At 41.0% G+C, this 144,179-nt stretch overlaps 1 protein-coding gene and 1 pseudogene across 3 annotated transcripts; one reads left to right on the top strand and one right to left on the bottom strand.

Moving 5' to 3' along the window:
- Window positions 1–43,148: 43,148 nt before the first annotated feature.
- On the bottom strand, window positions 43,149–135,484 carry LOC126163104 (mucin-6-like). 3 transcript variants are annotated; one of them, XM_049920026.1, is made up of 5 exons: window positions 135,420–135,463; window positions 135,205–135,262; window positions 102,087–102,257; window positions 61,174–63,491; window positions 43,149–44,157 (listed from the first exon to the last, which is right to left on the bottom strand). In XM_049920026.1, the coding sequence occupies exons 1-5, from the start codon at window positions 135,422–135,424 to the stop codon at window positions 43,758–43,760; spliced, it is 2,952 nt and encodes a 983-aa protein (XP_049775983.1). In that variant the 5' UTR covers window positions 135,425–135,463; the 3' UTR covers window positions 43,149–43,757. The 3 variants fall into 3 exon arrangements, with proteins under 3 accessions (XP_049775983.1, XP_049775981.1, XP_049775982.1); XM_049920024.1 differs by having other exon boundaries at window positions 135,205–135,484; XM_049920025.1 differs by having other exon boundaries at window positions 43,149–44,154; window positions 135,205–135,484.
- Window positions 72,962–73,079, top strand: LOC126163555 (5S ribosomal RNA; annotated as a pseudogene).
- Window positions 135,485–144,179: the final 8,695 nt, after the last annotated feature.

Genomic DNA, 144,179 nt, shown 5'->3' with positions numbered 1-144,179 from the left:
TTGTATTCCTTTTTGCCTGCTTCACTTGCTGCATTTTTGTATTTTCTCCTTTCATCAATTAAATTCAGTATCTCTTCTGTTACCCAAGGATTTCTACTAGCCCTCATCTTTTTACCTACTTGATCCTCTGCTGCCTTCACTATTTCATTCCTCAAAGCTACCCTTTCTTCTTCTACTGTATTTCTTTCCCCCACTCCTGTAATTATTCCCTTATGCTCTCCCTGAAACTCTGTACAACCTCTGGTTCTTTCAGTTTATCCAGGTCCCCTCTCCTTAAATTCCCACCTTCTTGCGGTTTCTTCAGTTTTAATCTACAGTTCATAACCAATAGATTGTGGTCGGAGTCCACATCTGCCCCTGGAAATGTCATACAATTTAAAACCTGGTTCCTAAATCTCTGTCTTACCATTATACAGGGTGAGTCACCTAACGTTACTGCTGGATATATTTCGTAAACCACATCAAATACTGACGAACCGATTCCACAGACCGAACGTGAGGAGAGGGGTTAGTGTAATTGTTTAATACAAACCATACAAAAATGCACGGAAGTATGTTTTTTAACACAAACCTACATTTTTTTAAATGGAACCCCATTAGTTTTGTTAGCACATCTGAACATATAAAAAAATACGTAATCAGTGCTGTTTGTTGCATTGTAAAATGTTAATTACATCCGGAGATATTGTAACCTAAAGTTGACGCTTGAATACCACTCCTCCGCTGTTCGATCGTGTGTATCGGAGAGCACCAAATTACATAGGGATCCAAAGGGAACGGTGATGGACCTTAGGTACAGAAGAGACTGGAACAACACATTATGTCCACATGCTAACACCTTTTTATTGGTCTTTTTCACTGATGGACATGTACATTACCATGAGGGGTGAGGTTCACATACACACGTGGTTTCCGTTTTCAATTATGGAGTGGAATAGAGTGTGTCCCGACATGTCAGGCCAATAGATGTTCAATGTGGTGGCCATCATTTGCTGCACACAATTGCAATCTCTGGCGTAATGAATGTCGTACACGCTGCAGTACATCTGGTGTAATGTCACCGCAGGCTGTCACAATATGTTGTTTCATATCCTCTGGGGTTGTAGGCACATCACGGTACACATTCTCCTTTAACGTACCCCACAGAAAGAAGTCCAGAGGTGTAAGATCAGGAGAATGGGCTGACCAATTTATGCGTCCTCCACGTCCTATGAAACGCCCGTCGAACATCCTGTCAAGGGTCAGCCTAGTGTTAATTGCAGAATGTGCAGGTGCACCATCATGCTGATACCACATACGTCGACGCGTTTCCAGTGGGACATTTTCGAGCAACGTTGGCAGATCATTCTGTAGAAACGCGATGTATGTTGCAGTGCTCTCCGATACACACGATCGAACAGCAGGGGAGTGGTACTCAAGCGTCAACTTTTGGTTACAATATCTCCGGATGTAATTAACATTTTACAATGCAACAAACAGCACTGATTACGTATTTTTTTATATGTTCAGATGTGCTAACAAAACTAACGAGGTTCCATTTAAAAAAACGTAGGTTTGTGTTAAAAAACATACTTCCGTGTATTTTTGTATAGTTTGTATTAAACAATTACACTAGCCCCTCTCCTCACATTTGGTCTGTGGAATCGGTTCGTCAGTATTTGATGTGGTTTACGAAATATATCCAGCGGTAACGTTAGGTGACTCACCCTGTATAATCTATCTGAAACCTTCTAGTATCTTCAGGGTTCTTCCATGTATACAACCTTCTTTCATGATTTTTAAACCAAGTGTTAGCTATGACTAAGTTATGCTCTGTGCAAAAGTCTACAAGGCGGCTTCCTCTTTCATTTCTTAGCCCCAATCCATATTCACCTACTATGTTTCCTTCTCTTCCTTTTCCTACTGTCAAATTCCAGTCACCCATAACTATTAAATTTTCATCTCCCTTCACTATCTGAATAATTTCTTTTATGTGATCATACATTTCATCAATTTCTTCTACATCTGCAGAGCTAGTTGACATATAAACTTGTACTACTGTAGTAGGCGTGGGTTTCATGTCTATCTTGGCCACAATAATGTGTTCACTATGCTGTTTGTAGTAGCATACCCGCATTCCTATTGTTTTATTCATTATTAAACCTACTCCTGCATTACCCCTATTTGATTTTGTATTTCTAACCCTGTATTCACCTGACCAAAGGTCTTGTTCCTCCTGCCACTGAACTTCACTAATTCCCACTATATCTAACTTTAACCTATCCATTTCCCTTTTTAAGTTTTCTAACCTACCTGCCCGATTAAGGGATCTGACATTCCACACTCTGATCCATAGAATGCCAGTTTTCTTTCTCCTGATAACGACGTCCTCCTGACTAGTCCCCGCCCGGGGATCCGAATGGGGGATTATTTTACCTCCGGAATATTTTACCCAAGAGGACACCATCATCATTTATCCATACAGTAAAGCTGCATGCCCTCAGGAAAAATTACGGCTGTAGTTTCCCCTTGCTTTCAGCCATTCGCAGTACCACAACAGCAAGGCCATTTTGGCTAGTGTTACAGGGCCAGATCAGTCAATCATCCAGACTGTTGCCCCTGCAACTACAAAAAAGGCTGCTGCCCCTCTTCAGGAACTACACATTTGTCTGGCTTCTCAACAGATACCCCTCCATTGTGGTTGCACCTACGGTTCGGCTATCTGTGTCGTTGTGGCACGCAAGCCTCCCCACCAACGGCAAGGTCCGTGGTTCATGAGAGGGAAATTGTATTTTTACGCAAACAATACTTCTGATGAAACTGGAAATTACTTTGGAATTAATTAAGGGCTGGCTTTGCTAACTTCTTTTTCAAAAAGAGCCAAATAAATACTTTAAGAACATTATTAGTTGTTCCTCCAAATCTTTATCATTAGTACAGAATTTATATTTGTTTATAAGTCAACAACAGAATTTAAGTTACAAAACAATTACCGATTTCACCCTGTAATGAAAGATACTAACTAGGAATAGTCAAAATAAATTAGAAAATCAATTACATACATAAAATTATGCACAGAAGTAGATCTGGTGTTATGTTCTTTAAAACTGAGGGCCAGTCTTTCTCTTTACGAAAATGCAGATTATATTCACATATGTTAATGGTAATTAGTTAAAAGTGAAAAAATGAATTTTAAGGAGGCAGGTGGCAAAAGAAGAGGGGAAGTAAAAATATCCCAGCTTGCTTCATCACATCATCCCCTCATTGGATTGACCAGATAGACATTGCAAACAGCTAACTGGGCAATTCATTGACCACAAGTGACCCCAGAAATTGGGCTAAAATCTACACACCAAAAAATACACAAGTAATCTTCACAAAAACGACAGTACATACGTTTTTCAAATTCTGACTTATATGAACTACCATACATAATATTTACATACAGTGCATTGTACAATGTCACAAAAGATCTACAAGTCACACTTTTAACAAAAATTATGCATCTTCATCATACGTGATGTCCTTTTTGGGTAAACAAAGATTACATTCCAAGACCCATATCACTTTATACAAGTCATGTCTTGCTTAAAAGAATAAATCCTCATGGGTTGCAAAAAATTAAATTACACTGCACATTGCAGTGCACTGTTTAGACAGAAAATTTCACTTGCTCCATGTTTAGTATTTTTCACAAGCACTTTCACACTTCTAATGAGCTTTAACACACTTTTTAACTAAATTGTCCACGCTTTCAACAGGTCCAAGTGGCAGTTAGTAAGGACACACACACTGCTATCAGTTCCCTTGGAGGTAGTTCTCCTCCGCCACAGTTCATGAAAAAAATCAGATAAAATAACCTACTTTAGTAAATTTACTTTTACTTCTAAGTCTAAGAAAAATGTAACACTAATGGCAAACGATAGTCATTATATCATAAATAAACATATTACATAGTCCTCATGACATCACAATAATTAGCCCTAAATTTGACTATAGTACGAAAAGTGTGGACTAGAAAATTTTTTTTAATCAAGTGCACATTGCACTACAAAACATTACTGTAAGTAATAACTGTCTGAAACTGGTTAAACTTGAAAGATATTTGTTTCTTCCCATTTGTAAAACAGCTAAAACTCAAGATGTGCAGCAGTATAGATTTACTAAATCATTACTTTATGAAAAAAGAATAGAGTCACCATCGCATAAATTAATTACTATTCAGATCAAAATTAAGGAGATGGAAGATGTACCAAATCATAGCCCCACTTCTCTACGTAACTCAAAGCACTACTCTCATTCAAACAGAAAATTAAATCCTCACAAAATCACAAACTGTTACCGAATAGTTGACCTGTGAGAATATTCACATCAGTCTAGCATCACAGTTATCAATTAATCAGCAAAATTACATTTGTTTGTTCCAGTGGTAACTTAAGCTCATAATTCCACAGAACACAAATAGAAGTTTTCAGATAACCTATAGATCCAATCATGAAGCATTATATTACTTGTAGCTCACTAAAATATTTCTGTTCCTGTTAAGCTCTCATTCCCAACTGCAGTGTCATGAATTGCTTAATATACACATACCCAATATTGCCTATTTCACAAATAGATAATCAATATAGTTACACCTCATTTGTTTGTATAAGTTATCTTTTTCATTACTCAATCATGTCAGTCAGCTCCATTATTTTACTTACCTTTCTTACCTCGTTAACTAGTGGAGTGCATTCTCAATTTATATCCCGACTGCAGATACAGACTTCCCAACCATTAAGACCCTACCATTATGCATTATTTTATTATTTCATTATTGTTTCAGTATCTAATAAATAAACACCTGCCCTGCTTTTCTAATGCAAAACTGGTTCTACAGAAAAACACTCCACAGTAATAGATCCTTATGTTAACTCTTATTACTGGCCAGACAAAATTATCACTTACAAAAACCATTTTCTCACTGTATTCCATCAAATTGCTTAAGATTCAAGCCTGAAGGGTGATATACATATAAATCTTGCTTATTCTTTCCATGCACATTACTCCAGGCAACTATGCTTACAGTTGCAATTTCTTAATGTTAGATGAAGATGTACCGTGACACCCCTCTATGGGCAGATAGTTATCTCAATATACTGGCTGCATCGAATACAAACACATCTATTATACCACAATTGATATTACAATCTAGTATTCAAGAAGGTTTTTTACTGCATATTGCCTCTGCTGCTGCACCCATGAGATGATTAATTCAGATGTTAATTATACTCCACATATGGTGGCACCTTTCATTGTCTGTTTACTTTACCTCTTTGACAGAAAGTCTTTAACCATTGTACCAATTTACTTTCTTCCATCCTCTTATGATTGCAATACTTATCACCAACACAACATAGTATATATATAAACACACACATAGAAACACCAAAGAAACCTTTTCTAAGATATTCCTATGGTAAAATATCCTGCTGTACAAAATCACCTGAAAGTCGAACATAGAATGTCTCCGATTGACTTACAACTAACATACAGGATAGGAGAAGAGTTTGACTGCCTCAGGAAACATGAAAAATGAGACAGACAGCTGGGGTAAGCATTATCGCCACATAATGAATCGAACACAGAATGTTGAGCCCCCTACTTACTATTAGCACAAGAAATTAGTTCCAAATACTACATCAATGCTGAGATTTTGAATCACCAACAAATTCCACTCTAACAGCTTTCCTGCCAATTCCACAGTTAATAGTACCTCATGTTTCACACTCTTTGATAGCTTACCAGTAACACCAATAGTTTTTGTTCCAGAAACATGCATCACTACTATACCTTCTCTGTTCTGAATACGTTAAAAAAATGCCAATGAAATGCCATTCAAATCACTACCACTGTCCAGTAAACACTTAACATGGATACCTTGTACACTTGCTGTTATTACAGGGTGCCACACTTCCTTTTTACTTACCAAGTGATCTTCTTCATACAACAAATCCTCATTGTTGTTTTCCCTGGAAAAACTATCATCCTCCTTACCAAAATGATTATGAGACACAGTCAAATAACAGATAGCAGGGCCCTCTTCCTCAGCACCACTCTCAAACTCTAACTCTTCATTAGGCCTAACATTATCTTCCTTTATTCTTTCTTTATTTAACACATTTCCATCATTATCAATTATAAATTTAAACACCTCATCCTCATCACTACTGGATTCATCATTGCTATCATCATTACAACTGCTGTCAGAATCAGACCCACTTTCACTTTCTCTGTTTTAGCTTTGGTACCCCTTCCACATTTTTCTCCATTTCAGTCAACTTTGAATCTACATTTTGATTTATTTTTACCGGTTTTTCATCTACCGCTACTGCACACTTGGTTTCTACCTCAGTTTCTGAATCATTTTTAATGTGAATGGTTTGGTTCTCAAGTTTAACTCTACTTTCAGCACAAAATTTCTCGGAAGCCTCCACCCTCCTACTATAGTCATCAGAAAGTTTCTCTCTCACTTCTACACATTTACTACTTATTAATGTTAATTTCTCATTAGTACTATGCACTACTTTCTTTATACTATTTCCAAACCTTCTAATGTCTTCTTTCATACACATACTACTCATAATTTTCCTTAACATCTCTTGCAATTTTCCATAACCAATACTGTCCTGCGAATCAGTCCCCATTAAGTCATTCTGTTTATTTAAAAACTTAACATCTACAGCTTTGTTTTCAATCACATAGTCTTATTCATTAAGGCCACTCATTATGTATCATATAATATAAAACAGCTTTGGCTATAAAATTACCTTATTCTTATTCACTCGTCTCATTTCACTGCAGCGTTGCAATATTGATTCATCGTCTGCACAGCTGTTGCAAGCTATAATTTTCTTGGTGAGGCATCTCGTTTATCTCCGTCAGCTTGTCCACCTGTGTACTGCTTGCCTGCTGTCCTACTGTGGCCATGAAACCCCAACACTGATTGGCTGTAGCACCTCTTCAATTTAAATCATTGTAAACCACTCAATTTCACACTTCACTGTGGAAATTCATGAATCTTAGTTTATTGTACCTACATGCTGTAGTCCTCACCTGGAGCATCAAATGTTACGGTTCGCCCTCTTTATTTCTTCATCTGTTGTCCTCAGTGTCGACGAACTGCATTGCTACACTGACTAAAAAATGGGGTGTGGAAGTACAACACAGATTACTTTAAATGATGTAGCTGACAGGTGCACATCTGTATTTCACAGTTATTTACTTTCACTGTATACAACCCCCCAATAATACACAGTTAATATGGACAGTGCACTATTGTTTAACTTTCAATAAGCCTCATTCATAGTTTGCAGGCGAACATCTGCATACTGCTACAGTAGTTTACTATTGATCATGTATGAGCAGTAAAGACTTAACCACAAAGTACACAGTTCTTGAAGAATAGAAAGGCACGTATGGAGCAGTCACTGTCATTGTTTTAACACATGGCCTAATTGTGTTACACATTTTACGGATGCATTGTTGTTGATCTAACCAATACAGGTTTCTCATCTGAAACTCGGCCGTGGACTGACTATCTCGGGACAAAAATCAGCCCCTTATATATGCTCACAATCATAGTTGCTGAAACTACACAGTGTTCGAAGTTAAATTTTCAGAAATTGAAATTAAAACTTAACTCATTAAATTAACTGAATACATCAAAAAATTCTGTCTTTTTAACAGTTTCTTCTAATACAAGATTTAGGCCAAACTATTTGTTTGAATGATGAAATTAGCATATATAGTTATGCAAACAATATTTTTCATAAAACTGGAAATTACTTTGGAATTAATTAAGGGCTGGTTTTACTAACATGTTTTTGAAAAGATCCAAATAAATACTTTAAGAATACTATTAGTTGTTCCTCCAAATGTTTATCATTAGTACAGAATTCATATTTGTTTATAAGTCAACAACAGAAGTTAAGGTACGAAACAATTACTGATGCCATCCTATAATGAAAGATACTAACTAGGAATAGTCAAAATAAATTATAAAATCAATTACATACATAAAACTATGCACAAAATTAGATCTGGTGTTATATTCTTTAAAACTGAGGACCAATCTTTCTCTTTTATGAAAATGCAGATAATATTCACTTATGTTAGTGGTAATTAGTTAAAAGCAAAAAAATGAATTTTAAGGAGGCAGATGGCAAAACAAAAGGGGAAGTAAAAATATCCCAGCTTGCTTCATCACAAACATACCAGGTACTGTGAAACTTTCCTATCTATTATCTACAGTACGAAGTGCAATGTTCCGATTAACTCAGAAGCTTTTTCCTAACGCCATTCCGAGTGAACTTTCATATGAACAGGTTGTGGATTTGCTAACTAACTATTATGACCCAACAAGTGAATGTGGTAGCTGCTAGGTATTAATTCTTTAATTGTAAAAAATGGTCAGAACAAACTTATTGCAAGTGGGTAACAGATTTGCAGGGTATGATAAGGAAATGCAAATTCAAATGTGCTTGTGGTGCTTTATATTCAGATGTTATGTTGCGTGATGCGATCGTGTACAATGTACCTGATGTCAAACGCAGAGAACAGATTTTGAAACAGCCTGATCCGTCATTTCAGCAGTTAGTGCAAATACTAGATCAGTCCAGCAACAGCTTGGGCTTGCCATGTCGAGTAAACCACCCTCCACACCACGTAAGCAGCTCACTAAACAGGCAGCTACACAGGCAAACAGAATTAAGTCTTGCCCTCAGTGTTATTCATGACACAAATGCCAAGACTGCTCCTCCCGACAAGCTCAGTGTTATGCTTGTGATAGGAAAGAACATGTACAATCTGTATGTTTACAACAGAACAAACATAATAATTCAGCCCATTCACAAAAATCTAGTCACAGGCCTATGGCATTAATGTTGTATATTCCAAGCCTGCAACAGACATTAACCAAACTAGCAAGTGTGCAGTTTCTTCAGTGATACGCCAATCAAACAAACATTTTGTTCAATTGCTTCTTTGTGGGAAATGTGCGAAATTTCAGTTGGACAGGACATGAGTGCCTGTTTCACATTGCTCAATAATCACACACCTGAAATGTTAGGCTCCCCACACCTGCCTAAAACTAGCACACAACTGATGGCTTATAATTGACAAGACATTTCCGTTCTCAGAAAATGTAATTTGCCTGCTGTGTATCACTTGCATATGCGAACAATGACTTTTACAGTCACACGATTATGAGAAATATTTGGTCTGATTTATTTGATTTGTTTGGTTGTAATATTCAGGACAATGTGTTGTCAGTGTCTGCATTGAATGCAAACGAATTCCCGGAACTCTTTTCTGAAGGTTTAGGCAAGGCTAACAATTTTGTTGCACATATTACTCTGAAAGACAATGCTTAGCCGAGATTTTTCCAGGCCAGAGCTGTTCACATTGTCTTATGGGACAAAGTCGTGGCTGAACTTCAAGAATTGCAAGATAGTGGAGCTATTGCGCCCATACAAGCTAGTCAATGGGCAAATCCACTGGTTTTGTCCCCCAAACCTGCAGGTTGCATTCATCTCTGTGTTGACTTTAAGTCCACAGTCAACCCACAAACTGTGATTGATGCTTATCTATTGCCACACCCAGAGGATCTCATGGACCGATTAGGCACTGGATGCTATTTTTTAAAAATTGATTTGGATGATGTGTATCTGCAAATACCAGTCAATGAAGAATCTCAAAAAGTGTGTGTAGTGAATACTCATTTGGGCTTGTTTAAATATTTGTGTTTGCCTTTTGGCAGTGGTATGCACCTGCCATTTTCTGACGGTATTTGGAACAGCTGACTGCACAAGTGCCAAACTGTTCAAACTATTTGGACAATATTGTCATATCAGGTCATACACCTGAATAACATATTGCAAACTTACATGTTTTGTTTTGTGTGTTATCTGATGCAGGACTAAAGTGTAGACTGGGCAAGTGTGATTTTTTTAAACCTGAGTTGCAGTATCTTTATCATGTCATAAACAGTCAAGGTGTACATCCTCTTCAGTCACATTTGTTAGCCATACGAGATTTGACAGTTCCTCACAATGTCACAGAATTGCAATCAGTCCTAGGGAAAATGAACTATTACATTTGGTTCATACCAAATACTGCGCAAATCACACCTGCATTGCATCACTTGTGTCGAAAGAATGTCCCCTTTGTTTGGAAAGATGAAAGCCAATAGCTTTTCAAAAACTTAAAGCTGCATTGCTCAGTGATCAATTCTTAGTTCACTTTGATCCTGACAAACCAGTTGTATTGCAAGTTGACACTTCCTGTTATGGAATTGGTGCAGTGCTTTGGCACAGAACTGGTGATGAAAACAGACCTGTTGCTTTCGCATCAAAAGTGTTGTCCAAAGCTCAGTGTAACTATTCACAAACTGAGAAAGAAGCTTTGACTATTGTGTATGGTGTCACCAAATTTCACCATTATCTGTATGGCAGAAAATTCTACTTAGTAACCGATCACAAGCCTTTGCAGTCCTTGTTTAATCCAACGCAACCAGGTCCTGTACAAACTGCCTGAACACTGGAAAGATGGGCTTTGTTGTTGTGTTAATACCAGTACAAGATTGTGTACTGTCTGAAAGCTCACCATTATAATGTGGATGCACTTTCACGTCTTCCGATTGGCCCTGACACAGACTTTGACGCTCTTGCTGCATCTTGTCACGTCGATGCCCAAGATTCTGAATGCTTCAATGTCTTCAGCTGAACTATAAGAAAACTATGCAGGCCACAGCAGCTGATCAGATTTGAACATTTTGCTAGCACACAGTCACACATCTTCGCCTCACTCATTGAGCAGCATAAAGAATTCTGTTGTGCACTGATACTTTGCCCGTGAGCATAGCCTCGCTGTACAGAAAGGCGTAATTCTCGTTCAAAATGACAGTGGACAGTCACGTATGTTGATCCCTAAAGGTTTGCAAAAAGCAGTGTTTCAGTTACTTCACCAAGGACACTGGGGGATTGTTCATACGAAACAGTTAGTGCATAGACACTGTACTTGGCAGGGTATGGACACCCAAATAGAACAGATGACATCACAGGGTGACACATATGGGGAAAATCAGTCCACTCCACCACAAAAATTCTCTGCTTGGCCTCAGTCGCAGGCATCAAGGCAATGTGTGCACATAGACTTTGCAGAACCTTTTTGGAACACTCATTGGTTGGTTGTGGTTGACTCGTATAGCGAGTTTCCTTTTGCTGTGCCAATGAACTTGACAACATCACGTAGCACAATGAAGGTGTTGTCCCCTATTTTTTACCTCAAAGGTTTACCTGAAGTGATAGTGTCAGGCAATGGAACTCAGTTCACGTCAAATGAATTTGAAACATTCTGTTAACGCAATGGCATACAGCATCTAACTAGTGTACCGTTCCATCCACAGCCAAACAGTGAAGCGCAATGTTTTGTCAGAACCTTAAAGCAGCACATGGCCAAACTTTGCTCCGCACACACCAGGGATCAAGCAACTATTTCTTACCTCCTATTATTCGCACCCATGAAACATACCATTGCCGGCGGAATTGCTTCAAGGCTACCCTCCTCAACATCCGGCGCCAAAGGAAGGCCGCAAGTATCACTTCGCGCCACATGATATTGTCTTTTACAGGATTTTTAGCATAGCAGACAGTGGGCGTGAGGCAAGATTGTCCATTGACTTGGCGCTTGCATGTATCTTATTTCATGTCCAGATGGCTTGCAGCACCAACATCAAAATCAACTTTGCCTCTTTCATGTGCACATTGATCTTTGTGTCTCTTTCCCCAGATTACAGATCCTGAGAACAGTGTGGCCACAGCAGCCACCAGAGGGTGTCATCATGACACTGCAGGACGACCCCATGGAGACGGAGCTTCTGCCACCTTTCATCCTACTGTTGGAGCTGGACCTGAAATTTCCACCAGAGTGAAAGCTGGATGGCGGGGTATGACTGAAAGCTTCACATCCCCTGCAGCCGCAGCTTCCAGTTCAGCACTGTGCCCACACTCCTACCTCCCCCACCCTTGTCGCACTCCCTACATGATGGAGGAGGGGGGGGGGGGGAGGGGGGGTGAATGTTCTGGTGTAACAACAAGCAACGGCACAAAGATCAAGAACAATACAGTAGAGAGGGCTGTGAGACGATGTCAGCCAATAGCACGCTGACTACGACATCACCATGGCAAGAGTGGCCTCTACATGAAGAAAATAAAAGTGATGCGCTGCCTAGCCTCGGCTGCACGAATGATATTAACGAGAGCAGTGAGGTATGAACTTGTGTGATTAGCTTGTATGGAAATTGTATATAGTGAAGGACACAGATTATCCGTATGTCACCAGTTGCTTGCGACACTTCAGTGTAGAAGGCAAATTGAATTACTGCAATAAACTCCATTAATATGAAGGGAGAACTGATAGAAGTACTCAAAGTACCCTCCGCCACACACCGTCAGGTGGCTTGCAGAGTATAGATGTAGAAGTAGATGTAGATGTAGATGATTTGTTGTCTAGTTATCTGAGAGAGTAGCTTCCTAGGCACCCTATATTGCACGAGTGGGCAGGATTCCACACTTTCAATAAACAAGAGAGTAAAGAAAGTGTAAATGAAGCCAACTGAACACGGCTGTAGTTTCAAATATCAAATATAAGCACTGGAAATTGTTAGTCAGTGTTTCAGTGAGGTTACACCAATTGCTGCAGTTTGTTACTTCATGTCATGAAGTAGCAATAACATTGCAATTTCTATCTACTTTTGCTTCAGTTTTTAAATTTGTGTGTATAATAACTACCACCACCAGCTTCTGATAGAAAACTCACCATCATCACGCCTGTCTTAGAAATGCACTGTTCATCAGCAGAGAGAAAAATAAGTTTTCACAGGGGAAAGAGGCTGTAGTATACATGGTGCTGATTCTGGTGGATCTGTACGTGAAGTAGGCCTATGTAGCCCCCTGAGCAAGTTCCTGTGTAAGACACCTGTTTTACTCACAAGCACAAATCTTAAGTTTCGTGAAGGGTGCCAAGTCTCACAAACCGTGATCTCAATTGTTATATTGAATGAAAACTGTCATAATCACTATTTCTTTTATTAACACACAAAATATTTTGTTAATGATTACCAGTTTTGATTAGCTCATTTTCAGATCTAAGTTGGGAAAAGGTAAACAGATGCCACAACATTAAAAAAAAAAAATAATTGTAACACTACAAATAATGCAAACAATGGTACTACAAATAACATTAAAATACGATGAACATGTTTCATAACTAGTGTTGCGAGGTACAGTTTGTCAGTTGTGGTAAGAATGACATAAAACTAATGTAAAAAGTACAAAGAATTCATTGGGGAAAAAAATTGCATTGTCAGTCACGTGATTTGTGTACAAGTCAGTGGTCGTCACTGTGAAAGAGGTGAAATAAACCCCTGCAATGACAAAGACCGTTTCCAAAAACTGTATCACTCTATTACATTTCAAGCTTGGGAGCCAATACATATTTAATGAGTATCAGTGATGCACAAAGATACATATTTTTGTGTTTCTTAAAAAGGTAAGGATGAAGTATTTGAAGAATTCAAGAAATGGAAGATTCACATGAAAAAATATACCAGTAAATACTTGAAGAGAATTTGCACTGACAATGGCCTAGAATTTTATTAGCGCAAATGGTTACAGTTCTGTGAATCAGAAGGAATTTGGTTTGAAGTAATTATGATGTATACATCACAACAAAATGGTAAGCTGACTTGTTCAATAGAAAATTAATGGATATGGTAAGGTCACGGTTGCTAGGAAGCAATTTGACAACAGTTCTATGGCTGAGCTGATGCAAGCTGTGGCATACACAAGAAATCATCATACAAAAAGCCACTATAATTAAAAAATGCTTTACGAATTGCAGACAGCGAGAAAGCCTGTTGTAAGACATTTATGTGTGACAGGGAGCAAAGTTTTCATTCACCTACCCAAGAAAAGATGTAACTCTAAATTATCCACGTGAATGAAAAGTGCATTTGTATTGGACACTCTCTATATGGTCGTGCATGCAGGCTCTAGATGCCATAAGCAAAACAGATTGTAGAGTGAGAGGGACTGTATATTCAAAGAATTTTTGAATAGCAAATGCTCAACTGGATACAGGTAACAGAAAGAAGGTATTGAAGTATACAATGAAGAAGCATTACATTTCCGAGTTCTGAAGGTGAAATATGAAGTGAAAGAGAGGACTTGAGCATTGAAGAGGAATTTTATGGTTTCTCAGATCAGGAGGAAAATTTGGACAAAATGAGTTTATTAATTGAAAGCAATCAGGAACTTGTGAGACATATTGAAACTTCATGAAAATGGTGGAGGCCAAGAAGAAAAAATGGGTTTAAGTAAATTTCATCCAATGACACTTCACTCCAAAGGGGAAGCTTATACTGAGTAAGTAAAAAGTTGTGCAATGAAGAGTATGAAACAAACTGCAATTGTATTAAGCACAATGGAAGTAGAATATGTGACAATAGCAACCTGCAAAAGAGAGGTGTTAAGGATGAGAAAGCTACTGTAGGGTTCTGATCTGAATGAAATGATTCGTGAGTCAACACTTGCATGGTGTGATAACCAAGCAGCTACTATACACTCCAAGAAATATATACAGAGTAATTCTTATTAATGTTTAAAGAGCTCTGTAGTGACGTTGATGACACTATGACAAGTAATTTAATATGACACATATTGGGAAACATACCAAAAGTGGATGAGAAATGTTGAAATTGTGATGTAACATCCAAAATGCTGAGGATATTTTTGAGTGTATGCATGGAGGGATGACTGAGCAATGCAATACTTGCATTCAAACAAACAGTGAAAATTTCAAACACCTTTTGTAAATGTGATCTATTGTAAATGTAGAAGTAACAAAACTATTGTTCTCACTGTAACCAAGCAAAAGCTTCTTATTTTGGGTTTCTTTCCTTTTCCATCTCCTTTTTTGTTTACAGACATCACTAGTAAAAAAGCATAGGTCACTTACTGGTAATGATGCAATTTGGAAGCTCATACTCATTTACTTGTGACAGAATTCTGTAGGTTTTTGTTGTACTGTACATTGCAATACACCAAAAGAGAGAGAGAAAGACCTGTAAATAAATTAATACCTCAATGTAAACACATAACTATCTCAGGGATGAAAAAATACTTGAACCCTGAACTCCATGCACTACAGTTGCACATGCTGGTATGGAGCCACAGTGATGCGAATACTTGGGTTGGGATGACAGGGACAACTGATTGATAGGCTCAACCACATCTGGTGAAGTCACAACTGCAACATATGTCATTCACTTTTGGGATACTTCCTGACATTTGTGATCCCATATGTGTTGTACTAAATTGCTTCTCTCAGCTTCAGCTATGTCACTTCAGAGTTTTTTTAAACATTAATAAGAATCACCTAGCAGATAAATTATGAACAAAACATATTGCCATAATGCACTATTTCATTAGGGAGAAAGTAGTGGGTGGAATGATCCACATTCGATACATTTCAATAGATAAAATTCAAGCAGACTTGTTAACAAGCCACTGACTCACAAAATCCATCAATATCATTGTAAGAAAATGTTGTGTAAGGTAAGAAAATGTTACATAATGAAAATAATTTGAAATGATATACACTATGTGATCAAAAGTATCTGGACACCTAACTGAAAATGACTTACAAGTTTGTGGCTACCTCCATCGGTAAAGCTGGAATTCAATATTGTGTTGGCCCACCCTCAGCCTTGATGACAGCTTTCACTCTCACAGGCATACATTCAGTCAGGTGCTGGAAGGTTTCTTGGGGATGGCAGCCCATTCTTCACGGGGTGCTGCACTGAGAAGAGGTATCAATGTCGGTCAGTGAGGCCTGGCATGAAGTCGGCGCTCCAAAAGATCCCATAGGTGTTCTATAGGATTCAGGTCAGGACTCTGTGCAGGCCAGTCCATTACAGAGATGTTATTGTTGTGTAACCTCTTCACACCAGGCTGTGCATTATGAACAGGTGCTTGATCATGTTGAAAGATGCAATCACCATCCCCGAAGTGCTCTTCAACAGTGGGAAGCAAGAAGGTGCCATACTTAAAACATCAATGTAGGCCTGTGCTGTGATAGCGCCACGCAAAACAGCAAGGGGTGCAAGCCCCCTCTGTGAAAAACACGACCACACCATATCACCATTGCATCCGAATTCTGCTGTTGGCGCTACACAGGCTGGCAGATGACATTCACTGGGCATCTGCCGTACCCACACCCTGCCATCGGATTGCCACATTGTATACCGTGATTCTTCACTTCACATAATGTATTTCCACTGTTCAATCATCCAATGTTTACACCCCTAACACCAAGCGAGGCGTCGTTTGGCATTTACCAGTGTGATTGTGGCTTATGAGCAGCGATTCGACCATGAATTCCAAGTTTTCTCACCTCCCACCTAACTGTTATAGTTCTTGCAGTGTATTCTGATGCAGTTTGGAATTCCTGTGTGATGGGCTGGATAGATGTCTGCCTGTTACACATTATGACCCTCTTCAAATGTCGGCGGTCTCTGTCAGTCAACAGACAAGGTTGGCCTGTACGCTTTTGTGCTGTACGTGCCATTTCACGTTTCACTTCACTGTCACATTGGAAACAGTGGACCTAGAGATGTTTAGGAGTGTAGAAATCTCACATACAGACGTATGACACCCTATCACCTGACCACATTCGAAGCCCGTGGGTTCCTCAAAGTGCCCCATTCTGCTCTCTCACGATGACTACTGAGGTCGCTGCTGATATGGAGCACCTAGCAGTAGGTGGCAGCACAATGTATCTAATATGAAACATGTATGTTTTTGGGAGTGTCCTGATGCTTTTGATCACTTAGTGTATACAACTAGAGTTTACCTCAGATATTATTTCAAAGTGGGGATATGTTAAGTGAACAACAGTTATTTTTATTTGTTACATTTTTGTGACTGGATTATCTTTGATGTTGCTGTTGTTCAAAAAGGCAATGAAGAGACGAGAAGCCTTTGTTCTCTTAAAAAGTAAGTTTTTTTTTTTTGCTTTAATGGACGTTTGGAATACGACTGTTTATTCTACTCCAACATTAGTTTTATGTCGTTCTTACTACCACTGATAAACCACACCTTGCAGCACCAGGTATGAGTAAGTTCCTGATGTTTAAATATAATCTGTACAACTGATGGTATCATTTATAGTGTTACACTTATGTAATTTTTTATATTGTCACCTCTTTTTCCTTTGTGCTAACTTAGCCCTGCAGAAGGACTGATAGATATAAACAGAACTGGAGATCCGATCAGTGATTTTCATCCATTACAAGTATAAACTATGTACTTGCATATAGAGCCATCTAAATGAAAGGCAGATGGAACACTGTCAGAAAATTGATGCTGCTCTGCCTTATATTCCAGCTGAATCCATTTGTGTGTGATGAAGCAAGCTGGGATATTTTTACTTCTCCTCTTGTTTTGCCCTCTGCCTCCTTAAATTGGTTTTTTCACTTCTGACTAATTACCATTAACATATGTGAGTATAATATGTATTTTCATAAAAGAGAAACGTTGGCTCTCAGTTTTAAAGAACATAACTGTTGTGTCACCGCCAGACACCACACTTGCTAGGTGGTAGCCTTTAAATCGGCCGCGGTCCGCTAGTATACGACGGACCCGCATTTCGCCACTGTCAGTGATTGCAGACCGAGCGCCACCACACGGCAGGTCTAGAGAGATGTCCTAGCACTCGCCCAGTTGTACAGCCGACGTTGCTAGGAATGGTTCAATGACAAATACGCTCTCATTTGCTGAGACGATAGTTAGCATAGCCTTCAGCTTCGTCATTTGCTACGACCTAGCAAGGCGCCATTACCAGTTTATATTGAGATTATAATTCATGTATCAACAAGAGTGATGTTCACCAATTATGGATTAAAGTTAAGTATTCCAGAAGCTATGTACTATTTTTGGCTACTATAATTCCTTGTCATTTTCCAGACCTCACGCCAGCCTGTGTGAGCTTAAACGCGTGCCTTTCGGCTTCCTCCAAACTCTGTGAATTGGCTCCTGCCAATTCACAACAATAACACCACATCTAATTTTGTGCATATTTATGTATGTAATTGATTTTCTAATTTATTTTGAATATTTCCAGTTAGTATCTTCCATTATAGGGTGAAATCAGTAATTGATCTGTAAGTTAAGTTCTACTGTTGATGTATAAACAAATAAAAGTTCTGTACTAATTATAAACATTTGAAGGAACAACTAATATTTTAAAAGGATTGTATTTGGCTCTATTCGAAAACATGTTAGTAAAACCAGCCCTTCATTAATTCCAAAATAATTAACAGTTTTGTCAAAAGTATTGTTTATGTAACTTTATATGTTAATTTCATGATTTAAACAAATAATTTGGACTAACCCTTGTAGTAGAAGCAACTGTTGAAAAGAACAATTTTTCAATGTGTTCAGTTAATTGAATGAGTGAAGTTTTAATTGTGATTTTTGTAAATTAAACATCAAACAATGTGTAGTTTCAGCACCTATTATTGTGATGATATATAAGGGCTCAATTTTTACTCCTGAGACAGTCAGTCCATGGCAGTGTTTCAGATGATTGGTTAGATCAACAACAATGCATCTGTGAAATAAGAGTTACACAATTAGGCCATGTGTAAAAACAATGACAGTGACTGTTTCCATACTTACTTTTCTATTCTTCAAGACTTGTGAACTTAGTGGTTAGGTTTCTAACTGCTTGTAGTAAACTATTGTAGCAGTATGTGGATGTTTGCCTGCAAACTATTAATGAGGCTTATTGAAAGTTAAACGATAGTGCACTGGCCATATTAAATGTGTATATGGGGGGGGGGGGGGGGGGGGGGGGGGGCTGTGAAAAGTGAAAGTAAATAATGGTGAAACGCGAATGTGCATCTGTCAGCTACATCATTCAAAGTAGTCACTGTTTATTTCCAAACCCCAAACCCCATTTTTCAGCCAGTGTAGCAACACAATTTGTTGACACCAAGGACAATCAACGAAGAATTAAAGCGGGGGGAGCACCATCACATATGGTGCCCTGACATGAGGACTATTCTGTGTGGCACAATAAACTAGAACTCACGAAATTTGACACTGAAGTGTGAACTCGAGCGGTTTACAGTTCAGTTTCATAACGAGGAAAGTTCAGCGGCCAGTCAGCGAGCAGGTTCTATGGAAGCAGTGACTGAGTACAGGAGCAGCCAATCAGCATGCAGGTGGACACAGCTGACCGGAGATAAACAAGACGCCTTGCTGAGAAAATTACAACTTCTGCCGCCGTGCAGAGCCAGATGACAACAGCAAGAACCACAGCAGAGCAGCAGCAGATGAGTGATTAAAAACAAGGTAATTCATAGCAAAAGCTATTTTGTATTAAGTGATAATAATGAGTGGCCTTAGTGAACAAGACAGTGTGACTGAGGAAAAAGCTGTAGAGGTTAAGGATGAACTGTAGAAAGAAATTATAAAGGAGATTAAAGTAGTCAACTCTAATTTTTAGAATTAAATAAGAAGGTTGAAGCAGTAGCTCAAGATTGTGATGAAAAGATAAACCAGTAATACATCACACTAATGAGAAATTAACATTGATGGGTGGTAAATGTGTAGAAGAGAGACAGAAGATTTGATGATACTATAGTAAGAGGTGGAGGCTTCTGAAAACAGTGTAAAGATGAAGTCAAAGAAGCCAGGAAATTTTGTGATGAAAATAGGGTTAAACTTGAGAACCAAATTGATCAGATTAAAAACAATTGAGAAATTGGGATAGAAACCAAGTGTGCAGTAGTGGTAGAGGAAAAAGTGGTAAAAGTAAATGGGTCTGATTCTGAGAGCAGTTGTAATGATGATAGCAATGACGAATCCAGTAGTGATGAGGATGAGGTACTTGAATTTATAATTTATGATGATGGCAATGTGTTAAGTAAAGAAAGAACAGAGGAGGATAATATTAGGCCTTGTGAAGAGTTTGAGCTTGAGAGTGGTAATGAGGAAGAGAACCATTCTGTCAGTCATTTGACTGTGTCTCATAACCAATTTGGTAAGCAGGGTGATAGTTTTTCTAGGGAAAAGATTAATGAGGATTTGTTGTATGAAGAAGATCACATGTTAAGTACAAAGGAAGTGTGTCAACCAGTAATAACAGCAAGTGTACAATGTATATGTGTTAAGGGGACACGCTCCTGAACAGGCTGCATTTTTAGCATTATCTTCACCCTTATAGTACAACTGATCTATAATTGAGATAGAACTCAAAATTCTTACACACAATTAGGGTCAATAGTCAAAGCATTCCCCAAAAAATCATTGAGATATTTCATTATATTTTGATACTGACAACAATATTTATAATAGCATAAAAAACGGAACACTATTTCACTGCAGTACCATTTTCTTTGGAACCACTGACTGCACAGCTCGGAAAAAAAAAGTCAGAGTACAGACAACATTCACATAATGTTTTATGCCCCCAATTTCCTTCTCTGATGCTGATCTGTGAAAAAGACAGGTAATTTATTTTACTACAACAAAAATATTTAAAAATGTAGTTCAAATATCACCGAAATCATCATGATGTTATAAATTTCTCAGGAAATAGTAGGCAAGGTAGGTAGAGGAGGTCATTCCAAATATCTGTACCAATTTTTGTGAGTTTAACTTCAGTCATTTAGGAGAAAAGTGTACCTGAATGATGAAAATTTAAGTTTTCAGTAAATCACAAAAGATTTACAAATTTATTAACTTACCACTACGCTTGTTTAGAACAATCCAGCTGCATACTCCAGTTGTCCTTATGTTTCCTTACCCTCCATACTCTCTCTTCATTCTTTTCTTTATCCTTGACTCCTTGGTAGGCAGCTTCTGCAGCTGTCTCTGCTGCGGTTACCTGACACTTATCAGTAGCAGTTAGAATTGAAGCCATATTCCTTCCCGTCTGGATGTTCAATTTCTTCATAACATTGATCCTTGAAATTACACCATCTTTGAATGTTATTATTAAATCCATTACACCAATCTTCACCACTGTCAGCCCAACAAATACAGTTTTGGGTATTCTCTCCCATATACGGCTGTTGAAGCTTTCATTTGCATTCTGAGAGAGACCATGCATACATTTCCTTGTTGTTGTTGTTGTTGTGGTCTTCAGTCCTGAGACTGGTTTGATGCAGCTCTCCATGCTACTCTATCCTGTGCAAGCTTCTTCATCTCCCAGTACCTACTGCAACCTACATCCTTCTGAATTTGCTTAGTGTATTCATCTCTTGGTCTCCCCCTACGATTTTTACCATCCACGCTGCCCTCCAATACTAAATACGTGATCCCTTGATGCCTCAGAACATGTCCTACCAACCGATCCCTTCTTCTGGTCAAGTTGTGCCACAAACTTCTCTTCTCACCAATCCTATTCAATACTTCCTCATTAGTTATGTGATCTACCCATCTAATCTTCAGCATTCTTCTGTAGCACCACATTTCAAAAGCTTCTATTCTCTTCTTGTCCAAACTATTTACCGTCCATGTTTCACTTCCATACATGGCTACACTCCATACAAATACTTTCAGAAATGACTTCCTGACACTTAAATCTATACTCAATGTTAACAAATTTCTCTTCTTCAGAAACGCTTTCCTTGCCATTGCCAGTCTACATTTTATATCCTCTCTATTTCGACCATCATCAGTTAGTTTGCTCCCCAAATAGCAAAACTCCTTTACTACTTTAAGTGTTTCATTTCCTAATCTAATACCCTCAACATCGCCCGACTTAATTCGACTACATTCCATTATCCTCGTTTTGCTTTTGTTGATGTTCATCTTATATACTCCCTTCAAGACACCATCCATTCCGTTCAACTGCTCTTCCAAGTCCTTTGCTGTCTCTGACAGAATTACAATGTCATCGGCGAACCTCAAAGTTTTTATTTCTTCTCCATGGATTTTAATACCTACTCCAAATTTTTCTTTTGTTTCCTTTACTGCTTGCTCAATATACAGATTGAATAACATCGGGGATAGGCTACAACCCTGTCTCACTCCCTTCCCAACCACTGCTTCCTTTTCATGCCCCTCGACTCTTATAACTGCCATCTGGTTTCTGTACAAATTGTAAATAGCCTTTCGCTCCCTGTATTTTACCCCTGCCACCTTTAGAATTTGAAAGAGAGTATTCCAGTCAACATTGTCAAAAGCTTTCTCTAAGTCTACAAATGCTAGAAAAGTAGGTTTGCCTTTCCTTAATCTAGCTTCTAAGATAAGTCGTAAGGTCAGTATTGCCTCACGTGTTCCAGTATTTCTACGGAATCCAAACTGATCTTCCCCGAGGCCGGCTTCTACTAATTTTTCCATTCGTCTGCAAAGAATTCGTGTCAGTACTTTGCAGCTGTGGCTTATTAAACTGATTGTTCGGTAATTTTCACATCTATCAACACCTGCTTTCTTTGGGATTGGAATTATTATATTCTTCTTGAAGTCTGAGGGTATTTCGCCTGTTTCATACATCTTGCTCACCAGATGGTAGAGTTTTGTCAGGACTGGCTCTCCCAAGGCCGTCAGTAGTTCCAATGGAATGTTGTCTACTCCGGGGGCCTTGTTTCGACTCAGGTCTTTCAGTGCTCTGTCAAACTCTTCACGCAGTATCGTATCTCCCATTTCATCTTCATCTACATCCTCTTCCATTTCCATAATACTGTCCTCAAGTGCATCGCCCTTGTATAGACCCTCTATATACTGCTTCCACCTTTCTGCTTTCCCTTCTTTGCTTAGAACTGGGTTTCCATCTGAGCTCTTGATGTTCATACAAGTGGTTCTCTTATCTCCAAAGGTCTCTTTAATTTTCCTGTAGGCGGTATCTATCTTACCCCTAGTGAGATAAGCCTCTACATCCTTACATTTGTCCTCTAGCCATCCCTGCTTAGCCATTTTGCACTTCCTGTCGATCTCATTTTTGAGACGTTTGTATTCATTTTTGCCTGCTTTGTTTACTGCATTTTTATATTTTCTCCTTTCATCAATTAAATTCAATATTTCTTCTGTTACCCAAGGATTTCTACTAGCCCTCGTCTTTTTACCTACTTGATCCTCTCCTGCCTTCACTACTTCATCCCTCAAAGCTACCCATTCTTCTTCTACTGTATTTCTTTCCCCCATTCCTGTCAATTGTTCCCTTATGCTCTCCCTGAAACTCTCTACAACCTCTGGTTCTTTCAGTTTATCCAGGTCCCATCTCCTTAAATTCCCACCTTTTTGCAGTTTCTTCAGTTTTAATCTACAGGTCATAACCAATAGATTGTGGTCAGAGTCCATATCTGCCCCTGGAAATGTCTTACAATTTAAAACCTGATTCCTAAATCTCTGTCTTACCATTATATAATCTATCTGATACCTTTTAGTATCTCCAGGGTTCTTCCATGTATACAACCTTCTATCATGATTCTTAAACCAAGTGTTAGCTATGATTAAGTTGTGCTCTGTGCAAAATTCTATCAGGCGGCTTCCTCTTTCATTTCTTAGCCCCAATCCATATTCACCTACTATGTTTCCTTCTCTCCCTTTTCCTACACTCGAATTCCAGTCACCCATGACTATTAAATTTTCGTCTCCCTTCACTATCTGAATAATTTCTTTTATTTCATCATATATTTCTTCAATTTCTTCGTCATCTGCAGAGCTAGTTGGCATACAAACTTGTACTACTGTAGTACGTGTGGGCTTCGTATCTATCTTGGCCACAATAATGCGTTCACTATGCTGTTTGTAGTAGCTTACCCGCATTCCTATTTTCCTATTCATTATTAAACCTACTCCTGCATTACCCCTATTTGACTTTGTATTTATAGCCCTGTATTCGCCTGACCAAAAGTCTTGTTCCTCCTGCCACCGAACTTCACTAATTCCCACTATATCTAACTTTAACCTATCCATTTCCCTTTTTAAATTTTCTAACCTACCTGCCCGATTAAGGGATCTGACATTCCACGCTCCGATCCGTAGAACGCCAGTTTTCTTTCTCCTGATAACGACATCCTCTTGAGTAGTCCCCGCCCGGAGATCCGAATGGGGGACTATTTTACCTCCGGAATATTTTACCCAAGAGGACGCCATCATCATTTAATCATACAGTAAAGCTGCATGCCCTCGGGAAAAATTACGGCCGTAGTTTCCCCTTGCTTTCAGCCGTTCGCAGTACCAACACAGCAAGGCCGTTTTGGTTATTGTTACAAGGCCAGATGAGTCAATCATCCAGACTGTTGCCCTTGCAACTATTGAAAAGGCTGCTGCCCCTCTTCAGAAACCACACGTTTGTCTTGTCTCTCAACAGATACCCCTCCATTGTGGTTGTACCTACGGTACGGCTATCTGTATCGCTGAGGCACGCAAGCCTCCCCACCAACGGCAAGGTCCATGGTTCATGGTTCCTTAGTAGATTTTTATTTGGTAGATCCCTATATACTGGCCTAATTGCCTCTATTTCATCAAGTGGTAAGGAATGCTTGTGGGTATATTGTATGCCTGTAGCATTGCTCAACAAGTACTTGCACCACGAATCTTCCCCTTTTGGACACAAACCGTGCTGTGGGGTTTCATCTGTCGACACACTATGAAACCATGTTGTCCAAACAGCTCGTCTCATGTTCTCCAAATCTGCTACATTTCTCCTTATTACTAGTCTGTAATATTGAGTCAAGAGAACTGATAGCAGTGCATTTCCTTACTAACTGCAACTTGGACCTGTCGAAGCCATGGACAACTTGGTGAGAAAATGTGAAAAAACTCATTAATCAAGTGTGAAACTGCTTGTGAAAAATACTAAACATTGAGCAAATGAAATTTTCTAACAAGTGAACTGCAATGCGCAATTGTACAACACACGAGGATTTATTATTTGAAGCAAGACAGGATTTGTATCAAATGATATGCTTCTTTAAATGTTATCTTCACTTTTCCAAAAAGGACATCACTTATGATGAAGATGCCTAATTTCTTGTTCTTGTGGATATTTTGTGTAATTTTGCATACACTGTATGTAAACATTTTCTATGGGGATTTTCCTATGGCCAGTTAGTATGAGTATAAATTTGAAAAACATACGTACTGTAGTTTTTGATAAGATTTTTTGTTTAATGTTTTGTGTGTTTGCAGATTTTGAACCCAATTTCTGGGGTCACTTGTGGTCATTGAATTGCCCAGTTACCTATTTGCAATATCTATCTGGTCAATCCAATGAGGGGGCGATGTGATGAAGCAAGCTGGGATATTTTTACTTCCCCTCTTGTTTTGCCATCTGCCTCCTTAAATTCGTTTTTTCACTTCTGACTAATTACTATTAAAATATTTGAGTATAATCTGCATTTTCATAAAAGAGAAAGGTTGGCCCTCAGTTTTAAAGAACATAATATCAGATCTAATTCTGTGCATAGTTTTATGTACGTAATTAGTATCTTTGATTATACGGTGAAATCACTAATTGTTTTGAAACTTAAATTCTGTTGTTGACTTGTAAACAAATATAAATTCTGTACTAATGATAAACATTTGGAGGTACAACTAATAGTATTTTTAAAGTATTTATTTGTTTCTTTTCGAAGACATGTAAGCATAGCCAGCCCTTAATTAATTCTGAAGTAATTTCCAGTTTCGTCAAAAGTATTGTTTGTGTAACTATATGTGTTAATTTTATCATTTAAACAAATAATTCGGCCTAGATCTTGTAATAGAAGGAACTGTAAAAAGACTGAATTTTTCAATGTATTTAGTTAATTTGATGAGTTAAGTTTTAATTGTAATTTCTGAAAATTTAACTTCGAACAATGTGTAGTTTCAGCACCTATTATTGTGAGCATATATAAGGGCCCGATTTTTTGGTCCCGAGACAAGTCAGTCCGTGGCCGAGTTTCAGACGAGGAACCTGTGTTGGTTAGATCAACAACAATGCATCTGTAAAATAAGGATCACACAATTAGACCATGTGTAAAAACAATGACAGAGACTGTTTCCTTACGTACCTTTCTATTCTTCAAGACTTGGGAACTTTGTGGTTAGGATTTTTACTGCTCGTATATGTTCAACAGTAAACCATTGTAGCAGCATGTGGATGTTTGCCTGCAAACTATTAATGAGGCTTATCAAAAGTTAAACAATAGTGCCAATAGTGCACTGGCCATATAACTGTATTACTGGGGGGTGGGGGAGGGGGGGGGGGGTGTGAACAGTGAAAGTAAATAACTGCGAAACGCAAATGTGCACCTGTTGGCTACATCATTTAAAGTAGTCGGTGTTGAGTTTTCCCCCTCCCTGTAACATCACAGTATGTTGACACCGAGGAGAACCAATGAAGAATCAAAGCGGGCGAGCACCATCACATGTGTTGTAAGAATTTCAGTGCAATACATTTTAAGTGCGCTTTCACACAAAAGATAAAAACAAATGTAGCGAGAATGTATGGCTAATGGTGCCATAACGTCACCTGGATAGGGGGAAGATATACACAGAGCAAGAGGTTAACTGAATAGTTAACCTCTTGCTTTAAGTATATTTTCCCCTCGATATTTGTAGCAAAACAAGGTTCTGTAAATTATGATGAAATGAAATGTGTGTATGGTTTTACTGACCGAGACACCATATCTAGTACATTCAGCAGCTGAGTGCAAGTCTTTCTATTTGACATCACTTTGGCGACTTGGATCATGATAATGATGTAATGCTGATGAGAACAACACACATACTCAGCCCCAAGCAGAGAAAATCCCTGTTACGGCAGGGAATCAAACCCAGGGCTCAGGGATTGAGAGTCAGCAATGCTAAGAACAACACCACAAGCTGCTTACTACAAATTACAATATATTTTGGAAATAAGATAACATTTTTTAAAAAAAATTATACTTTTGTGACTCCAATAAACACTTTAAAATTGAGGAGGAATGAAGATTAAGAGTTTAATGACCTTTCAACAACAAGATCATTAGAGACAGCAGAAGTTCAGTTCATGGAGGACAGAACTAAATCGGCCGTGATTCCATCAATTACCTGGAGCAATTTAGGGAAATCACAAAAAAAACTGGATGGGGACTTGAACCAATGTCATCCCGAACACAAGTGTAGTGCACACGCCACATTGACATATCATTCAGTTTTAAAATTCGGTAATTACACATGAAACTCAGGGTGGGATAATGTAACAAAACTGCAAACCTCTCATTATTAGTGTAAATAATCACAATATACAGGGTGGTCGTAAATTCCCATTACAAACTTCTAGGACATGTAGAGGGTAGTGAGTACATAACATTTTGAATAGGAACCCACATCCGGAAATGTATCGTTTCCATTCTACAACAGTATCAATGCAGAAGATTATCTCATCCACACCCACATGAGGAATGTACTTAGGCATGACCCAGTACAATTTATGCAATCCATTTGAAAAGAATACTGACTCGTTCCACTATTACTTACACATTAGTTATTACTTACGCATTTGCATTACAACTTACACCTTATGGTTTACATTAGTCAACAACAACAAGAACCCAGCATCTATGGCACCAGCCACAACATACTGATGCATTACAACAGTGGCTCGATGTGGCAACCACCAACACTGTTACACACATTGTACCTCTGAAGCATGTTCTGGTACACTCTCTCCATCCCACCTAGTGTCTCTTCAATGCCTTGTGCAGCGGCCAGAACTCGTGCCAGCAGATCTTCCTCTGTCTCTACAGGTGTCTCATAAATTAGGCTCTTCATACGCCCCCACAAAAAGTAGACCATAGGAGTTAAATTCGGCAATTGTGGCGGCCATGCGGTTGGACCATCACAGCCTGTCCATCTTTCACCATACCATCTGTTGAGATGTCTCGAGACAGCCAGTGAAAAGTGAGATGGTGCTCCATCATGCTGAAACCACATTTCCTGATGGACATTCAATGGCACAGCTTCCAAGAACGGGTCCAGTATGTGTCATAGGAAGACTAAGTATGCAGGACCCGTGAGCTTGGATGGAACGAGGTATGGTCCTATCAGATGACCGTCCAGAATACCTGCCCACACATTAATTCTAAACCTGTCTTGAAATCCCTGAATATGCATGGCATGAGGGTTTCCGTCCTCCCAGACATGGCTATTTCAAGCATTCAGAACACAATACCTTGTGAACCTACATCGATCTGTGAAGAGAACTCAACATGGAAACAGGGGCACATTGATGCAGGAACCATGTGCAGAAGGCGACGCATTGTGGAAAGTCTGCTGGACCCATAGCATGTACTCTTTGTAAGTGGTACGGATGTAATTGTTGCTCATGCAGGACGTCCAAGACGGTACTGTGACTAACAACCATTGCAAGCGCAATTGTTCGCGAGCTCATTGATGGGCTATCTTCAATGCGACGCAGTACACCTTCTTCAAATTCGGGAGTGCAGCGTCGCCATGGAGCAAGTCCTGCCTCCTCCCGGTGAAGGTACCCGTTTTTCATAGCCGTTGCGTAACTTGGGCAAACAGTTTGTGCGATGGAGTGTGATGGTGTGAAAAACGTTCGTGATACGGCCGACTAGCAGCTCTTCTGTTACCTCCAGCTTCGTCATACACAAGGAGCATGTCTGTGTATTCTGGAAACGTGTACTGCACCATGTTTCCTCTATCAATGATGCACAGGTATTGACTCGGACTCACAGCAAAGCGGACAATAAGTCACATCTAGGGATCGTTTGACATAGTACACGTCATTGTGTCTACCCTGTTGCATACCAGGACAGGGAACTCTGAGACGTTTCTCTTGCCCTAAGCAGACGTTGACGAGGTACACATCTGAAATGAAACTGTCGCAGAACGGAAATGATATGATTCCGGACATGGGTTCCTATTCAAAATGTTCTGTACTCACTACCCTCAACATGTCCTAGAAGTTTGTAACGGGACTTTCTGACCACCCTGTATATCAACTTAATGCTTAACACACTGTAAAATTATTTGCAATATTAATTTCAGTGTTCTAGAAACTTTAGTTTCATTGTCTGCAAGATGATATGTGTAAAACGTCTACCTACATCAAAAGCCACAGTATTATGCAACTCAGGAAGTTAAATAAAATTAATGTTGGAAAAGTTAAATAACAGACTCAACTTACTGTATCTATTAAAGGATTACAAACATGTAATTAATGTTTGATGTGATCATGGTCAATATATTGTCAAAATGAAAAATTCTGTATATTCAACACCCACTTTAAATTAGCAGTAAAAAAAGGCGCACCGTTTAGACAAAATTACTATGCAAAAAGTACACACCTAGTATTAACAGTTACTTTTCTGAACATTTCAAAGCCCCCACCCACCCACACAGACACACACACACACACACACACACACACACACACACACACACACACACACACAAACAAAGAGAAAAAAAGATATACAGATGGACGGTACTAATTCCTTTCACATGTTACAGTAACAGAAATTCTATGGAGCAGAGGGAGCTGTCAAGGAGAAATTGTCTCCGTTTGTTTTCAAATTTTACTTTTCTGTCTGTTATACATTTTACACCACTGGGTAAGCGATCAAACATTTTTGTTACAACAGTGTGCCTCTTTGTGCTAAAGAATGTGATTTGTCATTTTTCTTTCTGGTATTGAATTATTTACATCATTGCTCCTTTTGAACTGTAGTGGTTTATTTACAACATACTGCATGAGGGAATAAATATATTCTGAACCAGTAGTCAAAAGGCTCAACTCCTTAGACAGATGTGTACAAGATGATCGTGGGTGAGCACCACTTACTATTCTTACAGCACTTTTTGTGCAATGAAGACTTTCTTTCTTAAAGATGAGTTACCCAAGAATGTTATTCCATATGACATTACTGAATGAAAAAAAATGCAAAATGTGTCCTCTTACTAATTTTCAATGATTCTAAGTGGAAATGTGCCTGAACTAAGTTTTTTTAGGCATTCCAAAACGTGCTTTTCCAATTTAAATTCTCATCAATACGGAATTTTGAACTTTCCACTTTATGTATTGTTCCCTTGTCATTTGTTACACTTTTCATTGGTGTAATACTTCTAGATGTGCAGAAATGAAAATGTTGTCTTTTAAAATTGAGGGTGAGACTAGAGTCCTGCATGACCGAGTAAGCGAGCACAAAATACGAGGTGGGGCAAGCACACCCTAAGTGGATCGGCTACCCGCACTAATTCTTGTGACCGAGCATAGAAGCCGTGACCGAATACGTAGCACATAACTTCAAACACATTACACGTGCTATTATCAGTGTGACTCTGCAGCCAGTACGGGCTTCTTATTTGTGGTGTGTCTCTCTCTGTAATCATGCAGCGCGAGGAAGCCAGTGTAGTAAGACATAAGATTGAAACCAATGTTTACACACTAAGAAACGGGAAGGTCTAAAAAGCCAAGTATGGAGAACATTTCCGTTGGTTGTAGACGAAAACATTGCGTCTACTGGGTACGTATCGTGCATAAACTACTCCACTTTGTTGTTTTTCCAGTCGGGAACCACTCGTTTAAAGAAACACAGTAGCAAGAAACCTCACAAAGATCGTTTCTTTGGCCGTCCTTCCGTTATCTTAATATGCTTGAAATAAGTGAAAAGCAGGAAATTCTTAACAATGTGCGACAAATGTGTGCTACGTACGCAGGTACAACATTCAATCATTAACATAATCGTTTTTGCATAGTTAGTGGAAAGTGTATTATAGAGAAACAGGAATGTTGTGACTCGTATAATATTTCATTAACGTAAAACATCTCGTTTTTATGGGAACGGGGGTCGGGTTGTTTGGGGGGAGAGACCAAACAGCGAGGTCATTGGTCTCTTACGGGAATGTTTCGATGATTTCCATATCAGTTCTGTATTACTTGTCTCTTTTGTTTATTATCACAGATCCTTCAAGTACTGTGTCATCACCACCCAGAAAGAGAGCTTGTTTCAAGGAATGGAGGAACAACAGATCATCCGCAGCAGATGAAGTAGATCTGTACATTTTAATGCACCCCGGAGGTGATGATGATGATGACATCTTAAAGTGGTGGAGCAGACATGAAACAGATCTGCCAGGTTTGGCTGCAGTAGCAAGACGTATTTTATGTATCCCAGCAACAAGCGCACCTAGTGAAAGGTGCTTTAGTAAAGCCGGCATGTTACTAACAAATTGCCGGAACGCGTTAGTGACTTCCTGCTGATCAACAATAACTATAATTTTGTTTATGTTGCAAACAATTGAAACGTATGACAAGTTACGTCTGTAAATGTTTAATGTTCTTTGTATGCTTTCTTTATGAAGATGGTTGTCTTTTAGATTACAGGGAAAGCACGTATTTAATGTTTCCTATAAATGAAAGGAAAAATATCTCTTTTGTTTGGAAATGAGACTCGTCTTCTATCCGCGATTGTATTGAAATATCATTTTACTTTCCAGGTGCTTTATGAATTTAGCTGTGTCACGTACCCGTTCTTGGAAATGTTACTTTTGTATTAAAAGAGAGAGAGAGAGAGAGAGAGAGAGAGAGGCGTTGGATTTGTACAGTAAAGTACAGTGCAGCGAGCCGGGGCGAGGCGAGGTGAGACGTCAGCGGTGACTGGTCATGCTCGGTTATCCGCGTGTCCGGAATCCGGACAACAGACATGGGGCGAGTACATGACCGAGCCGAGTCGTGTGGGGCCGGACACGAGCGGCTCGGTCCCCCCGTCAACAGGCGAGCCGTGACCGGTCAAACACTGAGCGTTGCAGCACTCTAGGTGAGACCATCTGAAGAAAACAAGCCAATGATACTTTTAAGAATTTTGTTTGCCAATTCTTCTGTTTCTGTATATACGCTTGGATTGATTACAATACTAGTGTCATCTGTAGAAAGAACTAACTCTGCCATGTTGTATATTAGACAGAAGATCATTTACTTATATAAGGAACAACAGTGGGTCTAAGACTGAGCTTTGGGGAACCCTATATGTGATACGTCCCCACTAAGAATTATGTTTCCAGATCATATTGGTTGAATTGCTGCATTCAGCTTTCTGTATTCTTTTGGTTAGATAAGATATTATCCACTGGATGGCTATAAAATGATAGTTGGATTATTCTATCACCCATCACTTTTGTCTCCGGATGTAACTGAAAGCTTAAGAGATAAACCTCAGTTCACTTGTACGTAAGCTCCCCAATCATATTGTAATCATTGGAGGAGACTTTAATAATCCAACACTTAACTGGTAAAATTGCAGTCTTGTTACTGATGGGTCTGATGAGACATACCGTGAAACAGTACTAAATGCATTCTCTGAAAACTACCTAGAACAGTTAGTTAGGAAGCCCACTCATGGAAATGGCAACAAACAGACTTGATCTCTTTAAGGTATTGTTATTGTTTAGCTTTAGGGCACAAAAAACAACTGGGGTCATAAGCACCCAAGTCAAAACTATAGAACACAAAGACAGAGAGGAGTTAAAAAACGAAGAATATATGTCAGTCCCAATTGACATAATAGAAGACAGCTAAAAACAGTCACGTGGAAAAAGGGTGATAAAAGACACCATACAGAAATGGAGGTCCAAAACTAAAAATTAAATGGCCTTTGCCATATTGCTTTGGCAGATAAAAAGTAAAACGTGGTCAACAGTCTCCATGTCATTTGCTAAAATGGTCGATAACTCAGATAGCAAACCCATGCAGGAACATAAACGGTTAAAAAGTGGGCATTCCATCAGAAAGTGGCAGCCAGTTAAAACTTGGGCGCAAAGTGTACAAAACGGTGGTGTAGCACCACTTATCAAATGACGATGGCTAAAAAGGCAGTGCCCAATACGCAGCATAGTTAAAATGAATTCTTCTTGACAGGAGGGTCGAGAGGAGGTCGTCCACACTGCTGGGAAAGGCTTAATAAGCCAGAGCTTATTCCCGTGACAGGAGGACCATTGGTGATGCCAAAGGAACACCACCTCCTGACATACGACAGCATAGAGATCATTGGGGGGACTATAAGAACTTGTGGGCTGAGGTATGAAGACTGCAGCCTTGGCAGCAGTGTCAGCAGCCTTGTTTCCTGGCAGACTGACATGACCAGGAATCCACAGAAACATCACACAGGCTCCACCACGAGTGAGCAAGTGACAGTTTCCCTTGACCCACTGCACTAAGGGAAGGGCAGAGTACAGAGCACATAGACTTCGAAGGGTGCTGATTGAGTCTGAGCAGAGGGTACAATTGAAGAGTCTGTGTCGCCAGATGTACTCCATGGCATGATACAGGGCGAAGAGCTTGGATGTAAATACTGAGCAGTGTGCCAGAAGCCGATATTGAAAGACACGGGTGCCAATGACGAAGGCACACCCGACCCCACGCTCAGTCTGAGAGCCACCGGTGTATACAAAGGTACTATCGTGAAGTTCTATGTGAAGGTCGTGAAAATGAATGTGACAGACCGAGGTAGGACTGGTGTCCTTAAGAAGCGAATGAATGCAAAAGTTAACATGCACTGCTTCACAAAGCCAAGGCAGTGAAGGGTTAACACCCATCATGAAAGTTGCAGGTAGTGCACAGTTAAGCTGCCGCAGCGAGTGCCAAAAGTGGACTCCACGAGGTAACAGACTGGAGATCAAAGGAATCGTTGAAGAATGAGACATAGGATGGGTGGCCACACATGGCAGACAAATGGCATGCATACCTGCTGAGGAGAAAGTCACGGCGGTAGGACAGTGGTAGTTCAGCAGCTTCAGCATACAGACTCTCAACTGAGCTAGTGTAAAATGTGCCTATGGCCAAACGGATGCCACGCTGGTGGATAGTGTTGAGATGGTGTAAGAAGGATGGATGTGCAGACATATAAACAAAGCACCCATAATCAAGTTTTGAAAGGACAAGGGACCAGTACAAACAGAAGAGGGAGGTTTGATCGGCACCCCAAGAAGTACCACTGAGGACACGTAGGACACTGAGGAACCGTGTACAACGGGCTACCAGGTAAGACGCATGGGAGGACCAAGAGAGTTTCATATCAAGCATTAGCCCCAGGAATTTCGTAGTTTCAACGAACAGAAGGGCAACAGGCCCAAGATGTAAAGATGGTGGGAGAAACCAATTGCGTCACCAGAAATTCATACAGGTGGTTTTGTCAGAGGAAAAGCGAAAGCCACTGTTGGTGCTCCAGGAGTAAAGACGATCAAGACATCACTGAAGACACTGCTCAGTGAGGCAGGTCCATGTAGAACTACAACAGATGGCAAAATCATCAACAAAAAGGCAGCCGGAGATGCACGGCAGGAGACAGGCCATTATATTGTTAATGGCGATAGCAAACAGGATGATGCTCATGACGGAACCCTGAGGTACTCTGTTTTCCTGGATAAAGGTGTCTGACAAGGCAAAAGCCACATGCACCTTGAAAACTCAGTCTTTTAAAAATGCCTGAAGGAAACAGGGCAGGCAGCCACGGAAGCCCAAAATGTAAAGAGTACACAGGATATCAGTTCTCCAGCATGTTTCGTAGGCCTTCTCCAAATCGAAAAACACGGCCACAGTCTGGGATTTCCACTGAAAACCATTCATGACATGAGTGGACAAAGTCATGAGATGGTCGACTGCAGAACACTGCACTCGAAATCCACACTGTGCATTCGTCAGTAAACTACAAAACTCGAGCCACCATACCACGTGGGCATGACTCATATGTTCCATCACCTTGCAAAGGCAGCTGTTAAGAGAGATGGGGTGGTAGCTAGAAGGGCGGTTTTTGTCCTTACCGGGCATAGGTATGGATATATGGTGGCTTCACGCCAGCTTCCGGGAAATGTGCCCTCTGCCCAGATGCAATTGTACATGTTAAGCAAAAGTGCTTGCCCACAGGAGAAAGGGGCTGCAACATCTGAATGTGGATGGGGTCTGGCCCTACGGCGGAGGATTGAGATGAACTGAGAACACAATTAGCTCCCTCATAGAAAAGGTGGCATTGTAGCACTCACAACTGAGAGAAGAGAAGGGTATTATCTGAGCCTCCTCTGCTCCTTTCCAATAGAGGAAGACAGGGTGATAGTGGGAAGAGCTCGTAACTTCCGCAAAATCGTGGCCCAAGGTGTTGGAGATAGCAATAGGGTCCATGATAACATCGTCTGCAATTGTGAGGCCGGAAATGAGGGAATGGATTTTGGTCCCAGAGAGTCATCGAAGATTGGCCCACACAACAGAGGAAGGGGTGGAACTGTTAAAAGAATTAGTGAATGAAATCCAGCTAGCTCTTTTGCTACCCCGAAGAACGCGACGACACTTTGCACGCATCTGTTTATAATAAATGCAGTTTGGCATCATAGGACAATGGTTAAAAATGCGGAGAGCACGTGCCCATGCACGAATTGCGTCGTGGCATGCCTCAGTCTACCAAGGGACTGGGACACGACTTGGTAAAGAGAAAGTGCGAGGAATGGAACGTTCTGCAGCAGTGAGGATAATCTTGGGGAGATAGTCCACCTGGTCATGACAACTGGGGAAATCTTGTTCTTCGAAGGTCACCAGGGAGGAGTAAGGCTGCCAGTCAACCTTAGTAAGCTGCCATTTGGGCGTGCAAGCGGATGGAATAGGAGTCAGCAAATGGAGAGCACACGGGAAATAGTTGTTCGAAAGAAAGAAGGAACGGACCACTTGAGACGATGGGCAAGCTGGGCAGTGCAGAAGGATAGGTTCGAATTGGAATAGGTGAGTGAGGAATTGTAAAGGAAAGTGGGTGTGCCAGTGTTAAGGCAGAAGAGGTTAAGTTGGTTAAGGTCAGCCAAGAGGGCACCTCTCTGACAGATCCTGGGGAACCCCAAAGGGGATGATGCACATTACATTCACTGAGTAGCAAAAGTGGCGGAGGCAGCTGCCCACTAAGCTGAAGGAAGTCTGCCCCGGTGACATCGAATGACGGAGGGACAAAAATGATACATAGGGAAAACATCAGGTGGGGAAGGAAAAGGTGAACTGCAACAGTCAGGGAGATGGGAGATGGTTTGACTGTGAATGTCATCCCAAATGAGCAGTGTGACCCCCCCCCCCTCCCCCCGAGATGGAATGCAGGCCTCAGGGGAAGGTCAAAACAAACCAGCAAGAAATGTTAATGCTCAATGGGTACAATTTCGTTTCCTGATGGTAGAGTACAAGGGGACGCCGCAATGCTAAAAGCAACTGTAAATCCTCTTTGTCGGACCTAAGGCCGCGAACGTTGCATTGCAGGAGAGTCATGATGAGGAAGAGCTGTAGGGGTGTCACCTCAGCGACTGCCGAGTGACAGTCTGTGAAGAGTCGCTACTACAGGCAGAAACAGGAGGATCCTGCTCCATGGGGTCCACAAAAGCTTCGGCTTGCTTGTGCTATCGGTCTGTGGAGTCCAACGCTGAAAAACAGTTGGTGGTGAGCACCGGCGATACGGAGGCCGGCTGGACTAAGGTATCATGCAGCGACACCATCAACAAGGATCTTTGAGTCAGCAAAGGAGAAGCCCATTTGCCTTCTGGTTAGAGGAAGACTCGGGTGTCATTTGGCTGGAGGGACAGAAGAAGTCATCACGGGAGTACTCCTCCTGTCCTTTCCAGCGTACTGGTTGTATGGCTGGTGGATTTGCCACTTGAGATGAGAGTTTGATGGCTTGTTGCACTGGGCAATTTCACAACCTCGGAGCTGAATTGGAGGTGACCTGCCTGGTCATGGCCTTCATGGAGCGAGAGATAAAAAGAACAGAACTATAGGTGCCAGATGGGAGAACACAGGGTTTCCAGCTAGCCAGTAACTTGTGAGCGACTGGGTAAGGCACTTTTTCTTTTACCCAAATCTCTTGGACAACCCGCTCATCAAGATACACGGAACAATCCTGAGAGGAGGCAGCATGGCCACCATTGCAGTTGATACAGCAGGGAGAAGGAAGTGGACAGTCGCCCTCATGCGCATCCCTACCACAGGTTACACTTTTGGTTGGGGATCAACAAGACATTCTGGAGTGGTTGAGATGATGACACTGGTAGCAGCGCATCAGATTCGGAATGTACAGCCAGACTGTGATAATTTCATAGCCTGCTTTTAATCTTGGACAGAAGCACCACTCTATTGAAGGTGATAAAAAGAGTGCAGGTGGGCACTAAGGAGGAATCTATCTTTTTCATTACATGATGGACTGCAATGACGCCCTGATCAGTGAGGTAAGACTGGATTTAGGCCTCAGTTAGACCATCAAGCAGCCTGGTGTAAATTACACCACGGGAAGAATTCAAAGTTCTATGGGCCTCGGCATGAACAGGGTAGCCGTGGAGAAGAGAGACAGCGAACAGTTGTTGTGCTTGAGAATCAGATGTAGTCTCCAAAAGCGAAGTGCCATTCCGTAAATGAGAGCAGGATTTCACAACAGGGCCGGCAACCGCATCAACACCTACTGAATAATAAATGGATTTACCGTGGTGAAGGACTGACTGTCTTCAGTATGTGAGACCACGAGGAACCGTGGTGCAGCAAGAAGGGTCTTTGAATCGCTAGCCTCATTACGTTTATGTTTTGTAGCGCTCCTTCCAACTGGAGCCCCCCTTCACAAGGGGGCACACCCGTCTTAGGTGATTGTTCACACCTCCCGAATACCTGACAGAGGAACCAACTGGCAGTATGGGAAGGTTGCAGCTTAGGCAAACACCCGTCCATGGGCCTGGCATGTACCAGGGGGTACGAGCGAACTCTACCTGTCGACCCGGCACTGGAAATTACCCGTTACCCAGTCACCTGTTACGCATCAGTCGCATAGGCCAGCTTTCAGGAGCGTACAGGGAGGAAGAAGAAAAAGAGGAACCTCAAACGCCGAAGCAGAGGAATAAGATGAGAAGGGAAACGAAGGAAAAGGGAGAGTAAAACAAAGGTGAGACTGTTCTTACGTCAGCAACAGACAATGCAGAACATTCCCAATAACACCCCAGACATGTTCCCCAAGGGGATAGACATGTAGCATGGAAGAGAAAAAATGCTGCAAAGGCTGGAGCCCCATGGTAGCCAAGCAAGAACCCGCCAAAGAGTGGCAAGTCCCCTGGGAGGTGTCTCTTTGAGGATGTTCACATCGAAACTGATATCAGTGACCATGACGTGAATGTGGCAACAGTGATTACCAATGTACAAACGACAACTAAACAATGCAGAAAGATGTGTGTTCAGTAAACTACATAAAAAAAAGTAGTGGCATATCTCAATGAGAAACCTGAAACTTTCAGCACAGGGAAGGAATATTTAGAAGAATTATGGCTCAAGTCCATAATGGGAGGAAACCTCCATGGTATATAGTCACTGTAAGGAAACTTCTAAAGAAACAACAGAGATTAGTACAAAGTATAGGGCTATAGAAAGAGAGATGCTGACTGAAATGCGTTTGGCTATTAAGAGAGCAATGCCTGAGGCCTTTAATGACAACTATAGCAGAATATTGTCAAATGATCTTTCACAGAACCCAAAGAAATTCTGGTCATATGTTAAGCTGTTAGTGGCACCAAAGTTATTTGTCCAGTCCCTAGCGAATGAGATAGGAACTAAAATTGAGGGTATCAAACCAAAAGCTGAAATGCTTAACTCCGTTTTTTTCAAGTGCTCCTTAATAAAGGAAAACCCAGGAGAACTGCTGTAATTTAATCCTTGTACCACTGGAAAGATGAACGAAAAAAGTATTACAGGGTGTATACGCGGACAAAAAGCTACGCTTTCACACATAATATTGGTCTTTTTTGCTTGTGATACACCTTTAAGATACATAAGACAAATCTGCCAATAAAATTTTAAGTAATGACGTAAATGTCTGGCCTTTTGGGTTCTAAATTATTCTAAGTGGCTGGTCCTCAAAGTTTTAAGTTTTAAATTAAAGTCAAACACCCAGATTAAAGAAATTCATTGCAAATTCTCACATGTAAATAATTCATCTTGCGTAAACGGAAATTTACTTTGAAAGTAACACTTTTCAAACCACCATTTGCAATATTTTCCTGCAACCTGTTAGGAATAGGTTCATTTCAATAGTTGCCAGAAAGCGCCAGATAGCAGGTGTCACTGTGCGTACACAGCTGCTATGATGTAGGAAGACTGTATGTTCATATGTATTCACAATGAACTTAACTATGCCCCGATTTGATATTACGCTTTTCATTATAGTTTTCGGAATGCAAATTTTCTTGGAGTACCCGTACTAAATTATCTCATGTTTGGTTCTTTATTTGGCATACTGATATATGTGCCAGAAGATGAAAATGCGCACTTGAAATTCAGCAAGCAGTGAAACTAGACAACAGTGTGGAACGAAACATTTTGTTTCAAAGAAATAGGTTGCCTCTGTGGAAAAAGATTAATAAAAGCCAAATTTTTTTAGCAAACCGACAAAAATAAATTCATCATTCTGCAAGGCAATTACTGCTCAACTGCCAAAAACTTGGAAATAAACTAAAATCAGAAAATACACTAATGACGTATTTTAGGCTTGCATAATTATGTGGGCGTATTTTAATTCATTTGATAGTTTCTGACCATAGAAATCTGTTTTTTTATCATTTGACGCGCGAGTTGTAAACGAAGAGGAAACAGCAAAATCATTAAACATAATCAAGAGTCACGAGGAGACAAGCTCATCCCAACAACTCAGATTGCTCCGTGCATATGCGTGAACCTGGCAACTTTTGGGGTGCCAGAAAATTTTTTCCTGGTAGCATCTGACTGCTTATTGTTACTGCTGATACAGATAATAGCCACAATTCAAGTAGCCAGAAGTGGAAGAAGGTACTGCACATACAAAATTCAACTGCTCATGAGTCCACTGGCAACTACTCAAACGAACCTAATGTAAACAGTTGTGACATCTTGCTCATTGGAAGCAGTTTGTTGTTATGAAGTATTGCGTATCTTCATCCTACAGCTTTTGACACATTTTGCTGTTGGCAGATGCTTGTGTTTGCACAGCATTTTGTAGCTGTAAAGGTGCATTTTCTTTGCAACTTAAGTTTTTTTTAAATATTTTATCTATTTTTCTCTCACTTATGTTTTATTGCTGCAGTATTATTTTACAGTAGTGGGGTACAGTAAAACTCTTTGTTAGAGTATCAGTTCTTACCAGTCAAAATTACAAAAATTTAACTGAAAACTAAAACAATGAAAAATTCTTGGATTTCCTGGGGCATATACACCCTGTATTAGTACCAGTGGTGTTGAGAAACAGCTGAAATCATTAAAATTGACCAGCATTCCAGGATCTGAGGGAATCTCTATCAGATTCTATACTGAATTAGCCCCTCTTCAAACTATAATCTATCGCAGAGCCCTCGAACAAAAAACTGTGCCCATTTCTTGGAAAAAAGCACAGGTTACACCCATCTACAAGAAGAGTTGTAGAAGTGATCCACAACACTACCGCCCAATATCCTTGACATAATTTGTTGTAGAATCTTGGAAAATATTCTGAGTTCAAACATAATGAGGTATCTTCAACAGAATGACCTCCTCAATGCCAACTAGCACAGATTCCGAAAACATCGTCCATATGAAGCCCAACTTGCACTTTTCTCACACGACATACTGGTAGTTTCAGGTCAAGACAATCAGGTACATGTAGTATTTCTTGATTTCCAAAAAGCATTTGACTCAGTACCACAACTGTGCTTATTGTCAAAAGTATGGGGTATCAAGTAAAATTTGTGACTGAATTGAGGACTTTTTGGTAGGGAGGATGCAGCATGTTATCCTGGATAGAGTGTCACCATCAAAGTATAAGTAACTTTGTGCGTGCCCCAGGGAAATGTGTAGGGATCCTTGCTGTTCATGTTGCATATTAATGACCTTGCAGACAATATTAATAGAAACCACAGGCTTATTGCAAATGATGCAGTTACCTATAATTACATACTGTCTGAAAGAAGCTGCACAAATATTCAGTCAGTCTTGATAAGATTTCAAAGTGGTACTAGGACTGGCAACTTGCTTTAAATGTTAAAAATGTAAAATTGTGCATGTCACAAAATGAAAAAATATGGTATCCTATGCTATAATATCAGTCAGTCACTGTTGGATTTGGCTAAGTCACCCATTACCTGAGTGTAACACTTTGTACGAATATGAAACAGAATGATCACATAGGCTCAGTTGTGAATAAAGCAGGTGATGAACTTGGGTCTACTGGTAGACTACTGGGGAAGTGGAATCAGCCTACAAAGGAGATTCCTGACAAATCGCTCATGTGACTGGTTCTAGAATACTGCCGAAGAGTGTGGGACATGTACCAAGCAGGACTAACAGGGGATATTGATAGCATACAGAGGAGGGATATTTAAAGCTAAAGGGGAGGGCAGCACAAATGGTCACAGGTTTATTTGATCCATGAAGATCATTGGAAAATGATCTCAGCAGTGAATCAGGTTACTAGTTATTGAGATCTCTCTTACCGACTTTCTTAGAGAGGCATTTAACAACAGCACATTTCAGTCTCTTTGGAAAAAAGCCTTGAGTTAGTGATGCATTAAATATTTCAGATAAGACTGGGCATATTATGTTGGAACAGATCTTTAGTATTCTACTGGAGACACCATCAAAAGCAGATGAGCTATTTTTGGGAGTGTTTAATTTTCTTAATTTCAGAAGAATAAGTTGGCGACACATTCATACGATTAAACTTTACGAGTATTACTTTTTCAACATAATGCTCCCACAAGTTGTTTGTCCCTATCCTTTTACTATATTTAAGAAATCATTATTAAATACATTTTTGCTGCCTGTGACTCATCACTTATAGCCCTTTCATTCAGTTCAATAATTATGTTATCCTGTTCTGTGACTTGCTGCCCTGAACCTCATTTTACGACACTCCATACAGACTTAAGTTTGCTGTTCCTTGGTTTTTAATAACCTTTCTTGGTAATTTTGAATGGTTTTTGTAGTGTGCATCTACTGCAGGATCACTATTTGTTCTTGCCAAAAGATACATTTCCTTTTTCCTTTCACACTATACTTTATTCCTTCTAGTGAGCCATTTTCTTTCTTTCTTTTTTTTTTTAGATGGCTTTTAGTGCCCTTGGTTGGTTGGTTTTTGGGAAGGAGACCAGAAAGCGAGGTCATCGGTCTCATCGGATTAGGGAAGGATGGGGAAGGAAGTCGGGCGTGCCCTTTGAAAGGTACCATCCCGGCATTTGCCTGGAGCGATTTAGGGAAATCACGGAAAACCTAAATCAGGATGGCCGGACGCGGGATTGAACCGTCGTCCTCCCGAATGCGAGTCCAGTGTGCTAACCACTGCGCCACCTCGCTCGTTTAGTGTCCTTCCTGACTAGTTTATGTGGAAAGCTATTTTCAAATAATGATATGAATTTACCATGGAACAGACCAAATTTTATGTTTGCACTTGGTTCATTACAAATTTAATATCAGGTCATCTCCTGCAAACTATTCTTTTTGTCCTGGGGTCACTAACTACTCAAACTTATTTCCACTGAGGAGCATCCATACTGTAAGGCACTATGTTATTTATCCTAACTGTGCATCACGATCAGAGATAGCATTTGTTACTGGGTAAATAGTTATTTTCTTGCTTTAAGCTTCACCAAAGAAAATATTATCAATTAGGGTCCTACTCAATTTGGTCGGAGTGTACATGCTTCACCGGAAACTATAAGCAGGAATTTAAATCAGCATGCATAAAAATTTGTGCAAATCCAGACTCAAAGCTGTGTGTGTGTATGTCACAATGTGTTTTGACACCAGGAAACAAAAATGTTACATAAGTATGACAGTTTTTGGAAACCTCCTGATGAAATGGAATAGTCCTTTTGGTAAGAGACGCCATTTTTAAGGGGGGGGGGGGGGAGGGAGTTGTACACAGTTTGTACTGTGTTGCTCTACACTGGCAATACAGAGCTGCACTTTTTCAAGGGCTGGAGACCACTTAAGGTAATATAAATTGGAAAAAAATGCAATTTGTAACTACAATTATAAATTCTCTTTTCATTTCACTTCATGCTGTTGTTGTCTCTTAATTACTTCAGGAAAAAATAGCGCCAAATAAAAAAAAAATCACTTTGATACATAAATTTTAAGAAACAAGTATTTTAATATTATTTTTAAATTAACAAATCAGAGCAAATTTCATAAATAACACATTTCATATAAAAGAAGTAGATACAATCTAAGAATTCTGTCCACTGTCTTAACTTACAATGATGCCATACAAAGCCCTTCTCAGCTACAGAATTCTTTTCACAATCGATGCACGTATAAAACTTTTCCCTGTAATGTTCCATCAGGTATCAGAATCTCAGCGGGAAAAAGAACATGGTAATGAGGGCACTCTCCCTTTGCTACTGTTTGTGGTGGTGGTGGTGGTGAAGGAAACGGGAAATGAAGGTCTTCCAGGCACCAGGCACAGTTGCAGGTGGTGGGAAAGATTATGGTTATAAAGGCTGTACCTGTTCCTCTGGTGACGGGCCTACATAAATTGTCTTTTCATTACTTGGTGTGTGTTGTCTCTTAATTATCTCATAAAAAAAGAATGCAAAAGAAAAAAGGCATTTTTGTAGAATAATTTTCAGTGACAGGTATTTTTAATAGTGTTTCCAAATGAACGAATCAATGCAATTTTTTGGAAAAAAAAGTCTGATATAAAAGAAGTAAATAAAACTTAAAAATTCAGTCTTATTAATTTATCCCTTGCTTTCTTTCTGACATCGATGTGATTCTAACCCCTTCTCAGTTACAAAATTCTTGTCACAATCGATGCATGTATAGAACCTTTCTCTGTAGTGAAGTGTCTTGTGGTGGATCAGAATATCAACAGGAAACTCAATATGGCAGTAAGGGCATTCTTCCTTTCCTACTGATGGTGCCGATGGTGAAGAGGTTGAAGATCTTCCAGGCCCCGCTTCAGATGGTGACTGAGATGATGGTCTTACAGGCTCTACCTGTACCTCTGGTGGAGAGCCATCAGGCAACTGTCTTTGTGGCTCTGATGCAGGCCGCAAAGTTGGAGTGAAAGGACTGACTGTTGCCGTTACAACAGCTCCACGTGGTTTTGGTGTCAGCCCTGATTTGTTGGCTTGACTGCTGAAACAAAAAATTGGACAAGTTATATCATGCCTCACAAAGGCTACAAAAAAGGTGTGCATTATATGAGGGCACACAGCTGAACACCTGAAATTTAAGAAGGCAACTGGCACGTCTGTGCGCACACATGGATGTGCCTGCCCTAGCCTAAATTCGGTGGCAAGGCATGTCAGGGCAATAGCGTTTGACAGAAGGTGGTCGCAAGGCCCAGCAGATGATTATGGTATTCAGACTCTGTGACTGGCTGATAATGAGCATGTGAGAAATCTCACGGCTGCTGGAGAGCAGCAGTTAAACTCGTTCTTTGGCTCAGCAGCTGGAAAAAAACCAGTGTGCTTAGCCACTGCTGTCAGGCATGGAAGATAAACCTACTATTGTGGAACTGAGTTGATGATGATGGTGATTGGTTTTTGGGGCGTGCAACTGCGTGGTCATCAGCGCCCATACGAAGTTCCAATTTTTACACAGTTCAGTTTTTACACAATCCAATCTAGCCACTATCATGAATGATGAGGATGCTGATGAAATGATGAGGACAACACAAATACCCAGTCACCAGGCAGAGAAAATCCCCAGCCCGCCCAGGAATTGAACCCGGGACACTGTGATCCAGAGGCTGCAATGCTAGCCACTAGACCACAAGCTGCAGACTGTGGAACTGAGTGACCACATCCAAGACAGTTACAGAAAATGCAATAAAACTTTTAAGAAGAGAAAACTAATATGAGGGTGTATATAAACAGAGCCATTGATCAAGCAAATGGTTTTTAACTTATTTGATACTAAAGATTTTACAATTAAAATAAACTTTAAAAATTAATATCTCCCCAATGCCTTACACAATTTTTAGAAACAAAGAGTCCATGGATAGGCCTCAAGGAGTTCTATCAGAAAATAGTAATACATTTCTACAGGCATTATGTATTTTAAACAACATGCTAGAATATGCATACCTCTCACATAAAGATGTGAAATAACAGCAAAATAATTAATGAAATAATGAAAGTGATGGCAGCATATCAAATTAGACTTAGATGTTGATGTATGAATATATTCGTTTTTACTTCTTTCAAGTTATTGACAACAACACCCCTCAAAGTAGCATTTACACAGATAAAACACTAAATATTGGACAGACAAATGACAGGAAGTGAAAACCAATTACAACAGTGAGAAGCTGAGTAAATTTCTATGTTATATGTTGTATTATGAACACATATAATCTAAAATTGATAGTTTTTAAGTATTTATTCAAAAATGGAAGGATGTGAATTTGACCGATGACAACGGGAAGGCGTAAATAGCTGGCAACCACCTTGCTCTTGGTCATTCAGCTGTGGGAACTGGAGCAGAAAAGATGTATATACAAGCAATGGCTAGGTTGAGTTTCAGTTGTGTTGGGAAAATTTATAAATATGGAATTGGGGACTTGTGTTTTTCACACATATCCACAGCAAATACTTTGGTAGGAATATTTTGGCAAGTTAGCTAGCATGTGAACTACGAATTATTGACACTAGGTGAACAGGAGTTTTCCATGATTATTTTGTGAGCGACTGGAACTTGTGGTTTTCATTGGCTAGCCTACATGCAACTTTAATTTTAAAACATATGCTGATGAACTTTGAACTATTTTGGAAGTTTAATATGAATTTACATTCTAGTTATTGTAGTACACTGCTCTGGTATTCTTTTACTTTAAAGTTTTTGCACAGTTGTTGAGTTGACTCATTGAAGGAAAGAATAACAAACCCTGTTTCTTACTTAAACTAGTAAACACCTGTGTAATGTGAACATTATTTAATTTTTTATTCACAGCCTGTAAAATTCCTGCCTGCACACTTGTAATTACTTATTTCTATGTGAATAAATATCAAGGGTAATTGCGAGATGTTTGATTGGCCCCTAGACATTAGTGTAGGCAAACAGTAAAAACCAATCAGCATTCTAAAATCTCCAGGGACAATTGAAACTAGCTTTCAATAGTCAGCATTATTTCAATTTATAATTTGTGCAGTCACACATGGAGACTCACAAGCAACCAACAGTAAGTATACAACCTTTCATTTGATTTATTGTTTGCATGGTCATAATATAGGGTCTCAGGTCTGGGATCAGTTTACAGTAGGCAGAGCAGGATATGCATGTGAACATTGTCAACAGCCTTTCAATGATCTACAAGAAACATTTCGGGAGCAGCCAGCAGTCAACATCAGTGCACAGCGATCTCTAAGTACTGAGCAGTCAGCAAACAACAGCAAGATGCTGCATGCAGCCAGGTGGGAACAGCAGCCACAGCAGCCAGTACATGGCATCACATCCCACCACACCATTGTCACCAGCATCAGTGGGATATGATGAGCAATGGTAGCAGCCACAACTGATGCGCACACGGGGACAATCAGCACCAACTGCAAAGTTTTCGGGAAGTAAAACAGAAACTGCTTACCAGAATTGGCACAGCTAAGTCTGAGTTGAGGGGTTGAGTATTCAAGGGATACTGAAATAAGGCAGGCAAGGACTGAGGTGTATATAAAGACTGTAGCTGGTGATGATAAGAAAATCTTTCTGCTAGGTAGACTAGCAAGCACAGATGGCAATCTAAGGAAGAGGATGTAAAATGTGGTTGTTGTAAATAATAGTGATCTCAGCCAAGTATCCAGTAGTAGGATAAATAATGTCGAATTAAGCAGTGTATATAAAAATATGGGGTGGTCTGTGACACAGGAACCCAGTGGTAAAACATTCACAGGGATGGATTCATACAGGAACTGTTTTGTTCAAGATATGGATAATGAAAGAAAAATTAAATTGTTAAAATACTACCAAGAAGTTTGTGCTCAGACACTGGCAAATCAGTGTACTGACCAGTTTATTTCATATGACTGTTTTGAACAATTATTTTTAAATAGATATTGGAACTGGAGAAAAAGCAGTAGACTTCAAAATTAGTTTCTTACTGGACCACTGTATAATGGAAGCAGATACACAGTGAAAAACTTTATCAAGAGGAGTAGACAGACCATTGAGAGTACTTGCTGTAAATTTCCACGTTAAGAAGTATATTACCTGGAACATTACAGTGGGAATTAATACACTGTCCTACTGATTCGACTTAAAGTTTTTTAGATTTTACAGAGGATGGTTCAGGAATGTGCCACTGACCAAGCTTTGGAGGCAATGGTCAGGGTATCAATCAGACGAATTACCAAGATAACAGAAACAACTGAAACTGGGGAACAATCAACAGAATCTGAACAGAAATAGGAAGCAGGATGAGAAATGAAGAGGAAATAGAGGAAGATTTAATGATGGGGAATAGAAACCAGAGGGGTCAATCAGAGAATTACTACAGGAACGCCTCTGCAGTAAAACAGGGCAAGAATAATTAAACTGTGCAGATGCGAACACCAGGGACAGAATTTGGGTATCTAAAATCTCCTCCTCCTCCTGCTGGTGCTTCACAGTCTTTGGAGGCCAAGTTTCTTGAGGGGGCTTATCTTGCATTGAGTGTGGGGACAGATGAAGATTGGGAAGTTCTGGGACTAACAGGCCATGGTTCCTTCAGCCAGGCAGAGAAAGAAGCTGGAGGAGGAAGCTGCTTCTCCGGCCAGATGCAGGAAGTGGTTCTCGAAGCTGGTGCCGCAGGGACCAATATGGAGGAGGGTGGCAAGAGAACTGGTTTGGAAACAACTGAGGTTCTGGGGGAGGTACCTGTGACTTTCAATTGTTCATCATATCAGCAGGAAGCAGTTGTTCATAATTTTTCATGACTCAGTACACTACAGATGATAATAGATTTAATTTCTGTATTTCAAATTTGTTCTTGAAGACCAGGCAAATTGGTGAATGCGGAGGATGGTGTTCCATACAAATGACACACAAAGGTGGTTGTTCACAAGGACTACCTTTGTGGAATGGTTGTCCGCAGTTGCCACACATTTTGGATCCGCTATGCAGCACAATGATATGTGACCAAAGCGTAAGCATTGTGCAGTAGCCACCAGAAAGATCGCGGGAGGCGCACATTGGCACGGCGCGTCACGGACGGTAGTTGCCGCAAGTAGAGTCCCGTCCACCAGAGGGCACGCGAGAATTCAGACGCGACCTCTGCCGGCATAACAACAACAACAACAACTCCAGCAGCACGAGCTGGGCCCAGTCAGTGAACATCGGGCAGGCCTAGGACACAGTCTCGGTCTACGCTAAATGTAGTGCGACGTAAACATGAACAGTGTTACTACACAATTGGCGATGAGTAGGGTCGTTCTTTCGCGTGTTGCGTCGTTGTTCCGGTTTCGCAGCTTCTCCACGGCATGGAAGATTTGGTGTGGGTTTTGGTTGCGCAGCAGACGGAGCTCATGGCCACCATGAAACAAGTGCTTCCGGAGTTGATCTCCAAGCCGTCTGCTCCGGCGCAGTTCCCTTCTCCCTTTCCCCCGTATGACGAGACGGCGGAGGATTGGGACGCATATGAACATCGCCTTCGGCAACATTTATAGGCGTTTCATGTTGCCGATGCGGAGGTATGTCATGCTCTCTTCTTGTCTTGGATATCTCCCTCGCTGTATCAAGTTTTGCGGCAGCTAGCGCCATTGCAGGAACCCTCGTCCTTGTCTTTTGACGCATTGTGTTCCTTGCTGTCTTCCTATTATCGCCGCCGCACGCATGTTGTGGCGGCTAGGGTCGAGTTCTATCAAGAAACAGCCCCGTCAGTCTTACCGGGCGTGGGCCGCTACCCTGCATGGTCTTAGTCGTAAGTGTCATTTCGTCACGGAGCAGTCGCGAGAGTCGTATGCCCACGTTATGGTACGCGACGTCATTGTTCGTTCGGCCCCTGATAGGGAGGTCCGGCAACGGGCCCTGCAGTTAGAAGACCCTTCCCTCGAGGAAGTCCTGTCCATTGCTCAATCGTATGAAGTCTCTCTCGCAGCAGGTCAACAGCTGGAAGCGTGGTGGGATGTCGCGGAGGTTCAGGGTGGCGCAGCCGTGTCCACGGTGTCCGGGGTGGACGACGTGCGAGTGGTACAATCCGGCCGTTACGGGCGCTCCCGCACGACGCGTAGACAGAATTCCGGCCGCCGGCCCCTGTTGCCGTCCTTTGCGTCATGCTATATACATCACGATCGGTCAGAGTGCCCCCAGCGTTGGGCCGTTTGTCGCAAATGTCATAAAAAAGGTCACATTGCTAAAGTTTGCCACTCAGCCTCAAAAGAATCGAAGGAAGCAGGCACAGAGGACATGGACGTTGACATTCAGGAAGTTTCATCGGGCCAGGCTCCCGACGTATCGGCATGGAAACTCTTTATCGAGGTGTCGGTTCGGTCGCGCCAGTTACAACTGCAAGTAGATACGGGCGCGGCAGTTTCGTTGTTGAATGCACAAACTTATTCCGACCTTGGATCGCCCCCGTTGGCGCCAGTTTACCGGCATCTACGCAGTTATGGTAAACAGTTCATTCCCCTACTGGGTCAATTCACTACCGACGTGACTTACAAATCAGTCACTCGGCCTATTACTTTTATTGTTGTCAGTGATGCAAGCTCCGCTAACCTTTTTGGCCTGGATGCCTTTCAAGCTTTCGGTTTTTCTATCGCTGACACCATACAGTTGGTTTCCGAAGACGTTCCCTATCAATCATTGGAATCTTTGACCTCAGACTTTCCAGACATTTTTGAGGAGGGCCTGGGGCGTGATTCAGATTTTGAAGCTCACTTAACGTTGAAGGCTTCGGCTCGCCCGTGTTTTCTACGCGCGGGGCAGATCCCCTTGGCCCTTCGCCCTCAGGTAAAGGAAGAGCTAGACCGGCTGACAGCCCTAAGGGTCGTTCTTCCCATTTCTTCCAGTGAGTGGGCTTCGCCCCTCGTTATTGTAAGGAAGCCCTCGGGAAAATTACGTCTTTGTGGCGATTTCAAGGCCACCATTAATTCCCAATTGGTGGTGGACACCTATCCTTTGCCTTGTGCTGATGAATTGTTCTTCGCCGTGGCGGGAGGCCAATATTTTTCAAAAATCGATCTGTTGGAGGCTTATCATCAGATACCACTTGATGAGGACTCCAAAAGGCTGGCGGTCGTCAACACCCCATTTGGCCTTTATCAATACCAGCGGTTGGCCTTTGGAATATCCAGTGCCCCGGCGATATTCCAGCGTTATCTTGAGCAGGTCACGTCGACAATCCCTCATTGTATTAATTACCTGGATGACATAATTGGATTGTATTAATTACCTGGATGACATAATTGTCACAGGCCGCAGCACGAAGGAACACTTGCACAACCTTCGCACGCTCTTTCTCAAATTCAGGTCTGTGGGCTTGTGTTGCAACCTGCATAAGTCAACCTTCTTCCAACCGTCCATTGAGTATGTGGGCTACACCATCTCTCGGCACGGCATCCAGCCACTAGGAAGTTTGGTCCAAGGTATCGTCAACCTTCCTCAGCCTGCTCCGCTGAAAGAGTTACAAGCTTTTTTAGGCAAGATAGCCTATTACCACCGGTTCATTCCCAGGGCTTCCACTATCGCCCACCCCCTGTACTGCCTTCTGCACAAGGCTGTTCCTTTTGATTGGTCGCCTGCATGCGAGCGAGCGTTCACTACGTTGAAGGGCCTCCTCACGTCAGCCCCTTGTTTGGCTACTTTTGATCCCCAAAAGCCGTTGGTCCTGGCTACAGATGCTTCGCAGTATGGGGTGGGGGCGGTCCTGGCCCATCGCAACGCAGATGGTTCCGAGCAACCACTGGCATTTGTGTCTAAAACGCTTAGTCCCGCGCAGGCCCATTACTCCCAGGTGGAAAAAGAGGCTTTGGCCATTGTCTACACTGTCACCAAGTTTCACCCTTTCTTGTATGGCACGAAGTTTCAGTTAATCACTGACCATAAGCCGTAAATGTCGTTATTTGGCCCTGCCTCTCAGATTCCGGATAGGGCGGCCCACAGACTACAGCGCTGGGCCTTGTTCCTCTCCAAGTATCATTATGACATTTATTTTCGCCCTACAGGACAGCATGCCAACGCCGACGCTCTTTCCCGTCTTCCGGTGGGCCCGGATCCTACGTTCGATCGAGAGGAGATTATGTGTTTTCATTTGGATGTGGCATCCCGCCAAGCGGTTGATGGCTTTCCGATCACTAGTTCTCGAGTCGCCAGGGAAACGGCAGCTGACCCGGTTCTCCGGCAAGTAGTTCGCCTCATTCAGCAGGGGTGGTCATCCCGCCCTCCGGGCCAGGCCTCGGACCCTCTTCGTAATTATTTTCTTCTACGAGACCGCCTCTCGGTCTTGGAAGGAGTTCTCCTTCTGGCCACCGATGATACAGCTCCTTGCGTGGTTGTTCCTGCAAGTTTACAAAGGGAGGTCCTCACGTTATTACATCCGGGGCACTGGGGTGTTTCCTGTACTAAAACCTTGGCTCGCAGACACGTGTACTGGCCCGGTATTGACAGAGAAATTGAGCACTTGGTGGCCGCCTGTTCCCAGTGCGCAAGCCAACAAGCATCTCCCAGGGCAGCGTTCTCTTCATGGCTGCCGGCAACCCAAGCATGGGAACGTGTTCACATTGATTTTGCGGGCCTGTTTCTCAATGGCTTTTGGCTCATTGTCATTGATGCTTATTCCCGATTCCCATATGTGGTTCGCTGCTCCTCAACCACTTCAGAAGTTGCAATCCAGACACTAGCAAAAATTTTTCTGTGGAAGGTCTGCCAATCACCCTGGTCTCGGACAATGGACCGCAGTTTATTTCGCAGACCTTGCAGGATTTTTGTAGGCGCTTCGATATTCGGCACGTTTGCTCTCCCCCCTTCCATCCACAATCGAATGGGGAAGCCGAGCGCATGGTGCGCACATTTAAGAAGCAGATGAAAAAGTATGTGCACAAATTTCCTGCGGAGGAAGCATTGACGTTTTTCTTGACGGCATACCGGACCACACCAATGGGAGAACGCAGCCCCGCCGAGCTCCTCCATGGGCGTCAACCTAGGACTCTGCTGCACCTCCTCCAGCCTGGTCCTCGCCAGTCTTCGCAAAACGGAGTACCTGGTTTTCCACTGGGTATGTCGGTCTGGGCCCGTGGGTTTGGTCGCAATCCACGTTGGATACCGGCGGTGGTCCTGCGCCGAAATGGCCGCCGGCTCTATACCTTGCAGGCGGGGGACCGGGTGGTACGTCGTCACCAAAATCAGCTACGTCCACGTTCGGGCACCCACCCTCCGACCTCTCGGACACCGGCTTCCCCATTGCCGGCACCTGTGTTGGTTTCACAGGGGACGTTACCTCCTCTCCCCGCTGTGACTCTGCCACACTGCGATGGTTCTCAGCCTTGGCAGCCTCCAGTAGCTCCAGCACCGGCATCGCCATCGTTCGAGATGCCCCAGCGAGAGCCGGCCCCCCTTGCAGGCCCGGTTTCTCAGGAGGCTGGTTCACCTGTGGTCGTCCCTTCCCCTTCGTCCCCGCCACTGGGTTTTGCCCCTCCCGAGGTGGAACAGGATCCGGAGTTCGACAGCTTGTCGCCCGTTCTGTCCCGGGCTCCGGTTGTGGGACGACGGGGGCCTCTTCGTGTGGGTCACTTCCAGCCGTATTCGAAGGTTCCAGCTCGAGGGTTGGCAGATCCCCTCGACTCTGGCCATCCAATGGATGTGGAGGTCATCGCTCCTGCCCGACGCTCCACCTTCTGACGCAGTGGATCACAGTGGCTTCACCCCCGAAGGAGGAGGAGTGCAGTAGCCACCAGAAAGATCGCGGGAGGCGCACATTGGCACGGCGTGTCACGGACGGTAGTTGCCGCACGTAGAGTCCCGTCCACCAGAGGGCACGTGAGAATTCGGATGCGACCTCTGCCGGCATAACAACAACAACAACAACTCCAGCAGCACGGGCCGGGCCCAGTCACTGAACATCGGGCAGGCCTAGGACACAGTCCCAGTCTACACTAAGTGTAGTGCGACGTAAACGTGAACAGTGTTACTGCACACTGGAAGCACCTCATGGGTGGTGAGACATACGGTTTTGTGTCACACTTGTAGACCACATCTAGCCTCTCCAGGAGGACATTCCCTTCAAAGATAAGGCAAAGGTGCCTGTAACTGTTCAATAATCCTTGGGACCTTTTTGGATGCATCGGACAAGGAAAGTTTTCCTTCTCATCCCTTACGATTTACGTTAAACCTCCCCTGACCCATTGGCCTGGGCGACTATCTCAAAATCTACCCGTTTTCCTATAAAGAAGGTGTTCTGAAACTAAATTCTATCACTATCCGGAGTGTGGCCTCCTAATTGAATGAACAGTTAGTTAGGGATATGAAGAAAGGCTGTTTAGCTCTTGAGACAATTTTTACTACTGTGCAATTTCTATCCCAATAAGGCCTAGCAATTAGAGGGCACGAAGATGTAAACTAAATTTTTTTTTCAATTGTTGTAACTCTGAAAGAATGACATACCTGAATTTAAAGATCGGTTAGGGCATTCAGGGTATAAGTGGATGTCTCACGTTATTAAAAACAAGATCATTGATCTACTAGGAAAGTCTTTGTTGAGAAAGGTATTGGCTTCAATCACGAAGACTGAACATTTTTCTATTATTGTTGACGAAACAAGTGATTCTTCGATTTCCGAACAAGTGTCATTTTGCATTAGTACTGTCGATGATTCCTTAATCATCAACATAGACTTAATTGGCTTATAATACGAGACCCCCAACACTGAATCACAAACTCTGTTTAGTATTTTAAAAGACGTTTTTGCTCGTCTTGATTTGTCAATGGATAACTTAAGAGGACAGTGCTATGATGGTGCCTCGAATATGAGAAGTAAGTGTAAAGGACCAAAAAAGTTAGTTTTAGATATAAAACCAAAAGCACGTTATGTGCACTGCACTGCTCACAGTTTAGACTTGGCAGTTGTAGACAGTCTCCGCCATCTTACGTCTATGAGGGATATTATGGCTGTAGCCAAGGACTTAATAAACACTGTAAGGGAAACCAACAAAAAAGGATGGGACTTTTTAGAAGCATACGCTGTGAGACCACCAACGACCCAGCTGGTCTACGACCCGTTTGCCCGACTCGATGGACTATGCGAGCTTCTAGTAGCTCGAGAATATCGAAAAACTTTGAAGAACTTCTACAGTTTTTTGAAACATTTTCTGCAGACGACAAAACAGATACAGGTTACAAATGTACAGGCTACCTTGAGTCAATGTTACAATTCAACACTTTTTTCTTTTTATGTCTTTATTGCCACGCAATGAACCCAGTAGAGGACGTCAATGAAAAAATTCGATGCCCTCATCTAAGAGTTTGTGATCTGAAAAAACGTATGAGGGCTTGATTTGTATATTGAATGGAAGGCGTGACAGTTTTGAACACTTTTGGGAATTGTGTTTAAAAGAAAAACCTTCACAAGCCGATGATCCTTAGCTTCCTCATAATCTAAGTATACCAAAGAAGTATGAAAACAATGAAGCCAGCTCACTGCACACTTTCAAAACCCCAAAGGAATACTACAAAGCTACTTACATTGAATTTCGTGAAACCGTGCAATCTTGCATTACTGAGCGGTTTGCTTCAAACTGGACTCACACAGGTCATTGCAGCTGAACAGGAGTGCTTGCTTTTAGTAAACAGAGGTGAAACAAATTTGGAAAAATCAACTGAGTTTTTCAAAAATGACCTACACATTGAGAGACTGTGCTTACACTTGAATATGTTAGCCAATATTGCTAATAAAAAACAACTGGTCTTAAAAAACATGTGTGAGGTAATAAAGTATATTACACAAGAGCTTGCAGTTGGTGAAATGTTATGTGAAGTAGGGAAGGACATTAAGCTTCTCTAATAACAACAATCACAATACCAATCACAACAGCAACAGCAGAACGGTCCTTTAGCGTCCTTAGGTGTCTGAAGTCACATCTCCAATCAACAATGGGACAGAAGCGATTGAACAACTTGGCTGTTCTTCATGCCCACCGAGATGTTTTGCATGAATTGGATATCTGACCGGTCATCAAAGACTTCATATTCAGTAATCCAGTCAGACGGTCGACATTTACACCTTCCTAAAGACACTCTAGCCTTAATAATGACATTTAGAGCAATATTAAAAATCTTGACATCTGGTTGTATCAGGTGTACTGCCAGTGGTCTGTGTTTATCTGACACAATATTTCAACATCGTACCTCGGCGTCTTCATCAGGTGCTTGCTGTGACTGTCACAGTAACAGGAAGCACCTTATGAAGACAATATTGAAATATTGTGTTAGATAAACGCAGACCACCAGCAGTACATCCGATTCAATGAGATGTCACAAAATCACCGGGAAAGTCTAGGAAATTACATTAAAAATCTTTATAAAATAGAGAATTAAATACATACATAATGTTAAATTTTCAATTTCAAAATATTAGTACTAGTTTAGTACTACATTACTGTAGTACTGTATTAGTTATTTTCAAATACTTAGATATTTTGTGGGTGTAAGACTCAATTAAAACCCGCTATTTACATACTTTTGGACTGAAAGTATTGGGCATACTGTATTAACTTTATTAACCGTATTAATGCATTGACTTTGAGATACAGTTTTTATTTCCTGGACCCCAAGTCTTATTCAAAGTAAGCTTAAATTAGCCTATTACTGTGTGACAGCAATATTTTATGTTTTATTCTTTTAATAATAGTTTAGGATTTATTTAAATATAATTTCAGTCTTTTCAGAGCTATATATTCACTGCTCTGTAACAGTCTATAAGCATGATTATTACTATAAATTAAATTAGCTTTTTACGTAAATACCGTATATATATATAGTTATAATAGAAGGAAACATTCCACGTAGGAAAAATGTAGAGGACGTCAATGAAAAAATTCAATGCCCTCATCTAAGAGTTTGTGATCTGGAAAAAACGTATGAGGGCTTGATTTGTATATTGAATGGAAGGCGTGACGGTTTTGAACACTTTTGGGAATTGTGTTTAAAAGAAAAACCTTCACAAGCCGATGATGCTTAGCTTCCTCATAATCTAAATATACATATATATATATTTAAAAAGAAAGATGATGAGACTTACCAAACAAAAGCGCTGGCAGGTCGATAGACACACAAACAAACACAAACATACACACAAAATCTAGCTTTCGCAACCAACGGTTGCCTCGTCAGGAAAGAGGGAAGGAGAAGGAAAGACAAAAGGATATGGGTTTTAAGGGAGAGGGTAAGGAGTCATTCCAATCCCGGGAGCGGAAAGACTTACCTTAGGGGGAAAAAAGGACAGGTATACACTCGCACACACACACATATCCATCCACACATATCCCCTAAGGTAAGTCTTTCCGCTCCCGGGATTGGAATGACTCCTTACCCTCTCCCTTAAAACCCATACCCTTTTGTCTTTCCTTCTCCTTCCCTCTTTCCTGACGAGGCAACCGTTGGTTGCGAAAGCTAGATTTTGTGTGTATGTTTGTGTTTGTTTGTGTGTCTATCGACCTGCCAGCGCTTTTGTTTGGTAAGTCTCATCATCTTTCTTTTTAAATATATTTTTCCCACGTGGAATGTTTCCCTCTATATATATATATATATATATATATATATATATATATATATATATATATATATATAAAATGATGAGACTTACCAAACAAAAGCGCTGGCAGGTCGATAGACACACAAACATACACACAAAATTCTAGCTTTCGCAACCAACGGTTGCCTCGTCAGGAAAGAGGGAAGGAGAAGGAAAGACAAAAGGATATGGGGATATATATATATAATATAGAAGGAAACATTCCACGAAGGAAAAATATACCTAAAAACAAAGATGATGTGACTTACCAAATGAAAGTGCTGGCAGGTCGACAGACACACAAACGAACACAAACATACACACAAAATTCAAGCTTTCGCAACAAACTGTTGCCTCATCAGGAAAGAGGGAAGGAGAGAGAAAGACGAAAGGATGTGGGTTTTAAGGGAGAGGGTAAGGAGTCATTCCAGTCCCGGGAGCGGAAAGACTTACCTTAGGGGGAAAAAAGGACGGGTATACACTCGCGCACACACACACACACACACACACACACACATATCCATCCACACATATACAGACACAAGCAGACATATTTAAAGACAAAGAGTTTGGGCAGAGATGTCAGTCGAGGCAGAAGTGCAGAGGCAAAGATGTTGTTGAATGACAGGTGAGGTATGAGTGGCGGCAACTTGAAATTAGCGGAGATTGAGGCCTGGTGGATAACGGGAAGAGAGGATATATTGAAGAGCAAGTTCCCATCTCCGGAGTTCGGATAGGTTGGTGTTAGTAGGAAGTATCCAGATAACCCGGACGGTGTAACACTGCGCCAAGATGTGCTGGTCAGGCACCAAGGCATGTTTAGCCACAGGGTGATCCTCATTACCAACAAACACTGTCTGCCTGTACCTGCCTACACTGTGATGCGTTCTATGTGGGAATGACCAGCAACAAACTGTCCATTCGCATGAATGGACACAGGCAGACAGTGTTTGTTGGTAATGAGGATCACCCTGTGGCTAAACATGCCTTGGTGCACGACCAGCACATCTTGGCGCAGTGTTACACCGTCCGGGTTATCTGGATACTTCCTACTAACACCAACCTATCCGAACTCCGGAGATGGGAACTTGCTCTTCAATATATCCTCTCTTCCCGTTATCCACCAGGCCTCAATCTCCGCTAATTTCAAGTTGCCGCCACTCATACCTCACCTGTCATTCAACAACATCTTTGCCTCTGCACTTCTGCCTCGACTGACATCTCTGCCCAAACTCTTTGTCTTTGAATATGTCTGCTTGTGTCTGTATATGTGTGGATGGATATGTGTGTGTGTGCGAGTGTATACCCGTCCTTTTTTCCCCCTAAGGTAAGTCTTTCCGCTCCTGGGATTGGAATGACTCCTTACCCTCTCCCTTAAAACCCAAATCCTTTCGTCTTTCCCTCTCCTTCCCTCTTTCCTGACGAGGCAACCATTGGTTGCGAAAGCTAGAATTTTGTGTGTATGTTTGTGTTTGTTTGTGTGTCTATCGACCTGCCACCGCTTTTGTTTGGTAAGTCTCATCAGGAAACATTCCATGATGGAAAAATATACCTAAAAACAAAGATGATGTGACTTACCAAATGAAAGTGCTGGCAGGTCGACAGACACACAAACGAACACAAACATACACACAAAATTCTAGCTTTCGCAACCAACAGTTGCCTCGTCAGGAAAGATATATATATATATAATAGAGGGAAACATTCCAAGTGGTAAAAATATATCTAAAAAGAAAGATGATGAGACTTACCAAACAAAAGCGGTGGCAGGTCGATAGACACACAAACAAACACAAACATACACACAAAATTCTAGCTTTCGCAACCAATGGTTGCCTCGTCAGGAAAGAGGGAAGGAGAGGGAAAGACGAAAGGATTTGGGTTTTAAGGGAGAGGGTAAGGAGTCATTCCAATCCCAGGAGCGGAAAGACTTACCTTACGGGGAAAAAAGGACAGGTATACACTCGTACACAGACACATATCCATCCACACATATACAGATACAAGCAGACATATTCAAAGGCAAAGAGTTTGGGCAGAGATGTCAGTTGAGGCGGAAGTGCAGAAGCAAAGATGTTGTTTAATGACAGGTGAGGTATGAGTGGCGGCAACTTGAAATTAGCGGAGATTGAGGCCTGGTGGATAACGGGAAGAGAGGATATATTGAAGGGCAAGTTCCCATCTCCGGAGTTCGGATAGGTTGGTGTTAGTGGGAAGTATCCAGATAACCCGGACGGCGTAACTTAAAACCCACATCCTTTCGTCTTTCCCTCTCCTTCCCTCTTTCCTGATGAAGCAACTGTTTGTTGTGAAAGCTTGAATTTTGTGTGTATGTTTGTGTGTCTATCGACCTGCCAGCACTGTCGTTTGGTAAGTCACATCATCTTTGTTTTTATATATATATTATTTATTTTTATTTTTTTTAGCCAAAAAACTGTGTGAGACTTGTAGAGTTTCCCAGAGTATCAAGTTATCGAGAGTCCAGTTTTTGGGGTTCTAATGTTGATCATATGACTCTAAAATGCTTAGAACACTTTAAAATTCACTATTTTTACATCTAAAATTTAGAAAGTTTACTGGGGCAAGACCCCCAGTATGGGCACCCACAATATTTTTTTATAAGTTGGTGCCCCTGTGCATATGACACTTTGTACATCCTAGGAATGTACTAAAATAAATACCTGGAGACTTTTCAAACAAAAAGTTCTAAAAATTATGGATATTAAATCCAGATGCTTCCTGTATCATAAAAACAGACACTGAACTGGCATCCCTTTTCAATTAGTGAATACTTACTTCAAAGAAGAAAATATTAACACAACTAGAACAGGACTGAACTGCTGAGACAGGACACACAAGCCACAAGGACCATCTCGGATTTACCTAGACCTCCTGCATCAGGAGAGGTTTGTGTTCATAGTGTAATAAACATCGAGGATATCTTCAAAACATGTTCAGAGGTAAGTAAACCCTAATAATAATTTATGTAAAATAAGGGAAAAGCAGTCACTTACCTGAACAGGATTGGTTTGTGGCACACAGAAACATGTAACAGAAAATTTATTACTACCTCTCAACTTCTTGCTCATTTTTTGGTACGAGTGCACACAATCATGCAAACACCACCACTCAAACATTCAGTCTTGTGGTAGAAGTGAGATTGATCCTTCAATATCAATTATCGAAAGTGGTTGAATGATCAGCCACATCCTGCACCAGAGCATTGACTACCTCTCGCTGTGCCCTGAGATGAGGGATATCCTACCCAAAATCCTACAAGCATTACCCAAGGTAGTGTTCCCAATGCCTACCGAATCTAGAGAATATCCCTATGCACCCCTACTCCAATCCTGCTCCCAATCCTGCACCCTGTACATCATTCCCTTGTGGTTGACCCAGGAGCCAGACCTATTCTGTCCACTCACATGTATGGGCACCATCAAACTGTGACAGACCGAAAACTTTAATACCCAGTTGCCTAACATGTGGCATGCCACGACACAAATGATTTCAATAGCTGCTTCAATGAATGGGTCATTCGGATACTTCCTTTCAGCACAAGTTTCTTTGAACCATGTAGGTGGAAATTCTATCTCCATCATATCCTATGCTTTCACAATCTTCCTGGCCTAAACCCCCATTCTGTTTCCCATTGCCTCAACTAACCGTTTTCTTCTCTCTTCTGTCCACACCACTAATCCCCATCCAGACTGTGTACTGTCTTCTCCCGCCATCTTCCTCCCTGCCATGCGGTCTCTCTCTCTCTCTCTCTCTCTCTCTCTCTCTCTCTCTCTATCTCCCCTCCTCTTTTCCCCCACCCCTCACCATACTCTCTCCCCTTCCTGTCTTCCGCTCCACGTTTTGTCTTGTTCTGCAGCCACTGAGACACCTGGTGAAAAAGACCTGCCTCACATTACCCTTCAATCCCCTCTTGCCTTGTGGGTCCTTCCCTACCCCTTCCTCACCTCCATCTACCCAGGCAATTACTTTCATTAATTGTTATTCAATAATCCATCTCGCTTAACCATGTGCATGGACATTTGGGCCATTGTGTGTGTGTGTGTGTGTGTGTGTGTGTGTGTGTGTGTGTGTGTTTCTACTAGAAAAAGAGAATGAGCGCAAAAGCTAATTGTTAACTGCTTTCTATTATGAACTTCTGTGTGTCACACACCAGTCTGCTACAGGTAAGTGACTGCCTTCCCTTACATTACATATCTTCCCATCCACGAATTTCCATTATTCTAACAATGATCTAATACCCTATGGAACTCTTTTGGGGTACTTCCACATTGTTCAAGTCTTGACTTTGAGAGTTTTGTCTGATAACATGATGACCACTGCTGAAAGAATGATCACGGCAATTACACACTACTTATACAAAATACTAATGGGAATATAGCAGAACAATAAAACAATTTTGTAGTAATAACTGTTAAGGCAGCAAGTATTTTACATACCTCGCACTTTTAGCTTCACAATTCTGCAGGTCTCCACTGCCAGTGTTTGTCAATATTCTCCTATTATCAGAAATACTGATACTGTTCAGAGGCACTGCTGGAGGTGGGGGTGGAAGCTCTCCAGATGGCTGTGATCTCAGTACCGCTGCTTTCTGCTGTGGCCGGTTTTCACTGGGCTGCTGCTCAGCTTTCATATTTGTCACTGTATCTACTACAGGTAATTGTGCATTTCCGGCACTTTTACTATTGATTTTCTTGAGAATACCAGGCCTAACATCTTCCTTTCGCTTATGTGTGGACCCTATGGAGCCAGAGAATGTAGGCTGTGAAGAAGGAACTGCTGTAGAAACTGTTGCTTGAGAAACAGAATTTGGTGTAGGAACTGTAGTTGTTTTATTGGGAGTTGAACTGTTCACTTTAGTTGCTGACCGATTAGAGTAACACAAAACAGTTTTCTGTAAAGCTTTATTAGAGTCAGGATGCTGAGACTTACTACCCTGTGTTACGATACCCAATAATGTTTTTGTTTTTGAAGTGCTTTCTGCGTCTGAAGTTTTTCCAGGTGGCACTGATGAACTCTTTTTACTATTTGGTACACTGCAGGTCAGACGACCAATTAGTACTGGTGATGAATTACTCGTGAACTGCTTTGCACTGATAGCTGCTGGAGATGTACGTTTTAGGAGAATGTTGGGATGTGAAACTGCACTGGAAGCTGTCACATTTTTTTTCAACTGAGCACTGCCATTTTGTTTCGATAAAACACTCGAGGCATCATTACCCACACCCCGCACCACAGTGTCATTTTGCAACCTGACAATCTTGCTTTCTGTACTAACTCTCATCACTGGCACATTACCGGCAGGGCTGACAGAGGAACTGCTCAACACCTTCAAGTTCTGAGGTAACACCGAAGGCTGATGGTTGGCTTTTGAGGACACATTTGCAGAGGACGTTGTAACTGTAGCAAGTGAATTACTAGAGATAACAAGTGTCTGGCTGTTTCTCTTGAGCACACTGTATGAAACACTATCTGATGTGCTACTCTGACTAATAATAGCTGGTGCAGATGTCAGAGTTGACACCACAGAATTCGGCAGTTCCTGAGCTAGTTGAATTGGCACTGTCTGCACTAAAGGTAGTGAGGAAGATGCCAGCGGCACTGCTGGTGTCGTCGAAACTGTCAGTGCTCCCACCGAAACGGGCAGAGACGGCTGTGTGGTCTGCGGTGCCACCAGTGTAGTTGCTGGTCCTAGCTGTATGCCCAGGTCTCCTACCAGAGACACATTGGATGGAACAGCTGGTGTGAGCACAGTTACAGTACTCATCCCAGCTGCAGTGAAAGTTGGTGCACTTGCAAATGTGTCTGGCACAATGATGAACTGGGACACATTCGGAAGAATGGCTTGTCCTGAAGATAATGAATTTGGTACAGACAAAGAGTACTGTTGCAAAGATGACGAATTTGTAACATTCTGTGGCACAGTTAATGAAGCTGTAGCATTCTCTGGCAAAGGTAGTGAAACTGTAGCATTATTTGAGACAGGTAATAAAGCAGTTGCATTCTGTGGCACAGATAATGAACTAGTGGCAGTCTGTAGCACCGGTGATGAACTTGTGCTGAACTGTAGCACGGATGATGAACTTCCAATACACTGTGGGGCAGATGGTACACACTTAGTATTCTGCACTGCAGGTGACCAACTCATACCACCCTGTGAGGCAGATGAATTACTTACATGCTGTGGTAAGGAACTCTTTACTTGCTGCGGTACAGAAGCTGTGCTGTGACAGCTCTGCGGCACAGCAGTCTGTGAAAATACAACACTTGTCGAGGGAGAAGCACTGACACAAGTGGACTGTCCTGTGGTAGGAATTGAGGCAGACTGAGATGAAGATTTCTGCAGAGGGAGAAGTGCTGGCACACAGTCCTTCACAGTACTTGTCTGCCCAGCCTGTCTTAGTTCACTGGTTGTCTTGACACGCAATTTTGGTTTCTGTGGATTGGTTGATGTAGCACAAAGAAATTCTGAGTTCTTTGTGGTCGCCACAGATGCATTACTTTTGCCAACAGCTGTACTTGCACACTGTAATTCTGTGTTGTTTGTAGTCACTATGGAATCTTTACTGTTTGCCCTAACTGTACTAACTTCAGAGTCTGGAGCTTTTGTAGTCTCCAAAAAAACATTATTATTTCTCAAATTCTTTTCTAGTTTGTCAGTCCTTGGCACTTTTGTTGATTTCCCATTGTCTACAGGGTCAATTTTGCGTTTTAGATATTGATCGAGTGAGAAGCTGGCAGGAATTTGTTCTTCAGTCTGCAACAGGCACAAAAAGAAAAAAAATAGAAATAAATAAAATGACAATCATAATTGTGTACAAAATATGGTAACATCAAAATGCAGGTATTTCTATTTAAGTAACTGTTCTGCAGAGTTTTCAGTCTACTGCACAAAGTAATAAGCCTAAATGTTACAATTATTAATGTTAATTATAATTTATTCACTATCTGTAAATAATTTCTTCTGATTACTTAGTTGTTTACTGTGTCATATTAACCTAGATTCGTGGATAATTTAATTTTCATTTAGACTGCAAAACAATGGTTAGAATAAACTGCCTCTTGCATTTTCAGCTACCTGAGACAGCTGAATCTGGTCACATTACACAGAAAGATGCCAATTCTCAACATTGATAGTGTGGAGTTAATCACACAGTTGTACTTTCATGCCATTTATCTCCATTAGTTAAAAGTATGAACCAAACAAATTCTGACTACCTCTTACAAATTCATCCTTGTTTGGACAGTTATTGCGTTATCTTCAATCTGGAGGCCAGTTTGATAGACCTCTCCACAACAGCCTATTCTGTAGAAGACTCCATTTCTCCATAGCCACTGCAACCCACATTCATTCGAACCTGTTAACTGCACTGAAGTCTTGGTCCCCTCCTCCTCCCCCTCCTACAACATACATCTCTTTCATTTACCAAACTGACACATCCTTGATGCTTCAGGATGTCCTGCCAACTGATCCCTTCTTTTAATCAAGGTGCACCACAAAGTTACTTTTACCCCAACTCAATTCCATGGCTTCCCACTAGTTATTTACCCTACTCATCTGATCTTCAGGCTTCTACAATATCACCAAAACTTTCTAGTCTCTTCTTGTCAGAACTGGGTATCTTCCACATTTCATATTTTACCTCTGTACAAGGTCCAATCCAGACAAATACCTTCAGAGAAGACTTTCTGATGCTTAAATTTATATTAACTGCGAACAAAATTCCCTTTGGAAATATGCTTTTTTTGCTATTTCCAGTCTCAATTTTATACTGTCTGTACTTTGGCTAAATTATCAAGTTATTTTGCTGCTAAAAAACTTATTTGTTTACTTTTAATGTGTCACTTCCTAAAGTAAATCAATGAGCATCACCTGATTTAAACTGACCACATTCTATAATCTTTGTTATGATGCTTTTGTTGATGTTCATCTTATAATCCCTTTTCAAGATGTTATCCATTCTGGACAACTGTTCTCCCAAGTCTTTCACTGCTCACTCAATGAACAGACTGAATAACATCATGGACAGGCTACAGCCCTGTCTCATTCCATCCTCAACTACTGCTAGCCCTTCACATTCCTCCACTTTCAAACTGCAGTGTGGTTTCTTTACAAGTTGTATATAACCTTTTACACCCCATATTTTATCTACAATGCCTTCAGAATTTCAAAGGGTGTATTACAGTCAACATAGTCAAAAGATTTCTCTAAATGTTACGAATGTGGGTAAGCCTTTCTTTAACCTATCTTCTAAGATGAGTCATATGGTCAGTATTGCCTTGTGTCCCTCCATTTCTCTGGAATCTAAACTGATCTTCCTGAGGTCAACTTCTACCAAGTTTTTCGTTCTCCAGTAAATAATCTGAGTCAGTATTTGTAACCACAACTTATTAAAGTGACAGATTTAATGCATTATATTTGACGTCTGAGGGTACTTCACCTGTCTCGTGTCCCACATGTTGGGTGGAGTAGTTTTATCATGACTGGTGGCTCTACAATCTCAATAATTCTGGGAAAATGATGCCCACTACAGAAGTCTTGTCCTGACTTGTCTTTCAGTGTCCTGTTGAATTATTCTCATGGTATCATACCTCCCATATCATCTTCATCTATATCCTCTTCCCGTTCTATAACATTGTTTACAAGTATGTTTCCGTTGTAAAGAATCTCTATACACTGAGGTGACAAAAGTCATGGTACAGTGACATGCATGTATACAGAGGGTGGTAATATCGCGTACACAAAGTACAGAAGGACAGTGCACTGAGGGAGCTGTCATTTGCACTCAGGTCATTCATGTGAAAAGGTTTCCGACATGATTATGGCTACACTATGGGTGGTGGCTCCAACACAGTGTGGGCTGTTTTACATGGAACAGACAGGGTCACCTGGTCCAACTGAACTGATCACTGACAGGAAATAGTTATGTTCAGTTACTTGAAAACCAATTCAGTCATTCATGGACTTCATGTATCCAAATAACCAATGAATTTTTATGGATGACAATGCACCATGTCTCTGGGCCAAAATTGTTCACAACTGGTTTGAAGAACATTCTAGACAATTCAAGCAAATAATATGGCCATGCAGATTGCCCAACATGAATCCAATTGAACATTTATGGGAGATAATCAAAAGGTCAGTTCATGTAAAAATTCCTGCACCAGTAACACTTTCGCAATAATGGTCTCCTTTGCAGGCAGCATGGCTCAATATTTCTGCAGGGGACCTACAACGATTTGTTGAGTCTATGTAACATCGAGTTGCTGTACTACACCATGCAAAAGGAAGTCCTATGCTATATTAGGATGTATCCCATGACTTGTCACCTCAGTGTGTATTCCTTCCATCTTTCAACCTTCCCTTCTTCGAATAGTACATAGGCTTCACACCAGAGCTCTTCATACGCATACAAATGTTTCTCTTTTCCCTTAAGTCCTCTTTATTTTGCTATAGGCAGCATATATCTTTCAGATAGTCAAACATGCTTCTACAGCCCTGTATTTCTCTTTCAGTGATTTCAACTTTGGTCTTCTGCACTTAACATAAGCCTGATTAATTAGTCCCACCACCCATGAGGTGCTTTCTGCACTTGCGTTTTGGTCATATGTCTTCCTGCTGCATGACGGGCCCTCTACGTGGCGACTGTGGACACCAACACCATGATGGAAGCCCCTGTGTTCCGCCACTTGTGTGTGTCAGTTGTCATGACCGCTACTCCCGTCACTCACCAGATTGTCCTTACAAGAGAGAAAAGAAGATCCAAGAGTACAAGTCCCTGGATCGCCTGTCTTATACCGAGACTCGCCAAAAGTATGAGAGACTCCATCCAGTGTCACTGTCTTCAACTTTTGCCTCTGTTACATTCTTTCCCCCTCCTACCTCTTCCTTACTCCAGCCACATCCCCCTCTCCCTCCCCTGCAGTTCTCATGACCTCCCGTCCAGGAGCCGCTCCCCCCCCCCCCCCCGGGCCAAAGAAGTGCCCCCCCTTCTTTGGCACCTGCCAGTGATGGGGCTCCTCCCCCCCCCCCCTCCAGAACTCCTCTCCTCAGCAACTCTCAAACTGGAAGCCTCCTACCACAGCTCGGCCACAAGTCGCACCATCTGTGCACAATAAGGTCGCCCGCTCTCTTTTTGTTCAAGATCTTGCAAACACCTGTACTCCCTCTGTGCCCTGCCCTCCTCCACCTCTGAAAGAGAAGAAAAAGAAACTTAAGACCCAAAGCAAGGCACCCCTTCTGATGACCTCAGAGGTACCATCTCCCTCCTCGCAACCTGAGTCTGACATCTTATTTATTGATGTCACCCCATCCTTGTTGGTGACGACCGACTGAGTGAGATGACCTCCTCCCGGCTTTTTAAAGTCCAACCTGGACTCTTGCTGCATGATCATCCAGTGGAATTGCAAGAGATACTATCGTCACCTATCGGAAATATGTCGTCTTGTCTCCTCCTATTCTGTGTTCTGTCTTGCTCTTCAAGAAATGTACTTCCGTGATGACCACTCTTAAACATATCATGGTTATCGGGCATTTTGTCGGAACCATGCTGGTCCTGGGGTGGCATCTGGTGGGATATGCAGTTTTGTTCACTCCAATGTCATCAGTGACTGGATCCCTCTGAGTACCAACCTGGAGGCAATTGTGGTTAGAGTGCAAACGACTCCAGCAATCACTGTTTACAATGTCTACCTTCCTACAGGAACGCTACTTCCTTACATTGAACTTGTAGCGGTTCACCTACTTTGTTTCTTCGTTTGTTGCCTCGGTGTCGACATACTGGCTGAAAAAATAGGGGTTGGACGTATAGTACTGTCTAAAGTAAATGATGTAGCCGGCAGATGCACAGTTGTGTTTCACAGTCTTTTACTTTCGCTTTTCACAACCCCCCAATAATACACAGTTATATATGGCCAGTGCACTATTGTTCTAACATCCCATAAGCCTCATTAATAGCTAGCAGGCAAACCTCCACATACTGCTACAATAGTTTAAGAGCAGTAAAAACTTAACCACAAAGTTCACAGTTCTTGAAGAATAGAAAGGTATGTATGGAGCAGACAGTGTCATTGTTTTAACACACTGTCTAATTTTGTAACACTTATTTCACAGATAAGTTGAAGCATTGTTGTTGCTCTAACCAACACTGGTTCCTCGTCTGAAACTTGGCCGTGGACAGACTGTCTCATCACCAAAATTTGGGCCCTTATATATCATCACAATAATAGGTGCTCAAACTACACATTGTTCGATGTTTATTTACAGAAATTACAATTAAAACATAACTCATTAAATTAACTGAATACTTCGAAAAGTTCTGTCTTTTTAACAGTGTCTACTACAAGAGTTAGGCCGAATTATTTGTTTAAATCATGAAATTAACAAATACAATTACGCAAACAATACTTTTGATGAAACTGTTAATTACTCTGGAATTAATTAAAGACTGGCTTTGCTAACATGTTTTCGAATAGAGGCAAATATATCCTTAAAGAATACAATTAGTTGTTCCTCCAAATGTTTATAATTATTAAAGAATTTATATTCGTTTATACATCAACAATGGAATTTAAGTTACAAAGCGAACACTGATTTCACCCTATAATAAAACTGAGGGCCAACCTTTCTCTTTTATGAAAATGCATATTATATTCACGTATGTTAATGGTAATTAGTTCAAAAATGAAAAATGAATTTTGAGGTGGCAGATGGCAAAACAAGAGGGTAAGTAAAAATATCCCAGCTTGCTTTGTCACAAACTGTCTACCTAATTACAGCAACTCCCACCCCATTTCTCCTCCTTGGGGACTTAAATGCCCATCACAAACTGGGGGAATGCCAGTTCAATGGGTCGGGGTCTCCTAATTGAACACCTTGTTAAGGTGTTACGGACTTCGATTTATGTCTCCTTAATAATGTTTCCTCTACCTGCTTCTGTGCCACTCACAGCACCTTTACTGCTATCAGTCTCATGATCTCCTCCCCTGCTCTCGTAGCTCTATGGGACAGTGACCACTTTCCAGTGATTCTATCGTTCCTCTGCGCCACCAGTTAGACAGGCCCCCATGTAGGACACTCCGCAGGCCCAATTGGCCTTTATATATGTCTGCTGTGCACTTTGACACCTCCATATTGAATTGCATTGATGCGGTCGTGCAGTGTGCGTCTGCCACTATTCATGCAGCTAGTACTGCTGATCCCCCTATCCACAGGTCCCCCTTGTCATTGACTGGTACTGTGGTGGACAAAGGACATTGCTGTTGCTGTCCAGGACCACTGACGTGTGAAGCAGCAATTTAAATGACACCCTTCACAGACCAACTTCCTCGCTTTTAAGCATCTCCGTGCTAAGGCTCGCTACATTACTGAGCAGAGTAAAAATGAATGCTGGCAGCTCTTTGTTTCTTCACTGGGGATGTATGCCTCTTCATTGCAGGTTTGGTCCAAGCTCCATAGCCTTCTGTACCTTGTCCTCTTTGCAAATGAGGGATGTCTCCCTTCTGACAACTGCTCATGGGTGGGATTGCCAGTTGGCATAAGTGTCTCACTTGCCCCTCTTGGATCTCCTTTTCCACTCCATTTGAATGCACTCGTGTATTTTCTCCCCCCCCCCCTGCCCCCCCTTCTTGGACGGTGCCTCCCTGGACCATATTCAGAGATTGGTGAGGCGTAATAAACACTGGGACATTGCTGAGACAATCACAGGCACGGAGAGCTGTGGATTGGGCGGCAGAAGAAGCTTTGATCAACACAGAGCCCGACCACATCTTACTAAGAGACTCCACTTCACAAAACTTATCCTTTATGTTCACCACAAAAACCATCTGTCCTAGTACAAATGAGTAGTGGGGAAAGTATTTCATCCCAAGACAGTGAACCTGGCCCTCCTCCCCTGGTGCAACCAGAGAAGGGAAGGCTGCCAGCTCATACGAAGCAGCATTCAATGATCCTTCGCTGTTCCAAGAGACAGCCATTTGAGAATGGCCACATTTTTGCAGCTTGATATGCTTCATGCGCCAAGCATCTGCCCTGATACCACCCACTCTGATCAGGGGCTCTCCCCATGGGCACCACCCAGCCAGAGCAAGAGTTGCCTGACATGGCAGCCATTGCCAGAAATTCTGATGCTCCATGAAGACAAGCAACCACTCCTTGGCATACATGGGGAGGGAACAGCTCAGGTATCAGTAGTGTGATCCTTGTGTTGTAAGGGGGCTCAACCATATGGGTACATAACAGCTCCTCCACAAGGACTGGCTACACATGCTGATGACCTAGCAGGGTGGAAGGGGGGCTACAATGGGGAAGGGAGAGGGGAAGGAAGGGGGGAGAGGAAACCCATAAATCAGAACACAGAGAGGGGAAGGAGGGGCAACAGGGAAGGAGCATGGATAAGGAGGGACGGCAGGGTGAAGGAAATGCAGCCAGGGAAAGAAGAATGGGGTGCAATGACTCAGGGCCCCATGTGCGCCACACACGAACTCATGAAGGAACGGTGAGCCCCTCGGGGGGAAGAAAACCTTTGCAGAGTGTGGCTTCAGCTGCCAGAGACTGCACTGACGTGTGTGAGTTGCGTTTGCATGAGTGAGAGTGTGAGCGTGTTGTCTATTTTCAACAGAGACCTCGTTGGCTGAAAGCTTATTTGTGACAGTCTTTTGTTGTGTCTATCTGCATTTCAGCATATCTGCTATATGGTGAGTAGCAACTTTCCTTTACATAATATTGTTACAGACCTGTACAGAAACATACAAAATGATGCAGGAAGCCTATAGTGATTTTGTGCTTCAACCATTCTCGGTGTTACAATTGGTTCACAAGGTTTAAAAACGGCTGGACAGATGTTAAAGATGACCCTCGTTCAGGACACCCTTCGATGTCTACCGACAACGCTCACGTCAGGAATGTCAATGAAACTGTGTGTGCCAATCGAAGAATGACCGTCCAAGATTGCAGAAGAATGTAAAACTTCAGTTGGATCACATCACGAAATCCTGTCACAACATCTTGGAACACATCGTGTTGGCGCCAAGTTCGTCCCACGGCTCATGAGTCAATATCAGAAAGACCCTCACCTCACAATCTGTGAAGGGCTTTTAGATCACACAAATAAGAATGAGATGTTCCATCAGAGAATCATATCTGGTGATGAGACATGGGTCTACAGTTATGATGTTGAGACCAAAAAAAAGCTTGTCCAGTCAGGTCAAATGTCAAAGCCATGCTGGTAGTTTTCTTTGACTTTAAAGGATTAGTTCATCATGAATTTGTGCCACAGGGACAAACTGTTAATTGATGGTACTATTGGGACACACTGTGAGGCCTATGAGAAAATGTGAGAAGGAAATGGCCTCAAATGTGGTGAGACAATTTGTAGCTCATGCACTACAATTACACACACACACACACACACACACACACACACACATTGTTGGTGCATGACTATTGCATAAAAAATACATACTCTCCAGAACAAAGATGACGGCACTTCACGCAATCCAGCAAGAGGTGTACCAAGACTACTTCCAGAAGTGGAAATGGTGATGAGATCAGTGTATCAATTGAGGAGGAAAGTATTTCGAAGGAAACCGTGCACAATAAATAAAAGGAGAGCGTAGAAAAAATGTGTGGAAACCAGAATTTTTTGAACAGATCTCGTAAATGTACAGAAAACAGTAAGTATGAACTTCCACACAAGACAAAATCTTACCCCCTTCACAGCACTTACAATTATTTGTGAAGAAAATATTGCAAATACGGAGGACACCAAATTTCTTGGACTTACGATAAGTAACACCCGAACCGGAAATGACATATTGAGGCACTGTCACAAAAGCTTAACAAAATCTGTTATATTAAAAGACACAGCCAGTGCAGATACTTTGAAGCTGGTGTATCATGCCCTGTTTGTGCATGTCTTGAGCTATGTCCTGATCTTCTGGGGAAATAGTACTGAAAGTCTCATAATTTTCAAACTACAAAAAGAAGTGGTAAGAATAATGACATTAAAAAAAGAACTGAGCACTGTCATCCACTGTTCATACAGTTAAATATTATGCCACTGCCACGCCTCTATATAATGTAATTCGCTTGGTTTACAGTACAGCATTTGGAATCCCTTCACAGAAATGTAGACCAACACACACGACTGCAGAAACAAAACCCAATTACAAATTATAGCTAACAACACAAAGTTATATGTTAATGGGGTTAAGTGTATCGGCATTAAAATATACAGCCAACTCCCATCAAACATCAAAACAATCAAAAATCCAAAAATAATGAGACTCAAATTAAAGGAATTGTTACTAAGTCATTGTTTCTATTCTGTACATAAACTTCTTGAAACAAAATTTTAATTACTTGTAATAAGCTAGATTCTATTTTAACTACAATGTACAGCCTGTAATTTTTATGTGTGCATGCACTATGTGAGCAAAATTCGGTAATACAAATATAATCTCCAGTAGCGATCCATCTGTCTGGAATATTCTTGATACTGATAACTATGCAAAACATGTGGATTATTTCTTAGTAATGTAAATTTTCATTTGTTATTCACTTGTATGTATTTCTACTTAGTAAGATAATTTAAACTGTTTTCTTATAGTTTTACGTTTTTGTCTATATCTCTTACATGTATTCTGCTAAGTGAAGTATGTACCACTACGACCATCTGTCATCATACACCATCTTACACTAATTTGACTTGTTCTATATCATGATATGATTTACTGTAAAAAAAAATATGACCTACAGTACTAATAATAAATAAATAAAATATGTCACATTAACAAACTTGTTTATACCCATGCTTTTTCAGCTTATGAATTTATGTTTTTGTTTAACTGAAAAATGTTGCTTTTACTGATTTATAATCTTGGCCCTTAATTTGTAGGTTTGTGGTTTGAAAACAGTGTGATGAAGCAAGCTGGGATCTCTCTACTTCCTCTCTTCTTTTGCCATCTGTCCCCTTAAATTCATTTTATTTTAATTTTTGCCTAATTACCATTAACATGCCTGAGTATAATCTACATTTCCATAAAGGAAAAAGGTTGGCCCTCAGTCTTAGGAATATACCACCTGGTCTAATTTTGTGAGCCTGCCCGGCTAGCTGCATGGTCTAATGCACTGCTTCCCGAGTGGGAAGGTGTGCCGGTTCCCAGCACGAATCCACTCAGCGGGTTAGTGTTGAGGTCTGATGCGCAGGCCAGACTGTGGATGGTTTTGGCAATGGCCTTACCGCAGTGGATACACCAGTTCCTGTCAGCTCACTGAAGTTAAGCACTGTCGGGCATGGCCGGCAGTTGGATGGGTGACCATCTGCGCTGCCATGCGCTGTTGCCATTTTTTGGGGTTCACTCAGCCTTGTGATACCAACTGAGGAGCTACTCGACCGAACAGTAGCGGCTCTGGTCAAAGAAAACCATCATAACGACCAGGAGAGCCGTGTGCCGACCACACGCCCCTCCTATCCGCATCCTCAGCTGAGGATGACTCGGCGGTTGGGTTGGGGTTGTTTTGGGGAAGGAGACCAGACAGCGAGGTCATCGGTCTCATCGGATTAGGGAAGGAAGTCGGCCGTGCCCTTTCAGAGGAACCATCCCGGTATTTGCCTGGAGTGATTTAGGGAAATCACGGAAAACCTAAATCAGAATGGCCGGACGTGGGATTGAACCATCGTCCTCCTGAATGCGAGTCTAGTGTCTAACCACTGCGCCACCTCACTCGGTACTCGGCGGTTGGATGGGCACGATGGGCCACTTGTGGCCTGAAATCGGAGTGCTTTTTTCCCTAATTTTGTGCTTAGTTTTGTGTATGTAATTAATTTTCTAATTTATTTTGACCATTCCTAGTTAATATATTTTGTTATAGGATGAAATCAGTAATAGTTTCATGACTTAGAGTCTACTGTTGACTTATAAACAAATATAAATTCTGTACTAAATATAAACATTTGGAAGAAGAACTACTAGGATTCTTGAAGTATTTATTTATTTGGCTCTATTTCAAAACATATTAGCAAAGCAGCCATTAATTAATTCCAAAATAATTACCTGATTTGTCAAAGTATTGTTTGTATAACTGTATTGTTAATTTCATTATTTACAGAAATAATTTAGCCTAGCATTTGTGGTAGAAGGAACTATCAAAAAGAAGGAATTTTTCAATGTATTCATTTAATTGAATGAGTTATGTTTTAATTGTAGTTTCTGCAACTTAAATATCGATCAACGTATAAGTTTCAGTGCCTATTATTGTGAGGATATATAAAGGACCAATTTTTGGTCCTGAGGCAGTGACTCTACGCCTGATTTTCAGGTGGAAATTAAGTACTGATTAAATTAACAACAATGTATCAACTTAACAGTGGGATAAGTGTAACACAAATAGGCTGCATATTAAAAGAATTTGAGAAATAGTGTCACACGTACCGTATTATTCTGCAAGAACTGTGAACTGTGAGGTTAGGTTTTTACTATTCATAGATGATCAACAGCAAACTATTGTAGCAGTACATTGATTTTTGCCTGCAACCTATTAATGAGGCTTAACAACATTTACCAATAGTGAACTGGCCATATAGTTGTGTAATATTGGGGGGTTGTGACCAGTAAAAGTAAAGAACTGTGAAACGCAATTGAACTTCCACCCCCTCCCCCCCCCCCCCAAATTTTTCAGTCAATATAACAATGCAGTACGTTGACACAGAGGACTATCAATGAAGAAATAAAGCAGGTGGCTGTCACAACAGGTATGACACACAATTTTTGAACAACTTCATTTGTATGTAGAGGATGACATGCGTTCTGAGACCAACAAATTTCAAAGCCGGTGTAAAGTGACATCTATGGCTATCAACGATATTACATGGTGGTGAAGTTTCAAACCTCATTTCTTTTTGTAATTTCATTGTTGGTTTCCCTCTCATCCTATGCTATTGTGTCTCTCATTGACAAGATGTTGGAGGCTTTCCTGCGTAACGTGCAATAGTCTCACAATCCATCACCCTATTTCTCTACATCACCAAATGAAGAAATAACCAGTTCCAATGATCAATATTGCTATTTGTGAAACCATTTCTCAATTTTCTTATAGACAAGTAAATAGGAACAGTTTCATTGGGGAAGGTGTTGCAATACACCAAGTGTGCAGTGTAACTCTCTAAAAAGAGGGAAAGGGAAAGCACAAATCCATCAAGTTACAAAATTTGCAAACTTTTTCGAGGCTGCTTAAACAATATGTGCCAGTAAAATTGTACACTTATGACAATCGCTTAAATACTAATGAGAGGTTACACACAGACGCAAGACTTTACACAGTGGTGTGGCCCAGCATACAATCTGTTTGGTCAGCTTAAGAGAAGAGGCAACACATGTGAGTTTTGTCACAGGTAACACTTGCTAGGAGGTAGGAACTAGGAGTCATCTGGTAAATCCCAATAGACAATGCTTTCAGACTCTGCTGCTGGTGGAAGCAAGAGGTTACACAGTAACACAGAGCACAAGGGGAGTAGGCAACCTGTATGTTACTGGTGGGGTACAGCTGCTGGGGAAACCCAGCCACTTGGCCACTAGAAGATGTGGTTAGGTGAGGTCCCACTATGGCAGGAATTCAGCGACTGAAAAATCATTTCACAGCCACAAAATCCATAAAATCTAAACCCATATAGCTAAATATTTGGCAAGTGAACCAAACTGAAGAGAAAGATGGGATGACAATGTACACCTGAACACACTCATGATACACCAAAAACAACTTAGGTTAGTCAAGACACAAGATTTGCAAATACCTAAGGACTAGCAAGCAACTTAATCCATTAAAAAAAAAAAAAAATAAATAAATAAATAAATAAATAAATAAAAGTATCAACAGGTAGTGCTTGAGGAGCTCTATCAAACTATAACAACAAAGGAAAATCCAGGATGAAATGTAACATTATTATGAAAAGGACAGCTGCTACTCACCATATAACAGAGATGCTGAGTCACAGATAGGCACAACAAAAAGACTGTCAGAATGTGAGCTTTCAGCCGACTAGGTCTTCATCAAAAATAGACAACAGTCTGGCTTCAGTAGCCAGAGACTGTGGTCATAGGTGTGAGTTGCATTTGCACAAGTGTGTGTGTGTGTGTGTGTGTGTGTGTGTGTGTGTGTGTGTGTGTGTCCAACAAAGGCCTAGTTAGCCAAAAGCTCACTTTCTGAAAGTCTTGCTGTGTCTATCTGTGACTCAGCATTTCCGCTCTTTGGTAAACATCAACTATCCTTTTCATAAAATATAACATCATTTTTATACATGTAATATATTCTGAATTATAAGCTGGATAGGTTAAAGCTAGATATAGTGGGAATTAGTGAAGTTCAGTGGCAGGAGGAACAAGACTTCTGGTCACGTGAACACAGGGTTATAAATACAAAATCAAATAGGGGTAATGCAGGAGTAGGTTTAATAATAAATAAAAAAATAGGAGTGCGGGTAAGCTACTACAAACAGCATAGTGAATGCATTATTGTAGCAAAGATAGACACAAAGCCCACACCCACCACAGTAGTACAAGTTTATATGCCAACTAGCTTCGCAGATGACTAAGAGATTGACGAAATGTATGATGAGATAAAAGAAATTATTCAGATAGTGAAGGGAAACGAAAATTTAATAGTCATGGGTGACTGGAATTTGATAGTAGGAAAAGGAAGAGAAGGAAAAGTAATAGCTGAATATGAAATGGGATGTAAGGAATGAAAGACGAAGCTGCCTGGTAGAATTTTGCACAGAGCATAAATTAATCATAGCTATCACTTGGTTCCAGAATGATGAAAGAAGGATCTATACATGGAAGAGGCCTGGAGACACTGGGAGGTTTCAGATAGATTATATAATTATGAGACAGAGATTTAGGAACCAGGTTTCAAATTGTAAGACATTTCCAGCGGCAGAAGTGGCCTCTGATCACAATCTATTGGTTATGAACTGTAGATTAAAACTGAAGAAACTGCAAAAAGGTGGGAATTTAAGTAGATGGGCCCACGATAAACTGAAAGAACCAGACACTGTAGAGAGTTTCAGAGAGAGCATTAGGGAGCAACAGACAAGAATGGGGGAAAGAAATATAGTAGAAGAGGAATGGGTAGCTTTGAGAGATGAAATAGTGAAGGCAGCAGAGGATCAAGTAGGTAAAAAGACTAGGGCTACTAGAAATCCTTGGGTAACTGAAGAAATATTGAATTTAATTGATGAAAGGAGAAAATATAAAAGTGCAGTAAATGAAGCAGGCAAAAAGGGATATAAACATCTCAAAAATGAGATCGATAGAAAGTGCAAAATGGCTAAGCAGGGATGGCTAGAGGACAAATGTAAGGATGTAGAGGTATATATCACTGGGAGTAAGATGGATACTGCCTACAGGAAAATTAGAGAGACCTTTGGTGAAAAGCGAACCACTTGCATGAATATCAAGAGCTCAGATGGAAACTCAGTTCTAAGCAAAGAAAGGAGAACAGAAAGGTGGAAGGAGTATATATAGGAGGAGTACATAGTGGGTCTATACAAGGGCGATGTACTTGAGGACAATATTATGGAAATGGAAGAGGACATAGATGAAGATGAAATGGGAGATATGATACTGCATGAAGAGTTTGACAGAGCACTGAAAGACCTAAGTCGAAACCAGGCCCAACAAGTAGACAACATTCCATTAGAACTACTGATAGCATTGGGAGAGCCAGCCCTGACAAAACTCTACTATCTGGTGAGCATCTTAGAAGATAGATTAAGGAAATGCAAACCTATGTTCCTAGCATCTGTAGACTTAGAGAAAGCTTTTGAAAATGTTGACTGGAATACTCTCTTTCAAATTCTGAAGGTGGCAGGGGTCAAATACAAGGAGCGAAAGGCTATATACAATTTGGCTCTGGCTCTGAGCACTATGAGACTCAACTTCTGAGGTCATTAGTCCCCTAGAACTTAGAACTAGTTAAACCTAACTAACCTAAGGACATCACACACATCCATGCCCAAGGCAGGATTCGAACCTGCGACCGTAGCGGTCTCGCAGTTCCAGACTGGAGCGCCTAGAACCGCACGGCCACTGCGGCCGGCTATTTACAATTTGTACAGAAACCATATGGCAGTTATAAGAGTTGAGAGACATGAAAGGGAAGCACTGGTTGGAAAGGGAGTGAGACAGGGTTGTAGCCTATCCCCGATGTTATTCAATCTGTATATTGGGGAAGCAGTAAATGAAACAAAAGAAAAATTCGGAGTAGGAATTAAAATCCATGGAGAAGAAATAAAAACTTCGTGGTTTTCCAATGACATTGTAATTCTGTCAGATACAGCAAAAGACTTGGAAGAGCAGTTGAATGGAATGGACAGTGTCTTGGAAGGAGGATATGAGATGAACATCAACAAAAGCAAAACGAGGATAGTGGAATATAGTCGAATTAAATCGGGTGATGCCGAGGGAAGTAGATTAGGAAATGAAACACTTAAAGTAGTAGATGAGTTTTGCTATTTGGGGAGCAAAAAATTGATGAGGGTCGAAGTAGAGGGGATATAAAATGTAGATTGGCAATGACAAGGAAAGCGTTTCTGAAGAAGAGAAATTTGTTAACATCAAGTGTAGATTTAAGTGTCAGGAAGTCTTTTCTGTAAGTTTTTGTATCGAGTGTAGCCCTGTATGGATGACAAAAATGGACAATAAATAGTTTAGACAAGAAGAGAATAGAAGCTTTCGAAATGTGGTGCTACAGAAGAATGCTGAAGATTAGATGGGTAGATCACATAGCTAATGACGAGGTACTGAATAGCATAGGGGAAAAGAGAAATTTGTGGCACAGCTTGACTAGAAGAAGGGATCGGTTGGCAGGACATGTTCTGAATCATCAAGGGATCACCAATTTAGTATTGGAGGCCAGCGTGGAGGGTAAAAATTGTAGGAGGAGACCAAGAGACGAATACACTAAGCAGATTCAGAAGGACGTAGGTTGCAGTAGGTACTGGGAGATGAAGAAGCTTGCACAGGATAGAGTAGCATGGAGAGCTGCATCAAACCAGTCTCTGGACTGAAGGCCACTACAACAAGGAGCTGGAACGTCGATTCCGAGATGCAAAACCATAATTTCATGTAAAATGAGTTGTAAATTCGTAAAAGTAGTGGCAATGTGAGAAAGACGGCAGTAGCTAGCCAAAGTCATAGGAGTTTTGTTATGTTTGATAATAATTAATAGCAAATAAGAACAGATTAACTACCTCACTAATTAAATTTTAAATAAATAAAAAATTAAGAACCCAGCACAAATCTTGCACCACAGTGGAAAAACTGGAAAAACCTGGCCTAGTTTAACATACAACATGTACAGCAGCAATAAGATAAATGCACATGTGAGAATTTTTATGACGACACACCAAGGTCATATAGAAGGGCAGTTGCCTCTGACAGTTCGTTTCGAGAGTTGGCCGAGTTTGGATGTATGGTATTGTGAGTGGTGTGTCTGTCACAGGCTTCAAATGAAAGAAATTTCTCAGAAGACAAATTAGTGCCGCATCTCTAAGAACCTGGAAATTTTTTGGGAAACAGCTCCATGAATTATGGAATTTCGTGGAGGAGTTGTGTAAGACTTACAAAAGTATCAGTAGTTAATATTGGGGTTTAATTTTTGTACACACATACAAAATGTAGTATTTTACACCAGTCACTTAGAGAACTTTAACATCTGACCAGATGTGTTGGACAGGGTGTATATGCGAACAAGGAAAAAAACATTCCTGGGTTTCTCCCGGATTTCCCGGTTACAAATACACTTTCTCCTGGGTGAAAACATACTTTCTCCCTGTTAACTGACAGTATATTTTCTCTCGGAACTGTACAACTTATCCGTCCTTTGAATGATTATGGTTTAATACACAGGCACAGAATTTCCAGGCGCTTTAGAAAACTAAACACAGGGGGAAAAAATGCGTTTTGGAAAGATCTTTGATGTGCAGCAACATGTACGGTGCATATTTTCGTATTATGAAAGTATAAATTTGAATTCCACCAAACACCGCATGTTACATTCCAAAGCATTGAAATCGAGATTGCGATGCCCTTTTGTGAGCCAGTCATAGCTCATGTCATGCGATCTCACCAGCTGAAGACAGCGGGTATTCGCAGCTCAGAACACATGATGTAGTCAGCCAATAGCAACATCATTGTTAAGTAGCACGAACACACAAACAGAAAAGTTAATGGTTTAAATTAATATACATAGTGTTGCTACATGAAAAGTAAAGCTTTCACATATGATATTGGTTAAGATTAATCGCTGCAAGAGAAGCTAAGCTTTCACATATAATGTTGGTCTTTTATGCGCTTATTAAAATTTAAGATATATCACACAAATGTGCCAGCAAAATTTTTAATAACGACATAAATGTCTGATTTTCTGGGCTTGAAACTCATTTAAATGGTTCATCATCAAAGAGTTGATTTTTAAATGAGAGTCAAACGCTCTGTGATTTGAGAAATTCATTGTACATTCTCGCACATAGTTCCGGAATAACTGCCAGAATGGTACTTCGATGGTAATGCTTTTCAAACCACCATTCAGAATATTTTCCTGCGACCTGTTAGAAATAGGTTCGATTCTGCAGTTGCCAAATAGCGCCAGATGACAGGCGTCACCACGCTTGTGCAGCTACTATGTCATAGGGAGCTCATATGTTCGTATGTGTAAAACATTAAAAGATCTTACATTATGTCATTAAAAAAAAAAAAAGGCATCAGAGGATACTCCAAGAGCATCGGAATTTCATGACCCATACTAAAATGAGCACATTTAAAGTGCACATTCGTATGTCCAGATTCCCAGAGAAGTAGGCCACGACCTGATATTAAGCTTTCAAATGTGGTTTTCGAGATGTAAATTTTCTTGGAGTACCAGTAGTGTGTTATCTAATGTTTGGTTCTTTATTATGGCATATTGCCATATGTGCTAGAAGTTGAAAACATGCACTTGAAATGCAGCGAACAGTGTGTGGAATTAACCACTTCGTTCCAAATATATTGTCTGCCTCAGCGGAAGAAATTAATAAAAGAAAATTCTTTAACAAACCAACAAAAATAACTTCTGCAAGGCAATTAATGCTTGACTGTCAGAAAGATGGAAATAAAGTAAAATCTGCAACTAATAACACATTTTAGCCTTCCGTAATAATGAGAATGTATTTTAATTCACTTGATAGCTCCCAGCTACAGAAATCGGTACTGTTTTCATTTGACGTGAGAGCAGTAAACGAAGAGGAAACAGCAATAACTCAGACTGCTATGCCCATCAGCCCCGGATCTACATTTCCAAACTGGGACAATATCCCGCCACTCTCTCGAGTGTTAGAGACAGGAACAAAGGTGATGTGACTTACCAAAAAAAAGTGCTGGCAGGTCGATAGACACACAAACATACACACAAAATTCTAGCTTTCGCAACCAACGGCTGCTTCATCAGGAAAGAGGGAAGGAGAGGGAAAGACGAAAGGATGTGGGTTTTAAGGGAGAGGGTAAGGAGTCATTCCAATCCCGGGAGCGGAAAGACTTACCTTAGGGGGAAAAAAGGATGGGTATACACTCGCACACACACACATATCCATCCACACATATACAGACACAAGCAGACATACTCAAAGGCAAAGAGTTTTGGCAGAGATGTCAGTCGAGGTGGAAGTGCAGAGGCAAAGATGTTGTTGAATGACAGGTGGGGTATGAGTCGCGGCAACTTGAAATTAGCGGAGATTGAGGCCTGGTGGATAACGGGAAGAGAGGATATATTGAAGGGCAAGTTCCCATCTCCGGAGTTCGGATAGGTTGGTGTTAGTGGGAAGTATCCAGATAACCCGGACGGCGTAACACTGTGCCAAGATGTGCTGGCCGTGCACCAAGGCATGTTTAGCCACAGGGTGATCCTCATTACCAACAAACACTGTCTGCCTGTGTCCATTCATGCGAATTGACAGTTTGTTGCTGGTCATTCCCACATAGAATGCATCACAGTGTAGGCAGGTCAGTTGGTAAATCACGAGGGTGCTTTCACACGTGGCTCTGCCTTTGATCATGTACACCTTCCGGGTTACAGGACTGGAGTAGGTGGTGGTGGGAGGGTGCATGGGAGAGGTTTTACACCGGAGGCGGTTACAAGGATAGGAGCCAGAGGGTAGGGAATGTGGTTTGGGGATTTCATAGGGATGAACTAAGAGGTTACGAAGGTTAGGTGGACGGCGGAAAGACACTCTTGGTGGAGTGGGGAGGATTTCATGAAGGATGGATCTCATTTCAGGGCAGAATTTGAGGAAGTCGTATCCCTGCTGGAGAGCCACATTCAGAGTCTGATCCAGTCCCGGAAAGTATCCTGTCACAAGTGGGGCACTTTTGTGGTTCTTCTGTGGGAGGTTCTGGGTTTGAGGGGGTGAGGAACTGGCTCTGGTTATTTGCTTCTGTACCAGGTCGGGAGGGTAGTTGCGAGATGCGAAAGCTGTTTTCAGGTTGTTGGTGTAATGGTTCAGGGATTCCGGACTGGAGCAGATTCGTTTGCCACGAGGACCTAGGCTGTAGGGAAGGGACCGTTTGATGTGGAATGGGTGGCAGTTGTCATAATGGAGGTACTGTTGCTTGTTGGTGGGTTTGATGTGGAGGGCCGTGTGAAGCTGGCCATTGGACAGGTGGAGGTCAATGTCAAGGAAAGTGGCATGGGATTTGGAGTAGGACCAGATGAATCTGATGGAACCAAAGGAGTTGAGGTTGGAGAGGAAATTCTGGAGTTCTTCTTCACTGTGAGTCCAGATCATGAAGATGTCATCAATAAATCTGTACCAAACTTTGGGTTGGCAGGCCTGGGTAACCAAGAAGGCTTCCTCTAAGCGACCCATGAATAGGTTGGCATACGAGGGGGCCATCCTGGTATCCATGGCTGTTCCCTTTAATTGTTGGTATGTCTGACCTTCAAAAGTGAAGAAGTTGTGGGTCAGGATGAAGCTGGCTAAGGTAATGAAGAAAGAGGTTTTAGGTAGGGTGGCAGGTGATCGGCGTGAAAGGAAGTGCTCCATCGCAGCGAGGCCCTGGACGTGCGGAATATTTGTGTATAAGGAAGTGGCATCAATGGTTACAAGGATGGTTTCTGGGGGTAACAGATGGGTAAGGATTCCAGGCGTTCGAGAAAGTGGTTGGTGTCTTTGATGAAGGATGGGAGACTGCATGTAATGGGTTGAAGGTGTTGATCTACGTAGGCAGAGATACGTTCTGTGGGGGCTTGGTAACCAGCTACAATGGGGCGGCCGGGATGATTGGGTTTGTGAATTTTAGGAAGAAGGTAGAAGGTAGGGGTGCGGGGTGTCGGTGGGGTCAGGAGGTTGATGGAGTCAGGTGAAAGGTTTTGTAGGGGGCCTAAGGTTCTGAGGATTCCTTGAAGCTCCGCCTGGACATCAGGAATGGGATTACCTTGGCAAACTTTGTATGTGGTGTTGTCTGAAAGCTGACACAGTCCCTCAGCCACATACTCCCGACGATCAAGTACCACGGTCGTGGAACTCCTGTCCGCCGGAAGAATGACGATGGATCGATCAGCCTTCAGATCACGGATAGCCTGGGCTTCAGCAGTGGCGATGTTGGGAGTAGGATTAAGGTTTTTTAAGAAGGATTGAGAGGCAAGGCTGGAAGTTAGAAATTCCTGGAAGGTTTGGAGAGGGTGATTTTGAGGAAGAGGAGGTGGGTCCCGCTGTGACGGAGGATGGAACTGTTCCAGGAAGGGTTCAATTTGGATAGTGTCTTGGGAAGTTGGATCATTAGGAGTAGGATTAGGATCATTTTTCTTCATGGCAAAGTGGTATTTCCAGCAGAGAGTACGAGTGTAGGACAGTAAATCTTTGACGAGGGCTGTTTGGTTGAATCTGGGAGTGGGGCTGAAGGTGAGGCCTTTGGATAGGACTGAGGTTTCGGATTGGGAGAGAGGTTTGGAGGAAAGGTTTACTACTGAATTAGGGTGTTGTGGTTCCAGATTGTGTTGACTGGAATTTTGAGGGTTTGGAGGGAGTGGAGCTGGAAGTGGGAGATTGAGTAGATGGGAGAGACTGGGTTTGTGTGCAATGAGAGGAGGTTGAGGTTTGCTGGAAAGGTTGTGAAGGGTGAGTGAGTTGCCTTTCCAGAGGTGGGAAACCAGAAGATTGGATAGTTTTTTGAGGTGGAGGGTGGCATGCTGTTCTAATTTGTGGTTGGCCTGTAGGAAGATGCTCTGAACAGCCGGTGTGGATGTGGGAGAGGAAAGATTGAAGACTTTTATTAAGGATAGGAGTTGACGGGTGTGTTCATTGGCTGAGTTGATGTGTAGGTGAAGGATTAGGTGGGTGAGGGCAATGGATTGTTCAGTTTGGAACTGGTATAGGGACTGATGGAAAGAAGGGTTGCAGCCAGAGATGGGAACTTTAAGTGTGAGGCCTTTGGGGGTAATGCCAAATGTCAGACAAGCCTGAGAAAATAAAATATGGGAGTGTAATCTGGCTAGGGCGAAGGCATGTTTGCGGAGGGAATGTAAATAAAACTTAATGGGGTCGTTGTGGGGGTGTTGTGAGGGTGACATGGTATTAGAAGGTGAAAAGTGTAACATTAGGCTGAAATTAAAATCAAAATAAAAATATATGGGGAGAGATAAAGGTGAACTAGAAAGTAACTGGAGATCTGGTGTGAAAAAAGGCGAAAAAGTGTTGGTTAAAGCTGGGCTATGTTGATCCTGTGGTGAACTTGGGTTGGTAGACAACGATGTGTACAAAGGTTAGGTGGTTGTGTTGCCGCCAAAACACGTTAAAGGGTGGAGAAATTCGGGAAAATTTCGAAAAAACTGCATGTAAATGTATTAAAAGGAGTGGTTTTGTGGTGGCAGATTATGAAAATGAGGCTAACAATTGTCTGACGAAGAAATAATGACGTTAACCTGTGGGAAGCGGCTAAAAATTATCGATGATGTGGGAAAAAACGGAAATGGAATAATAGCAAAAGTTATTAGAACTAGCCAAAATGGTTGTTTAATAGGTGAAAGGAACTGTTTGTGAACTAGAAATGGTGGATTTTATAGCAGCGGTAGTGTTGAAAGTGGAAAAAATTTTTTTTGGTTATGGTTTGGAAGTGGGTTACGTATTATTGAGTACATATAGGTGGGATAAAATTGTATAGTAGATAATGGTAAAAAGGAGAAGGTGAATACAAAGTGAAACTACTGGCAAAAACAGAAAGAGAAAATAAGACGACAGAAAAGATTTCGAAATGCAACAGTGACAATAACAAACGTAATTGTTGGGTTCAAATTAATGATATGAATATAATAGAGGGAAACATTCCACGTGGGAAAAATATATCTAAAAATAAAGTTGATGTGACCCCACCGACACCCCGCACCCCTACCTTCTACCTTCTTCCTAAAATTCACAAACCCAATCATCCCGGCCGCCCCATTGTAGCTGGTTACCAAGCCCCCACAGAACGTATCTCAGCCTACGTAGATCAACACCTTCAACCCATTACATGCAGTCTCCCATCCTTCATCAAAGACACCAACCACTTTCTCGAACGCCTGGAATCCTTACCCAATCTGTTACCCCCGGAAACCATCCTTGTAACCATTGATGCCACTTCCCTATACACAAATATTCCGCACGTCCAGGGCCTCACTGCGATTGGCCTTTTAATATGTCTGCTCGTGTCTGTATATGTGTGGATGGAGATGTGTGTGTGTGTGCGCGAGTGTATACCCATCCTTTTTTCCCCCTAAGGTAAGTCTTTCCGCTCCCGGGATTGGAAAGACTCCTTAACCTCTCCCTTAAAACCCACATCCTTTCGTCTTTCCCTCTCCTTCCCTCTTTTCTGATGAAGCAGCCATTAGTTGCGAAAGCTAGAATTTTGTGTGTATGTTTGTGTTTGTTTGTGTGTCTATCGACCTGCCAGTGCTTTTGTTTGGTAAGTCTCATCATCTTTGTTTTTTGATATATTTTTCCTACGTGGAATGTTTCCCTCTATTTTTATATATATAGTTATAATAGAAGGAAACATTCCACGTAGGAAAAATATACCTAAAAACAAAGATGATGTGACTTACCAAATGAAAGTGCTGGCAGGTTGACAGACACACAAACGAACACAAACATACACACAAAATTCAAGCTTTCGCAACAAACTGTTGCCTCATCAGGAAAGAGGGAAGGAGAGGGAAAGACGAAAGGATGTGGGTTTAAGGGAGAGGGTAAGGAGTCATTCCAGTCCCGGGAGCGGAAAGACTTACCTTAGGGGGAAAAAGGGACGGGTATACACACGCACACACACACACACACACACACACACACACATATATATATATATATATATATATATATATATATATAGTTATAATAGAAGGAAACATTCCACGAAGGAAAAATATACCTAAAAACAAAGATGATGTGACTTACCAAATGAAAGTGCTGGCAGGTCGACAGACACACAAACGAACACAAACATACACACAAAATTCAAGCTTTCGCAACAAACTGTTGCCTCATCAGGAAAGAGGGAAGGAGAGGGAAAGACGAAAGGATGTGGGTTTTAAGGGAGAGGGTCTTTCCGCTCCCGGGACTGGAATGACTCCTTACCCTCTCCCTTAAAACCCACATCCTTTCGTCTTTCCCTCTCCTTCCATGTTTCCTGATGAGGCAACAGTTTGTTGCGAAAGCTTGAATTTTGTGTGTATGTTTGTGTTCGTTTGTGTGTCTGTCGACCTGCCAGCACTTTCATTATATATATATATATTTTAAAAATCGAATTTTCAAAAATATATTCATTTTGTAGCGCACGCACATCTTTACAGAAAGTCTGATGCGTAAAACATATGTGTTTGAGGAAATATAACACATGTTATTTGGTCTTAAGTGTGCCAAAGTGCAGTGCCTCGCCTCCTCACACTGCATTCTTCTATCGTACGTCACTGTACTTTGCTCTGTGGAATTGATAACGTGTACATTTTGTAATGGATGCCATCAAACCATATTCAGGACAGTGGAAATTAAAATGTCCTGTAGTGCCTCTCCTGCTTACAGTCAGCTGGTTTAACATCCTGCTCCCCCCCCCTCCCTCCTTCCAAAAAAAACTTACAGAAAATTTGCACTTTTTATTTCCTATCAGTTAACAACATGCTGCTTTGTGTGACATAAAATTAAATATAGAATACATAAACCCCGTAAAGACGTGAGACAAGCAGGACAATACATTTCTTCAATCCTTAGCTCCTAGAATTTTTCTCCCTCTAATCTTACTGCAGCTTTACATGGCATGCTTTCCTTTCTGCGAAAGCATCTATTACCTCATCAAAGTTTTTCAAATGTTTTGCTACATGAAAAATCAAAATGTCATTGTCTAATACTGAAAAAGCTGTTAATACAAATAGGACCCAAGACTGGTGTGGTTTCCCAATCTGATTACGTCTATTTTGTCACTGTCTGCTAGATAAAACAAAATAGGCCTTTCTAATACTGCAACAATTGTAACACAAACCAAATAAACGAGACTGTTTTGGCACAAACGGTCCTTTTTTGAAGTGACAGAATATAATTCACAAAGTACCAATATCAATTGACTATTAGGCCTACTACAAGCAAAAAGCTTTACGTTAGGAAATAGTTTCACATTTCATTCATATGCTCCAGTTTCTCAAGCACGAGATCGAAAAGTAGTACTACGAAATTTTTATACAAAGTTGGAATCGTCATATTGTTCCATAATTTGTGTGATGTCCCAGTTTCTTCTCCTTCCTCATTCTAACAAAGTCTTATTATCACTAATTCTGTAACTATTCCTGCTAATGTCAAAGCTTATTTGCAGGTTAACTTCACTAACTCTTCCAGAATCACCAGTTTAGTTATCCCACGATTATTCTTCGGTTAGGCGTTGTTACATGTTCGTACAACGCATTTTCCACGCTTCTTCCAGAATAGAACTTAAAGCGGCTGCTACCCAGGGACTGTACAACTGGTGCTTTATAGCGATCTGGCCAAAAATTTTCTGTCAAAATGTCATTTTCTTGGATATACCAAGAAGATAATACGTAATCTTTCTTACCTGTTAATTATTTATTTTCAGTCCTGTAGTCTGAATCTATGGTTTTCACTAGTAATTATAACTATGCTCATCATTCACAAACCCAATCAACCAAACAATCAGACAGCGGTTGGCATTCATCCGTTCGGCCTTACTCCGCTCGGCTCGTACAGCCCCTTTTGTCTGCAGGAAAGTTTGTTTCTACATGCGACGAGGATTGCCCTGACAGAGACATCATGTTCACTATGCACACATTCACAAATCAACTTACGATTCATTCAGAAATCAACTTAGAATGTGTTCAAAAATGTTCAAGAACTGACAGGAATGCGTTTCAAAGTCATACGAATAATCAATAGACTAACGTGTGCTGGATACTAGTCGCTTTGTGAAACAAGGCTTTTTCCCCTCAAGAATATGAATTCCCCCCCCTCCCCCCCCCCCACTCCTAGATCTGGGCCTGCTGCGCATGCATGTATCTGGCAGCTTGGGCGCTCCAGTAAAATTTTTCCCGGTAGCATCTAGCTGCTTGCTGCGACTGCTTTCACAGCCGACAGCCACATTCCTGTAGCCAGAAGCGGGAGAAGGTACTACTCAACTGCGCATGTGCATGATCCTGCTTGTAACTGCTAAAACAAATCTAATGTAAACAGTTGTGACGTCACGTTCATCGGAGACAATTTGTTGTTACAAAGCATTGCATAGTCTTCCTAAAGCCTTTGACACATTTTGCTGTTGGCAGATGCTTGTATGAGCACTGTGTTTTGTCGCTGTATATGGTGCATTTAATTTGCAATTTAAGTTTAATTTTCGTTTTTCTCTCGTTCATGTTTTATTGCTGCAGTATTATTCTGCAGTAGTGGGATACAGTAATATCCTTTGTTAGAGTATCGGTTCTTACCAGTCAAAATTACAAAAATTTAACTGAAAACAGAAACAATGGAAAATTCCTGGAATTCTAAAAAAAATCCCAGGTTTTTCCCGGATGAAAAAATTCCCAGGTTTTCCCTGGATTTTCCAGTTGTTCCGGGTCGTATACACACTGTTGGACTTTTACATCTTTCGACAGTCAGCCACAAGAATTTTATTACAAACAATAACATGGTGTGTTGCACTTGATATTGCACAGGAGTCTATCAATCACTGGTGTTAGTCCACAAACTTGAAGAATCAATAAACACTTATTTTTAAACTAAACCAGCTGGTGTTCATCAGAACATTATTAATTTTCGCCACTGACCGCAATTATTAAAGTATACTGAAGTTAGCACAATAATTTGCTGGGTGATGCAATTGGTGTGTGACCATACCCTAGATGAAACAGCACCCAACGAACATTAAAATCAGTCACGCACCTGGTAAATCCTTGACTTGCCAAAGCTTTAATAGTAAGGACTTGAGGCAAGTTTGTCACAAATGTGTTATTTAGAATCAGCAAGGTCACTGTAACTGTCTTTCATGGTTTTAAATTACAAAACGATTAAAATTATGAGCTACAGGTAATACGTTTCATTGGAAAACTCCACAACTGAAAACCTCATATAACATACTTGTTAATACATACACAAGAATAAAATAACACTATACTTTGTCATTAGTAATGGAAGATTATGTCACTCCTTGGCAGAATACCTTCATACTCAAGATGGTTGTTTGACAATGGCCTTCTAAGCTGGAAACCAGTTAGCATCGAAAACAAATAATGTAAAAATGTTCACAGTTCATACATTTCCAGTTATTAAGTTTAAAACATGTTTTCAAAAGCTATCTATGTTTGCTTTGGGTTCCACAGATGTGCTGAAGAGAGCCTCAAACACCAAGCTTATGTCCGATTGTTAGTGCAACTGCCAAGTACTGATTCCAGGAAATGCGATTAAGTGCAACATTTGCATTAAGTAATAGCATAAAACATAGCATCAATGTCAACTTAAATTCTGCATGACAACTTTGACATATATAGATGAAACAAATCATAATGCTCAACTAGTTTCCAGTGCCATAGCAGAAACGTGGTACAAATGCCAAATATACAAAGCAATTCAAACATGGGGAAAAATCAGCCAACCATCAGTGCATGCATCACAAGGCTGCACTATGAAAATAACTCAGGATAAGCAGATGTTTCTACTGATAGATCGTCACTTTGTCATGGTTCAGTTGAAAAAGACTGGAAGCAGAATAAAGATAAGACAACAACAACAACAACAACAGCAAACATTATACATAATGTATTGTCAAAAACTCTTTCTCCTGGTCATTAGCAAAACAGGTGAACCCACCAATTCCTCAAAAAAAGGCACACAAACAAAACTAACAAGGAAACCTCACCCATTTGATCTCATATTTTGAGGAGAAGAAAGCACATTTGCAAGATATTAGACCCAGCAATCAATCGTGTGCAAAAAATTGGAGCATAATTATGATAGTACGCAGATGCGACCCAAACGTAAAGCTTTAAACATGCACATACAACAATTATCATTCGCTCACATTATCTTTTTCTGAAATTTTTGTTGCTGTGATTCACAAATGCAAAGTAAAGTAATGAAATGAAGGAGTGTGCCTTAAAGAAGCAGTGCAGCACTATTTAATTCTTAACATCACTGTTGTGCATTATTTTCTTTGGATTTCAAAACTTCAGTGTAATTGGCATGATTAAATAGTAAACAGAAAATCATTAACTAAATTTCACAATAACTCTTCAGTTGTTTAGGTATATTCATTTTGTTATATGAATCCATGGTGTCTGTTTTTTTCAGACATGTCTGAGAGAATGGACACTATGCAGAATTTGCAGCTGTCATACATATTATTGAACGCATTATTGTGGCCAAGATAGACACGAAGCCCACGCCTACTACAGTAGTACAAAAGACGAGGGCTAGTAGAAATCCTCGCGTAACAGAAGAGATACTGAATTTTTGATGAAAGGACAAAATACAAAAATGCAGTAAGTGAAGTAGGCAAAAAGGAATACAAACATCTCAAAAATGAGATAGACAGGAAGTGCAAAATGGCTAAGCAGGGATGGCTAGAGGACAAATGTAAGGATGTAGAGGCTTATCTCACGAGGGGTAAGATAGATACTGCCTACAGGAAAATTAAAGAGACCTTTGGAGAAAAGAGAACCACTTGCATGAATATCATGAGCTCAGATGGAAAGCCAGTTCTAAGCAAAGAAGGGAAAGCAGAAAGGTGGAAGGAGTATATAGAGGGTCTATACAGGGGCGATGTTCTTGAGGACAATATTATGGAAATGGAAGAGGAGGTAGATGAAGATGAAATGGGAGATATGATACTGCGCGAAGAGTTTGACAGAGCACTGAAAGACCTAAGTTGAAACAAGGCCCCAGGAGTAGACAACATTCCATTAGAACTACTGACAGCCTTGGGAGAGCCAGTCATCACAAAACTCTACCATCTGGTGAGCAAGATGTATGAGACTGGCGAAATTCCCTCAGACTTCAAGAAGAATATAATAATTCCAATCCCAAAGAAAGCAGGTGCTGACAGATGTGAAGATTACCGAACTATCAGTTAAATAAGTCACAGCTGCAAAATACTAAAGCGAATTCTTTACAGACGAATGGAAAAACTGGTAGAAGCCGACCTCGGGGAAGATCAGTTTGGATTCCGTAGAAATGTTGGAACATGTGAGGCAATACTGACCCTACGACTTATCTTAGAAGAAAGATTAAGGAAAGGCAAACCTACATTTCTAGCATTTGTAGACTTAGAGAAAGCTTTTGACAATGCTGACTGGAATACTCTCTTTCAAATTCTGAAGATGGCAAGGGTAAAATACAGGGAGCGAAAGGCTATTTACAATTTGTACAGAAACCAGATGGCAGTTATAAGAGTCGAGGGACATGAAAGGGAAGCAGTGGTTGGGAAGGGAGTGAGACAGGGTTGTAGCCTCTCCCCGATGCTATTCAATCTGTATATTGAGCAAGCAGTAAAGAAAACAAAAGAAAAGTTTGGAGTAGGTATTAAAATCCACGGAGAAGAAATAAAAACTTTGAGGTTCGCCGATGACATTGTAATTCTGTCAGAGGCAGCAAAGGACTTGGAAGAGCAGTTGAACAGAATGGACAGTGTCTTGAAAGGAGGATATAAGATGAACATCAACAAAAGCAAAACGAGGATAATGGAATGTAGTCGAATTAAGTCGGGTGATGCTGAGGGAATTAGATTAGGAAATGAGATACTTAAAGTAGTAAAGGAGTTTTGCTATTTGGGAAGCAAAATAACTGATGATGGTCGAAGTAGGGAGGATATAAAATGTAGACTGGCAATGGCAAGGAAAGCGTTTCTGAAGAAGAGAAATTTGTTAACATCGAGTATTGATTTAAGTGTCAGGAAGTCGTTTCTGAAAGTATTTGTACGGAATGTAGCCATGTATGGAAGTGAAACATGGACGATAAATAGTTTGGACAAGAAGAGAATAGAAGCTTTCGAAATGTGGTGCTACAGAAGAATGCTGAAGATTAGATGGGTAGATCACGTAACTAATGAGGAGGTATTGAACAGAATTGGAGAGAAGAGAAGTTTGTGGCACAACTTGACCAGAAGAAGGGATCGGTTGGTAGGACATGTTCTGAGGCATCAAGGGATCACCAATTTAGTATTGGAGGGCAGCGTGGAGGGTAAAAATCGTAGAGGGAGACCAAGAGATGAATACACTAAGCAGATTCAGAAGGATGTAGGCTGCAGTACGTACTGGGAGATGAAGAAGCTTGCACAGGATAGAGTAGCATGGAGAGCTGCATCAAACCAGTCTCAGGCTGAAGACCACAACAACAACATACATATTACGTAAATTGAAGGCGGGGAGGGGGGAGGAGGGGGAGGGGGGAAGGGGGAGGGAGGGAGGGAGGGAGGGTGGGTGGAAGGGAGGGATAGAGGGGGGAGAGAGAGAGAGAGAGAGAGAGAGAGAGAGAGAGAGAGAGGAGGAGGAGGAGGAGGAGGAGGAGAAGGGAAGGGAAGGCACTACTGATGTTTGCTTCATCGGGACTTTATGCGGAATTAGTGGCAACGAGTAAAAATGTGTGCCGGACGAAGATTCAAACACAGGATCTCCTGCTTATTACGAGGTTGCGTTAACCAATGTGCCACCTGAACACAGTGTTTATAGCAGTTGCATGGATTATCTTGGCACACCTCCCAGTCGACCCACATTCCCACCTAGCATCACCTATTCACAGTCCCCATCCATATGTCCTGTGCCCGCCACTTTGAGATTCCCACAGGAGGTAGAACATAGTTGTGCATCCACACTGAAGGTGGTGGATTAATTGTCCATTGAGGTGAATCAATTATAAGAATGAATGGTGCCTGTTCCTTGAGAAATACCCGAAAGAACAGACACTGTGCAGAATTTGCAGCTGTGATACATATTATGTAAACTAAATGTGGAGGTAGGGGAAAGGAAAGGAAAGGGAAGGAACTATTGATGTCAACTGCATCGGGACTGGCCTTCAACGTCCCAAGAATAAGAGGGCACTGGCTGTCAATCCACTGTACCATACTTTGCACTCGTGCATTACACGGCTGCAGTGGAGTGGAGTGAGTGACAAAAAACTGGTGAGTGTGGAAGTTTAAAAGCTGTACTTTCAGAAATTCATAATTGCGAACTATCAGAAGTATGGCCCAAGTTTTCACAGGGGATCAATTGCTGGGGCTGACATCTTCGAAGTGTTCCTTTTCTCTAAAATATGAGGTTAAGCTTGTGATATTCCCTTGCATTAACTCTGCTAACTTTTATACAAAACTTTTTCTTCTCAAAAACGGATTCATCTGAAACACTGCGATGTTCTCAGTCTTATTTACATGCCTGTTGATGACTCAACACCTCAACTATTCGGTGAGTGTTTTTCTTTCCTTTTTTACATTAGTTACATTTCATTTGGGCTTTCCATTAAATTAATGTGCATTTTTGCCTTTTAATGATATACAGATTGTCTCTCGGTTCACTTCAAAGATGGCTGAAAGATGTGCAGCTGAAATGCCAGCAAAAGGGTTGGAGTTTAAATGACTACATGCCTGAAATTTAATTGTTTAAAATAACAATGATTATTTACCAACTAACCAACTCTGCTGTGTGCCACAATGCCTACTTTAAGGTGTTCATGGTCAGGAAGATGGGCAATATTTTATCAATTTAATCTACTACATTAAACTGCACTTGTGGCTTCATCCTGAGGACAACGAACTATAGTATGAAGCAACACTTCTTGTCACATATCTTACAGGCACTGCTGATGTTCCACTTTTTGTAGTGTTTATAGGTATGACTACTTGGTGACTTCTAAATAAATATTTCACTGAATAGCAGTCATTACAAAAGATAAAAGGGACTCTTTGTGGGATGGAAAAAGAGTTGTCAACTATTCTGAAATGGGATTTGTTACAAATCCTCTTGATACAAGAAATTCAGTTAAAGATTTAAATGATTTTCTAGCACTCTATCAAAACATCAAGGAGTGAAACAGAGCTGCAATTACAGGTAATTTTATTACATTGTTATTTATGTAAATTAATCTGTCAGAAAAAATACGTTACAAAGACAGCTCCCAGTATGAAGAAAATTTCAATACTCTACTGCAAGAGTGAGAAATAGTGATTTTTCACAGATCTAATAATTTTATGTTTAACATAATGATTTTTTTCAAATTACGTTCCAAAAAATGATATTTTTGTTAACGGAAAACAATGAATGGCATTACATACAGGCATAGACAGATAGCTTTGAAAGCTCAAAATAATGAGTTATAAAATTTTGAAGATCACTCATAATAAAATCCAGAGTATACTCGTGCACTGGACTTTGACTAAAATAACCTGAAACTTGAAGTCTTTTACTTTTTGTGTAGCTATGAAGTCTAACCATGTGTTTCACAACATTTGCCTGTTAACACAAATCTCTGAGGTGCTGGCTGGAGCACAGTGGATGTACTTATCTCATACCACTGTCTAGCACTTTTCACTGCAAGCATTGCCTAAACAATAACACAGGACAGAGGCTGAAAGTGCATGTCTTACTGATCGAGTATGCAAAGCTGCACGCAGTGGAAGACGATTTCTAGTGGCAACCAACTCAAGCAAAACATAACAAGCATGCTAAAAATGCATGACCAGATGCTCTTGAGTGGTAGAACACTTAATCAGTGCTGGAACAGATATAAGTGGAGTTTTATTTTTTACAAAAGTCTGTTCTTATGTAGCCCAAGTACACTTGGGATTTTAAGTTTCCCCCAAAATAATAAAATAAGATAACTTGGGGTTTTATTGTACGGAGTTACAAATATAGCTTGTTTGTGGTGTATCTGTGCCTTTATTTCTCTGTTTATTACAGTATATAACTGCCAAGTCTCTGATTTTGTTATAATTGCAATACTTTATGATTCATTTGTTCAGGCTCCAATAGTTAATATTGCTTTTGTGTTGTTGTTTTGACCTAAATTGCCAAATTTGGCATTCACAACAGCCACAAGAGACATTCTTGGGCAAACTTGTGAACACTGTAATACATTTTTGATGAAAACCACAGTCCAGTGTTGAACTCGTAACAGATACCATGCTGAAACCCCAAGGAAACTGGTATAGGCATGCGTATTCAAATACAGAGGTGTGTAAACAGACAGAATACAGCACTGCGATTCACACTGTATTTATAAGACAAGTCTGGCGCAGTTGTTAGATTGGTTACTGCTGCTACAATGGCAGGTTATCAGGATTTAAGTGAGTTTGAACAGGGTGTCATAGTCAGCGCACAAGCAATAGGACATAGCATCTCCAGGGTAGTGATGAAGTGGGGATTTTCCTATAGGATCATTTCACGAGTGTACCACGAATATCAGGAATCCGGTAAAACTGACATTGCTGCGGCTGGCAACCGATCCTGTAAGAACGCCACCAACGATGACTGAAGAGAATCGTTTAACGGGACAGAAGTACAGATCTTCCGCAAATTGCTGCAGATCTCAATGCCAGACCATCACCAACTGTAAGCATGCGAACCATTCGATGAAACATCATTGATATGAGCTTACAGAGCCGAAAGCCCACTTGTGTATCTTTTATGACAGCACAACACAAAGCTTTATACTTCACCTGGGCCTGTCAACACTGATATTGGACTGCTGACGATTGGAAACATGTTGCCTGGTCGGGCAAGTCTGATTTCAGATTGTATCGAGTGGATGGATGTGTACAGGTATGGAGACAAATTCATGATTCCATGGACCCTGCATGTCAGCAGGGGACTATTCAAGCTGGCGGAGGCTCTGTAATGGTGTGGGGGGGTATGCAGTTGGAATGATATGGGACCCCTGATACGTCTAGGTACATCTGACAGATGACACATGCGTAAGCACCCTGTCTGATCACCTGCATCCATTTCTCTCCATTGCGCATTCTGATGAACTTGGGCAATTCCAGCAGGACAACTTGGTTCCCCACACATCCACAGCTGCTAAAGAGTAGCTCCAGGAACACTCTTCTGAGTTTAAACACTTCCGCTGTCCACCAAACTCACCAGACATGAGCATTATTGAGCATATCGTGGATGGCTTGCAATGTGCTGTTCACAAGAGATCTCCCACATACTCTTATGGATTTATGGACAGCCCTGGAGGATTCACGGTTTATGGACAGCCCTGGAGGATTTACGGTGTCAAGTTCCTTTAGCACTACTTCAATGCCAATGCAGACAGGTGGTCCCTCTCATCCTGGGGTCTGAGAGACCTGCCCCCCCCCCTTTCCCCCCCCCCCCCCCCCAGCCTATCCCCCTCTCCTCTACGTTAAAAGAACTAACAAGCAGCACCAATACACACAAAATTTTGCATCACCTTGGTTCTGAGCATTCCGGAATCTGTACAGAAAATTAGAATAGAGATCAACATAAACATCATTTCTGCCATTTTCATTGCTCATGAAAACCACACATTGCATGTTGTACCACCATACAGTGAGACCTTCAGAGGTGGTGGTGGTCCAGACTGTTGTACACACCGGTATCTCTGCTACACAGTAGCACGTCCTCTTGCATTGATGCACAATTGTATTTGTTATGGCACACTTTCCACAAGTTCATCAAGGCACTGTCAGTCCAGATTGTCCTACTCCTCAACAGCGATTCAGCGTAGATCCCTCAGAGTGGTGGATGGGTCACGTTGTCCATAAATAGCCCTTTTCAATCTATCCCAGGCATTTTCGATAGGGTTCATGTCTGGAGAACATGCTGGACACTCTAGTCGAGCGATGTCATTATCCTGAAGGAAGTCATTCACAGAATGTGCATGATGGGGCACGAACTGTCATCGATGAAGACAAATGCCTCACCAATATGCTGCAGATATGGTTGCACTATCAGTCAGAGGATGGCATTCACGAATCATACAGCTGTTACGGCACCTTCCATGACCACCAGCGGTGTATGTCGGCCCCACATAATGCCACCCCAAAACCAGAGATGGGGGATCCCATAGAGTTGAATCTTTCAAAGGAGTGAACAATCAGTAATTCAGAAAAAAAGAACGGTAGCTCCAAACGTTTCCCACGGCAGAGAGAGAGAGAGAGAGAGAGAGAGAGAGAGAGAGAGAGAGAGAGAGAGACGGAGCATATCAGCAGCGCCTCTGCTGGTCAGAGCACAGTGCACGCCACACAACACAGCCAGCGCCGGCCTCTGCCCTGCTTCTACCTTGGCTGCCTGATTTGTGCAGTGCCCCATTGGATTTTGTGTTTCACATATGCCGTGCCGTCTCTGTGCGTCGTCTGCCGCTTGCAGTGTCTGGCGCAGCTTAACTTCGCATCGCACTCTGTCGGCGATCGTTTCAGTCGCACGTCCTGCCCTCTGGGCAGTTGATGCGAGCAACAGAACAGAGAGCCACCTAGCGGATAACATAGGAACTACTTGCAACAACCTGCTCGCAAGGGAACGGACGATTTGTCTCGGAGCGTGTGAGTTCACCGCTCCCCCCACCCTCGGAACTCGCCCGCTCAATGCTCACCCCACCGTCTCGACTCTAGCCAGAGCGTTGAGCAAAGCGACTCAGGTGTCACTCTGGTCTCTGCGGTCTCAGCTCACGCAGTAATACAGCTCGCGGCTCGACCTGCTCGACTCAGCGCCTCTGCATCGGAGTTCGTCCCTACCGGATATTGTTCTTCGTAGTAATACCGCTATGTATATTACATTATTATGTTATGTATACATCAATTGTTTTTATTTTATTTTTATTTGTTTAAACTGATTAGATTAGGTTCCTGATGACTCCTCTTACTATAGGATTTTTATTATGGACACTCGAATTTACGCTTTAATTACGAGCGAACCGATAAACGTATCGCAAAATGTGATACACCAATATTTTCCTTGTTTTATTCTGCGTAAGGCTATATGCAGCACTTTCGTTTTACAGTCAAATTTATATTTTTTTTTCTTATTCTGGTACGGATTTTGCGATTTTAGGCGTCTTCGGAAGGAAACATTCACTTTAAAAATATATGGCTTGCGATGTATTTGTATGAGGTTAATGAAATTTTAATACATTATAGCCAAATATATTGTTAATGTAAATCTCAAGTTACAACATTTTCCGATCACCCAGAAAACCACGATAGTGCAAAATAAATCAATAATCAAAAACTTTGTCATATCGTGGAAATTTCAATAAACAATACAAAATTCTTACTCATTATCTGTGTTACTTCAAAATAGGATCAAATAAGATCAAAATACAGGTATAGTACTGGAATAAACCAAGTTTAAAGGGCAATGTGCCTTCCATTTATTGTCTATTGTAAATGAGTGGTGAGTCATGAAAAAGAGCTAATTCATTTCAGGGAGCGAACAGTTCTGATCCAATCTCTGAAAAGAACAGTTTTGCCCATCTCTACCCAAAAAATCAGGGAACTTCCACCTTGCTGCACTCACTGAACAGTGTGTATAAGGCATTCAGCGTGACCGGGTTGCCTGCAAACACATCTCCGACGATTGTCCAGTTGAAGGCATATGCGACACTCATAGGTGAAGAGAATGTGTTGCCTATCCTGAGTGGTCCATTCAGAATGTTATTGCGCCCATCTGTACCGCGCTGCATGGTGTCGTGGATGCAAAGATGGACCTTGCCATGGATGTTGGGAGTGAAGTTGCGCATCATGAAGCCTATTGTGCACAATTTGATTCTTAACACGACTTCCTGTGGCTGCACAAAAACCATTATTCAACATGGTGGCATTACAGTAAAGGTTCCTCCGTGCTATTCCGTGGGTAGCGGTCATCCACCTTGCCCTTGGGTGGCCTGAGCAAGGCATGTCATCGACAGTTCCTGTCTCTTTGTATCTCCTCCATGTGCAAACAATTTCGCTTTGGTTCACTTCGAGACGCCTGGACACTTTGTGATGAAGCAAGCTGGGATAATTTTTACTTCTCCCTTGTTTCGCCATCTGTCTCCTTAAAATTCATTTTTTCACTTTTAACTAATTACCATTAACATATGTGAATAGAATCTGCATTATTGTAAAAGATAAAGGTTGGTCCTCAGTTTTAAAGAAAATAACACCAGATCCTACTTTATGCTTAGTTTATGCGTGTAATTGGTTCTATAATTTAGTTCGACTATGCCTAGTAAGCGTATTTTGCTATAGGGTGAAATCAGTAATTGTTTCGTAACTTAAATTCTACTGTTGATGTATAAACAAATATAAGTTCTGTACTAATTATAAACATTTGGAAGACGAAGTACTAGTAATCTTAAAGTATCTATTTGGCTATATTTGAAAATGTGTTAGCAAAGCCAGCCCTTAATTAATTCCACAGTAATTAACAGTTTTGTCAAAAGTATTGTTTGCCTAACTATATTTGTTAATTTCGTGATTTAAGCAAAGAATTTGGCCTAACTCTTATAGTAGAAGACATTGTTACAAAGATGGAATTTTTCAAAGTATTCAGTTAATTTAATGAGTTATGTTTTAATTGTAATTTTTGTAAATAAACATCGAACAATGTCTAGTCTGAGCACCTATTATTGTGATGATACATAAGGGCCTGAATTTTGGTCACGAGTCAGTCTGTCTATGGTCAAGTTTCAGACGAGGAACATGTTTTGGTTAGAACGACGACAATGCATCAACTTAACAGTGAAATAAGTGTTACACCAATAGGTTGTGCGTCAAAGCAATGACAGTGACTGTTCAATTTATTTGAAAGACTGTGAACTGTGTGGTTAGTCTTTTACTGCTCATAGATGTTCAACAGGAAACTATTGTAGCTGCTAACTATTAATGAAGCTTATGGGAAGTTAGAACAATAGTGCATTGGCCATATACATTTATAGCTGTGTCTTATTGGGGAGTTGTGAAAAGTGAAAGTAAAAGACTGTGAAACGCAACTGTGCATATGTTGGCTACATCATTTACAGTAGTTGCACATCCAGTCCCTATTTTTTCAGCCAGTACCGCGACACCAAATACAACACATGAAATAAACAAAGTAGGCGAACTGCTACAACTTTCCTTGTTGAGAGCCCTTCCTGGCACAAACGCGATCAAACCACAGTATTGACCATCTAGGCACAGTTGGACTACAGACAATATGAGCTGTGTACCTCCTTCCTAGTGGAATGACTGGAACTGATCGGCTGTCGGACCCCCTCTGTCTAACAGGCGCTGCTCATGCATGGTTGTTTACATCTTTGGGCAGGGTTAGTGACATCTCTGAACAGTCAAAGGGACTGTGTCCGTGATACAATATCCAGAGTCAACATCTATCTTCAGGAGTTCTGGGAACGGGGGTGATGCAAAATTTTTTTTGATGTGTGTACATTATGTCTCCTGGAGCAAATTCTGTTTCACATATATTGCACATATACTCTATCACAAACTGAATTGCCAGCAATAATTCAGTTCAAAATTGACAGTATCTGTAATTAGCACTCTTTAATTAACACATATTAAGCCTTCATACAGTACAGAAACAGCAAATTAAGCAGTCATAAAAGACCTTGACAATTTACTCTGTGATACGAAGTTAGCAAAAAGAGTAAGTTACTTTTGTATAGAATGTTGACTCTATAAATATACGCATTTACCATAATTGTAGGAAGTATTGCATTACACTGCAATCATTTGGCCAACAAACAACTTGAAATGTGCATCTGAAATGGGAATGACGTAACATATTGAAGAGTTTCAAGTAATTAATTGTAGTGCATACCATCTGTGGAACAAGCAACAGCCTAATTTAAAATTATAAGTTGCACACATTGCTGGGAGTGATCTGATATTTCACTAATAAGAATGTTTGGCAGCCAAGATCCCATGTTGTAATATTTTTATTTTCATTTAATTTCCTCAATTACCTATTTTGTCAGAGGGTAGCTGTTATCTTTGGATGTTCTGGAAATAATACTACTGTGCATAACCAGCGTACACTCCACTAATAAAACAAAATGTGCCACATTGGCTTCTCAGGAACATAAAACAGAGTAAATAAAAAGTCCGTAGCACTAACAGTGTGCCCTGGAATGGAGCCAAGTTCATCAACGGAGCAGTTATAGTGATGGCACATCAGGCAATACTCCACTTCAGTGCACACTGCTGGTGCTATGGATTTTTATTTACGCAGCTGCATATATTTGACAAGCCAATGTGACGACTTTGCTTTATTAGGGGTGTGTGCATTACTTATTTTTTGTGCAATTTATGTGCAGTAGAATTATTCCAGAAAATTCGAAGACGACAACTAGATTCTGCTGAAACCAGTCAGTGAGGAAAAAACAAATAAAGATATTACAACACATGATCTTGGCTGCCAAATATTCTATTTAATTTTAAATCTGTCAGAAAATTATTACATAGTAATTGTCATCAAGGCTAATCCTTCACACAATTGTACCCAATTTCTAGGTCAAAAAATGCAAATATCTGAAAATATCTACATCTAAAATGGCTCTGTGTTAAATGAAGTGTAGATATCCCAGTTAGCTCTTAATTTTTTTCAATAATTTGAAATATGTCACAGCCATCCACCTCCTGCTAAATATCCTTAGAGTTTCCATCTGAACGTTACAGTAGCCGAATACAAAAGCTTGTAAAAAGGGCATATTTTAAATCTCATGTTCTGTTCTTGAAACAACTATGTTTACTGAATTTCTGGTTTACTTTCTTCCCCTTCATTTCTGTCATTTCACCTTTTCTCAAGTATAGTTCTTCCCCTTTTGGTGGCTTGGCTAACTTTCAAGCCTTAATCAAAATAATTAACAGCAATGTTTACCTTATTGCCAAGTTCATTAACATGATCACTATCTTGTAGAGATTCAGCTCTCAGTAGTCTCTGGATTGTCGATTGAGCATAAATGCAGGTGGTATAAAATTCATATGTACTTTCCAATTTATTAAGACAGCTCAAGCATATCTGCCTTGGCATTTCATCTTGCTCCTCTACCTACAAAAAAGAAAAATGTGACATATTTATGTTAAATATTACTTACAGCTACATTAGTGTAACATGTCCAAACATTTTACATCTGCACTAGCACAGTGCAAAAAAGAAGAAGAAAGCTGTGATGAGGACTGTGATACTGCAAGTTGGGGGAAGTAGTAGGAAAAGAAAGGGGGAGACCATGGGAGAAGTGGAAGAAATGGCAAAGCATTTGGCAAGTAAATAAGTAAAGCAGTCTCATCTATATCACATACGAATAGTGCATAGTGGAGGGAAAATATTTCTCTTTGCTGACAATACAAATATTCTAATCAATTCTGTCTAAAATGTGAATATTTTATTGAAAATTTACTACTGGTTCTCTGCAAATGGGCTATCACTCAATTCAGATAAACAAAATTCTTGCAGTTATGTCATGTACTGCACAGGCCTGACTACATCATTAGAAACACTGAATGACAGTAAATCAATAAATGAAACAAAATATTCTACATTTTTAAGTGTTGATATTGATAAGAACAATAACCAGATGTCACATGTTATCTTCTTAAATGTCTAAGTTTGGCAACTTTCGCATTACAGATAATATTAGAATTTCATGATGAATAAGTCAAAAAGTTGATTTACTTTTCCTATTTTCATTCAGTAATGTCTCATGGCAACATATTCTTGGGCACTGCCTAATGAGTTTTATTGTTAACAATCACAGCTGGAAAACAACATTAACATTTGTGAATATAATACTAGAAGGAGAAAGCATTCAACTCTATCCATCACTCAGCCTGAGTGTGGCACAGAGAGGAGAGAGGTATTCAGCCACAAAAAATCTTTAATTGCCTACCCATTGATGTAAAGAATTTAACAGTAAATGAAACTAACTTCATATAAAAACCAGATAGTAACTACTTGGCAACTCATTCTACTTCTTAGTTGAATTTTAGCATGTGTAGTAGTACGATGTATGTATCTGTGTGGTTTGTGTTTCAGAGGAAGAGAAAAACATTGAAAATGGTTAATTATAGATCATTGTATGCATAAAAAGAATTCTTAAGAAATCATGTAAATAAAAAAGGATGAGTCTTTATGCATTCAGTGCGAAAAAGTATTTTGGTTCAACCTGGAAATGTTACTGCTGCGAAAGAGGAATAAATAAATAAATAAATAAATAAATAAGTAAATAAACAAATCATTACAAGACCAAAGTCTAGTGAAAAAAAACTGTGGCAAGTTTAAATACACTGACATTCATATGTAAACACTGTGATGACTTTAGTCTCATTTTAACTAAAAAAAAAAAAAAAAAAAACAGTGAAATCGATGAACTTTAAAGGACTGTAGCCTTACTGGAGATACAGCTGCAAAACCTTGGTTGTAAAACTCAACAAACAGAGAATCGGATCAACCTCAAAGAAATATCGGCTACCAGTGATGTCAATGAGGCAAAGACCACCGTGGAGAAAGCACAAAACTTGGAAATATAAAAGTAAGTGCATCAAATAGCTATAATGACAAACATGATTCTACAAACAATGTCACTCAGAAACATAAGAGTCCAGATAATAATTACAAAGAGCCGTACACTGTAAATTTTTCACCCATAACATTGTACACAAAGAAATGTGGTTACAAAATCAGTCAAATAGCCTCAAGTGTGCAAAGGGAACGAAAAGTCTTAATTTTTTGCTGATAATCACAGATGTCAGATAGCAGAAATGGTGGCAGATACACAAATTATGCAAGTGTCAAGGCAGGACTAGGCATTGAAGAAGTGACAAAAACAGTGCTGTTTTCACCTCTAACACCATCAACAAGGAATTTTTGATTCCAGTCACCCATACGTCTCCATAATCCATTTGCGGATGATGTACTAGTAGAAGAAATGTTGATATGTCTAGATTTACATGCTCGGCAAACTGATGATTGTGGTATCACTGTCTTCGACCTGCGTCATCAAGATGGTGGGCAACCCTATTTCAATCTTACAAAATTCAGTGAGCATTACATCACTCATTAGATGCGCAAAAAGACACAAATGAAAGGAAAAATATTTAACTGCAGAGATAACATTACACTTGCGGGACAGTTAAGGAAATTAAGGGGTTTTGGACAAAGCAAGCTTAATATACGACGGTCTTAATAATGAAGACATTAAAACAAATACTAATGCAAAAATCAGGCAGACAAAATCCTCAGCCATCAACAACACCACAATAAAATAAAAAAATTAAAACGTGTATCAGAAATTCTACTTGGACTAAATGGCTCAAACGAAGTCCATAATAATAAAATCCCAAACACGTAGCTCCAAAACCAGGTACTGAAAATTTCACTTGACCTTTATAGTTCAAACAAAACCCATATACCACAAAACTACATAACTTGACAAATCCGGTATCTGACAGTGTCATAGGTGTGACGTGGAAAGGTGGGCGGCTGCCATGCTCACTTTCTCACTTACTGTATTGTTTCTCTTAATACAAAATAAGTCCTGGGACATTGCAAAAGTCAAATGTTGCTAAAGGCACTCATGACCCGACCTACAACTCTAATCTAACACTTCACATGGCCTGTATAGCTGAAACGAAGTTCACAGTACCACAAAACCAAAACTCACCAACATATCTAGTATCGAAAACCGAACCTCACTAACATAGTTAAAACAAATTTCATTATATTAACCATGAAAATCACATTTATAATGAAACAAAATCTGTACAAAAACATAATCGTCAGAAAAAATATATAGAAAAATTATAGCCACGGCCAGCTACAGATAGAACATAGTATCTCGTCCTGCTGACAATGCTACGTACAAGACACACAGAATGCCACTTACACTGATCCCCATTCACAGATATAAGAATGGTGGCCAATCTCATACCTTCTCCACAAAATGTAGCATTTCACGTACTTGGCAATAAAGCCAAAGAACTGTAGGAACTTAATTGTGGTCAACTTGTCACCCCCCACTGCAACACACAGAGACCTACTAGTCAACTTACACACACCGGACTCATACAGGTAAAGTTGGTGGTGACTTTAATTTACCCTCAATATGTTGGCGAAAATATGTGTTTAAAACCAGAGGTAAGCACAAAACATCATCCGAAATTGGGCTAAAAGGATTCTCTGAAAATTATTTCAAGCAGTTAGTTCACGAGGCCAAGCGTATAATAAATGGTTGTGAAAACACACTTGACCTCTTAGTAACAAATATTCCTTAGCTAATAACGAGCATAAAAACGGTTACAGGATTAATGAACGCAGGGTTGTCATATAGAGGTTGAATTTGTAACCCCCCAATCCTCCAAAAATAAACGAAAAATATACCTGTTCAAAAAAAGGTGGTAATTTCCAAGAATGTTTGCCTATCGAAGCTGCGGGCTGCAAACGACAGATACCAAATGATAATAAAATAAGGGAAATCAGAGTTTGCAAGGAAAGATATGTGTGTTTGTTTCCTCCATGCACTGTTCAAGAGTGGAATAATAGAGAATTAGCAAGGCAGGAGGGAATGCAGAGACACTGAAGGGGAGCACAGGAGGGGGGGGGGGGGGCGTAGGAGGGGAAAGCCGCTCAGGAGAAGGGAGGGGGAGGACAGGGAGCCTTGAGGAGGAGGCAGGAGGAATGTGGGGCTAGAGTTGGTAGGGAGGGTAGACGTTAGGGCTAAGCTCATCATCCAGGAGGGGCAGATGCTGGTAGTTGCGTTGGGAAAGGAGGCGTAGGGTGTGGAGATGGAGAAAGGGTGGGATACAATGGTAAAGGCGCGGCAATGGGCTGGGGGTGGAGAGGAAGGGAGACACCAAGGGGTGAGGGGGATCGAGGCGGCGGACAATATACAGGGTGCGGATGGGTTCAGGAAAAGAAGAAGGTGGGGAATGTGACTGAACTGTTCTTTTATATCATGAAATACACTTAAGCGCCAAAAAAACTGGTACAGGTATGCGTATTCAAATACAGATATATGATATGAATATAATAGAGGGAAACATTCCACGTGGGAAAAATATATCTAAAAACAAAGATGATGTGACTTACCAAACGAAAGTGCTGGCAGGTCGATAGACACACAAACATACACACAAAATTCAAGCTTTTGCAACAAACGGTTGCTTCATCAGGAAAGAGAGAAGGAGAGGGAAAGACGAAAGGATGTGGGTTCCAAGGGAGAGGGTAAGGAGTCATTCCAATCCCGGGAGCGGAAAGACTTACCTTAGGGGGAAAAAAGGACAGGTATACACTCACACACACACACACACACACACACACACACACACACACACACACATATCCATCCGCACATACACAGACACAAGCAGACATTTGAAATGTGTATGTGCGGATGGATATGTGTGTGTGTGCAAGTTTATACTGTCCTTTTTTCCCCCTAAGGTAAGTCTTTCCACTCCCGGGATTGGAATGACTCCTTACCCTCTCCCTTAAAACCCACATCCTTTCGTCTTTCCCTCTCCTTCCCTCTTTCCTGATGAAGCAACCGTTTGTTGCGAAAGCTTGAATTTTGTGTGTATGTTTGTGTTTGTGTGTCTATCGACCTGCCAGCACTTTCGTTTGGTAAGTCACACTATCTTTGTTTTTACAAATACAGATATATGTAAACAGGCGGAATACGGCATTACGGTCGGCAACACCAACTTAAGAATAACAAGTGGCTGGTGCAGTTGTTGAATCGCTTACTGCTGCTACATTGGCAGGGTATCAAAATTGAAGTGAGTTTGAACATGGTGTTACACTCGGCGCACGAGCGATGGGACACAGCATCTCTGGGGTAGCAATGAAGTGGGGACGACCATTTTACGAGTGTACAGTGAATATCAGGAATCAGGTCAAACATCAAATCGCCGACGTCGCTGCAGTCAGGAAAAGATCCCAACAACAGGCCCAATGAAGACTGAAGGGAATCATTCAATGTAACAGAAGTGCAACCCTTCCGCAAATTGCTATAGATTTCAAAGCTGTGCTATCAACAAGTGTCACCGTGCAAACCATTCAACGAAACATCACTGATATGGGCTTTCGCAGCCGAAGGCCCACTCGTGTACCCTTGATGACTGCACGACACAAAGCTTTATGCGTCGCCTGGACCAGACAATACCGACATTGGATGGTTGATGATTGGAAACGGGTTGCCTGGTCGGATGAGTCTCGTTTCAAATTGTATCGAGCGGATGTGTGTGTACGGGTATGGAGACAAATTCATGAATCCATGGACCCTGAATGTCAGCAGGAGACTGTTCACACTGGTGGAGGCTCTGTAATAATGTGGGGCGTGTGCGGTTGGAGTGATATGGGACCCTTGATATGACTCTGACAGGTGATACATATGTAAGCATCCTGTCTGATCACCTGCATCCATTCATGTCCATTTGCATTCTGACAGACTTGGGCAATTCCAGCATGAAAATGTGACATCCCACACATCCAGAATTGCTACAGGCTCGCTCCAGGAACACTCTTCTTAATTTAAACACTTCTGCTGGCCACCAAACTCCCCAGACATGAACATTATTGAGCATACCTGGGATGCCTTGCAATGTGCTGTTCAGAAGAGATCTTCACCCCCTCATACTCTTACGGATTTATGGCCAGCCTTGCAGGATTCATGGTGTTAGTTTCCTCCAGCACTACTTCAGACGTTAGTTGAGACGATGCCACATCATGTTGCGGCACTTCTGCATGCTCGTGGGGGTCCTACACAATATTAGGCAGGTGTACCAGTTTCTTTGGCTCTTCAGTGCAAGAGGGGAAATGATAGGCAGCAATGGTGTAGCTAAACAATATGACAAATGTCATATCTAACCAAAAGAATGCAACAAGTTGTACCTGGTCAGGCAGCCAATGTAATCAGCTGAGATTCTTCTGACTGGGGAGAAATAACGTGTGGTTCTCCTAGGCTCAATCTTAGGCCTGCTATAGTTCTGTCTTAAACACAATATAAGGAATTAGTTCTTTCTGTGGATGAAACTTGTACTGTAATCAATGTATACCCAAATACAGCAGCAGAAGTAGTGGTAAACAATGTTTTTAAAAGTACCATTGATGGGTGTTCTGCATATGTCTCACTTTCGTTTTAAAAAAGACACAAAATATTCAGTTCTGCATATCTGGAAGTACTACACCAATGATAAATGTAACACACAGAGAGGAAATAATAAGTAGGATGGAAACATCAAAATTCTTAAGTGTCCATATTGATGAGAATTTAAACTGGAAAAAGGTCATCTTGGAACTCCTAAAGCAACTTAGGTTGGATGGTTTGTGGGATTAAAGGTACCAGACTGCTATGGTCATCGGTCCCTTCTTCCAAATACTAAAAACACCCACAGAGAATAAAAATGAGTAACAGAATAGATCACAGACGACACAGAAGAAGAGAAACTTAGACAAAGACCAGACAAGACGAACTAAAATCACTCAGAGTGTGACGGTGGTTGGCCGACCATAGAAACAAAAAAGGAAAAGCCAACCACCGAGAAATGCATTAAAAACTCAAGATTAAAATCGTAGGCCAATGGCCAGAATCAACACAAAAGAACATAACAAACACTCAGAGTAAACGATAAAAACCCCTTGCCCGAATAAAACGTAAAACTAAGCCAGCCATAGCAGGGTCATCAGATAAAAGGGCAGGGACCGTATCAGGCAGCGCAAATGTCTGCCTGACCACAGCTAAAAGGGGGCAGGCCAACAAAATGTGGGCCAATGTCAAAGCCGCCCCGCAGCAACATAGAGGAGGGTCCTCCCGGCGCAGTAAATAACTGTGTGTCAGCCGGGAGTGGCCAATGCGGAGCCGGCAAAGGACTACTGAGTCCCTGCGAGTGGCTCGCAGGGATCACCACTACACAGCTGTCGTCTCCTTGACAGCACGGAGTTTATTACGCGTAGCCAGTTCGCGCCATTCATCGTCCCTTAGCGCAAAAACTTTGCGGCGTAAGACTGCCCGCAAATCAGTCTCTGGGAGGCCAACATCCAGAGATGGTTTACTCGTGGCCTCTTTCGCCAGACGGTCAACATGTTCATTGCCCGGGATACTGACATGACCGGGGGTCCACACAAGGACCACAGAGCAGCCGCAACGGGCAAGAGTATGCAGGGACTCATGGACAGCCATCACCAGACGAGAACGAGGGAAACACTGGTCGAGAGCTCATAAACCGCTCAGGGAATCGCTACAGATAACGAAGGACTCACCTGAGCAGGAGCGTATATACTCTAGGGCACGAAAGATGGCAACCAGCTCAGCAGTGTAAACGCTGCAGCTATCCTGCAAGGAACGTTGTTCGGAGTGGTCCCCTAGAGTTAGCGCATACCCAACACGAGCAGCATCCATCGAACCGTCAGTGTAAACAATGCCAGAGCCCTGATACGTGACCAGGATGGAATAAAATCGGCGGCGGAAGGCCTCTGGAGGGACTGAGTCCTTCGGGTCCTGTGCCAAGTCGAGCCGAAGGCAAGGGCGAGGAACACACCATGGGGGTGTACACAAAGTGGCCCGGAAAGGAGGTGGAACAGTGAAAACTCTAAGCCCGGAGAGAAGCTCTTTGACGCGGACTGCGATTGTACAACCTGACCGGGGCCGACGTTCTGGCAGATGGACGACCGATTGCGGGAACAGGAGACGATAGTTTGGATGCCCAGGCAAGCTAAAAACATGGGCAGCATAAGCGGCCAGCAAATGTTGGCGCCGTAACCGCAGGGGAGGGACACCTGCCTCCACTAGTATGCTGTCCACAGGGCTGGTGCGGAAGGCACCAGTGGCAAGTCGTATCCCACTGTGTAGTATTGGGTCCAGCACCCGCAACGCAGATGGGGAAGCAGAGCCATAAGCCAGGCTCCCATAATCCAGACGGGACTGGATTAATGCTCGGTAGAGCCGTAACAGGGTAGACCTGTTGGCGCCCCAGCTGGTGTGGCTCAAGCATCTCAGAGCATTTAGATGCCGCCAACACGCCTGTTTAAGCTGCCGAATATGAGGCAGCCAAGTCAACCGGGCATCAAAAAGTACACCCAAAAACCTGTGGGTCTCCACCACAGCAAGAAGTTCGCCGCCAAGATAAAGCCGCGGCGCAGGATAGACCGTTCGGCGCCGGCAGAAATGCATAACGCGGATCTTGGCAGCCGAAAACTGAAAACCACGCGCTACAGCCCAAGACTGCGCCTTGCGGATAGCGCCCTGTAGCTGACATTCAGCAGCTGCAATGCTAATAGAGCTATAGTAAAGGCAGAAGTTGTCAGCATACAGGGAAGCGGAGACAGTATTTCCGACCGCTGCAGCGAGACCGTTTATTGCAATTAAAAACAGGCAGACACTGAGGACAGAGCCCTGTGGTACCCCGTTCTCCTGGATGCGGGAGGAACTATGGGAGGCTGTGACTTACACGCGGAAGGTACGATACCACAGAAAATTGCGGATAAAGATCGGCAGAGGGCCCCGAAGGCCCCACCCATGAAGCATAGAAAGGATGTGATGACGCCATGTTGTATCATACGCCTTCCGCATGTCGAAAAAGACAGCGACCAGGTGCTGACGGCGGGCAAAGGCACTGCGGATGGCTGACTCCAGGCTCACCAGATTGTCGGCGGCGGAGCGACCTTTACGAAACCCACCCTGAGATGGAGCCAGAAGGCCCCGAGACTCCAGTAACCAATTCGAGCGCCGGCTCACCATCCGTTCGAGAAGCTTGCAAAGAACGTTGGTGAGGCTAATGGGGCGGTAGTTGTCCACCTCATAAAGGGCTCTTGCCCAGTTTCAAAATGGGGATGACAATGCTTTCCCGCCATTGCGACGGAAACTCACCCTCGACCCAGAGACGGCTGTAAAGGCCGAGGAGGCATCGCTTGCAGGCCACTGAAAGGTGTTTCAGCATCTGACAGTGAATGCGATCTGGCCCAGGGGCGGTATCAGGGCAAGCGGCAGGGGCGCTGTGAAATTCCCACTCACTGAATGGAGCATTGTAGGATTCAGAATGGTGGGTGCAAAAAGAAAGGCTCCGACGTTCCATCCGCTCTTTAATGGAGCGGAAGGCCAGTGGGTAATTGGAAGAAGCGGAACTAAGAGCAAAATGCTCTGCCAAGCTGTTGGCAATTTCGTCGGAGGCCGTACAAACTGCTCCATTCAGTGAGAGCGCAGGGACACTGACAGGGGTCCGATAGCCATAGAGGCGTCGGATCTTGGCCCAGACCTGTGATGGAGAGACATGGAGGCCAATGGTGGACACATACCACCCCCAGCACTCCTGCTTGCTTTGGTGGATAACACGCCGGGCCCGCGCACGCAGCCATTTGAAGGTGATAAGGTGTTCAATGCAGGGATGTTGCTTGTGACGCTGGAGTGCCCGCCGGTGATCTTTAATCGCTTCAGCGATCTCAGGCGACCACCAAGGCACAGTCCGCCGCCGAGGGGACCCAGAAGAACGGGGAATGGCAGATTCGGCGGCAGTAACGATGCCGGTGGTGACCGATTGAACCACCGCATCAATGTCATCACTAGAGAGAGGCTCAATGACAGCAGTGGAGGAAAACAAGTCCCAGTCAGCCTTATTCATGGCCCACCTGCAAGGCCGCCCAAAATACTCACGCTGTGACAGTAACAGAAAGATCGGAAAGTGGTCACTACCACACAGGTCGTCGTGCACACTCCAGGCAACAGACGGTAAGAGGCTAGGGCTGCAAATCGAAAGGTCGATGGCGGAGTACGTGCCATGCGCCACGCTGAAGTGTGTGAAGGAACCATCATTTAAAAGCGAAAGATCGAGCTGTGCCAATAAATGCTCAATGGTGGCGCCTCGACCTGTCGCCACCGACCCACCCCACAGAGGGTTATGGGCATTGAAGTCGCCCAGTAACAGGAAAGGGGGCGGCAATTGGGCTATCAGCGCAGCCAGGACATGCTGCGCAACATCATCATCCGGTGGAAGGTAAAAACTGCAGTCGGTAACAGCCTGTGACGTCCACACCCGAACAACGACAGCCTCTAAATGTGTTTGTAGAGGGACAGACTCGCTGTGAAGAGAGTTAAGGACATACATGCAGACGCCACCAGACACCCTTTCATAAGCTGCCCGGTTCTTATAATAACCCTGATAGCCACGGAGTGCGGGGGTTCGCATTGCTGGAAACCAAGTTTCCTGAATAGCAATGCAGAAGAAAGGGTGAAGGCTGATAAGTTGTCAGAGCTCAGCTAGATGGTGGAAAAAACCGCTGTAGTTCCACTGGAGTATGAAATTGTCCATGGCTGAAAAGGCGTGAAGGGACTAGGAAGGCAATTTACGCCACTTGTTCACTCGCTGCCACCGAGTCAGAACCCGCACGAGTGACATCCATGGCATCTGAGGGACCGGCGAGATCCAGGTCTTCAGCAGACGCCAGAATCTCGACCTCGTCCTCAGACGCAGAGCTTGTAGGAAGCGGTGGGACAGGTGCCACCGCAATGTCGTTGGTCTTGGGGACTTTCTTCTTTTTCGGCTTCTCCCTCTGTGCCTTCGGTGGTTCAGGCTTCATGGGCTTCACTGGGTCAGTCTCAGGGACGGACGACGACCGTGAGGCCCTACGACCAGGGACTGGTGGTTGTTTCAGCCACTTTGCGGGTGTCCGCATTTCCACTGGTCGGAACTTGCGAAGGGAGGTCCCCAAGGGACCCCTTCCTGGTGAGAGAAGCCGAAGAAGTCTTACGCTTCTCCGGCTGGGAAGGGGGAACTGATGTCCCCGATGGTTTGGGGGGTGTTGCTCCTGAAGTAGATGGAGCAGGAGCAACAGGGAGTGAAGTGCCCCCCACAACCAGGGGGGCCGGTGAATTCTGACAGAGCTGAGGTCGAACTGTAGGTGACGACACGGTAGAGGTCCGAACCGGTGTTGCAGCCACGGCATAGGTGGATGTCATTGGCACAGGATGTAACCGCTCATATTTCCACCTAGCCTCGGGGTAGGTCAGGCAGTCCAGGGTCTTATATTCTATTATCTTCCTTTCTTTCTGGAATATCCTACAGTCCGGCGAGCAAGGGGAATGGTGTTCTCCACAGTTAACACAGATAGGAGGCGGGAGACATGGAGTATTGGGATGCGAAGGACGTCCACAATCTCTACACGTGATGCTGGAAGTACAGCGAGATGACATGTGTCCGAACTTCCAGCATTTAAAACACCGCATCGGAGGAGGGATATATGGTTTCACATCACATCGGTAAACCATCACCTTGACCTTTTCGGGTAAGACATCACCCTCGAAGGCCAAGATGAAGGCACCGGTGGCCACCTGATTATCCCTCGAACCCCGATGGACGCGCCGGACGAAGTGAACACCTCGTCGTTCTAGGTTGGCGCATAGCTCATTGTCGGACTGTAGAAGAAGATCCCTGTGGAAGATAATACCCTGGACCATGTTTAAACTTTTATGGGGAGTGATGTTAACGGAAACATCCCCCAACTTGTCGCAAGTGAGCAACCTCCGTGACTGGGCAGAGGATGCTGCTTTGATGAGAACTGACCCAGAGCGCATTTTGGACAAGCCCTCCACCTCCCCGAACTTGTCCTCTAAATGCTCCACAAAAAACTGAGGCTTGGTTGGCATAAAAGATTCACCATCAACCCACGTACAGACAAGGTACTGGGGTGAATAATCTCCACTGCTGTCTTTAGCCATGCGTTGCTCCCAAGGAGTGGCCAGGGAGGGAAATGATCTCAGATCGTATTTCTTCCCGTTGAGGTTAGATCTCGATCGCTTAGAGACTGCTGGTGTAGGCCCACCAGCGAGAGATGATGTACCATGCTTCATTGCGGGTCATCCGCCCTGATGCCACCCACTCCGACCAGGGGCTCTCCCCACGGGCGCCACCCAGCCGCAGCAAAGACCACCTGGCAGGATGGCCTTTGCTGGAAGTCCCGATGCCCCAGAGGGATAGGCATCTACTCCTCGGCATACGTGGGGAGGTAGCAGCTCAGGCATCAGCAGTGCGATCCCTGTGTAGTCAGGGGGCTACCACCAAGAGGGTACATGACAACCCCACCACAACGGACTGGTTACCGTGCTGGATGTTGGGTCTCGAAATATCCATGTACATCACGAGGGCAAAGATGGAAGTGCACAATGGAGCGAATGTATGCTACCCGGAACACACTGCAGCCAATGTGGCCGGAAGCTCAATGGAAGTCCAACTCTGTGACAATATCGGGTGTGCCAGATCTTAGGGCAAGTTGGATATATAATACACCACGTAAGGCATCCTTCCCCAAATGGTACGCACTAACAGAAAATTTTGAAAGATGGTGGTCGAACCCCTTAGGGGACCAACACATTAAGGCCGAAACGTTTGAGACTCCTTTTAGTCGCCTCTTACGACAGGCAGGAATACCGCAGGCCTATTCTTACCCCCGAACCCGCAGGGGGCTAAAGCAACTTAGTTCAGCCATATTGGCACTTGAATCATTGCATCCTGGGACAGAAAAATCATTATGATTACATATTCTACATATTTTCATTCAATAAAGTCATATGAAATAAACATTCTGGGTACCTGATCTCCAAGGAAAAGTCTTCTTTATTCAAAAATGCACTGTACAAATAATATGTGGGGCTTACCCATGACCATGTTGTAGACATTCATGAAATTTGTTGTAAATAGTCCACTGCAGTTCCAAAGGAACAATGCTGTTCATAATTACATTTCCAGAAGAAAAAACAACATTCATTACTCCACACTAAGGTTGTCTTCAGCACAAAAAAGGGTAGACAGTGCTGGGACCACAATTTTTTTTCATTTACCCACTGACATAAAAACTGAAAAAAAAAACTGAAAAAGTTTCTCCTGGGCAACTCCTCATATTCCACAGTAGCATTTCTGTTACTGTAATAGGTAAAAGGTGATAGGTAGGAATTAATAACTCACATCTGTATAACATCATCATAATCTTGGACAGCTTTCAGCCTCTGGCCGGGTCTGTATGGAACATAGGCCTCTCCATTGTCTTCTGTCTTGCCACCATCTCTCTGTCTTCACCTTGGTCCAGTCTTCTCCTTTCTTCTGGACTCATTCCTCCACTCCTTTCAGCCATCTGTCTCTCAGTCTTCCTATTGGTCTCTTTCCTTCCAGTTTCATCTCGTGTATCCTCCCGGGTATCCTCTTCTCCTCCATTCTTTTAACATGTCCATATCATCTCAGCGTTGATTTCTCTATCTCCTCCTACAGTGGTTCCACCTTCATTAACTCTCTGATCCTCTCATTTCTTAACCTGTCTATCTTTGTCACTCCAATACTGTCTCTCAAGAATTTCATCTCACTAGCTTGTACTTTGCTTTTCTCTCTTCCTTTCATCACACTGGTTTCTGATGCGTATGTCAGGCTTGGGATATAGTATGACCAGTATACAACCTTTTTACTGATTTGAGGTACATCCTTGCTTTATATCAGGCTTCTGACACTCTTCCGAAATGCTTCTGCTTTTCTCCCCCACTCGTTTATTTCTCTGTCGTTTTTTCCATCTTCCTGTATCAGGCTACCTAGGCACTTGAAGCTCCCCACTCTCCTCAATCATTCCTCACCAACTGTTATTCCAGTTGTTCCTCTCTCCTCCTTTCTTGTTGTGATAATCATCTCACTCTTACTTATACTAAATTCCATCCCATATTCTTGTACTGTTCGTTCCCATATGTCCAACTGCTCTTGTACTTCCTCCTTATTCCGCCAAATCGTCAGATCATCTGCAAATACCACAGCTTTCATTTTTCCTTCACCAATTACTTGTGCTACTTTACTCATTATATCGCCCATCACTACTTCCCTGTCTCCAGACATTCTTCTGTTCAATACATGCTGATCTCTCTCCTCCCACTTTCACACAGCTCACACTTCCATAGTACATTTCCCTTATCTTCCAAATAATCTGTTTTGCTACTCCCCTGTTCTCCAGGGGTTTCCACACTTTACTTCTACGTACACTATCATATGCTTTTTCAATGTCCAGGAAGGTCATTAATAGATCTATTCCATATTCATAGTGCTGTTCCTGCAGTTGTCTTACAGCAAAAATTAGATCCACCATGAACCTTCCTGTTCTGAAGCCATGTTGCTTCTCTCTCATTCTTCCTTCTCATTTTGCCCGAATTCATGCTTCCAAAATTTTCTCAAAAATCTTTGCACAATGACTCATCAATGTTATCCCCGATAGTTCTTGCACTCTTTTCTATTTCCCTTCTTAAAGATTGGGACAATTATTCCCTTCTTCCAGTCTTCTGGGATCATCTTCTCTCTCCACACAATTTTCATTACTCGATATAGCCATTGTATCCCCACCTCTCCTGCTGCTCTCACCATCTCTACACTTAGCTCATCCAGACCTGGTGACTTACCTCCCTTCATCTTGCCCAATGCCTCTTCCACTTCTCCTCATGTAAGGTCTTTTTCTGTGTGCTGTTCCTCCTCTTTTTTCTCCTCGGTTTGTTCCTCCTCATCCAGGTCGCCATTCGGTTTCAGGAGTTCTTCAAAATACTCCTTCCAGATATTCTTGAGTTCCTCCTTATTCTCTACATCTTGTCCATTTTTGTTCACCATTTGAGCATAATCTGTCGTACCGTTCTTCCTCTTACTTTTAATCATCCCATATAACACCTTTTTTGAACCTTCACTCTCCTCCTCCATCATTCTAGTCCACTGTTCCATCCACTTTCATCCTCCTCCACCACTACTCTTTTTGCTTCTTTCTTTCTCGCTTGATACTCTTCTCTCGTCACTACTGTTCTCTTGTGGAACCATACTCCAAAGACTCTATTCTTCTTCTGTACTGCATCCTTTGTTTTAACATTCCACCAGGGTGTTTCTTTCCATCTCTTTTTGTTGCTTGTCCTCCCACATATTGCTTCTGCTCCACTTACTAATGTTCCCTTGAATCTACCCCTTTCCACTTCTACCATTTTTGGTTCATCCTTTGGGATGCTTTCCTTTACTACTTGTATTGACTGCAGCCTGCTTTCTTCCTCCTTCAACTTCCATACCCTTATACGTCTTTCCTGGTTTTCTGTCCCTTTATTATCCTTAGTCTCTCTCAGGTTCATTACCAGCAAACAGTGGTCGCTATCCAAGGCCTCTGATGGTAATACCTTAATGTCAATGATGTTCATATTCATTGCACTATCATACAGGAAGTAGTCAACTATCTACATTCTCTTTAAGTATTGACTGTACCAGGTAATGTTGTGGCTCTCCCTTTTCCTGAACCAAGAGTTCCCAACCAGCAAGTCATTCCTTTGACAGAACTCCAATAGTCTTTCACCTTCCTCATTTCGGCAGCCCCAACCCTCTGGTCCAAGCACACTTTCGCAGCCTTGTCTTCCTCTTCCAACTTGTGCATTTAAATCCCCCATTACCATCATATTCTTCCTTCCCGCCTGCTTCTCCATTTACTCTTCAAACTCTTGCTTCTTCTAAGAAGTGCAACCCGCCTGCACTGCATACACTTGTATCACCTCTATGGTCATCTCCTTGAGTGATATTTTGGTCTTCATCATCCTATCACTTAATCTCTTCACTTCCTCTTTCAATCCATCTCTTACTACTATTCCGACTCCATTTCTCCTTCCCTCCTCATTTCCACTCCAGTATAATTGGTAGCCTTTCCTCAGTTCTCTCCTTCCTTCTCCTTTCCATCTCATTTCAGCTAACCCCAATAGGTCTAACTTCCTTTACATCTGTATATATTTCAAGAAGAGTTCCCCTTGTAAATCGTCAGCATGTAGCCATATTTACACAAATTTTTGTGATGTCAATATAAAATGACTCATTCCACGCCATTACGATTTATTCATCTTTTGGATTTGCAGTTCTTGTATTTTTCTGTGTATACAGTTAAAATTATTGGATACAGGTTCTGCCCATTACGCAAAACACTGCTTTTTTCTGGTCACCCAAATGCCGACTGGGTCAGGACTCACAACAACATCATTTACACTGCATTTTGTGAAGTGAAAAGGCATCTGTTATACTAAAACTATACAAAGTACACTTAATATGTGTGTGCAGTGCTCTCAGAACGAGAAAGAAGGAGGATCTGTCACAACAAAATGTGAGTAATAATAAATACACATGCAAAACATTTGCCACACCAAAATCACATTTTTAAAATTTAAGGGATGTGTTAACTCACTGACAAAATTCACATTTACACTGTTTGGTTTGCAGATGACAAGCTAACAGTGCAGGATACCATACAGATGGTCTTGCAAAACCGATTTTGGTGAAAACAAAAACTGTCTTTGGGCCTCATTTTGTTAGATCAATTACAACCTAAAATATGTTCACTTTTTACAGTTTTTCAATACTCAAAACCCACTGATGATGGCAAAACATAATTGGTTAACAAGAAAAGAGTGTTTTGCGTAAAAGGTAAAACCTATATCCAATAATATTATGCTTTATCATGCAACTGATCCCTGGAAAGTGGAATTAACAGCAAACACAGCTTGCCAGAATGATATGACACAAACAGTCAAAACAACTATAAACAAGAGAGGGGTAGATTAATTTCTTTCTAAAAGTAAATAGACTATAACAAGGGGCAAAAGTGAAATGCTTTTAAAGGATAATGTGAAAGGACACTGTAAGATGCTTATATAATATACAATATACAAAAAGACTTTTCATGGAAAACGAATTTTTTTGCATGAAAGCACTCTGAAGTGAAATGCAACTATCTAGATCTGTGTTGTGGTACATGGCACAATTATTTACCTAACAGGAAGTTCATTCCAGTACACACTCAGCAATAGAAAAAAGAGGTTCACTGCGGAATTAACGACTACGCTGCAGATAAGACACACCAAGTACAATATAGCAGAGAGCCTCTGCAGAGCTTGGGGACTATGAGAGGCATAGAAGACTGAAGTATCTGGTCTGTCTGCGAGACATGGTCTAAGTGTACCCGATAGTACGGTATTGTCAGGAAAAATTGAAGTAATGGTCTAGTGAACAATTTTAATCCACAAGGAAAGTTCAGTTTACACTCCAAAGCAAAAATGGAATTTTATCAGGCCTCTAATCTGTACAGAAAAATGAGGTACCTCAGGTCAGCAGACTTTTGCTGAGTACCATTAGAAACTCGATAATCTGTTAATCAGTACGATCTACACTGATCCGAAGGACAAATGAATTATTGTCATTGTTTTTAAGTCCAGAGACTGGTTTGATGCAGCTCTCCACATTAATCTATCCTGTGCAAATCCCTCCATAACTACTGCAACCTATATTCATCTGAACCTCCTTACTGTATTCATGCCCAGGTCTCCCTCTACAATTTTTAACCCAACCCTACCCCCTTTTGTCCCCCCCCCCCCCCCCCCAAATCCACAAACTTCCTTCCAGCATTGCCAGCATGCATTTTATATTTTCTCTACTTCAACAATCATCAGTTATTTTGATGCCCATATAGCAAAAAGTCATCTACCACTTTTAGTGTTTCATTTCCTAATCTCATACCCTCAGCCTTGCCTGATTTAATTCAACTACATTCCATTACTTCTCCTGAACTTCATTCAGCTAACTGAGACACCACAGTGTGGAAGATAATAGGAAGAGTTGGATGGGGGCGTTTATTGGAACTGTGCCATTTGGCTGCTACTTTTTTTTTTTACATATTTTTTCTCTTTTTTCAGTTTTATTATTATTATTATTATTATAAAGTGACTAACCCCACATGCAGTAACAAGGACTACACAATACATATTTTGAATGCAAGCAAAAATCTTTATAAGCTGCTACTTAATTTACAATTTGCAACAGAAAGGTGTATATATGTCCCCATGCTCGGAAAATCGATGAAATAAATTCTGAACCCATCGGTGATGCTAGTAATATGAAAACAAAATTTCAAAACATCAACAAACAGGTCCACAGACAAATTTTTACTGACAACCTAGTACGAAATAGTAAGATAACAAACGCCAACACTAATACAACCACACAATCAGGTACACAACAATTGCAGTGGTAAATCCACATAGTCAAGTATAAACCATTGCATAAAGTTGGAAATAAAAACGACTAAGTACAACAGGCAAGATAATAAAGTTCAACATAAATAAAACCACACAGTCAGGTATAAAACCATTACATAGGATCGGACATGAATCGAGGTGCATCTGCCTTTGATCTCATGGTATTGAAGCTCAAAACTCAAAACAAAGACCATATAATGTATTTATAAAAGCTGTAAATCATCATAAATGTACAGCTTTTTTCCCATTCTGGAACTCCTCTCTTTTATCTACCAAAACACGAGTGTAGAGCAGGTATCCACAGTAGATCATTAAGATATTAATGTAAGAGCATATTTCTGACAGAACTTCAAAATAGTGTTTCACCCTTAAACAACAGTTTCATGGGTATAAAAATGAGCATGTCAAATGTTGTAAAACTAAGTTCCTACGGAATATTGACCATGAATCCAACATACACCACTCTCATTTAGTTACCTAACTTCAGAAAAAACTGATAATTTTCTTGTGTCAAGTCTAATACAGACATGTAAATTAAGACTACCAACCAAATTAATGGACCAAATGAATGGATACTCGTCATATTAAGGAACCCAGTGAAGCATAGTACTGTAAAGTGCAATGCTAATCTAGCTTGTCATAACATACTTGATACCAGCATATATGAAAGTGGCATTGGGGGTGGGAGGAGTAGGGGTTGAGCAGGGAAAGAGGTTGAGGGGAGGTTGGGAGGAGGGGAGGGGGGTGGCAGAGGAAAGGAGACCCAACTTTAAAGCCGACACTGAGAATGTACTGACAGCTGTGAAGATAAGTGAAAGTAATCGGCACACTGGCTCGCAGAAGTGATGAGTGCAACATGAGTAATTATATTCACTTAATCAGCTGATCTTTAATTTCCTTGACTATTGCTTGTTTCAGAGATAAACTACAATTTAGTCTCAATCTCATCTCAAGCACTGTTTCCCTTTCATGCCCTTAGACTCGTGTCTGCCCTTAGACTCTGTCTGGTTTCTGTTCAAGTTGTAAATGAGCTTTTCGTCCTTGTATTTTATCCATGCTAACTTCAAAATTTCAAAGTGTGTAATCAGTTAACCCTGTCAAAAGTTTTCTCTATATCTATAAATGCTGTTTATATAGTTTTGCCTTTCTTCGACCTGCATTCTAAGGTAAGATGTAGGACCAGTATTTCCTTGTATGCTGTTATAATTTTCCAGAACTCAAACTAATTTTGACAAGGACAGCTCCTGACTGTTTTTCCATTCTTCTGTAAATCATTTGTATCAGTTTTGCCAATCATACTCACACCTGTCAGCATCTGCCTTCTTTGGAAATGGAATTATTACAAACGTCTTGAAGTCTTGTGGAATTTTCCCCATGTCATACATCTTGCACACCAAGTGGAATAATTCTGTTATGGCTCTCACCAGGATATTAATAATTCTGTGGAAATGTCATCTACTCCAGAGCCCTTGTTCCCAGTTAGGTCTTTCAGTGCTCTACCAAATTCTTTTTGCAGTATTATATCCCCCATCTCATCCTCTTCACCTATTTCATCATTTCTTTCTATAACATTTTCATCAAATCTGTCTCCATTCCACCTTTCTGTTTTCCCTTCTTTGCTTTGTACTGGCTTATCATCTGAGCTCTTGATATTCATGCACCTGCTTCTCTTTTCTCCAAATGTGTCTCTAATTTTGCTATAAATAGCATCTGCCTTTCCCCTAATCATGCATGTTCGTACAGCCTTGCATTTGTCCTCCAGCTACTCCTACTTAACCATTTTGCTTTTTCTATAAATATCATTTTTGAGCTATCTATATTCCCTTTTGTCTGTTTCAGATGCTGCACTTCTATATTTCTACATCTCGTCAATTAAATTATGTGATCCTACACTGATTTCACTATTTTACCTCTCAAAGTGATCCACTGGTCTTCTACCATATTCGTTACTCCTGGTGCAGTAAATTTTTGCCAACTGCTCTCTCTGTAGCTCTCAACATCCTCTGGTTCTTTCAATTTATCCAGTCCCATCTACTTAATCTTCCAGCGAGCGCATTGGCTTATAAATTACACCAAATGCAAAATAAGGTAATTTTATGCCAAATGCAAAACAAGTTTAATTTTTACAAGTTTAGATTCTTTGTTGGGTCTGGGAAACAGCTATTCCTTCATTACTGCTTCGGCTAAAATGCTGATATATTGTGTCCACTATCAAACACCTATATTGTGGCTTGAGAAGTTTGAAAGCAAGTGTGTTACATTTGATCTAGGTAACATAGTATCGGCTGGTAAAATGAGGCTAAGACATGATCTCTAAATATCACAGTGCATTCTCATATAGGATTCTAACTCAATAAAATGTGGCTATACCAACGAGATAAAGCAGTAAGCATTCAAGACCTCAGAAAATTAATAATTGACATCATTACAAAAATGAAACAATCAGATGTGTTAATATAGGAGACAAACATACAAGCAAACAAACAAACCATTCTTAAAACATCCATCATCTGTATACAACATTTTATATTCAACATCATTACATAGTAACTTGTCAATCATCAAAGTGCTATGTACACTTATGCAAGTAGGTCCAGCAGTAAGTGACTGACTCAAAGTTGTGGGTGAACTGACATCTATGCGTGCTCACATAGGTCAACAAGGAAATACACATAAGCCAAAAGGTGGCGCACACAGAGACAGTTACAAAAACAGTTCAAGAACAGGCCAAAAAAGAAATATAAAATATGAAAAGAAATAAGAAGATAATTAACATGTAACATCAAAATCTCGATAGTTAGGTCTGGAATTAACGTATCTTTGACTGTTATTGGCATTGTTGCGAAATATACGCAAAATGTAAACTGAATATTAAACATTCCACATACAGAAGTAAATTTATTTCATTTTTGGTCCATGTCATGGTTATATTCATAAGTAATATCACATTCTAGATATTCAAAATGTTTTACTTACTCCAAGAGTTTATTATTGAAGACTACTTTAGATCTTATTGGTTATCTGCCCTGAAATGCCATCACTTTCATTTTATCTACTGGCAATGTTAGGTTGTAATTTGAAGCTATCTGCTGCAAATTATAGACTTCCTCCTGAAGGTCATCTTCATTCTCTGTAATCAGAGTTAGGTCACCTGTATATAAAATACATGTCTAGTGCCACGATCTACAAAACTTTTCATCTGCTTGAAGTGTGTTGGAGAACTACATCATCCTTGTTGCACCCACTTGTTTGTGTTCACTGGCTTCGTTGTTATGTTTCCCATACATGTAACAATTTCAGTGTTTGTATAATGAAATGAAATGATCATATGGCATTGCTGGCCGAGAGGTCCCATTCGGGTTCGGCCGCCAAGTGCAAGTCTTATTTCAGTTGGTGCCACATTGGGCGACTTGCAGATGATGATGATGATGAGGATGAAATGATGATGAGAACAACACAACACCCAGTCCCTGAGCGGAGAAAATCTCCACCTCGACCGGGAATCGAACCCAGGTCCAGTGCATGGGAGGCAAGCATGTTACCACCCAGCTAAGCAGGTGGACAGGCGTTTGTATATAGATTCTTAATAGCATTTATGAGGTGAGATGGGTAACCTCGTTCAGTCATGATATTCCATAGAATTTCTTTATTCATATTATCAAACGCTTACTCAAAAGGAATAGCGGTACCAACCCATACTTGTGGAACTGAAGCATTGAGAACAACAAGACAGTAGAATACAGGCTCAAGAAATGGGATTTCTAAGGAGAGTGGGAGGAATTACAAGGGAAAATCAAAAAAGAAATGAAGATATAAGGAAATATTTAGGTATAAAAACCCACATGAAAACATAAAGGAAAACAGGAGAAAATGGAACATGTAGACCGTGCGGGTAGAGAAAGATTCCCAATAAAGGCTCTAAATTATAAATGCACTAGAACAAGAAATATACAAACCCCTGACAAGAAATGAGTACCATAATAAGCAAATTGCCCAATACATGAAGTGAAGAAGAAGAAAAAGAAAAAGAACATAAAAAGGAAACCATGTTGTATTCAAGAGAGAGAGATATTCGTCTAAATTCCAGAACTAAGATAATGACACTTCTGAGATTACCTTATCTCATAAGTGTGAATAAACAAAACCAAACAAGGGGCACTGGTGGTTCAGGAATAGAATAAACTGTGCTGTGATGTGTTTCAAGAGTTTTCTCTTCATGCTTGGGTGTTTACATTTTAATGACAAGACCACTCGGGATCAGAGAAAAGGAAATGACAAATTAGCACCCATCCATGTAGCCCTGGATGAGTTCAGGGCAAATTGCAAAAAGTAAACCATACCAGTGAGTTTATCACCACAGATGAAAAACATTAGGCTTTCTGTGGATGATGCAGTTTTATTCAGTATACAAGGTGATTATAATTAAAGTTGAACTTTAAAAATGCTGTAGAAATAACACCAGTGGTCAGAATGACGTCAAATTGCAATGGAATATTATCGGAGAAGGGAAAAACGTATAGCAGAAGAAAACAACAGTGAGAAAATTGATCAATAGGTTGCACTGTATGTGTCAAAATATGTAAATGAAAACACCTGTCATGTGCAAAACCCACTGAAATTGGTATAAACATGCCAGGTACACAGCTTTTCCTCCTATCATGTCTGCGACGTTCGCCATGACTGTCTCAATGCAGGATTGCACTATGCTTGTGAAGCTGTATTGCAAGAATGATGACTGTGCATATGTCACTCTGCAGAAGTTCTCGACACTGAAGGGTTTGAATAAAGGTGTTGGTCTGATGACTGCTGTGGGACTTGAGAAAATGATTTGGAAATTTGAAGAAAGGTTCTTTTCGTGTGCAACCTGGTAGAGGGAGGAAATGAACTGATTCGACGTCAGTGGAAGCAGTGGCCATAGCAATGCAGGAGGAGATGGGTGGTGGTGTGCAAACGTGTAGTGCACAAGGAATTGCCCGAACATTAGACATACCCGTGAGCATGGTGCGAAAAATCCTACGAAATATCCTTCTTTCCTATCCATTCAAAATTACCAATGTGCAACAGTTTCTTCCTGTTGACCTGCCAGCAAGAGAGATCTTTGCTTTAGAATTTGTTGCTCATATGGAAGTGGACAATGACTGGTCATGAAAGACTTTGTGGACAAACGAAGCCCACTTCCATCTGACAGGATATGTCAATACACAAAATTGTCGAATATGGGCAATGAAAAATCCACACATAAATCAACCAGTACCACTTCATCCTGAAAAGACCACTGTGTGGTGCGGGTTTACGGCATCATTTATCATAGGGACAAATTTTTTCGAAGAGACAGGTTCTTCCGGTCCTGTTACCTGTACCGTCACTGGTAAGTGCTAGTAGTGTCTTTTGCGCAACCACATCTTTCCAGATCTCCAACTGTGTGGATGGGATGATTTTTTATGCAAGATAGCGCACCTCTGCACATTGCAAATCCAGTTAAGCAGCTGCTGAGGTGCTGTTTCGGAAATGCTAGAATTATCAACTGCCATTCCTCTACAACCTGGCCGTTCTCATCACCTGATCTTAATGTTTGTGACTTCTGGCTGTGGGGCTATCTGAAAGATGTGTCCGGTGTCCCAATTGCAAACTTAGCTGCATTGAAGGCACACGTTGCACAACACATTCTGCATGTACCCCGGAAACACTTCTATCAGTTGTGGAACATGTTGTTTCTCGATTTCAACTTGCAGAAAACGGCGGACAGCATACTGAACATGTTTTGTGCCAGTCACACTGAAATTAATAATCCGATTTGATTTGATTTATGTGGTTTTTGGCCTCAGGACAGTTAAAAACCAATGTGATTGACACTTTTTTTTGCATTTTTCCACCTCAGGACAATTAAAAACCGATTCTTCCCATCCAATGTGATATGACCTTGCCGTGGTGGATGGGCTTACGTAACTAACAGTATTACACCTGTACACCCACACACACTGAGTAGTACAGTTTGTTTAACATCAAACGTACACCTTAGGCATTGTTGTATGATTCATTTGTCACTTGCAGTTGAGTACAATTAAATTATGATGCTTACAGTGCTATATATTGCAAGATTTTGTAACTATTTATTTTTCTTATGCTACACTTTCCCCTTCCCCCCACCCATGAACCATGGACCTTGCTGCTGGTAGGGGGGCTCGAGTGCCTCAGTGATACAGATAGCCATACTGTAGGTGAAACCACAATCAAGGGGTATCTGTTGAGAGGCTAGACAAATATATGGTTCCTGAAGAGGGGCCTTAGCATTTTCAGCAGCTGCAGGGGCAAGTCTGGATGATACACTGATCTGGCCTTGTAACATTAATCAAAACAGCCTTGCTGAGCTGGTACTGCAAACGGTTGAAAGCAAGGGGAAACTACAGCCATAATTTTTCCTGAGGGCATGCAGCTTTACTGTAAGCTTAAATGATGATGGCATCCTCTTGGGTAAAACATTCCAGAGGTAAAATAGTCCCCCATTCGGATCTCCAGGCAGGGACTACTCAGGACATCGTTATCAGGAGAAAGAAAACTGGCGTTCTACGAATTGGAGCGTGGAATGTCAGATCCCTTAATCGGGTAGGTTGGTTAGAAAATTTAAAAAGGGAAATGGATAAATAAAAGTTAGATATAGTGGGAATTAGTGAAGTTTGGTGGCAGGAGGAACAAGACTTCTGGCACATGAATACAGGGTTATAAACACAAAATCAAATAGTGGTAATGCAGGAGTATGTTTAGTAATGAATAAAAATATGGTGCACGGGTAAACTACTACAAACAGCATAGTGAACACATTACTGCAGCCAAGATAGACACGACGCCCACGCCTACCACAGTACTACAAGTTTATATGCCAAGTAGCTGCGCAGATGATGAAGAGATTTGATGAAATGTATGATGAGATATAAGAAATTATTCAGATAGGGAAGGGTGATGAAAATTTAATAGTCATGGGGGACTGGAATTAGATAGTAGGAAAAGGAAGAGAAAGAAAAGTTGTAGGCAAATATTGAATGGGGATAAGGAATGTAAGAGGAAGCCACCTGGTAGAATTTTCACAGAGCATAACTTAATCATAGCTAACACTTGGTTTAAAAATCATGAAAGAAGGCTGTAAATGTGGTAGAGGCCTGGAGACACTGGAAGGTTTCAGATAGGTTATATAATGGGACGGCATAGATTTAGCAACCAGGTTTTAAATTGTAGGACATTTCCAAGGGCAGATGTGGACTCTGACCACAATCTAAAGGTTATGAACTGTAGATTAAAACTGAAAAAACTGTGAAAAGGTGGGAACTTAAGGAGATGGGATCTGGATAAACTGAAAAAACCACACACTGTAGACAGTTTCAGAGAGAGCATTAGGGAACAACTGACAAGAATGGGGGAAAGAAATACAAGAGAAGAAGAATGGGTAGCTCTGAGAGATGAAGTAGTGAAGGCAGCAGAGGATCAAGTAGGTAAACAGATGAGGGCCAGTAGAAATCCATGGGTAACAGAAGAGATATTGAATTTCATTGATGAAAGGAGAACATATAAAAATGAAATACACAAAGTAGGCAAAAAGGAATACAAACATCTGAAAAATGAGATTGACAGGAAGTGCAAAATGGCTAAACAGGGATGGCTAGAGGACAAATGTAAGGATGTCGAGGCATATATCACTAGGGGGTAAGATAGATACTGCCTACAGGAAAATTAAAGAGACCTTTGGAGATAAGAGAACCACCTGTATGAAAACCAAGAGCTCAGATGGAGAACCAGTTCTAAGCAAAGAAGGGAAAGCAGAGAGGTAGAAGGAGTATATAGAGAGTCTATACAAGGGCAATGTACTTCAGAACAATATTATGGAAATGGAAGAGGATGTAGATGAAGATGAAATGGGAGATATGATACTGCATGAAGAATTTGATAGAGCACTGAAAGACCTAAGTCGAAAGAAGGCCCCAGGAGTAGACAACATTCCATTAGAGCTACTGATAGCCTTGGGTGAGCCAGCCCTGGTGAACATGATGTATGAGACAGACTTCAAGAAGATTCCAATCCCAAAGAAAGCAGGTGTTGACAGGTGTGAAAATTACCGAACTATCAGTTTAAAAAGTCACAGGGACAAAATACTAACACGGATTCTTTACTGACGAATGGAAAAACTGGTAGAAGCCGACCTTGAGGACGATCAGTTTGGATACCACAGAAATGTTGGAACATGTGAGGCACTACTGACCCTATGACTTATCTTAGAAGATAGATTAGAGAAAGGCAAACCTATGTTTCTCGCATTTGTAGAAATAGAGAAGGCTTTTGACAATGTTGACTGGAATAATCTATTTCAAATTCTGGAGATGGCAGGGATCTAATACAGGGAGCAAAAGGCTATTTACAATTTGTACAGAAACCAGATGGCAGTTATAAGAGTCGAGGGGCATGGAAGGGAAGCAGTGGTTGGGAAGGGAGTGAGACAGGGTTGTAGCCTATCCCTGATGTTATTCAATCTGTATATTGAGCAAGCTGTAAAGGAAACAAAAGAAAAATTTGGAGTAGGAATTAAAATCCATGGAGATGAAATAAAAACTTTGAGGTTTGCCGATGACATTGCGATTCTGTCAGAGTCAGCAAAAGACTTGGAAGAGCAGTTGAACAGAATGGACAGTGTCTTGAAAAGTGGCTATAAGATGAACATCAACAAAATCAAAACGAGGATAATGGAATGTAGTCAAATTAAATCAGGTGATGCTGAGAGAATTAGATTAGAAAATGAGACACTTAAAGTAGTAGATGACTTTTGCTATTTGGGAGCAAAATAACTGATGATGGTCGAAGTAGAGAGGATATAAAATATAGACTGGCAATGGAAAGGAAAGTGTTTCTGAAGAAGAGAAATTTGCTAACATCAAGCATAGAGTTAAGTGTCAGGAAGTCTTTTCTGAAAGTATTTGGATGGAATGTAGCCATGTATGGATGTGAAGATGGACGATAAACAGATTGGACAAGAAGGGATTGGGTTGGGTTGTTTGGGGGAAGAGCCAAACAGCGAGGTCATTGGTCTCATCGGATCAGGGAAGGATGAGGAAGGAAGTCAACCATGCCCTTTCAAAGGAACCATCCCGGCATTTGCCTGAAGCGATTTAGGGAAATCACGGAAAACGTAAATCAGGATGGTCAGACGTGGGAATGAACCAAATGCGAGTCCAGTGTGCTAGCCACTGCGCCACCTCGCTCGGTAGGACAAGAAGGGAACAGAAGCTTTTGAAATGTGGTGCTACAGAAGAATGCTGAGGATTAGATGTGTAGATTATATAACAAATGAGGAGGTACTGAATAAAATTGCGGAGAAGAGAAATTTGTGGCACAATTTGACTAGAAGAAGGGATCGGTCGGTAGGACATGTTCTGAGGCATCAAGGGATCACCAATTTAGTATTGGAGGGAATGTGGAGGGTAAAAATCATAGAGGGAGACCAAGAGACGAATCACTAAGCAGATTCAGAAGGATGTAGGTTGCAATAGTTACTTGGAGCTGAAGAAGCTTGCGCAGGATAGAGTAGCATGGGGGCTGCATCAAACCAGTCTCTGGACTGAAGACCAGAACACACACACACACTTTTTCCCTTTCTTCACTAATATTCCGTTTCATTCTGATCAGTGGTGTTATTTCTACAACAGTTTGAAAGCTTAACTTTAATTATAATCACCCTGTATATACTTATCAAACAGCAAAATATGGCATCAAAGTCTTCTTATTAGCTGATATCACTCTTTTCTATACTAGCAACAAAGAAATCTACTGTGGAAAGCAATCTCCAGGTCCATATGTCGTTTCCAATATGCCTACAGAAACTATCAAGAGATTGGTGACTCACATAAAGGATTCCAAAAGAAATGAGTCCATTGACAAATTGTGCGCAAGCTAGGCTTTGCTGCTTTCACCATTAGAAAAGTGAGTGGCATGCACATGGACACTGGGAAAAAACAAAGAAAAAGGTTCACCAAGAATTTCTACGTTTTTTTAGTCTAGAGGAGTATCATCATTTCTCTTTGGGTGCCAAAAGGATATCGGTTTGGTCTCCTTTGTTCCAAAGAAAAACAAAGCAGCGTCATTGCTCTCCACCATGCTTGATGATGGTGCAGTAGATGAAGTTATTGGGAAGTCAGATACTGTAATGGGATATAATGGAACAAAAGCTGGGGTCAATACTATGGACCGGATATGCAGGGCTTATTCTGTCACTCACATTATGAGGAGATGGTCACATGTGGTGCTCTATCCTCTGATAGATATGGTTGGATTAAACTCGAAAATGTGTTGCCTCCCAGTAAACATCAAAAATGGCTCTGAGCACTATGGGACTTAACTGCTGTGGTCATCAGTCCCCTAGAACTTAGAACTACTTGAACCTAACTAACCTAAGGACATCGCACACATCCATGCCCGAGGCAGGATTCGAACCTGCGACCGTAGAAGTCACGCAGTTCCAGACTGTAGCGCCTTTAACCGCTCGGCCACCCCGGCCGGCCCAGTAAACATCAGTGCCTTCCTCCAGAGATACAGAGGACCACCAAAGTGTGGACGGAGCATGACATGTGGACAAGCAATGAATGTACTGAGAACAATAAAATGTGATTTGTGTAAGCATTTTGTATGCTAGCAGCATGTTAAGGCCACTCGGATGTAAGTGAAGTGTTAACACAAAGAGTCTGAGGCAGGTGAGCAAATGTATTGCAGCTGATGAAATGACTTAAATTGTCTGGACTTTGTTTATTACAATAAAGTTAGAAATTGTGAATCTTAACAGAAGAACATCTTTAATTTAAATAACAAAACAAAAATGCATTGTCTCATAAAATTAGGAGGCTTTTATGTATTACGTATTCCTAAGCACAATTCTGCTAGAAGTATGCCTTCTATACCAAAGATAGTTAACCACAAAACTTGACATAATAGTAAAATATTACTTAACGAGGTATTCCTTAAGTACGGCTCCACTGACGTAAATGCAATGCGATAGACTAATATGAAGTACAATGTAAGTCAAGCACCAGCTCAACATATCAAATTCTGGCTGAGATCCTGGAGTTGGTGGTCATGTGTGCATGAGGTGTGTTTGCTTGTTTGTATGAATGGTGCGTGTCTCTCTTTTGCTGATGAATGCTGTGGCTGAAATCTTGATGTACGTGTCTTTTAAATGTGCCTGTCTGTAACTTAACTTGTCTTCTTTACAGTAAGCAGCAATGTGTCTTTTCCTACACCATTGATATTCCTACCTGGAATTTCCATTGTTTGAGCCAAAGTTAAGTGACTTTAAATCTTTGTGAAGGTTATTCTTATTACTAGTTTTGATACCATGAACTAGGCTGTTAATTTGAAAAAAAGTAATATTCTTGATGACAAATTTTAATTAAGGAATAAATATATTGGGGAAGTCCCCAGTTCCTTAGACAGTCGTCTGCTGGATGTTCTTGAGTTCACAGCACAAATAATTCATACTGCACATTTTTGAGCTCAAAAAACTTTAGCTTGGCTTGATGAGTTACCGCCAGAACATAATCCCGCATGACATTATGGAATGAAAGTAAGTACAGTAAACTAGCTTTTTCAATTTTATATCGCCTATGTCTGACATCATTTGCATAGCAAATAGAGATTTGTTTAGGCACTTCAGAAGTTCTGTGGCATGCTCCTTCCACTTAAATTTTTTATCAAGCTGTAATCCCAAGATTTTAACACTGTCAACTTCCTCTATCTGTACTTGTCATCATACTTTAGGCATATAATTGCAGGAAACCTTTTACAAGTTCTGAACTCCACACAGTATTTTTTTTTTTTTTTTTTTTTTTTTCAATGGTTAAGAACAGAGAATTGGCTGGACACCATTTATTAATGACTATGACAATTTCATTAGCCAACCTTTCCAAGGCTATACTTGATTTAGTATCTATTGCAATGTTTGTATCATCTGGAAACAAAACAACCTTTGCACCTGGTAATGTTACTGATGAAAGGTCTTTGATACAGGTAAGAGATACTCAGGGCACTATGATGGAATCTCAGCAGACACCACATGTTATTGGTCCCCAGTTGGATGATGCCTCATAGCCTAATACATGTCTCTTTCCTATAGAAGGCCTTCGTTTTCTCTCAGAGATATAGGAATTGAATCATTTTTCAGCATTTCCTGTTACATCATAATTCTAATTTACTTCCAAGGATATTGTGAGTTAGACAGTCAAACACCTTTGACAGGTCATAAAATGTACCAGCAGCCTGTAACTTATTGTCTAATGAATTAAGCATATTCTCACTGTATATACAGACAGACTACTCAATATCGGAACTCTTTAGAAATCTGAATTGTGACTTGGATAATATTTTCTTTGTGGTTAAATGGTGAAAATTTCTGAGAATGCACGCACCAGAGAAACTGAACAGATGTTTCATGGTTTTTCTTTATCTTGTTTCTTACGCAAAGGCTTAACTTCAGCATATTTCAAACATTCTCAAAATGTTCCACTGGTAAGAGATTAGTTACATAAATAACTTAAAATGTTACTAATCTCAGAGGTGCACTGTTTAATCAACTTTGCTGATATATTATCATAGATTTTTTTTTTTTATTTTAACAATTTTATGGTGGACATTACTTCTACTGGTGTTATGAGGGTCACACTCATATCATTGTAGTTATTTGTAGTGACTGGTCTGAGACACATGCCCAGCATCTACTGAACTTGACAAACCAGCTTTTCAATAACGGTTATGAAGTGCTTACTGAAAAGTTCAGCGACACTGCACACATCTGTTACACATGTATCATTTATTCTTAATGCTGTGTGCTCTTCTTCATCTTTGATTCTAACAGTCCCTTCCTTACTATAGCCCATATTGTCTTTATTTTGTTATCTGAGTTGTGCTCTTCGAGAAGGGCTATATCTAAGCACAAACATCCTGTTTAACTCAACACAAACTCTAAGATGTCTGTCAACTCATATGGTCAGCACAAATGCCAGAACTATGTCCGATATGATGGGATGACATCTGGTCAGGTATGTGTTACTAGCAAAAACCACTGACCTTCTGTGAATGCATTGTAGCTACGAGAGGATCTGTTTACAACACAATACAGTTGATGTCTCTTATGCTTGCACACTGAATAGAATCTACATGTGTAACTAAAACTTCATTCATGTCAAAGCATTTCCTCAGGATTTCCATCTATCATATTCCACCAGAGTACAGGTACACACTTAACTGAAAATGCATAGTTACAGATCTGAAGACTTTTCTGTTACCCTCAAATTATCCTCAACCCCTGTTGCATATTCAAAATAAATAATTATATGTTCATAAATGTTTAGCAGTCTCATGGCTGAAAAATTATTGACCCATATTACTCTTCCCAATGTTCTCCAAAGTATTTAAGAGATTACAGAAGCAACAAATTACACAGTACTTAAGAGACCATGAGCTGCTGAGAAGTAATCAACAGCCAGTTTAGTTTCAAGTTCCATGAATCATTTTGCATGATAATCGTAATGATGTGGAACGAATCATTTTGCATTCACATTGGAAATTAATTTCTAAATATTGTTACATGCTGAACTTTTGTTATTTCAGGTGAGAGTTAGTAATTACTACCCACCACTTTTTATACATTACTATAACAGAAATTCTTCTGTGGAATAAAGAGTTGCCAAGGAGAAACTTTTTCAGCTTGTTTTCAAATTTCACTTTGCTGTCTGTCAGACCACAGTGATCAAAAATTTTTGCTGCAGTGCCATGCACCTCTTTTTGTGCTAATAAAACCTTAATGTGCAGTAATGAATTTTTCCTTCTGATTGTAATGACATACATTATTGTTTCTTCTGAACTGTAGCTGATTATTTACAACAAACTCCATGAGAGAATAAATATACTATGAAGCAGTATTCATAATGCCCAACTTCTTAAACAGATGTCTACAGGATGATTGTGGTTCAGCACCACATATTATTCATACAACAAGTTTTTTAGCTGTAAGAACTTTTCTCTCTTGAAGATGAGAACTTTACTCCATACAAGATTAGTGACTGAAAATATGCACAACATGTCAACTTACTGATTTAAAAGTCATGAAACCCCATCTACCACCTTCTACAGTTAGAAGAGACAAATAGGGTTAGAATTTGGCTTTTGGGCAAAATGACATACCATCAATTAAACTGCCCATTCCACACAATGCAAACCAAGTATCGTGGCGTATCCTCACTGATAACTTCAGCAATGGCACACGTTCAAATCAAAGTAAAGGCAAAAAAATTACACCGTACACACCTGAATCAGCTAATCTAAAAAGTATTGTTCTAACCCTAAAATTAACTTGGTTTTTTCCCAGATAACTCGTTCTATTACGTAACTAATATCTGCATCCGATGTATCGTGCAAATACCCAAGGAACACATCCGCCTCCGTAGCTGCGCGACTGAGGTGGATATAAATCCAAAAATGTTTTACACTCATAATTAAATATCGCACTTGCATGTCTTTGCTGCACACGTTTTCTGCAACATGTGGTCAAAAAAGATAGACTACTACAGTAAAAATAAAGTGCTGCACCTCTAAGTCACTGGCTCGCAATAGTATCTTATTTCGTGTTGGTAAAAACTGCACTGATATGAAAGATAAACGAGGTACTGCTGTCACACCAAACTTCATAAATGTGATGATGCCTCCTTCACCTAATTACGCACTCTTCCGTACACTCTTACCTGCTTTAGTTCCAAAATTACTTATTCTGCTGCGGGCAGGCACTTAATTCTGAACTGCAGAGTAATCATGCAGAAGTACGACTGGTAGCAGTAAAGTGACCACTAACGATAATGTGAAGTTATCAACTAACGAGATAAAAAGAACAAGATGTATGAATATGTTGTATATTGCAGGCCATCCACAACTTACAATAACTGGAAGGCAAAGCCGAATCTTCTTTTGAATGAAATGCCTACTGCCATCCTTGCTGAAAACATCAACACATGACTTATCGGTCCGCGCACAAAGTCTGCACAAAAATTGTAGCAGCTCTTTCACAGATTCACCCATCTTAAATAATTTACTATTTTCCTATGAAACGATCTAGGATACCACTAATTGATGACAACAAATACCACACTCACTACATCGCGCGCCAGCTGTATACAAACACGAATTGTTGATATTTTTGAACCGATAGTCAAAGACATCAACATCATGTTATAGAGATATCGCAGGTAATACAAAGATTAGAGACGGAAGGCATCCAGAGTTCAGGCTGGTTCAGGTACTATGGACCAAATTATAAGCGACATTTTCTTACTCGAATGTTTCATCAGTTTGTATTACGTAATAAATCAAGCTGTTCAAAATTTTATTCATAGATGTAATTTTCTCAGCAACTGGAATCAACCTATTTGTTCTTCGAAAGCGTTCGTCACTGTTCATCATGCCCTGTCTCTGACGATAGCGAAACACGGGAAGTGACGTACTTCACAGAAGTTACCTGATCCAATTGAAGTACACAACTTGTGTCTAGCCCCGGGGACGCCGAGGAATCGGCTTTGCTGATTGCCCATGTCGTGCCATGACGTCGTCTCCCAAACCAGTCAATCCTGATTGTTACTACTTTCTGAAACGCGCTTTCTTTAAACGAGGCCATTCGTCGGTCGATGCATTGTGTGGCTAACTCATTATAGTACTTCACTGTTGTGTGTTCTAGGCCTATGTTTATAACGGCAGATTCCAACACGTGTTTTATGTGCGATAAAGCATTTCAGCTTCGAAAAACTTTATACCCTCACATCAGGAAATTGCATGATGTAGATCCAAATACAAAGGTAAGATTAAGTGTCTACAAGACGACTGCAGCTATTCCTTCAATACATTGGCTAGTTTGAGAGCACATGTCGAGAAAAAGCACATGGTTCGAGCTGCAGATGAAAAGATTGTATTCCAGTCAATGGACGGTAAGAAACACCGCATAATAATAAGGTTTTACTATTCAATAGTAGAAATGTTTCTGGTCAAACTACAGAATTTCGTTCTTTGTGCATTCAGTAATCTGGTGCAATGTTCTACAGCTAAGTTTCTTTAAGTTCACATGAAAGGATTATTTGTATTAACGGCCTAGTCTTAGAAGACATTAAAGTCACAATCATTGTAATCCACTATGGGTAATTAATAAACCTTATTTTTACTGTCCATAAATTGTGTAGAAACTTGTTTTTTTTCCATATCGCTCAATGCATGGAAGCCAGATTGGAATCCAGTTTCATGTGTAACAGATTTCTCTTAGCAAAAGGAACAATTTAGAAATACAAATTCTGAAGCTGTGGGAAGAATTTGCTGTCACTTGTTAACTCTCGCTCCAAGAAAGAAGGTCAACACTGTGCCAGCAATGAGAAGGTGCCAGTTCAACGAACATCTAACAAACAGAACTTCAATCCAAAAAGTGTCTGGTAAACCAACCCTGGCTGAAAAGTCAAATGTTGCTAGTGCTTTGGTGCAACCTGACAGTGAAGTGTTGAGTTTACATGTTGGCTTTGATCACACATACTCTAAGAATTAAATTTATCTGTCCTACAGTTGTGTGTGCATGTTTGTGTACCATGTTTTATAGGCCTACTGGGGAAACTCGCCATGTAAAAAAAAATGAGTAACGCCTCATACTCGGTACCTCAGGGTCATGTGGAAATCCGAGTGTACTTAATAAAGAAAATGTCACTGTTTGTGTGTTTCTTTTGACTTATTTATCCTATTGCATATAGTTAACAAAATGTAACTGAAATATCTATTAAACTATAACATTAACTGGACTATGTACATAGTCATTCCAAATGGTTTTGCTATTTTTCACAGGTAAAGTATGAGTATTCACCAGAATCCTACAGTACAAATGTTTTCCAGTTGACAACTGAATGAAGTCAAAAAGCAAAATTTGCTTGGACAAGCTGAAAATTGTTTATTCAGTTCCAGTTATTATTTTTCATATTAAAACAGTCCCCAAGAATCTATTTTGCTGACTTTCTTGGTCTAATTTTGTATATTTAACATGTTGGTTATGACATTCTTGGTGATGGATGTTTTGTCACCAGGCATATGGCATAGGGTGTGTGGCTTTTAGTGACAATACTGCAGTCGGTGTTAACAGCTTTTCGGGACCTTGAGCATTTAGTATATGCATCTAGAAGTCTTGTTTAAAAAGTGCAGCCAAAATTCTAATGTCTGTCAGGAATTTTCCTTTAATGGGATGTTTTTGCCCAATAATTCAGTTAATGTCTGGTAATTACCTAACATGGTAAGTGCTGTGAGACCAACACCAGCCACAGTAGAGCCGTCTGCCATGGCTGCTGGCAACTTTGTGACATTTAAGGGATAATGTACAAAAGTGGGCTGTGCAAGAGGTTCAAACTAGTTTTCTTTGGTTAAAGCAATTAAAATCAAACTTGTGAAGCATGTTAAAAATCATATACTCCTCACCATAATTTAAATGTTTACATTGAAATGGTTCTGACTTGTGCATAATATATGGAAATGTTATATTTTCTTGAAACCTTAAGAACCAAACCTGTCAGCTGAATCAACATATGAGTAAACCCATCACAATAGCACTATGTCATGCATCAATTAGCTGTAGTTACAGGATAAGTAAACATGCACAGAAAACTTTTCATATAAATTTTATTATAAAGCTTGCAAAGGTTATAGGAAAGATGGACAACAAGATAAACTTATGTAGGCATCATTGTAAATACATTTTTTACTTCACTAAAGCTGAATAATCTCAAGATGCCTTAAATTGCATGACACATATCACCAATCAGGTATTTTCTGTTGGAGAAATAGCCTGGTTTCTCAGAATTCTTTCATTTGTTCTTGTGAAAAACCTTGTGTATCAAACAGCTGTTTTTCTACGATCAATCCATTATTACATGCATGTAGTTTTGGTGACCCAATGGCGGCCATCTTAAGGCTGTATGCAAACCATCAGATAAACATGTCTACACAGTTGGTCTGCATTGTGCAGGTCCCAGCAGTTTTCTATTAGATTCTGTGAATGTCTCCTTCAGTTCCATGTGGATGCCTCTGACATAAAAGTATTATGATAATTTTATTAAATGCTTTCTTGCTGTTTTGACCTATATCAATGGTGACACAAGAAAATTTTTACTGAATCGGAATTTGAACCCGTCTCTCCTGCTCTCAAGGCAGTTGCACTGACTACTTCACTACCCAGACACAGTGCCCATCACGATTATGTGGATTACCTCAGCAAGTCTCCCATCTGACCCAAAATTCCATATGTCACTACTACTGCAGTAGTACCCTCACTACAGCAGTCCATCTCACTCGCTGTATCCATGAGATATTCCTGCAAATGGCTCTTAGTGTATGAGTGCATCTGAACTGAAGAAAGATCCCCAATGCCAAGCTAGGCTATGTATAGATACAATTGTATGCATGGTGACTGTTCTTTCAGTTGTCTGAAAGAATGGATACCATGCATATAATTGTAGAAATATAACTAGTTGTCTTATGACTGAGGTGTCCACGTCAGTCTGAAGAAGTCCGTGGAATCTAGTAAAAAAACTGGTGGCACCTGCATAATGCAGACCAACTATGTGATATTTTTCTGGTGGTTTATGTAAAGCCCTAAGATTAATGGGATGCCAAAACTAGTTGCATATAGTAAAAGATTTATAAAATGTAAAAAATCTGTTTGGTACAAGGTTTTTGACAAGAATTTGAAGCCAGCTGCAGTCCTATATCCCACCTCTGATGGATTCACAAAAAGAAGAAAAAATCATTAATTGCCCTAAGAATTTCTCCAAAAATATTACCCATCACATGGAATGACCAGATGCTGCATTCAGAACAAGAATTTTGGAGACCTATGCAGGACCAATGCCTGGTAAGTGCAAGATCAAAATATGACCTCTTCCAACACCTCTTCATTTTCTACGTCGTTTTCATTTTCTTCTTCGTCACCTAACTCTGAATTACTGTCATGGTTGCTATATGATCCGGATAAAGGCCCGACTTGGCATTGTAACTGGTTACTTTCTGTAGAAGAGGACAAAAGGAAGGCAGAAGTCCTAAATTTTGCATTTAAGAACTCGTTCAAACAGGGTGATCATACAGACATACTTGATTTTGCCCATCACACAGACTGGCATGTGATTGAACTTGAACTTGGCATCAGAGCTCACTCCCCAGAATTTACAAGAATTAGGGGACTTGTGTGCACAGATGTGGTGCCAACTTCCTCCAGCGACCTATCAAGGCTTCGTTGATTCAGTGAAAAAACGCATCGCCACTGTTAACTGTGATGAAGATAGATATACTATTAGGTAGATGGTCAAAAGGTTCTGGTTAATCAGTGTGTGTGTAGCTGTACTTAGTCAAGGATAGACTGTAGCCATTCATCGAGTTGAGCACTTATTTTCATTTCTTTACGAGAATATAACATCGTTTCAATCTATAGGAACAGGAAACAATTCACTAGAGAAATCCCACAAGCAGTATGGTGGGGTCAGTCTGGCCCCAAACTTACCTGCTCTGAACAAAACCACTTGGTTTTACAGTTCAGAGTGTAAAGTATGCAGACCTACAGCACTACAATTTTACAAGCATTCAATCTAAATATAAACAAAATTCCCTGGCATCCGTATTACCCCACCACACTGGTTATGGGTTAGATAGGCTACACCTGATGACTTGGCAGACATCTGTAAAAGAAAGAAATGAAGGTAGTTAACTGAGATGATGGAAAAAAAGAGGCAAGTGAAAGTAAAGAGTAAGTATCATTGAAGTAAAGATGCACTTGAAAATTGCATAAAGGAATTAAATTTTGTGAATTAATTGGAAAATATTTCAAAATCTTGCAGTGTACAGAAACAACGAACTTTCAGTTTATTTAAATAATATTACTATTTGCCTAAATAAACACTTGCATAATATTGTACATGCGTTTTCAATAAAAAAGTTTTGGTTGCCAGCAGCTTTTCAAGAAGTAATGTATCTTATACAAATTCATCCCACCAATTACAGTAATAAATTGTAAGATGAAAGAGTTAAAATGATTGTTTCGATAGTATTCTGTAAAGTGATCGGAATAATTGTGTTAACCCATTCTACAGAAATTCTGGAAGTGCTTCTTAGTATTTCAGTATGATTAATGTTTTATGTACTTTTAAATTATTCATAATTTAAGTGAACACACTGAAAACAAAAAATTTATAATAATTCAATTAAAAATAAATACAAGCTGAAACACTAGCAGGACCATGAAACAAAAAATAAAGATTGAATTTCCATGCACAGTGTACCATTATATCTGTATAGGAAGTTACTTTTATTTTTAAAATAAATGCAAAAGGAAATAGTGTGCAAGGATTAGATAATTATGGGTAAATCACCAGAAAATGTTAAGCAAACAACAGTATATGTTTTAGCCACTTTTTATGACTAATTAGGAATGCATTTCAGACATTGCCCATCATCAGAATATCTGTCCAGAAACATCACAAAATATGTATGACACATTAAGCGTACTTAGATTGATAGGCAAATAAGTTAACATACCAGAGAAAAAAACTGTACTTCAGAGTATCATGCCGAGTGTTATCTATCATAACTTTGGAGTTCTCAACTCACAGCATTCTGCAATCACATAATTAGCTGTTATAACATACCATTAATTGACTTGGTTGTAGAAGTGCTGAGTTCATTTGTCATATTTTGACAGATAATTAACAAAAATCAACTGGAAAACCATAAAAACAGTACATCATGCTAAATGATTTTTTATTCCTTTAGGAAAACTAATAATCACAATTGAGAGTGCAAAGATCACATTGGAACAAAAGTACAGTATTAATACAGGTGGTACGGGAAAGAGACGGAGGGAAGGGAAGGGACAAGGGGGATGTGGTGAGAGGCTTCCAAATTAATCTCAGCTTATGTAAATGAGAACCAGCAATCTCTGGTATTAATAAACTTGAAATAGGCAATAGAGGCTTACTGTAAGTCTATTAGGTATTGCGCATACACATAATAAGTTGAAGGTGAAATTTATTTAAAATGCATAAACAGGTTATTAAATTATTTCAGCACTTAGTTAAGAACACACCATATATTTAATATAATGTTATTCGAGTGGGGAGAAGCCATCAGCCTCTGTCAAACAGTAGTAAGTCACATATTTAGCTTTTTTTGTTTATTTTCAAAGTTTAATTCTTAAGTTAGAAATGGTAGGATGGATAGGGTGTGTGCTGGACACAATAGGAGCTGGCTGCAGTTCGTGATTGGCTGAAGGTGCTTTTAACTACGGTCAGCTGTCTTCAGGCTGCTGCACTCAGGTGTAATCGTGGCGGAGAAACTGGTGCATTGCTTGTAACAGCTCAGGTATCATTTGTTTCACCATAGGCTCTGCTGTTGAGGCACCTTCTAGTGTATCTGATGTGGTGGATCTGCCCTGACCATAGGGTGAGTGGCAGTCAGTAATACATTTGCATCACTTGAGGCATGGGTCATCATTGGGACAGGGGGGGGGGGGGTGAATTGCACATGGTAAAGAGAGCATTCATGATCAAGGAAAGATGTAAGCAGAACATGGATTAAAGGGTCAGTGGAAGAGGAGGGTTGGGGCATGGAGGTGTACAAAGTAAGAGCAGAAGAGAGGAATATCTTTGTTTGATTGTGGAACTACATTCCAGAAAATATCCTCTATATGTTTTGATGGCTATCAATGTCAACACAAATAGGTAAATTTGGATATCATCTTATAATGATTGGTATTGGCAGTCATTAGGTGTAGTATGATGGTCTTTGTGATACTAGTCTGCTCTGTGATTTTGGAATCAGCTGAAGGCATCTTTCCTTCTACACTTGTGATGTATATATATAGTACAAACAATGTTTTTTATCCTCATGATTATTATTGAATTGTTGTGTGTGTTTGCATATTCAGCAAAGCATGATATTGTTTATAATGTTTGAATTCTTTGCAGTATTAGGCATGTAATATATGTATTGGCTATCTATGCAAATTCCCAGTTGGAAGTAAATTTGCTATTAATTCAGATAGAACACTGCTGTATAAATTGGGATTGTGCCTTATGACATGTAGTCCGTAGCCTTCCCATAAAGCTGTGACATAATCTCTTCTGATTTTGTATTTGTTATGACTCAAAACCACCCCCTGCCCCCTTGCCACCACCATTTAGTCACTATTTATTTTACTTATACCCTTGACCATACCCCCTCATCTTCCCGTTACTCTTTCACAATCCCCCCTCCCTCCAAACACACATTCTGTATATGAAATTAGGTCAAATCTGTTGAAGAAATCATCAGCCAAGTCATGAGGACAATGACACAGCATGGCTTCCATTCTGTGGTGCAATGGGTAAGTTAGAGTGTAAACAGGCAAGGAATCAGAGGAGTCTTTCTGTCACCAGGGAAAATTAAAGAAAGGTTGTGACCTGACAAACATACTCGCAGGCTCAGTGTACCAGAGATTTATAATATTCCTTGTGAGTATGGTATCAGTTATGTGGGACAGCCTACACAAACTACTGCTAATTGCTGTGTTGATCATCACCTCAAGCATGAAAAAATGAAAATCAGCAGTTTCTGAGAACTGTTTAGTGAGTAAATGCAAGATAGCCTTTAAGCAGATGAGGATCTGGCCCATATTTCTAGCTGTTGGATGTCTGTAATTATGGAAGCAGCTGAAATTAGACTGTATGATCACAACAATATACACACTGGCTATGTAATTATCAGTTTATTTATTTGCTATTATCTAATACAAGAACAGACCACATGAGGCAGTATATATGAATATAACACAATATTTTCACACAGTTTCAAATTAATTAGTATAATTAAGCAATGCATGGAAGCTTGCATGTCGGAAAGAAAAATTACTGAGAAAAACTTCACATAGTTCACCACCTATTACAAGTGAAGGCACTGCAAGCTATGCTGGACAGCTTGCACAAATGTGACCTATGGATGCAGAGAGTGTTGCTTTAGCATATGCATTCTCCATTATGTAATTTAGCCAACTGCATTGTGTCCACTGGGCATAAGTGTGAACCTCATTAATTTTATGACAGTCAGACTTGGCCCCTGACAATAGTGATGGAGGCAGTAATCAAAAGCATGGGATTCTATTCGGATTTTATGTGGAATCTTATGAGAGAACTTTTTATCCACATGAGTAAGATTATTGAGTAAAAGTGATAGTTTGGCATCTTACAGAAGCCTCCTCATTGTCCTTGAGTTTTACACTCTCATGTCAATATATTAACCCCCTAATTTTATTTGGTGTTAATAAGAAGTGTGAATTTAGGATTATTTGTGAAATTAAATGCCATAATAGTTGCATAGACTGTTTCTCTGCTTGGGATTCAGAATAGAAATTTACATTCTGGTGCAAAATCAGAATTTTATCCGTGATAGATGGTGCTGATCTCCATGAATGTTCCTTTATTTAACACTCTGTAGTCTAACAGGTTGCTGGCATCAGACAGAAAACTTGGAAACCCCAGACATTAAATAAATGTAATTACTTCTGAAACAGTGATTTACTGCCATATGGAGTTCTGCTCCACAGACAGCCACTGCCAATGGGTCTGAAGATGACCACATAAGTGGTTGAAACCAAAGACCACAAATAAATTAAAATTGTGATCGAGAATGATATAAAGTAAATTATCCAAAATAAATATAAAGTAAAAGAGTATCTCATTAGCCTCCTCTCCTATAATTAATCATAATGTTCGGACTCAAAGATGCATGTACTGGATAACAGTAATGTTCATATTAAACAGATATTTAACTTTACAGTTATATGAACAGCTGATGGTGCTCTCTAAAAATTATAAAATGTG

Source organism: Schistocerca cancellata, chromosome 2 (assembly GCF_023864275.1).
Source record: "Schistocerca cancellata isolate TAMUIC-IGC-003103 chromosome 2, iqSchCanc2.1, whole genome shotgun sequence".
In the NCBI taxonomy this organism is placed as follows: Eukaryota; Metazoa; Arthropoda; class Insecta; order Orthoptera; family Acrididae; genus Schistocerca; species Schistocerca cancellata.
This window is presented reverse-complemented; position numbering and strand designations above follow the sequence as displayed.

Excerpts from the sequence above, each read along its gene's own strand:
- LOC126163104 (XM_049920024.1), bottom strand. The coding sequence starts at position 135,345 with ATGGGTGAATCTGTGAAAGAGCTGCTACAATTTTTGTGCAGACTTTGT. Across the intron at positions 102,258-135,204 it reads GGCTTTGCCTTCCAGTTATT|GTAGAGGAGCAAGATGAAAT; the intron begins GTAAGTTGTGGA and ends TCTTTTTTGTAG. Across the intron at positions 63,492-102,086 it reads TTAATGAACTTGGCAATAAG|ACTGAAGAACAAATTCCTGC; the intron begins GTAAACATTGCT and ends TGCCTGTTGCAG.